Below are 141,189 nucleotides of genomic sequence, written 5' to 3' on the forward strand. Positions count from 1 at the left end.
CGCCCCATTTTTTTCTCTTTCTTTAGCTAACTAACCAACCAACCAATTAACGAACAAGTGCCTCAGCCAGCCCTTGAGGTCTGTGGCAGATGGACTCTAGTTGGCCCTGTTGACCTTCACCTCCTGGTATTTTCGCCAAGAGGATATGGCCAAGACAAGGGTGGGGAGTACCTTGAAATGAATTCCTGCTTGGAAACCCTTTACGAGTTGTCCCTGAGATAACCAAGAGCTGCTGGCAGGTTTTGGCAATGCTGACATCCTCTGTAATTGCTCTCAAGTTGGCTCATGCCTGTGTGTCTTGTTTCCTTGATACAAGCTCCATGGTGCTACCTGTTTACTTTATCCCCTCCTCCTCTGTCACTCCCATTCCACCCCTCCCCACTCCCCCAGGGGTGCCCGGTGCCCATGGTGTGCTCTCCCAGTGAATGCCAGGGAGGGCTGAGTGCAGGGGATGGCTGGGTGGTTTGCTGGCTCAGGAAGGCAGCAGAGCCTTCTGGTCTGTTCCCCTCGCTGTTGCAGGCAGCCTCGCTGCCCCCCATTATTTTAGGTCAGGTTGCCTAGAAGCAGAGCCTGAGGCGGTCAGGTGAAAATGTAAGCAGGGAAGGGAAGAGGCTAGGGAGGATGCTTGGCAAACAGGTGGGCTCGGCAGAGGTCTCACATCAGCTAGTCCCACGAGGAGCTCAGGAGTATGAATGGCACCAGGAGTTTGTCCCTTCCTGAAGCACGGATTCTGGCCTGATGTATTCCGGTATCATCCGATCATTGCTCCTGTCTGGAAACAGTCAGCATTTCCGGCCAGACGGCTCCAGTAGGCTGGGGCAATTCTCAGGAGTCAGTTGAGAGCAGCTCACACTCACAGCAGCTGGGGTTGGGGTGGGGTGGAGGAGGTGGGTGCCAGCCTGGCACAGGGAAGCAACTTGGATATGCAGCTCCTGGCCTGAAGCTGCCCCTCTGCGTCCAGCGACCCCCAGGTTTAAGGCTGCTTGGAGCCTCTGAGGCTGGGGGCCCAAAGCAGACCTTCAGTCTGCCTGTGAAGCTGTTTATGAAGGAAGGCCTGGTAGAGGGTGGGATAACCACCCACTCCCTTCATGTCCACCCGGAACCTGAGAAGGTGACCTTATTTGGACATAGGGGCTTTGCAGATGCATTAAACTATCCTAGATTTGGCTTCCCACGTGGCGCTAGTGGTAAAGAACATGCCTGCTAAGCCTGAGATGTAAGAGACACAGGTTCAGTCCCTGGGTGGGAAGATCCCCTGGAGGAGGGCATGCCAACCCACTCCAGTATTCTTGCCTGGAGAATCCCGTGGACAGAGGAACCTGGTCCGACTCCTTTGCAAAGAGTCAGACAAGACTGAAGTGACTTAGCATGCAGATTTGGGAGGGTGGGGCTAAATCCACCACCTCCTCACGGGGCTTCCCCGGTGGCTCAGAAGGAAAAGAATCCTCCAGCAATGCAGGAGACCTGATCCCTGGGTCGGAAAGATGCTCTGGAGGAGGGCATGGCAACCCACTCCCGTATTCTTGCCCAGAGAATCCCATGGACAGGGGAGCCTGGTGGGCAACAGTCCATGTGGTCGCAGACAGTCGGACATGACTGAGTGACTAAGCACAGCACCCAGTGTCATTCAGAGGAGAGGACGCACAGAGACACGGGGCAGACAGTGTGATGACGGTGGCACAGACGGGAGGGCTGTTTTTTCAAAGGAACACTGGGAGCCTCCGGAGGCTGCAAGAGTCAGGGAAAGATCCTCCCCTGGAGCCTTCAGAGGGGCAGGGCCCTGCGGGCACCTTGATTACAGACTTCCAGCTTCCTGCACCGGGAGAGAAGAAATTTCTGTTGTCCTAGGCCACCCAGTCTGTGGTAATTAGGGTAGCCCTTGGAAACTAATTCAAACCCTAAGGCCTGTTGCCGTGGGAAACAAAGCCCCACCCCCCACTCACCCCATTCCTGCCACTCACTTCAGTTAGTTCCCCTCCCTGAGCCTCAGTTTCCTCCCTTGTGACTAGAGAGGGGTCAACAAGCTGCCGGAGCACCGGGCTCACCGGAGAGTCCCAAGCTGAGTTTATTCAGTTTATTTAGAGACAGGCCAGTTCCCAGGTGTCCTCCCATAAACCCTGCCAGGGCCTGGCCCCAGATCCGGGTCAGGTGAGTCTGACCCAGCAGGTCGGCACCTGCTCCTGAGGCTCCGTACGGGCACGCGTGGCATTATGGGAGAGGGGGACACAGAAGTGCCTGCAGATACTCGCACATCTTTGATGGGAGGGGAGGAGTGGTCGGCTCTGAAGAGAGGGTCCCAAGGCTGGTGGTTGTCTGCTCTCTGAGGTTTCCCATTTTTTAACCTTATGGCTTTAAAAAAAAAAATCAGCATGTTTTAAAACAAAAAGAAAACAGCCCTGGTGCTTGGAAATAAATGTTGAACAAAGAGAAGGGAGTTCCTTTACTCCTCCCTTGCCCCACCCGCTGCCAAGTCTCCTCCAGCAAATCTGGCCGCTGGGTCTACTGGTGTATTTGTGTTTGTCTGTCTGCTGCCGTCTGTGGTGCCCTGTGCCCAGCAAGGGTGGAGGGCCCTAGGAGCATGGATGGTAGGCTTGGTGCCCAGGAGCCTCACAGCTGGGAGTGGAGGAGTCCACACACAGCAGTCAAGTGTCTGCAACAGAGGCTGCAAAGTAGCCTCGAGAGGCAAGATACAAAGGACATGCGTGCTTAATGTGACAGTACAAAGCCTTGAACTCAATTTTTATTATTATATTTTATTAGCTAAATTGTCAAATGAGTGGTGGAGACAGAAATTCCTATGGGTTCCAGGGCAGGAGAGAGGGCTAGGAACTTGATGGCAGGGAGGGCTTGATGGAGGAGGGATGCTTCCAGCTGGACAACTAAGGTGGGAGAGCTGACCTGGAAAGGGGCGTTTGGTGCCTCCTGCGCACAGTCTTTCTAAGCAGCACATTTTAATGTAATTTGTTGATGGGAGGGTTGCTAAGACCAAGATGAAGAGGCATCTGGAGCAGTGCTTCTCCAGCTCTGTAGTCAAGGGCCATTGTTTTCTTTGTCATTTCTAATCAATGACGGGCCCTAGTCAGAATGACCACCATTAAGAAGTCTACAAATAACAAGTGCTCGGAGAGGGTGTGGGAAAAAGAGAACCCTCCTACACCGTTGGTAGGAATGTAACTTGTTGCAGCCGTTATGGAAAATAATATGGAGGTTCCTCAAAACACTAAAAATAGAGTTTTCCTATGATCCAGCAATTCTACTCCTATGCATATACCCAGATAAAATCTATATACGTCCCCCTCTCTTCATAACAGCACTATTCACAGTAGTCAAGACGTGGAAACAACCTAAATGTCTGTTGACAGATGAATGATTAAAAAAGATGTGGTACATATTTACAATGGAATATTACTCAGCTATAAAGAAGAGTGGAATAATGCCATTTATAGCAACATGGATGGACCTAGAGATTATCATACTAAGAGAAGTCAGAAAGAGACAAATATATGCTATCACTTATATGTGGAATCTGAAATATGGGACAAAAACAGACTTACAGACATAGAGAACAGACTTGTGGTTGCCAAAGGGGAGGAGAGATGAGGGAGAGAAGGACTGCGAGTTTGGGGTTAGCAGACTCACTCTGTTATATATCAGATGGATAAAAACAAGGTCCTACTGTATAGCACACAAAGTTTGGCTTGAAGCTCAACATTCAGAAAACAAAGATCATGGCATCTGGTCCCATCACTTCATGGGAAATAGATGGGGAAACAGTGGAAACAGTGTCAGACTTTATTTTTTTGGGCTCCAAAATCACTGCAGATGCTGATTGCAGCCAGGAAATTAAAAGATTATTACTCCTTGGGAGGAAAGTTATGACCAACCTAGATAGCATATTAAAAAGCAGAGACATAACTTTGCCAACCAAGGTCCGTCTAGTCAAGGCTATGGTTTTTCCCGTGGTCATGTATGGATGTGAGAGTTGGACTGTGAAGAAAACTGATCGCCGAAGAATCGATGCTTTTGAACTGTGGTGTTGGAGAAGACTCTTGAGAGTCCCTTGGACTGCAAGGAGATCCAACCAGTCCATTCTAAAGGAGATCAATCCTGGGTGTTCATTGGAAGGACTGATGGTAAAGCTGAAACTGCAATACTTTGGCCACCTCATGCGACGAGCTGACTCACTGGAAAAGAGTCTGATGCTAGGAGGGATTGGGGGTGGGAGGAGATGGGGACAACAGAGAATGAGATGGCTGGATGGCATCACCGACTCGATGGACATGAGTTTGAGTGAACTCCGGGAGTTGGTGATGGACAGGGAGGCCTGGCGTGCTGTGATTCATGGGGTCACGGAGAGTTGGACATGACTGAGCGACTGAACTGAACTGAACTGTATAGCACAGAGAACTGTATTCACTGTTGTTTATTTGCTAAGTCATGTCCAACTCTTTCACAACCCCATGGATGGTAGCCTGCCGGACTCCTCTGTCCATGGAATTTCCAGGCAGGATACTGAAGTGGGTTGCCAGTTCCTTCTCCAGGGGATCTTCCCAACCCAGGGATCGAACCTGCATCTTCTGCATTTCAGGCAAATTCTTTACCGATGAGCCACTGGGATTCTGTGATAAACTATAATAGAATAGACTATGAAAAAGAACATTACATATATGTTATAACTGAGTCACTTTGCTGTACAGCAGAACTTAAACTGTAAATCAACTAGACTTCAATAAAATTTTAAAAAATGGCAGACTTCTTTTGTAAAACATAACACAAAAGAATTACCTGGAAAAAAAAATGAAATGGACAAGAGATATACAAAATACAAGTTAAATTTTATTAGATTCAGCTGTCTTAAATTAACTTTGCTGAATTGATGGGAAAGAATCTAAAGGTTTGCAGACACTTTCTGTGGTTGTCCCACCCTGGACCTGAGCAAGCGGTTTGCAGAAGGACCCATGACAGCACTTTGAATAGCCCCCATTCCAGAGAGTGCCTCAGAAGGCAAGAGGTGGAACCTCAGAGAAGGTGGCCACAGGGGATGCCTCGGAGACATGGCTTCCCAGCCCCACCCTGCCCCTACCACTTCCGGGCTTCTCCCCCAACTTTTTCTCTGACTAGGCTTCTGCTCAGAGCAGCCCCTGGGGAGGCAGGAGGCCCAGGCAGGGATGTGCGGCGTCCTGGTCCGTTAATAATTCAGAATGCCTTCACACTGTGTTATTTATTTGTTTGACATCAGTTTGAAGGCGAGACTGATTGGGGGTGGTGGCGGGGAGGCGGGTCAGGGTAGAAGAACGAGCCTGTTTCTCCTTTACTCTTCCGGGGAATTTGGCCTGACCTGAGCTGCTGACCCCCTCTAACAGCGAACACCCTGCAGGACCAGCCCGTCCTCTTTGGAAGGTGCTTCAGTAAACAGCTCTTGTACTGAGCTTATTCGTTGGTGAAGGTCTCTCTCTCTCTCCAGCCCCTAAAACAGCTTGGCAAAGTGGGTCCTCTTCCTGAGAAGTGCTGGAAAGCACAGCCACCCAGGCCGATCATTGGACCCAGCGTTTGCAACTTCTCCCAGGTTAGTGCCTGCCCAGTAGGCTCTGTTAGGGGGCAGTGTATCAACTCGTTTCCCTGCTATGATGGGCACGATGGTAAATAAAACTGAAATAAAAATTGCTGCCCTCTCTTGACTCTTGGGCTCAGACACTGAACTCAGCACCGGACACTCATCCTCTCACCTCACACTCACATCCTGAGGAAGGAAGTGTGACTACTATTCCCATTTTACAGACAAGCAAGCTGAAGCTGAGAGTTGTCCGTGATCCGATGAAGTCGCACTGGTGGTGGGTGCTAGAGGCAGGCACAGCCTAGTCTATCCGACTGAAAGCTTGTATTCTGGACCGGGGTGGGCAGGCAGGAGTGAGTGCGGAGCAGGAAGAGCCAGAGCAGGCTGAAGCTGAGTTTCTCTGAAAGGAGCTAGACCAGGGACAGTGCAGAAAGCCAGCCTGCAGGGGAGCCCTTTCTGGTCTATGGGGAGAGGCTGGGGGGCGGGGCGAGATCGACCATCATCTCTGTTTCCTTGAAAGAGGAAGGAGGTGGCTCTCAGGCCCTCCTGTCTGCGGCTCTGGGCCCCAGCTCCCAGCAGAGGACACTGTAGGTTATGACCTCAGCAGTGGTTCTCGTGGGAGGACTTTACACTCCTTCCTATCCCTGAAGCAGTGAGACAACAGGCAAGTCCTAGCTGACCACCAAGCCTAGGACCCCCTCAGGCTTGGCACTGCGAGATAATGAATCTGGACGCAGACTTGAAGCTTCTGCATTGCTTAATGGTTACAGATGGGACATAGATCAGGCGAGACTAATTACCACCTTCCTTCCCCATCACCCAGGATAGAGGAGGTCTCAGGTCAGGGAGGAAGGCGGCTGGGCATGGGGTGGGGAACTCAGTGTGCATCTTCTCACCTCCCCCGCGGCTGGGTGAATCCTCGGGGGCCAGACTCTAAAAGCCCTGGTTGTCTTTGAGTAACTAAGAGTAAAGGGACCAGTGGCTGATTTCTGGCTGTAGCTCTGGGAAGACAGTCAGTCCATGGAATAACTGACTGGTTCAAAACTGGGAAAGGAGTACGACAAGGCCGTATATTGTCTCCCTGCTTATTTAACTTCTATGCAGAGTACATCACACAAAATGCCAGGATGAATGAATCACAAGCAGGAACCAAGATGGCTGGGAGGAGAAATACCTGCAAGGAGATCAAACCAGTCCATCCTAAAGGAAATCAACCCTGAATATTCCTTGGAAGGAATGATGCTAAAGCTGAAGCTCCAATAGTTTGGCCACCTGATGCAAAGAGCTGACTTATTGGAAAAGACCCTGATGCTGGGAAAGATTGAAGGCAGGAGGAGGAGGAGGCAGCAGAGGATGAGATCGTTAGCTAGCATCACCGACTCAGTGGACACGAATTTGAGCAAACTCTGGTAGATAGTCAGAGAAGGCAATGGCAAGCCACTCCAGTACTCTTGCCTAGAAAATCCCATGGATGGAGGAGCCTGGTAGGCTGCTGTCCGTGGGGTCACTAAGGGTTGGACACGACTGAACGACTTCAGTTTCACTTTTTACTTTCACACATTGGAGAAGGAAATGGCAACCCACTCCAGTGTTCTTGCCTGGAGAATCGGCGGAGCCTGGTGGGCTTCCGTCTGTGGGGTCACACAGAGTCGGACACACTGAAGTGACTTAGCAGCAGCAGCTGGTAGATAGCGGAGGACAAAGGAGCCAGGGCTGCTGCAGTCCATGGGGTTGCAAAGCGTAGGACAAAATTTAGTGACTGAACAACATGGAGTCCTGGGCAACCCCGCTGGGAGTCCCCAGACCCCTCCCTGGGAGTACAGCCCTAGGTCTTTCTGCAGGGACAAGGATGATGCAGAGGCCGGGCTAGGGGCTGGGGGGACCTGGTGTGGGTGGCAGGCCAAAGGACAGTATATGAACTACACAGGGTAGATCAAGATTGAGCTGCAGACCCCAGGACACCAATCCTGGGAAACTGCCTGGGCCCCCAAAGTTAGAATGAGCCCCAGGGAGGAGGAGGTTAATGAGGGAAATCCTGATTGTGATGGAGTTTAATCATGAAGCAATTCAGAAACCACTGCAGTGACTAAGTTTATCTGGAAGTTATCAAGTTAAATTCTGTGTTCTTTGAGATGATAGAAGGGTGAACGTGGTTTATGACAGAAATCAAGCTTAGTAATGGGAAAAAGAAAATTTACCTGTTTGCATGTCAGAGGGTAAGGAATGTGGGGTAATCATGTTTCTGGGAAATTGAGTCCAGCCTTGCCCAGGAATTTCTGCCCTGGGGATCCCAGGAGGCTCAGCCTTCCAGTCCATCCCAGGGTGATCACCCTGGGATCTCCACAGATCTCCTGGAGCAAAGGGACTGTGTGGGGGTGACAAGCGAAGATTCATCCTCGTGGTGCTTGCCTGCAAAGTGCAGGGGGCTCTTTCTGGGCAAAGGAGAGAGAGAGAAGTCCATGGGGGAATGTATGTCTTCATGGTACCCAGCTCAGGGCAACCGAACACATATTGAACATCTACTGTGTTTCTGAACCTTGTCAGACACGAACACGTCAACTCAATTCTGCATGAAGAACAGATGTCACGTGGACATGAAAGTGGTGGCACGTGATTGACAGCTGACCACACACGAGCCCACCGTGGCTCAGACTACACACAGCACTCACGCTTCACCCCCGCCTGCGCAGCGCGATTGTTCCCGGTTTATAGAGGAAGAAACGAACCCCAGCGAGCTCAAGGTCATGGAGCTGCTGAGTTAAGTGCTCGGGTTGCAGTGTCGGGTCGCAGACTCACCCAGCTCCCAGGTTCTGGCTCTCCTTGAATCACAGAGCCTGGCGAGACCTCAGGACCTCCAAGGCTGAGCCGGTTTCCCTCCCACCCAGCCACTGGGGAGGCCCTGCAGAGTTGGGGAGCAAGGAGCCAGCACCCCGTCCCTCTGTATCTTCCAGCAGCCAAATGTGAATGCTGTAACCTCCGAGGGGATGACAATGTCCATTCTATTGGCTGTTTCCAAGCTTCACACGGAAAGCCAGTGGCACTGTCTGATGTCAGGGAGACTGGGGGTACAGGTGGGAGGGGTCAGAGGTGTAGAGGCCTAAAGGTCATGGCTGAAAGTTGGGGGCCAAGAGTCAGGCCTCAGGCAGGAACAGAGAGGTCAAGGCAGGAGGGGAATACAGTTGAGGGGAAGCTCCGCTCAGGGGTTTCTGGAGAAGCAGGCAGCGGAGGGTGGAGGGGCGTCTGGTTAGGCAGGAGCGTTTGGTGGGGTCCCCTTCCAGGGTCAGCCATGAGGGCCATGCTTGACTTTCAGAACTTAAAGGCCCTGCAGGTGTAGGGGGGGACCCTCTTACTTTCCAAGGAGATGAGGAGTGAAGACGTGTGTTCTGCAGCTTTGTAGACTTGGGAAACCTGGATGTGAGTCAGGGTATTTCTGGATTCTTTCAACGCTGTTATTGTTCAGTTGCTCAAATTGTGTCTGACTCTTTGCGACCCCATGGACTGTGTAGCCCATGCTCCTCTGTCTGTGGGATTCTCCAGGCAAAAAATTTCTGGGTTGCCATTCCCCTCTCCAGAGGATCTTCCCGGTCCAGGGATCGAACCTGGGTCTCCTGCATTGCAGGTAGACACTTTACCATGGGGTCCTTCAGGGAAGGTTCACCTGGCATCTGGGAATTGGTGCTGGCCGTGGTACCAGGGAAGGTGAGGTCCACCACTCTGGCAGCCAAGTGTGCCTGGGGGGGCCTCAGGAGTCCTTTCCCAGGAAGGCTGTGTCCACCTCCGGCTTGCTGACACCCTGAGTCTGAGAGCCAGGCCCAGAAGTGCTTCTGGGCCTTGGGAATGTGGGGGACACAGCTCGGGCCAGGGTTGGGCAGAGTCACTGCCGTGGGAAAGGGCGGTGTCGGCTGTGGGGGCACCCTCTGGGCCAGGCATGGCACCCAGCCCCCAGGATCCCTAGTGACACCCACAGCCCCCGGGAAGGGGCGACCAGTTCCCCCGTTACAGGTGAGGAAGCAGCAGATGAGAGGTCGCCTTCCGCCCAGGCTCCCGTGGCCGGTCAGTGGCAAAGCTGGCTCTTACTTCGGAGCTCTGACCTGATTTGCGCCCTCGGCATCCAGCCCAGGAGGGGCCTTTGTGATGCTGGTGGCCCTCGTAGCAAAACCCGCTCGGGACGTGGTTTTGAAACTGGTGAATTCATTGACCCTTTTGTCCCCTTCCTTAAAGGCTTCCCTCATAGCTCAGCTGGTAAAGAATCTGCCTGCAATGTGGGAGACCTGGGTTTGATCCCTGGGCCAGGAAGATACCTTGGAGGAGGGAATGGCTAGCCACTCCAGTATTCTGGTCTGGAGAACTCCATGGACTGCACAGTCCACGGGGTCACAGAGAGAGTCGGACATGACTGAGTGACTTTCCCTTCACTTCCTCCCCTGCAGAAGCAAGTCTCGCTGCCAGTTTGACCGAATTCCCTCCCTCACCCTTTCCTCTGGGTCTTACTTGAGGTTGGCTGGCCACAGCTTCCCACAGACACGAAGAAGGGAAATGCTGCCAGGAGTTCCGGCCTCTCCCAGCCTCCCTGAGAATTATCTGCATCTTAATGGGGAGGGGGTGAGTGATCCTGGGATCCTGGGCGATGCTGGGGAAGGAGCCTGGGGTGGGGTGGGGTTGCCCAGTTCTCACCCTCTGGGCACAGAAGGTTGGGGTGCTGGGTTAGGGCCCGCCCACGGTTCCTGGCTCCTGCCTGGAGCCCTCTGCCAGGAAGGGCAAGACTGCCGGGTTGGCTTCTAAGAACTGGGCCAGGCTCCAGGCTGAGCCTCGGGCAGATCCACAAGGCTCAGTCTCCCTCTTTCCCCACCCCGCAGACCGGGCTGGGCCTCCTCTCCACCCTCTTTTGTGGAGCTGGGAACCCAGGGCCAGTTCCCCGCCTGCCAGCTGGTTTCCCGGACCCTGGACCAGCTGTGAGCGAGGGGGTGGGAGCAACCCCTGGCCTCTGGAAAGTGGAAACCAGGAATCAGGCGGCCCAGGCAGGCGGGTTTAGGCTGGAGTGGTGAGGCCAGCAGGCCCGGGCAGCATTCTGGAGGAATTTCTGAATTACCTCCTGGCTGGAGACTGGAAGCCAGAGCGGGGGCCCTGGGCTGGTTCTGCTGGCTGCGGCCTTCCCGCCTCCAGCCTGTGTCTCTGCCGCCTGCCTGGGCATCTCAGCATCCTCTGATGGATGGGCGAGAACTCAGCTCAAAGGGGATGGTCAGGGCTCCCCCTCCCCTATTGTGGGGAGCCGGGGCGTGGGGTTCAGGGTGGCTTCACCAGCTGCAGACCCGGCATCCGCCTGGCCAAGATCGGTCGCTTTGTTCTTGGTCTCCCCCGCACAGCGGCTGGCTCAGCCGCCCCCTGGCAGGATGACTGCCCTTGGGGGACGGTGGGACCTGATCCAGGAGTGTACTGACCTGGAAATTGTGCTGGGCTCTGGCAGTGGCGGCTGGCCAAGGTCAGGGAGCAGGCGGGAAGCCGGCCCTCCAGTTGCAGGGAAAGGCCGAGTCCGGAGGGAAGGTGGGCCTGACCGCTGCTCCTCTGCCCTGGCCGCCACAGCCTGGGCGAGCCCCTCCTGCCTGCAGCCGCACCCCCAGGCTCCCACCGGCCTAGGGGTGAGAAAGCCCGCCGCCCTCCGCTTAGGGTGCAACGAGGGCCTGGCCAGGGGCCTGGGTGGTCTGTGTGCGGGGCCCCATCGACTCTCACAAAAGCCGTAGGCGGCAGCTCTCACTGTTACCATCACGGTGAGAGTCAGATTAGCTGGGAAGCTGGTTCTAGGCCGCAGGGCCGCCTCGTCCCCACGCTGCCCTTCCTCCACGGCAGTCATCAGAGTGGCCCTGTGGCATGCCTGTCTGATCAACGTCCGCCTCTCTGGTCGGGCTTAAGCCCGGTGTCCCTGAGTGGAGCTGCCCTTTGAACTCACATCTGGCCCATGGCGACGCTCAAGGCTCTGACCCTGGTGGCACACACAGGGCCTGGCACGTGGTAAGACCCCCCATAAAGAACAAGGGAATGTGGGAGGGGGGTTGCATCAGGAGTGCCACACGGGTTGGTAGGACGTCCAGCCTGCACCCCTACCCCCTGGCCTGCCCCTCACCCGGTTTCCTTGATGTGCTTCTGCTGGACCAGAGTAGGGCCAGGCAGGGCTCTGCATCGGCCAGGGCTGAGAGGGGGGCAGAGCTGAGTGTGGGGTCACCGTCTCCACACCTCCGTCAGGGTCCCCACCACTGAGGCTCCTTCACGGGAGACCCCTCCCCCCGAGCTGGCTGGTTCCTGGCTGATTTATTGCCTCCCCAGCTCTGTGAGGCCGGGGTCGTGACAGTTGGGAGAGTCCGTCCCTGTGAGGTTGGGGGGCCAGGGAGTGTGTCACCAGGGGGGCCTCTTCTGGAAGAAACACCCATGTGGATTCTTCCCTGTGGATCCGCCCTTGGATCTACCAATGAGTGTCCAGTCCTCCGCTTTCCCAGTGCCCTTGGAACGTCTGCTTCCACCGTTTGGCCGGAGCCGCAGCTTGGAGCCAGTCGTCCTGCTGTCGGGAGCCTCTGTGGGCGTTCACCCCAAACGCGTCTGCAGCCGACACTGCCAGGGTTCCGGGGAGCGTGTCTGCGGGAACAGTTCTCAGGAAACCCCACAGCGAGGCCGCTGAGAGCAGGGACGGCTTCGCTCGCTCTCCCATCTATCTCTGCGTTCCCCCCGCTCTGCCCCAGGAATGGTGCTCAGCGTGGGGATCTGTGTGTGGACAGTTCAGCCCAGACTCCAGGGGCTCATGGTCCAGTCTGGGATGAGTGTACTATGCCTGACATTATATTTGCAAATTTGTATTTTTTTTTTTTTTAAAGAGGGCCCCTGGTTTGTAAGCTCAGGCTCCAAGAACCTGCATCAGACTGCGAGGGGGCATACTGAGGGTTCTGACCCAGGCCACTCCTGTGTTGCTGAAGCCAGCTGCATTGCTGCCTTTTTGCAGGCACCCAGTAAGAATTCCCAGGTGGCTCAGTGGTAAAGAATCCACCTGCAGTGCAGGAGACATGGGTTTGATCCCTGGGTCAAAAAGATGCCCCGGAGAAGGAAATGGCAACCCACTCCAGTATTTTTGCCTGCGAAAATCCAAGGACAGGGGAGCCTGGCAGGCTACAGTCGATGGGATTTCAAACGAGCTGGACCCGACTTAGAGACTAAACAACAGTAAGAATTTGATTTTCCTCAGCCAATCTGGAATCCTGTTTTCTTTTTCTGCGTTTTCCCCCAACCCTGCCTTAGAGCTCAGACCGCGGTCCTGAGTCTGAGGACGTGTGGGCTTGGAGCGCCCTCTGCTGGCAAGATCGAGGTACAGCCGGGAGAGTGGCACACCCCCAGGAGCGGCTGCACTGAAACCCTGCTGTTAGGATGCTGGCAGGCGGGTCTGGGGGTTAGTACACAGGCAAGCCTTTCCTGTTGGGCGTGGACACATTCAAGTACACATACCATGTCCTGTAATTCAGATGTGGGCGTGTCTTTGCGTACACATCTTCCATTTCTGCTGTACCTGGGGTGACATCACCTGGGGTCTGCCGCAATGCAGTTAATGGAGTTACTGTCAACTTCACAGGTTAAACACTGGGGCCCCACAGACTACCCCCACTGTGCTTCCAGCCACAAGTGGGGTTCTCCAGGACCAGCACGTCTGACCAGCCAGAAACAAAGTAGTGAGTTCCCATGACCCTTCAGGTTTGGTAATTCACTACCCTAAACCCTCAGAATTCACTGTAAGTGCTATTCTGTTGATGGCAGTTTCGTTTATTTTATAAAGGTTACAACTCAGGAGCAGCCAGATGAAGAGGCCTGCAGGGCAAGACCTGGGGGAGAGGGTGTGGAGTTGGGGCACATCGCCTCCCAGGACGCTCCCCAGAACTCTTGTCCAGCGTTTTCATTGGGGTTTCATTCCTTCTCATGGTGTAGGCAGGCCTGATTGAACACTGCCTACTGAGTGACTCAGGCTTCAGCTTCCTGTCCTGCTATTGGCTGAACAACCGGTCAGCTCACACCTGTGGTCTATGTAGGTGGGGCCCACCCTGAGACCCCTCATTAGCATAACAAAGGCACTCCCCTCACTCAGGAAATTCTAGGGGCTTTTTGAAGCGTGCTAGGAACTGGGGAAAAGACCTGTTCTTTTCACATTATGCCATAGCACATGGGTGCGCGCACCAGGGCTAGTTTCATTTATTCCAGGCACATCCAGCCAGTCAGCTTCAGTTCAGTCGCTCAGTCCTGTCCAACTCTTTGCAACACAATGGACTGCAGCACGCTAGGCCTCCCTGTCCATCACCAACTCCCAGAGTTTACTCAAAATCATGTCCATTGAGTCGGTAATGCCATCCAACCATCTCATCCTCTGTCGTCCCCTTCTCCTCCCGCCTTCAATCTTTCCCAGCATCAGGGTCTTTTCAAATGAGTCAGTTCTTTGCATCAGGTGGCCAGAGTGTTGGAGCTTCAGCTTCAGCATCAGTCCTTCCAATGAATATTCAGGACTGATTTCCTTTAGGACTGACTGGTTTGATCTCCTTGCAGTCCAAGGGACTCTCTAAGACAGACTCCCTGCTGCTATTGCTGCTGCTAAGTCACTTCAGTCGTGTCCGACTCTGTGTGACCCCATAGACGGAAGCCCACCAGGCTCCCCTGTCCCTGGGATTCTCCAGGCAAAAACACTGGAGTAGGTTGCCATTTCCTTCTCCAGTGTGGGAAAGTGAGAAGTCAAAGTGAAGCCACTCAGTTGTGTCCGACCCTTAGCGACCCCACGGACTGCAGCCCACCAGGCTCCTCCATCCATGGGGTTTTCTAGGCAATAGTACTGGAGTGGCTTGCCATTGCCTTCTTCGAGACAGACTCCCTAAGAGGTGGCAAAACAGCAGCGAGGTCTCCCAGGATCACAACACTGTCCCTCCTTAAAAGTCCCCGCTGAGCCCCGGAAACCGTTCCCCCACCCCACCACCCTCAGTTTCTCTTCTTCTCCAGAATGTCTGCTTCCCAAAGGAGCACTGTTCCTTTCCTCTAGTTCAAGGTCACCGTTTCCCTCTAGTTCAAGGTCAGTGTTTAGGACACAGGGTGCCTTGCCAATCATTGTTTTCTTTTGTTTAAAAACTAAACTGAACAAAACCAATCCCAAGCCAGGCCTCCGCTTGGCAGGGCAGCCTGGTCCCCTGAGGACACTGCAGCTTGCCACCTCGGTCACAAAGAGGCTGCAGTGGGCACCGCTGACCCATGGGCGGCACTCAGAATCATCCCCTCCTCCCCACCACAGGTCAGGGGCTCCATCCAACCGCACAGACACAGATGCCAGAGGGAGGTCTCTGTGGCCTTTGCTTCTTCAGCTGCCGGCTCCTGAATTGAGCCGAGTGCGCGTGTCTGGTGTAGGTCCATGTTACAAGTCCCAGCTGCCCCTCCCAGAGCCTGTAAGGTGGGACCCTCCCAGCCCAGGAAGGGGCTTCAGATCTTAGGAACCAAGAAGTCCAGCTCATCCCCTGTGTTGCCCACAGCATGCTCCTGGTCCCTGGCCCTCTCGCCTCCTCCCAGTTCTTAAGATTCTGGACATATTCCTTTGATTTCACTCAAGAGTTAAACCAAGGCCCGAGACTGGAATGCTTCCTGCGGTGTTTCAAAGACCCAGTACTTGGGTGTTTCAAAGATGGCTGCTTGGTTTGGCCCCTAAGGTGCCTGCGGGACCTTCAGCTCCCTGTAGCCCTCCCTTGGAGGAGTGGAACTCCGCTGTGATGAGGGCATGCTTATCTTAAGAACTTCCTGTGCCAGGTCTGGGGTTCAGCGTTTCACACATAACTCTATGGGGGAGTGGGTACCATTATCATCCTATTCACAGATAAGGAGATGGAGACTCAGGGAGGTTGAGTGACCAGCTCAAGGTTACAGAGCTGACCTGGGTCTGAATCTCAGCCTTGCTTCTTACTAGCAGAAGACTTTGGGTGAGATGCTCAACTTCTCCATGCCTATATTCCCTCAGCTATCAAATGGGGGATGATCACAGACCTCACTGCACAGGGTTCCTGAGAGGATGCAAACAATTAGTGCACATATGTCTGTTCAGTTCAGTTCAGTCGCTCAGTCATGTCCAACTCTTTGCGACCCCATGAATCACAGCACGCGAGGCCTCTCTATCCATCACCAACTCCCAGAGTTCACTCAAACCCACCCCCATCGAGTCGGTGATGCCATCCAGCCATCTCATTCTCTGTCATCCCCGTCTCCTCCCGCCCCCAATCCCTCCCAGCATCAGAGTCTTTTCCAGTGAGTCAACTCTTCGCATGAGGTGGCCAAAGTATTGCAGTTTCAGCTTTAGCATCAGTCCCTCCAATGAACACCCAGGATTGATCTCCTTTAGAATGGACTGGTTGGATCTCCTTGCAGTCCAAGGGACTCTCAAGAGTCTTCTCCAGGACCACAGTTCAAAAGCATCAATTCTTTGGCGATAGCTTTCTTCACAGTCCAACTCTCACATCCATACATGACCACGAGAAAAACCATAGCCTTGACTAGGCAGACCTTAGTTGGCAAAGTAATGTCTCTGCTTTTTAATATGCTATCCAGGTTGGCCATAACTTTTCTTCCAAGGAGTAAGCATCTTTTAATTTCCTGGCTGCAATCAGCATCTGCAGTGATTTTGGAGCCCAAAAAAATAAAGTCTGACACTGTTTCCACTGTTTCCCCATCTATTTCCCATGAATTGATGGGACCAGACGCCATGATCTTTGTTTTCTGAATGTTGAGCTTCAAGCCAACCTTTTCACTCTCCTCTTTCACTTTCATCAAGAGGCTTTTGAGTTCCTCTTCACTTTCTGCCATATGTCTGTAGGAAACCATAATTCAAAAGGATGCATGCACCCCAATGTTCATTGCAGGACTATTTACAATGACGAAGACATGGAAGCAACCTAAATGTCCATTGACATAGGAGTGGATGAAGAAGATATGGTGTATAGACACTGAATTATTACTCAGCCACAAAAGTGGACAAAATAATGCTATCTGCAGCAACATGGATGGACCTAGAGATTGTCATACTGAGTGAAGGAAGTCAGACAAGACAAATTTCATATGATATTGCTTCTATGTGGAGTCTTAAAAAAAATGAACAAATGAATTCATTTAAAAAACAGAAATAGAGTCACAGATGTAGAAAACAAACTTATGGTTACCATGGGGGGAAGAAAGGAGGAAGAAAAGTTGGGAGTTTGGGATTGATATACATACAAAACTATATATATATAATAGATAACTAATAAGACCCACAATTCAGCACTCTGTAATGGTCCACACGGGAAAAGAATCTAAACAAGAGTAGATATGTGTATACGTATAACTCATTCACTTTGCTGCACGCTTGAAACTATCTCAGCCGTATAAATCAACTAAACTCCAATACAAATGAAAACAAAACAAAGAGTTAACGCACAAGGCCAAATGAGTTGGAGACACTGGAAAACATAAACTTAATGGAATGGGGGCACTGAATACAAAACAGAACAAGTGAAACAAACTGGATAAAAGATCCTCCATTTCTTTTTTGGTTGTTCTTTCTCAAGCCTTTATTAAGCATGGTAGAAAAGCTTTTGTGTGTATGTATATATATATAGTGTATATAATATAAACATATATTTTAGAAAATATATTAATTTTTGCCTAGCTAAAAATTTTAGGTCATTTTGATTCTACTTGTTTGACTGAGTATGAATAGAATGCTTAATTGCTAATTTATATTCACTCAAAACTTTGATATAGTTTCATGTATTTTGGCATTTAGTATTACTGCTGAAAGTCTGGAAAGCTTATTATCTTAGTGATAAAAAAAAAATTGCATGAGGCTTGAAACTTCTAATCCAGTTCTGAGAATATAAAGAAATACTATGTTGTACAAAAACAAGTCAAAACAAACAAAAAAAACCCAGGACATTAACATGGGATGGACTTCCCTGGTGGCTCAGATGGTAAAGAATCTGTCAGCAATGAGGGAGAGCAGGGTTTAATCCCTGGGTCGGTAAGGTCCCTTGCAGAAGAAAATGGCAGCCCACTCCAGTATTCTTGCCTGGAGAATCCCATGGACAGAGGAGCCTGGTAGGGTACAATCCATGGGGTCACAAAGAGTTGGACACGACTGAGTGACTAACACACAGACACACCCACACCCACACACAGTTATTAACTAAAGCACAAATTTTGTTCAAACGTCATAAAATTTTATGCTGGGGTCCACTATTTGCTTTATGAATCTTATTCAAAATTCCACATTGTATTTAGTTGCATTGAGCAGCTTCAGCTACATGCAATGAATTCTGGTAAATTCTCTTCTCATTTTTACAAATATTTCCTAATTTTCCTTGCTGTGGTTTCTAAGATACACCCATCATTTAAAAGTTGACACGTAATTTTCAAATACATGGTTTTTAAAATAATAATCTTTGATATTAACGTCTCGTTTAGTTGTTTTTCTTCTCTGCAACCACCCTTGGTGCTTTTTTGGTCTTCTGACTTTCTTGAGGCTTTCAATGGCTAAGTCAAAGACTTCTCTTGGTAAATGTCACATCGTTCTTGAAAATATGTGTTATTTTCAACTATCTTTTGATATTGATTTCGAACATAATTTCACAGTGATAACAGGCTGTATGATTGTAATACCTTTAGACCATGAAATTTTTGCAGTTCATGTCATGTCCCTGGATGTGTTCCAGTGTCTCCTAGTTTATAGTCTATGGAAACTTGAATGGAATTTGTATCCTACTGTTGCGTGAAAATTGTATAAATCTTAATTATGTTGAATTGGTTCATGGTGCTTTTCAGGTCTACTATATCCTACTTTTCTATATTTTCATTCTATTAATTTTTGACAGTTTGATATTGAACTTCCAACTAAAAATGTTAATTTATCTACTTAAAAAAATAATTATAATATATAGTGGAACTGTATGTAACTTTGTCCTGTATTTTCCAAGTCTCCAGTAAATGTATTATCATACTTTCATAATTAAAAAAATAGCAAAGCTAAGTTATGCAGAGTACATCATGAGAAACTCTGGGCTGGAGGAAGCACAAGCTGGAATCAAGATTGCCAGGAGAAATATCAATAACCTCAGATATGCTGATGACACCACCCTTATGGCAGAAAGTGAAGAAGAACTAAAGGGCCTCTTGATGAAAGTGAAAGAGGAGAATGAAAAAGTTGGATTAAAGCTCAACATTCAGAAAACTAAAATCATGGCATCCGGTCCCATCCCTTCATGGCAAATAGATGGGGAAACAGTGGAAACAGTGGCTGACTTTATTTTCTTGGGGTCCAAAATCACTGCAGATGGTGATTGCAGCCATGAAATTAAAAGACGCTTATTCCTTAGAAGGAAAGTTATGACCAACCTAGACAGCATATTAAAAAGCAGAGACATTACTTTGCCAACCAAGGTCCGTCTAGTCAAGGCTATGGTTTTTCCCGTGGTCATGTATGAATGTGAGAGTTGGACTATAAAGAAAGCTGAGCGCCGAAGTATTGATGCTTTTGAACTGTGGTGTTGAGAAGACTCTTGAGAGTCCCTTGGACTGCAAGGAGATCCAACCAGTCCATCCTAAAGGAGATCAGTCCTGGGTGTTCATTGGAAGGACTGATGTTGAAGCTGAAACTCCAATACTTTGGCCACCTGATGCGAAGAGCTGACTCATTTGAAAAGACCCTGTTACTGGGAGGGATTGGGGGCAGGAGGAGAAGGGACAACAGAGGATGAGATAGTTGGATGGCATCACCAACTCAATGGACATGGGTTTGGGTGGACTCCGGGAGTTGGTGATGGACAGGGAGGCCTGGCGTGCTGCAGTTCATGGGGTCGCAGAGAGTCAGACATGACTGAGTGACTGAAATGAAGCTGGTCATGGAAGGAGGGCATGCCCTGGGTACCTGCACTTCAGCTAACCCCCTTTGCTGCCTGGCCATCTTTGACCAGCCAGCCTCACTTACTCCTGTCTGGCCCCTCTCCTTCTACCTTGGTCTTCAGCTTCTGCTGGAATCCTCCTGCTGGCAGCCTCCTGACATGGCAAGCTGCTAAAGTGTGAGTCAGTCCCTCGTCAGTGGGTGGGTTCCCTGTGTCGTGCTCCCTAAAGGGAGCAGGCCTCTTCTCAGGTCTTGCCCAGCTCCAAGGTGGGCTGGCTGGGGGTGGGGGCCTGAATGTTTCTGGAGCTTGTGCTGAGTACCTGATTTTCTTCCTCACTACAAGGGTACAAGACTTCCCTGTAGCTCAAATGGTAACGAATCTGCCTGCGATGCAGGAGACCAGGGTTCAATCCTTGGGTTGGGAAGTTCCTCTGGAGAAGGGGATGGCAATCCGCTCCAGTATTCTTGCCTGGAGAATCACATGGACAGAGAAGCCTGGCAGGCTATAGTCCGTGGGGTTGCAAAGAGTCAGACATGACTGAGCGACTCACACACACACACAAGGGTGCATGGTTGATGTGAGTGACTTTGATTCATAATGAGGACAGGTCTGTCCAAGCATCAGGCTGCCGGACGCTTTGGGGCTCTGACATCATGCCAGGCTCCTGGGGGCAGAAGTTTGGGAAGTCAGAGAAAGGGCACAGCAAGGACCACAGAGCAAGCTGATTGAACAGTTCTCAGGTGGACTTTTGAAGCTGACCTGACACCTAGTGGCCATAAGTAGGAACTATGCCACACCTGGGCAGGTTCCAGAGTTGCTGCAGGCAGGGTTTCAGCTGGGCCTCTGTGATCGGGGTGTGTGTCAAGGGGTGGGCTGGAGGGTCCCAGATGGTGGCTTCTCCATATGTCCATCATTCCTCCAAAGTGACACATGCAGAAAAAACTTTGATAAGAAAATGTGCTGCCTTTTCTCTTCTAGGCAAAAGGTGAATAAAAACATTTTGAGAAAACTTGGCTGTTTTTATTGATTCCTTGAGAGTCCCTGAGACAGCAAGGAGATCCAAGCAGTCCATCCTAAAGGAAATCAAGCCTGAATATTCATTGGAAGGACTGATGCTGAAGCTGAAGGTCCAGTACTCTGGCCACCTGATGCGAAGAACCGACTCATTGGAAAAGACCCAGATGCTGGAAAAGATTGAAGGTGGGAAGAGAAGGGGACGACAACAGAGGATGAGATGGCTGGATGGCATCACCGACTCAGTGGTCGTGAGTCTGAGCAAACTCCGGCAGATAGTGAAGGACGGGGAGGCCTGGCGTGCCGCAGTCCATGGGGTTGCAAACAGTCGGACATAACTGAGCAACAGCGATCTATGAATGAACAACCATCTACAGTCCGTGACAAACGTCCGTGTAGTAGCCCCATGATCCTCAGGGCTCCACCCAGACACCAGTAATTATTGGATGCTCAGTTACGAGCGTGGACTTGATGGAGAATTTCAAGGGTTATAACAGTCTTAAAAGGCAAGCTCCCTGACTTCAAGGGGATCCGATTTATTTGGGGAGTCAAATATATCTACGTACCCTGATGGACGGGGTAGATGTGAGTTTCAGCTCACAAACTCCTTGTAATTGCTTTCTTTTCTTTTCATCATCCTAATTTTAACTCTGAGCCCTTACAACAGTCTAATTAATGGAAATTCAACTTTAGGCCAAGACTCTGAATGGGGGAAGGGAGGGGAAAATAAGCTGCGGGGAGGGGGACAGAGATTTTTTCAGATCATGATTCTCCCACATGTGCAGAAAGGGCTTAACATCACCTCCACCCTTGATGAAGAAGTAAAGTGAACCCAGAGAGCTGGTGCCTTGATTCCCAGGTGCCATTCCAGCACTTCCCTGGTGCTCCAAAGTGTGGGTCCCTGGGCACCCCCAAATTCTCCCAGCTTTCCCTCACTTGCCCAAAACAATTGCCAAGAGTTTTTTCATCTCAGACTTTTATTTTTATTGCGCACCCACTGTAAGCAGGCACTGTACAGGTACACAGGAGGTGCACGGGACAGTTCCTGCCCTTGTTTATCCCAAAGGTGGCTGGCGGGGTTAATCAACACCCCTGAAGGCACCTGTCCGCCCCACCGGCTCAACTTATGCTGTTGTTGGCTACACTTCCTCTTCTTTTGCTAAGCTCCCCACGCCTCCCCAGTTTCCCAAGGAATTTTACAAAGAAATGCAGGATGGCAGATCCCTAGAACCGACGGGGGATCTTTGGTTTCAGCTGTCCCACTTTTCAGGTGGAACCACGAGGCTCCAAGGTCAGGTGGCCAGGCTGTGCCAGGCTACCCTGGATGCCAGCTCGCTCCATCTCCCGCCTGGACTCTTTCCATGTGACACCACGGCCTGTGCGTCCAGAGGCCGCGTCCTCAATTCCTGAGCACCTGCTCCCTCTGCTGCTGCCTCCCGAGTCTCAGCCACCCCCCTAGACGCTCGGTGGCAACTACTTGCGTGAGCTGACCTTTCCCCCACTGCTCTATCCCGTCGCCCAGCAACCCCACGCACTCCCAATCTGTCTCATGGCTCTTGATGAGGCCACCAAGGACGGACCCCCTAAAACTGGAGCGTGCTCCCAGGGGAAGGGCAGGCCACCAGCATCCCGGAGACCCAAGCCAGACTTTATTGGCTGGCTCACAGCCCTGGCCTTGGGATCTGTCCATCGAGGTTTCAGCCAGCTCTCCGCCTCCTTCCCTGCCACCAGCTGACGTGCCAGGAGTTCTCTGTTGCCGAGACGTCTTTCCAGACCGGACGTGTTGCTATGACCCTGTCAGTTTCAAGAAACTGGATTGAAAGGTAAGGGGATAACGCTGAGTACTGGTGCAGCCTCATGGCTGATTGCCGAGTGTTCAGACAGGCTCGAACCCCAGTGAGACCATGCGTAAACCCATCTCTTGTCTTGGCAAAGCAATGCCCGAGGTGACGTTCAGCGTCCGGACGGGGATGAGGGTGGGTTTATGTTGTCGGCTTTGGCAGCAGATTTAATTTTAGAATGTGGACGTGCTTATCCCGGGTCCAATCCACCCAACCCACGTTAGACAAACGCGTGTGCAGACGCGATGTACGAAAGAAAGCTGGTGACTGTTACTCGTGGCAGCAAAACATTGGGAATAACCTAACAGTTGGTCAGAGAGTCTCTCTATGCACTATGATTTACCATGCGGTGGTTGAAAAGGCTGCGATAGATCTGAACATACTCACGTGGACAGTTCGCCAAACCATACTGTAAGGCAAAGCAAGGTTGGAGGACTGTGACAGTACGGTTCTGTGCATGTGTGTTGGTCGCTCAGTCGTGCCTGACTCTGTGACCCCGTGGACTGTAGCCCACCAGGCTCCCCTGCCCATGGGATTCTCCTGGGAAGAATACTGGAGTGGGTTGCCATTTCCTTCTCCAGGAGATCTTCCCGACCCAGGGATCAAACCCAGGTGCATTGCAGGTGGATTCTTTACCATCTGAGCCATCAGGGAAGCGCTGGTATGCTTCTATTTATGATAAATAAGAAACTCTGTGTGTGTGTGTATGAGGGTCAAATAATGTATAGTAAAATACTGTGAGTCTACCACACGCCAGGGAGTGTTCTGTGTGCTTCAGAGGCTTTAACTCACTTAACCCTTGAAAGCTGCCAGCCCTCTATACAGATGGGGAGACTGAGACACCGGGAGGTTCGGTAAACTGCCCAGTTCCTTAGGAGTGGAGCTGGGGTTGGAACTAAGGTGGCCCGGTCCCAGAATCCGTGTTTTTAACACTTGGAGAACATGCGTGCACACACACACACACACACACACACACACACACACTTGATTGCACGTATGTGGGAAAAGTTCCAGAAGCGCGCACCTGGGATTGTTCACAAGCACACTCTGGGAGGCAGCGGGGGCTGTGGGGCAGGGGAAAGAGCACCTTCATTTTCTCCCCAGGCACTTCTGTGGACTTAGACCTTTTACAAATAGATATGATTTGTAACAAAAAATGATAATTTCAAGCAACAATAAAAAAGAAAGATGACTCTGCTCTTCAATCAGAACTAACTGAGCTGCAGTGTGTGTGACCGCAGGGGAATTCGAGGTGCCCGCTAGAGCTCCCCACTTGGGTCCCGAGGCCCCAGTTCCGCCTCTCGATGGCCACATGGCCTCAGCTGAAAACTGGAGGGTTGCTGGACCCCGACCTGATCTCCAGCCTTCTGCCTTGGGCTCCTCCCACCAGTCCCAAGGAACAGGAGGTGGCGCTTTAGAGAGGGCAGGTTGGGGTTGGGGGGACCCTCGAGGTGGGGTGCGTGCCTGAACCACTCTGCTGGGGGCGAGGCTTGCTGGATGATAGTGTCGCTCCTGACTAAGAGCATCACGTGCCAGCCCCTCATGTGCATTGCCTCCACTCGATTGTCACGAAACTCTCTCGGGTGCTGTGGTTATCACCCCATTCTAAAGACTTGGAGACTGACAGCCCTGCACACAGCCTCACCCTTACTATTAGAGCCGAATTACAGCGGTGGCAGTGGCTCCTCCACGCATGAGGGACACTGACGGAGGCAGGGACAGAGGTCCTCGGGGAGGACCGTGGGGCAGGATCAGACGGGGGCCTCCTCCGGCAGTCTCCTTAGGGCTTCCTCTGGACATGCAGCTGCAGGGCCATGTGCAGACCAACCTGCAGACCAGCGGGTCCTGCAGCCTCAGCCCGGAGGTCTGGCACAGGGAAGCAGGTGCCCGGACCACGCAGGCCTGGGTCCTAAGGCTGCAGCTGCCCCTTTCTGGCCGCAAGCACTTGGCTCCATGACTGCCTTCGCTGAAGCTCCGTTTTATCCCTCACAGTAGCGGGGGCACCCTAGTGCCCGTTGGGTGCTGTGAGAATCCAGGTGCCTGTCTGCTGACTGGTGGAGTACTTGGCACATGGTAAGGGCTCATGGATATTGCTCACTGTTATAACCATTGTCAAGGTCCTTGTCGATCTCTTCAAGGAGTTCTTCACCTGCCTGGCTGCCTGTGCTCCAGCAGAGTCGAATGACCCGCGGTTCCCCAGGGCACCTCTGTCCTCTGTCTGACACCCCGTCCCCACCCCAGGGCCTAGCCCTCAGCTGTGCGTGTCTCCAGCGCTCCAGCATGGCCCTTGGAGCCAGGGTGACTTAGACAGAACTGGGGGCCTTCTGGGGGGCAGAGGGGCAGCCCAAGGAGCTCTGGGCAGCGGGGCTGGGCTGACCTGAAGTCCACCATGCCTGTCTTCTCGCTCAGCTTCTTTATCAGCTCCCTGACTTGGTACCGGTTTATGGGGACCTTGTTCTGCTGAGGAGGTGGACAGAACATGCCAAGTCAGTGGAGCTCTCTGCTCCCCGGCCCCGACCTCCCCACCCCCCACGCCTCAATGCTTCACTCATTCCCCTTGGGCCCACAGCTGGCAACTGAGAGATCTGAGGGAGCTGAACCCACACACCCTGCAGGGCAGGAAGAAGCGCCCCCCGACACCTGGGGGCCACTGCCCAGACCCCTGAGCCTCTCCTTTCAATATGGGGGGCCCTTGGGGGGCAGGAGGTGAGGGCGCAGATAAAGCGGGCAGTGGCAACTCTGCAGCACGGGAAATTCATCCTTACCTCCCTGGGACTGAGTCTAGTCAGCCCTCTTCACCACAGGCCCAGCTCCGAGGGTCCTATCCCCCCCCACCTGGACCCCCACCGAGTCCTATTCTTGCAGGGCCCATCCTTCCTAGGGGTGCTCTGGGGACAAATCTATTCACGCTTGCATTTCAGGGCTTCCTCAGCACCTCCATCGTATCCCGCACGTGAAGGTGTGGGATTTCGGGCAAGATGATACAGCCAAAGGTAAAATACTAGGGCACTGGGATGTGGTCTCTTATCCTGCTGCTGCTGCTAAATCACTTCAGTCGTGTCCGACTCTGTGCGACCCCATAGACGGCAGCCCACCAGGCTCCCGTCCCTGGGATTCTCCAGGCAAGAGTACTGGAGTGGGGTGCCATTGCCTTCTCTGTCTCTTATCCTACTCCCTTGTAAAATCTGCCCAGTAGCCAAATGCAATGGGGAGAAAGACCTTGAAGATGAAGAACGTGTGTCTTCAGGCAGCATCCTGGGTCACCAGTGGCACCCAGCCATGCAGTACGAGAAAGACATCAGGGGGTGATGGAGGGAGGCTTAGCTGTCCCTCTGGGTCTCGGTAAAGGAGGTGGATCGGCGGGCTTCTCAAAGCCAATGGGGAAGCTCTGTGAAATGCTCGTGCCGTGTCTGTCACACACACGTGAACACACGCACACCCAGTGCTTGCGGCCACGAGGCATCCACCTACCTGTATCATGGCTTTCCGGAACTCGCCCACAGGCATCATCATCTCTCCACTAGGGTTCAGGCTTCTGAAGAAGTCCAGGACGGAGACTTTGTTTTGGTCTGCGTAGCTCTGGGAGAAGCAGGAGACACCAGGAGCCTTGTAACATCCGTACGAGCTACCCCTCCCTCCCGTCCCACCTCCGATCCCCACCTGGCCAGACCGAGGTCCGGCAGAACCGCATGTGATGCTTCCTGTATGTCTGTCCCACCCGCACTGAGCAGGCTGTCCTGCCGATCCACATCCCAAGGGCGGACGCCAAGGCTGCTAAGCTCCCACAGCGTGGAGGGAATAGGACAGTGATCCTATGTGCATGCACTATTTAGTTTTGAAGTTGCCCCTGCTAAGACTAGCGGAGACGGTGCTCTGTGGTTGTGAGGGCTGTTGTCAGCTCAGAGACCCAAAGACCAAACCAGAATCAAGTAGTGGGATGGGCAGAACAGGCTCCTGGAATTCATAGGATTCTCATCATTTTATCCAAATATCCTCATATGGAGATGTACTGTGTTAGAGCATTTTAAAAATAATATGTCATTGTTTTCCATTCAAAGATAGTAGCTACTCACATTTTAAGGTAATTCTAGATTAATAAAGAGTAGAAAATGAAAAATCACCCATAGTCCAATCCCACCGCCCAGAGATAACATCTTGATGTACATTGTTTTCATCTGCCTGCCTATCTATCTAACATCTTTCTACCATACATAAATAAAATGCATTGTGTTAATATGTTGTGAACTCACCTATCATCTAACAACTTTCTCCTACATATACTGTTTAATAAAATGCACTGTATTAATATATTGTGAGCTCCTTCACAGTATCATTAAAGTGTTCTTTTGGTTCCTTTTTGGTATCTTCTGGTTTCTCTTTCCCTCTGACTCTCAAAAGCCCAAAGGCAAGGCCCAGCTGTGCCAACAGGTATTTCTGCAGACACCCTTGCTCACGGAGGAATTCCTCGGGGATCACTCCCTGGTCCCTGCTCTCCTCTCCCTGCACCTCCCTCTCTGCTGTACTCCGCTGACCCCACCCCACCCTGGGGTGAATCCTGGACCCCCATCTCCAATTCCACATCCCCAACAGCTGCTTGCCAGTCCATGCCGAACCCCACTGACACCTCAATCCAACACGTCTGAAGCGAGCCTGAGTCAGCTGGATTCTGTGACCCCTGTTACTGAGGGCTGCAGTACCTATACCCACTCCAGTTCCTTCTTACCCACCTCTATAATGTGCTATAGAGGCTGGAAAACCAAAGACTGGCCTTCCCCAAGCCCCCTTGAGGCTACGGGTCAGAACGAGATGGTTTCACCAAGCCCTTTGGTGAGATGCATGTGTGACCCGAGTGCTTTGGCAGCTGGGGGAGTGGCTTCCTGATTCCGTAGGTGACTCCTGCCTAAGGCAGAAGGGACAGCCCTCCTGGTAACCCGGTTGGGGCGTCTGGCAACCTTTTCTGGAATCTAAACGTAGAGGCTTTTCTTCAGCCCTCTCATGTCTCTGGGGTCTCTTTCTGTTAATCGATTCCTCTTTGCTTAACCTAGTGGAGTGGATTCTGTGGTCCGCAGCTAAGAGCCTTGACTGGCAGATGGGCCTGTCACTTTGGGAGGGGCTTTTGGCAAGACCCAACACAGCTCCTGCCTTGGAGGAGTTCAGTCTTGTGGTGAAAGGGTGGAGCAGAGGGCTGTGGCAGTGTGTGTCAAGGGCAGTGACTCTTGGCCAGGGAACCGGAGAAGGGTCGCCCGCGGAAGGGACACTCAGGGGGAGACCTAGGGGGTGCGGAGGAGACACAGAGGGCAGGAGGAGCGGTGTTCCAGGCAGAGGGGCCCAGAGCTGACTTTAAGGGAAGTGAAGTGAAGTCGCTCAGTTGTGTCCGACTCTTTGCGACCCCATGGACTGTAGCCTACCAAGCTCCTCTGTCCGTGGGATTCTCCAGGCAAGAATACTTGAGTGGGTTGCCGTTTCCTTCTCCAAAGACTTTAAGGGAAGCAAAGAGCAAAGGGGAGAAATCCAGTGGGGCTGAAACGGTGGGGGAGATGGGGGGATGAACTCAGACTGGGAGGAGCGGGCAGGGGGCAGCTTCTTTTCCCCACTGGACTTCCCTATTGCTGGCAGCATTACCATCATTCTTTTAGTCCACTGGGCTTGAAATTTGGAGTTATCTTCACCTCTCTCTTCCCACAGGTCTCTCTGCTCCCAACACACACACTCACACACACACACACTCACACACACACACACTCACAGACTCACGCAGACACACCACTCACCAAGTCCTGGAGATGCTCTGTGAAGATATCTCCTACATGGTCCCTCCACTCCCATTGTCATTTTCAGCTAAGTTACCGTTCTGTATCTAGAATACTACAAGCGTGTCCTCATTGGTTTTCCCATTCTCATGTTTACCTTCTTCAGTTCTTTTCTCTCCCTGTTGCCAAAAATACTCTCCCTCAGTCCTGCTGGATTCTTATCACACCCTCTGCTCAACAACTCTCCCTGGCTCCCTGCTCTCTGACTTCAAACCCAACTCTGAGCCTACAATCTGAGGACTGCCGCGGTTCAGCCCCAGCCTCCCTTTGCAGCCTTGATTCGCAGGCTTCCCTGTGAGACCAGAGCCAAGTGGTTCTGTTCCCACCCCTCCAGACACACTGCAAGTGACTCCCTCTCTGCTCCTTTGCTGGTGGGAATCCTCCTCCCTCCGTCCCTCCCTCTGGGGCTCACCTGCATCCTTTCTGCTTGTTAGGGCCCTTGCCCTAACCCACCTCTGCCAGGAAGCATCCTTTTCTGTTTGCCCAGACCTGCAGTGACCTCTAGTTTGGATTGTACTGATACTTGCTACCTTGGTCACTTGTTTATTATTTATCATCTGACATTTTCAGTTGGAAATGACTGGGTCTATCATCTTCCCAGACAGATTGTTGGGCCCCTGAGGGGAAGGCCTACGGCTTACATTGTATGTGTGGTTGGGTCTCTCCTCGGGGATTCCTTTTCTATACTGTTTTAAAACAAGGAGCAAGGGCACTTTGCACTAGATAACTCCATTCCCACTCTTCTTGCAAAACAAATTTCTCCTCTGTTCACCTGACATCGATTCACTCATAAAGATATAAAGATACTTGATACTGCTTTGCTTTCTAGAACTTTTCCTACAATGAGAATTTTCAGGCAAGAGCTCTCCTGTTTGGCTCTAAGGCACAGAGCTCCAGTGGCACATGTCATGCGGAACTGCCTTTGCAGGGCACCCTCCCAGCTCCTGCTGCCCCAGGTGGTAACAATCCTGCTCCCAGCAGCACGCCCCTCACCTGCACATCCAGGGCAGAGCCAGCAGTGAAAACCCAAGGCCTGGGCAGTCACTGCTCTGTGAGGTCAATGGACCAGCAGAGCTATGACATCCCTTCCAGCTCTAACACTCTCTGAGTTTTATTTCCACTGTTAACGTCTTTTCCCTCCAACTGCCAGACACAATTTAATACTGGAGCCAGGAGCAGGTGACCTCTAGATATAAAAGACTTACGGATTTCTCATTAGTTGAAGCCACCAAATACCCATGCTGATGTCTTTGCATCCTTACCAGCTATTAGAAAGAGCCTCTGTGAATTGTGTGCTGATCACATGCTAGGCATTGTTCTAAGTCTGTCATGTGGAGTATAGAGTTTAACCTTCATAGCAGCCCTGCTGGGGTGGGTACTATTATTATGCCCATTTTACAGGTGAAGAGACTGAGGCACAGAGCACTTCAGTGACTTGTCTCTGGTTGCAGTGGAGGAGCCTAGTTGGTAGAAACCATCCTGTTCCACGCCCCTCCCGCTTTAGCCAGTTCCAAGCACTTCCTTTCCTCTGGGAGTCAAGAAGCATTGCTGATGGATGTGAGAGTCAGAGGGGATATCCTGTAGCTGAGAAGTCGCTTGTCAGAGAGAACCGCGAAGACACTCTGGGGGAGGAGAAATTCTGGGAGCTGAGCCAAAGGTTAGCTCTCTCCAGGGGCCCCTGGGGGCTCTTAGAGGGAAACAGAGATCACCTGGATGAGTTTCAAGGAGTTCGTCCACGTGAAGAGGGTTTTCTTGGCCGAGAGGGCTTGCACTGACTTGTATATCACGTCCAGCTGGGGGTGGATGGCGCACACCCCATCCAGTATTTTCACGAACTGCTCGGACACCAGCACATTCTGCAGCAGGGAGAGAGGGGACCCGTCGGGTGGGGGCGGGGGTGCGCTGCCCCATCACGCCATCTCCCAGACCGGCGGGCTCCCCCCAAGCAAAGCCGCATGTTGTCTTTTCTAGTTCGTCCTGCAGTGCTGCTCCTAGACTGGGACGGCTCTCCTTGGCTAGAACTGGTGGTTTGGCTTGTGAGTTTCTGTGATTTGGATCAGGTGTCCTGGCCGGGTGCTGCTGGCCTGTCACCTACTGTCACCTCATCCTGCTCTCAGAAGGTGAGCCTAGTGTCTGCGTGTCAGACGGGCACGGCTGTGGGGTCACACGACTGGTCCCCAAAGGCCCTGGAAAGCCCTTTTGACCCCAGTGTTGGTCTTCAGAGCTGAAGCCCTCGCAGAGAGCCCCGCATTCCAGCCATCCTGTCGCTGGGACCTCCGCCTTGTGGAAGGGCCTCCGAGCCCAGTTAGAGGCTGCAGGAGAGCGCGTGTTCTGCGTGACGGTGTTTGATCAAACCTCCGAGAGTGTGATCCACCTGTGTCATTCCTCAGCTGTGGCTCTCAGTATCTTTTGCCTTTTCAAAGAACTAAATTCATGCTAAGGGCTGAAGACTTACTCCCTCTCCTTTCTAGGGAAAGTTCTAGAAGCATCTACAATGAAGGGATTCCAACGTCACTTAGAGTTATGATGGCATCATGTGGAGTGGCAAGAGAGACCCCAGCTCAGGGGTTTATATGCCACTTTAGGGTCTAAACAGCACCACTTCTGACATTCCCTCAGACACCCCAAGGCAGTGCTGGGGTTCACACCTTCCAACCTGCGCTGCAGGGGGGTGGGAGGAGCCAAACTCTAACAACTCTGCACCTGGGGGCTGAGGTCAGAGGCAGCAGCACAGGGTGCAGGTCAGAGCTATGGGACGAGTGGGGAGCAGGCCTCAGAGGAGGCAAATCAGGAGCACAAGGAGCCGCCAGGGTGGGGAGGAGGAGACGAGGGACAAAGTGAAAAGGACAGCAGGTATGTTTCTGTGACACTTAATAGTCTGTGGCAAATATAAACCCAGTTTTTACTCATTATTCAGTTCTAAGCAGCTTGGGTTTCAAATGCAAAACATCATCCCTGATAGACTTGCGAGGTTTTGTTAAAGTCTTAACAAAACCCCATATTAGTGTGGCATTAAGCAAATGTGAAGGGGCTTTTCACACTGTGCCTTCACAGAACTCTAGAGAGGGAGGCAGAAGCCCTGGGTTACTCCTTGCTGCATTTCACAGCTGCTGTGTGGTCCTGGGAAGGTGACCTAACCTCTCTGTTTCGGGTTCTTTGCATGTAAAATGGGAAAACGAGGATAAGGACTTGTTACGGGTTGAATCGTATCCCCCCACAGACAGAGATGTTGAAATTCTAACCCCCAGTACCTGTGAATATGACCTTACTGAGAAATAAGATCTTTGCAGATGATCAAGTTAAAATGAGGTCGTTAGGGTGGGCCCTAACCCGACATGACTGGTGTCCCTGTAACAAAGGAACACTGGGATACAGAGACAGATGCACGCACAAGGAGAGTGACATCTGAGGCTGAAGGCAGAGGCCCAGGGTGAGGTTTCTACAAGCCAAGGAACAGCAAAGATTGCCTGAAAACTACCAGAAGCTGGAAGAGAGCAGGGAGCAGCTTCTTCCTCACAGTCCTCTGGAGGAACCGACCTTACCAACACCTTGACCTTGAACTTCTAGCCTCCAGGACTGTGAGACAATACATTTCTATCACTTGAGTCACTCGCTTTGTGTACTGTGCCTTGGCAGCCCTAGGTCATGAAAACTTTCTATCACCTCCCAGAGTAGAACTAAACGAGTTGGCGCCTATAAAATGGCTTTGGGGCTAAAAAAAGCCAAAGAGTATATACTGGTAGACAAGTATAGGATATTGTTGGCAACAGCTCCCACCTCTAGGATGATTCAGGCCAGAGTACCCGCAGAGTGGAGTCACCTCCTCAAGCTTCCTGCCTCCATCAAGGTTTTTTTTACACGTAAATACTACTCTGATTAGAGTAGGCTGAGTCATGAAATGAAAACACAGATGTGGATGTGTTTTCATATCGGATTCTAAAAACCCTGTGATTGTGGAAGCATTCTAAGGCCCAGAGCCATCCATCGACAAAGCTGACTGCAGACAGCTCTGTTCTGGGGTCCCCGCCTTCGATTTTGGTCTTCCTCCTCTCTGCCCTCAGGCCCTCTCTTGGGGGTTCCCAGGATCTGGCAAATAATTTTATACCATGATGTTACTGACCGACTGGCTACTCCAATGGAAAGGACCCTTGGAGGAGGGCAGAGTTGTACCCAAAAAGGAGTTTTTTTTTTTTTTTTGTCCTGGAGCACTTAGGGCCTGAGGGCCAGAGCTGTTGGCACCTGGCACGGTGGCCACGGTAACTGGCATGCTCCCTTAGTGTGAGCGAACCATTAGATCACTTACAGAAATGTCAATATCCTCCATCCTGGATTTGGGGTTCCTCTTGATGGACAGGATAAGTAACACAGCCCCATCCATACTTATAGGGTTCAGGAAAAGCTGTGGGAGGAAGGGCAAGGCAGAAGGAGGCAGAGATGGGGGCAGAAAGGTCTGGTTCAGAGCACGGTTTCCATATCTTCCCATCAAAACACAGTCTATGATTTCCTTCCAGACTTCTCTGTAAGCACCCTCTCCCTGTCTGTCTGTCTGTCTTCCATCCACTTGTCCGTCTCACTGCTCATCCATCCGTCCGTCCAACAAACAAAGACTGGGGCCCTGCAACATGGCAGTCACCGGTTAAGCACAGGCAAGCATGACAAGATCCAAAATGAAAATATCTGGTCAGTGTAGAAAAAATTTAGAAGCGGTAGAAAAAAATGTTATATTTCACTAACCAGAAAAAATCTTCATGGCCATTTTGCTGAAGCAGCTTTTAGATCAGATCTTTTAGATCAGATTCTCTGAACTTTCCTTGGCTTCATTGGCCCCTAAGGCTGAGTCCTTGGCAGGCTGAGTCCTTCCTTCCTGTCTGGATCACACTCGGTGCCCACCCAGGCAGGCCAGCCTCTCAGCTTCCCCAGTCACTAGGCAGCCACCTGGAGTGGTCTGCCATCACCAAGCTACTTCCACTGGTCAGAACTGGACTCCCTCTTGTCACCTCAACAGCTCTAGGGTGACTGCCCTCTCGGATGGCAGCTTGTTTTCACTGATTCCTAACTCCTGTTCTTCTTCCACCAGCACTCCTGTGTCTGTGGTCCCCCCGAGTCACCCACATATCATATCTTGCGGGAGTTGGAACTGCAGTAGAAAGCCAGGTAGAGCTGACTTCCCTCTTGCTAGCTGACAAGTCACATAGCCTCAGTCTTCTCATCTGATAAGTGGGGCTACTGGAGCCCACTTGGTGGGGCTGGGCCAGGAATAAGGAGACAAATCACTTGATACAGAACCTGGCTCAAGGTAGGAGCCCCAGAAAGGGGACCTGTTAATACAAGGCCTCATTTTTCATCAGTTGCCAACTTCCCAAGAGCTTCTCTGTTATAAATTAGCATCTATAAGCAAATTAATTTAAAATGAAATACATATTCATTCATTTACTTAATAAATATTCATTGGGCATCCCATGGACAGAGGAGCCTGGTGGACTACAGTCCATGGGATCACAGTAGTTGGACACGATTCAGTGAGTAAACCACCCAGGACTCTGCTAGGTACAGGGGCTATAATAATGGGCAAACCCGAATATGTCTTTGTCCTTAGGAAGCTCTAATGCTAGTGGGTGACAGACAAGTCACTCAGAACGAGAATATAAAGAGGAACTCTGGTGAGTTCTGGGAGAAGGGGTAAACAGGATCTGATGGTTCCCTGGGGGTCCCTAGGGAACTGGGGCTCCCACTGTGTTCCGAAGCAGACCAGCAGCTGAGGCTGGTTGGCGGGGCACTGCGGGCTGCGGAAGTGGCGTGGGCAAGGTCCTGCAGGGAGGGAGATAAAGAAAGCCCCTGCGGTCTCCCACGGTGGTCCAGTGGCTAAGAAGTGAAAGTGAAAGTCGCTCAGGACTCTTAGCAACCCCGTGGCCCATACAGTCCATGGGATTCTCCAGGACACACTACTGGAGTGGGGAGCCTTTCCCTTCTCCAGGGGATCTTCCTGACCCAGGGATCAAACACAGGTCTCCTGCACTGCAGGCGGTTTCTTTACCAGCTGGGCCACCAGGGAAGCCCAAGAATACTGGCCTGGGTAGTCTATCCCTTCTCCAGGGGATCTTCCCAACCCAGGGATCGAACCTGGGTCTCCTGCATTGTGGGTGGATTCTTTACCAGCTGAGCTACCAGGGAAGCCCATGGTTAAGAAGCTGCCTGCCAAGGTAGGGGGTGCGGGTTTGATCCCTGGTCAGGGATGATCCCACATGTCATGGAGCTCCTAGACCCTTGCACCACAGCTGCTGAAGCCTATGTGCCTAGAGCCTTGCTCTGCACCAAGAGAAGCCACTACAATGAGAAGCCTGTGCACTATAATGAAGACCCATGGCAGCCAAAAAATTAGAAAAAAAAAAAAAAGACCCTGAGGCATTGGCTGGAGCAGAGGAGTTGGGGGGAGGGTAAACTTGAAGCACACTAGGGGAGAGAACTGTGTTTGAGCGACGGAGGCCCTGGGGATGGGGGCCTTAAACTGGAGCAGAGTAGGTAGGGGTGGGGTTAGAAGCCAGATTTACGCTCAAAACGCACACTCTGGCTGCAGTGCAGTGAAAAACTGGAGGAGCAAATTCCCTGGCAGTCTAGCGGTTAGGACTTGGTGCTTTCACCTCCCGGGCCCAGGTTCAATTCCTGGTTGGGGAACGGAGATCCCGAAAGCCACTTGGTGAAGAAAAAAAACCTGGAGGAGACCCAGATGGGAGAAAGGAAAACCAGTTAAGAGACAAACTGCTACCCTGTGCCAGGTGAGAGCAGAGGGTGTGACACTGAGTTTACAGAATAAAGCCAGCCAAGAATGTAGATTTTTCTCTCCAGCAACATCCCAACCCACTTCCGCTCCACCCCCCTGCTCCAACACACACAGATACACACACACGTGCACACGCAGGGACGCAGGGACACACACACAGATGCACACCCACTGACGCACACATGTGTGGGTGCAGACACACAGATACGCACAGTTACATACACATGGAGGGAGGCACACACACACGCACGTACACACAAGCTGTTCTGCCCCCAGCCCGGGTGAAGACTACCTTCAGAACTCTGAGGCTCTCATTCAACTCCAGGGCTCTGCTGATTTTGGAGAGCCCGTCGTTGGTGATGTTGTTGCTGCTGAGGTCTAGGTAGGTCAGGTAGCTGTTGAGTCTGAGGACCTCCCCTAGGGCCGCAGCCCCCTCGTTCCCAAAGCTGTTCATGGAGAGATCGAGTTTCTTCAGCGACACGTTAGACTGCAGGGAGAAGGGAAAACAGCGCCAGCATCAAGGCTGCAGGCAACTCACCCAACCAACGGGCCCCCATTTTTGACCCCGGCCGGCTTCCAGACAGAGTGCTCAGTGGTCCCCAGGAGAGAGACGGCCAGATCTTTCCAGATCCCTCCCAGCTGGGCTCAGAGTCCCAGAGCTCATTTTCTTTGGGTGAAGGTCATTCCCTTTGCCCTGAGTTAAACTGCCCCTTTGAAGTTACCCCCAGAGGTGTGTACGGGGCCCCAGGAGGGCGAGTTTACCTGGGAGGGATTTGCACTAAAGAAGGACACGCATTCAGGAGTTGTGGGAGGCGGACTGACTGTGACGAGCACCCGAGGAGGCCTCAGTGTACCGTCCTCAACGGTGACCATGGAGAAGGGGTTCAAGATGGTGGACGGGGGGCCTGGTCATCCTCACCTGGGCTCAACCCTGGCTCCGCTCCCGCAGGCTTACCCGGAGACCATTGCACAAGGCCACCACTCCCCGGATGTAGAGGTGGTTCCAGCTCAGATCCAGCGACTGGAGCCCTACATTGATGGCTGAGGGAGGGGAGGGCGTCATCTCAGCGTCCCCCACCTCTCAGAGAACCCAGGCTCCGGGTTGGCCTGAGATCCATGAAATTGGGGGTAAGAATGGCTCAGTCCTCATGCAAAGCAGAACACTGAGGCAGCAACTTGTCAGTTATCCATTTAAACACAACATTACAAGGTGATTCCCAACGCCACAGCAGCATAGTGAGATACTCATACATTGCAGGTGGCAAGCACAGGATACACTCTGAACTGTCTGGTCACAGACATTTTCCTCCTAAAATCTGTTTGCTCCATCTCACGGCAATATCACCCCTGAGACTCTTCCTAAGGAGACAGTCTAGTGTGTAAGAAGAGTGACACACTTGCAGGTGTTTACCACGACGTCACTTACAAAAGTGAGGTTTGTGACTCACAGGGGAGGGGTAAAGCATAACACAAATATCCACCTGCTGGAAACTACACAGTCCTTAACACAGATGGAGACAGCCTGGGAAACAGGGGTTGTTTACATAGGGAGACTGTGGGGGGCATGGCGAGTTCTATCGTGGGCTATTTTCATGGAGACCTATGGGAGCAGTGGGGGCCCCAGAATGTCCATCCAGGGGAACTTTAGGGATACAGCCAGTGGAAGAGGGCCGACATCAGGCTTGTCTAGAAGTTGGGTGTGCACCGAAATTGGTTTTTAGACTTAAAGGTGCTTTTGATCACAGGCTGCACAGGGCTGGGAAAGCACTCTATTTAAACACGTCGCCACTGTCATTTTTATCTGGGGAGGGCGGATGTGCTGAGGACACTACTGGGAAGAGACGAAAGTGCTCTTGAAGGACACTGAGTGGGAGGAGCCGCCTTCAGGCCCAGGAGAATGTGTTTTTCTGTTTTGTTTCTTTATGGACAGAGCGTTCTGCACTGATCACGTCTTTCCCTTGTATCAGCCGCCAGGACAGACTCTCCCACACCACCGTCTGTCGTATTGAGGACAAACTTCTCTCCTGCTTTCATTCTCCCCCTGCCTGTCTCCCTCAATCTCTTCCTACCCGTCTTTCCTCTTTTGTGCCATGCCCCCCACTTAAGTTACACCTCGCACTCCTCCTCTTAAAAGACCACAAAATTAAAAGTTTAATTCTGTTCTCACCGCTTCCTAGCTATGTGACCTTAGACAGAAGGCAGAGATTCGTTCAGTCGTGTCTGACTCTTTGCGACCCCACAGACTGTAGCCTCCCAAGCTCCTCTGTCCATGGGATTCTCCAGGCAAGAATACTGGAGTGGGTTGCATGCCCTCCTCCAGGGGATCTTCCCAACCTAGGGCTCAAACCTGGTTCTTCCACATTGATGCAGATTCTTTGGCTTACTTATCCTTCCCTTACTTCTGTTTTCTTATCTATAACATGGGAATGTTAACCTTTACAAAGGCATTTTTTTTTTGGTAAAGATTGATGTAAAGAGCCTAGCGTGATGCCTGTCACATAGTAATCATCTTATATTTGGTAGCTTTAATACACAAAATTTTTTAAAAGCTGCATATGTAGTACGGTGACAACCATATTAAAACAGAAGTTAGTCTGTCTCATTTTAAATTTATGTTTTAAAATTTAATTTTAAAATGTTTGACAATTAGTTTTCAAAGGGAGACTCAAAATACCCAACAGTTCGTTTACACGCAGCTCTTCCGCTCCTTCCGCTCTAGCTGAAGATCTTGCCTCATTGTTTTGCTGAGGAGACGGCTCCAATGCGGGGAGAGAGCTTCGCCCCCCAAAATGCCGTCTCCGGCCCCACTGCCCCCACACCCGCTCTGGGGCTCCCCCTCGTTTCAGTGAATGAGGGTCCCCACTGCTCTCAGGCCACCCCTCCGTCTTCGTTACGGATACCTTCGCCTCCTGTCTTTTCCAGGACTTCGCTCCTATAATTATCTCCTTCTCCTTCCCCATCATCATTTTCTGTTTCGCTTCTTCCTATCAGCATTTCCCATCCTTGCAAACCTTCCTGGACTCTACGCCACCTGTCTTTCTGTTCCAGCCACGTCTCAGGGGAGCACCTGGAGTTGCTTGCATGGCCATTTCCACTTCTTTGCATCTCATTTTCAACTCAACCCACTCCAGCTGGGTTTGCATACTCCCTCACTAGTTATTTCCATGCTGGCAAGTCCTGTGGTCACTTTTCTGTCTTCTTATTTGACCTCTAAACAGTACTTCACCCAGCTGACCACCTCTCCCTTCTTGAAAATACTTCCCCCCATGTGGTTCCTTGGTAACTCACTTTCCCTGCTATTTGACTCATCACTCCCTCTCCAGCTCCTCTTCCTCCTCTGCTGCTGCTGCTAAATCGCTTCAGTCGTGTCCGACTCTGTGAGACCCCACAGACAGCGGCCTACCAGGCTCCTCCATCCCTGGGATTCTCCAGGCAAGAACACTGGAGTGGGTTGCCATTTCCTTCTCCAATGCATGAAAGTGAAAAGTGAAAGTGAAGTCGTTCAGTCTTGTCCGACTCTTTGCGACCCCATGGACTGCAGCCTACCAGGCTCCTCCGTCCATGGGATTTTCCAGGCAAGAGTACTGGAGTGGGGTGCCATTGCCTCCTCCTCTGTGACCCCTTAAAATGTTGGAGTGACCCCGGGGGCTGCAGGATGGCCCCCTACTCAACTCTGTCTGTACTTTTCGCCTGGACGACCTCATCTGGACACGTGACTTTAAATACATCACAAATATGTTTCCAATCCTGACCTATTCTCCATGCTTTAAACTGACCCAGCAAACCACCTTCCTGACATCTCCGTGTTGGCGTCAAATGGACATCGAAAGCCCTTCCTGGCCAAAAGCAGACACCTTGACTCCTAACTCCTGCCCCTTCGTACTGTGACTCCCTGAGTTTCCCCCACTGAGTAACCACCACCTCCGTCTCACCAGGAACTGAAACAAAAGAATCAGGAATCTATCTTTTCTCTCTCCCTTTTCCTCCCTCTTCACATCAGCAAGTCCTTTTGGCTTTACTTCCAGAGCATATTCTGAATCCATCCCCTCCGCGAGCCTCCTGGCTGAGCTCACGCTGTGGTTCTGTCCGGGTCTGGAACACCATGCCTCCCTCCTCCCCTCCTGTCCTCCTCGGATGCAGGAGTCACGGAGCGGGTCTGAGCCTCCCAGCTGTCCCTCATCATTCCCACGCGCACATCCTTCGTGACACGCCGTGCGTTGAACGAAACCCAGGTTCTGTGGGTGTCGTGGCTCCAACAACCCGACATGAGGGGCTGCCCGCCACCTCAAAGACCTCTCCCCCTTCCATTCTCCTCCCCCGTCCCCTGCGCTTCAGCCACACTGTCTGCCCAAGTTCCTCCAACAGGCTTTCTTCCTGGAAAGCTATATAGCACGGCTGTTTCTTCTTTTATATACAGGTTTCAGAAAAGAGCCACCTTCCCTGGGTGGTTTCCTCTCCCCTCCCCGTCTAGATTAGCACTCTGTCCCCACGGCTAGGAGTCCTCTCTGGTTCTACTCATTTCCCCAGGAGTGAACGTTTAGTTTTGTTTTTTTTAACCCCCCTTTTATAACACTTTTGTTATAATGAACCTCCTCGGACAGCTCTCTCTGTATGCATGAGACCTTCTCTGAGACACCGATAGAGGTGAACTGCGTCATAGAATATATTCATTTCCAATATATCACTAAATGTAGTCAAATTGTTCTCCAGAGTGCCTTTATCTAGCAGACTTGTGAGTGTCCCTATTTTTGGTTTGTTTTCACTTCCATTGATATTCTCTGATGGGAAATTGTTACAGCTCTGCTAGATGACAAAGGCGATCTGTTTGTGGTTTTCTTTTGCATGTTTTTAATTACTGAAGAGTGCAGACACTTGGTTTTCTTTGGTCACCGTCCATGTGCTTTGGCCAGTTTTTTTTTTTTTTTTTTTACTGGGCGTATTTATCACTGCCTAATTGAGCTAGAGGACCTTCCATCAGTATTCTGAACAGTGATCTTTTATATTTTACAAATGTCCTACATTTCTACTCCCTAACTAGTGCTTGTCTTCTATTATTGCCCCACAATTTCTTTTATCATCTGAAAGTTTTCAACTTTACTGTTGTCAAATGAATGAATCATTTTTCTTGCACTTTCTGCCCACTGTTTTGTTACAGTGTGCGCCCATTTCTGTTTAATAATCTTTAGCCTCCCTGAAGTCATCTCTCTGTATTACTTCTCATAGAAACAAGTTACTTCTATGTTATTCTAATCTAATCATTTTAAAGTGTTTTTACTTCCCACATTCAGATGTTTACTCCATTCAAAATGAATTTGGCGTATCGTTTACATTACTTTTTATAATCAGAACTTTCAATAACAATAAAAAAAAGGAGATGAGCTCTGACAAGCCATCCTACCCGACATCCCTCCCTTTTCCGGGCCCCTCCCTTCGCAGCAGGACTCACCTAGCATCTGCCCCAGGTACTCGCCTGCCTTATCACAGAAATGGTTGTGACTGAGATCCAGTGATTTAATTCTGTAATTGTTCTAGAAAAAGAAACAGTGCAGAGAGAGGTGATTTTTGTCTTCTCTGCCTTCTCTGCAAATGCCTCACTTGGAACATATGATGGGGGCCCGCGTATGCTGAAAATTAAGTAGGCTAGTGTTCTTAGACGGAGGACAGTTCATTTCCTGTAAAACAGTTGATGACTGCTGGGAGAATTTAGCACCGTCCAAACAGTCCTACCACTTGCTGAGGCTTTCGATAGGACTGGAGTCTGAACACTCAGCAGCTCCCTACACCAGGCAAGTGGCCTCACTCCTTCCTGATGCTCAGAGCCACCCATGTCCCAGCAGCATCGCTCATGGGGCTGGCTGCACCCGCACCCCTGGCTTCTTACCGACAAGGCTTGACAGAACAGTTCTGCAGATTCTTCCTTGAAGTTATTTCCTGCAGTGAAGGGAGGGGGCATTAGCAGTGTTCTTCAGACTAAGGCTCCCTAACCCTCCATATCCTAGTCCTGCCAGTTTCTTGCCTTTGGAATAGTCGGACATAGAGATGGTGGCAAGTCCAGCAAGGACGCACTGTGTAGCACGTGGAACTCGGCTCAGTGTTGCAGCCTGGATGGGCGGGGGGTTTGGGCAAATGCTTGAAGCAGTGTTTGGGCATAGAGGCACACACAGGAAGAAAGGCAGCTCATTACCATCTCTTTAATGCTCCTTCCCTTCTCTCTCTGCCATGACTCTGCAGGGAGTTTCAAGAGTTGGTACACCATGCCCTGTACATCCACTGATAGCATCAACCCCTGGCCTTGTGCCTAAACTCTGTGATGTTCTAAAAATGCTAATTCAAGTCTAAGCAGCAGAGCTGGGACTGGAGAGATGAATGAAGCACTTACCGTGCGTGCAAAATCGAACAGGTGCCAAAAATCTCGGTAATCGCAATGAATAACATCTTAATAGTTTAAAATCCAAATCAGTGCAAAAACATCTATGATGAACCAAAGTTTAAATAAAAGCAGGATCTGACCCTATACTTTACTCCAATCTGTCCCTGTGGGATTCTATGCTTTATTTAAAGTGTTGTTATTTTCCTTCACCCATGGATTTATCTTTGTATTAATTCTGGCTTTTAAAAATGTTGCTTTAAGATGTTATTTACTTGGTTACTGAGTTTTTTGTTGCCCCTTAAGTTCTGTGGCTGAAGCAAGTGCCTTTCTTGTCTTATCCTAGCCCTGGCCCTGCTAAGGAATCCATTGATAAAACATTGGTGATTTGGGGGGAATAGGTGACACAAATTCCTATCCCCAAATTTCTCCTTTGAAAGCTTAATAAACCGCATGTTTCTAGCACTCAAAAGGTGCTTGGCACCTAGCAGGTGCTCAGTTAATCCTGAAGGAATGAATGAATCACTGAGGCACAAATACTTTCTTGGTTGTTGCTGGCACCGGTGGAGTGAAATGAGATGACGATCGAGTCAATGTATAAACTCGTGCAATCTGTTTCTCAAATTGCTGTAGTCATACAATTTGTTACCTGTCCTGCGTCGGCTGTAAGAAATTATTTGGAAGAGAGATGAAAAATACAGACTCTTAGGCTTTCCCCCTAAAGATTCTGACTTAGCAGCCTGGGATAGGGCTGGGAAGTTTGTATTTTTGCAAAGAACTTTCTGGATTAATGTTATATTAGAGGTCTTAGCCAATACAACCAAAAAAACTCTCCAGGAGCCATAAATATTGGAAAGAAGAGACAAAAACGTCCATTGTTTGCAGACATTATCATCTACACAAATAATTCAAGAATATTAACAAAATGTCAGAACTAGTAAGATAATTCAATAAAATGATTTGACAATAGGCTCAACATACAAAAATTAATAGCGCTCATACATACCAGCAATATGTAATTAGAAAAAGTGGTAGAAAAAACATTCTGTTCTCATAAGAATGCAATGATAAAGGCCTAGACATAAAGCTAATCTGAAATATGCATGACTAATAATGAAATAAAACTATAACAATTTATTGAAGAACATAAAAAAACCTGATGAAACCAAGTTCTTAAATGAAGTTGTTCAATATTTTGAATATGTCAGTTCTTTCCTGAATTAATCTAGAATATTAACTATGCTGCTGCTGCTGCTGCTAAGTCACTTCAGTCATGTCCGACTCTGTGTGACCCCATAGACGGAAGCCCACCAGGCTCCCCCATCCCTGGGATTCTCCAGGCAAGAACACTGGAGTGGGTTGCCATTTCCTTCTCCAATGTGTGAAAGTGAAAAGTGAAAGTGAAGTCGCTCAGTCGTGTTCGACCCTTAGCGACCACACGGAATGCAGCCTACCAGGCTCCTCCATCCATGGGATTTTCCAGGCAAGAGTACTGGAGTGGCTTGCCATTGCTTTCTCCGAGAACATTAACTATAACTCCACCCAAAATCCCAATAAGTTTTTTTTTAATAGAACTTGACAAAATGATTTTAAAATTCACCTGGAGGAGAAACTGTCCAGGAATAGCCAAGGTTACTTTGAAAAAGGTCAAACTTTGTCCACTCAAATAATCAAACATTATTGTTGTTTAGTCGCTAAGTCACGTATGACTCTTTTGCAGTCCCATGGACTGCAGCCTGCCAGGTTCTGTCAATGGGATTTCCCAGGTCGGAATACTGGAGTGGGTTGCCGTTTTCTTCTCCAGGGTATTTTCTCAACCCAGGGATCAGAACCTGTGTCTCCTGCATTGTAGGAGGATTCTTGCACTGCAGAGCCACTGGGGAAGCTCAAAACATATTAAAATATCTAATATAAGCATATAACATAAGTATAAAACTAATATATTGAATATTACATACTTGATGTATTTTATAAATTTTAACTAATTATAACATATTATAATTTTAATATTTTAAACAAATACGAAAACGGTACAATGTTGACATAGAAATAAATGAATGAAATGTGATAGAGACTCTAGAAAGGAATCTATATTTATATGGCAATTTAATATATGATGGACTTCTCTGGTGGCTCAGATGGTAAAGAATCCGCCCGTAACGCATGAGACCTAGGATCGATCCCTGGGTCGGGAAGCTCCCCTGGAGAAGGGAATGGCTGCCCACTCCAGTATTCTTGCCTGGAGAACTCCATGGTCACAGGAGCCTGGTGGGTCCATGGGGTTGCAAAGAGTCGGACATGACTGACTAACACACACTTTAATAATATATGTTAAAATGGCATTCAAGTTAGTCAGCAAAGGATAAGATATTCAATTAATGAAGCTGGGCACCTGGCTATGAATTTTAGCCAGGTGAAAATAACATGTATGATTTCTACCTAATGCCATGAACAAAAATAAATTCCAGATATATTGAAGATCTATGTGGGAAAAAAAATTACAAAAATATTTGAAGAAAATAAAATACATTAAAATCTGAAGTAGGAAACAGTTTTTAAGCAAGACTACAAAAATCAAAACCGTAAAAGAAAAGACTGATGAACCTGATAACAGTAAATATACAAACTTTCACATAAGAAAGCGCCAGGCCCGAGTGCTAAGTTGCTTCAGTGGTGTCTGACTCTCTGCTACCCCAGGGACTGTAGCCCACCAGGCTCCTCTGTCCACGAAATTCTCCAGGCAAGAATATGGAGGGGGTTGCCATTTCCTTCTCCAGGGGATCTTCTCCACTCTGGGACTGAACCTGTGTCTCTTACGTCTCCTGTATTGGCAGGCAGATTCTTAACCACTAGTACCACCTGGGAAGCCCTGCATAGGCTCACCTGAAAGCTGAAGACTGAAAAGCGAGGAGGTGTTATTCTGGAGGAACTCGGAGAGGATTCTGGCCCCCTCCAAGCCGAGACCATTGTCGGAAACATTCTAAAAGGCAAGAGAACACTTCTGTATGTAAAAGAAGTTAACCAATGATGGGGGCTGGGGGCTTACTTGAGGCCTGTCCTAAGGGAAGGTTGGGGTAGAGAGAGCAGGTGTTAGGTCAAAGGACTGGAAGGGTTAGGGAGGTTAAAAGGAGGAGGAGGAGGAGGAGGAGAAAGAGGTGAGGAGGAGGAAAGGATCCCTGGTTTTCTGATGTTTCATGGCGAGGCCCTAGGCTGGTCTCAGTTCTCTGAAGCTGACCTCAAAGACTTCCCCCACCTCCCCAGTTTCGCCCTGGTATTTTACATAAGCACATTGCACTTTTTTTTTTTTTTTTTTTAAAACCTAAGACAACTATTTGGAGGGTTTAGTATGAAACAACTGAAAAACAAGTTAAGAGTAAGCAATTATTGTAATTCCCTTCATTGGTTCCTGAAGCATGAATTACTGTCCTTGGAAGTTGGGGTATAAATGCACACAGTCCATTCAGGCTGGTGGGAGGGACGTTATATAACTTCATCTTTATAATCTTGGTCTTTTTTTTCTCCTTATTTTTTCAAGTTTTAACACTGTAGTAAAATAGACATAACACAATGTTTGCCATCCTAACCATTTTGAAGGGGACAGCTCAGTGGGCTGAAGTACTTTCACGCTGGTGTCCAACCATCACCATCATCTATCTCTGGACACATTGTATTTTATGAAATTATCTCGTGACTTTAGTTTCTTTAAGAAAGTTCACGGGAAGGCAACTCTGAAGAAGTTTGTCCATTTAGGGACTTGTGAGGTCAGATGGAAATAGGTTCTCAGGGTTTCCTATGCCCACGGGGAACGCAGAGTCCCTGGTCAGCCTCTTAGTGTGGAACCTCCTCTGAGAAGTCACTTCTAGTGGGGAGGAGCCCGCGGATTGACAGCAGAAAGCCTGGAGGTTGGGCTTGGGTGGGGACCCCTGGCCTGTCTCGGGTGAACTCTGAGACCCTGAGTGTGGAGGTGGGATCAGGCAGAACGGGGCACAGCACCAGCTCCTGCAGGTAGTAGTTTTCCTGCAGCATCTCCACCAGGCTCAAGATGCCCTCCTGCATGATGCAGTTGTCCGCCAGCTCCAGCGTGAGGACAGTTGTGTTGGACTTCAGCCACCACAAGGGGAGGCGGGGAGAGAGAAAGATGGATGGTGATAGAGTCAGTTCCCTGCCTTTGCCCAGAACCCATCACCCCTCCTGGCTATGTCAGAGGGTATGGAGGTGCAGGCTAGCAGTTCTGGAGGAGCGGCTAGCAACAGGAGAATAAGGCAGGGGAACTGCCACCCTCCATGAGTTTTGTTTTGGGGTTGTTGCTTCGTCACTAAGTCCTGTCCGACTCTTTGAGACCCCCGGTGGACCGCAGCCCGCCAGGCTCCTCTGTCCATGGGATTTCCCAGGCAAGAGTACTGGAGGGGGTTGCCATTTCCCTAGTCCAGGGGATCTTCTTGACCCAGGGATCGAACCCGTGTCTTCTGCTTTGGCAGGTGGGTTTTTCACCACTGACCCACCAGGGAAGTTTTGCTAGGACATGCTTCTTCTGGGCACCTCCCTCCCCAGAAAGGGATTCCCAGGGGGGATTTAGAAGAGGGACATGACAACAGAGTCCTGCACAGGGGAAGGCACAAGGGTGAGGGGAACAGAGGCCTGTGACCTACTCCAGGATTAAGGAGAACGTGATACATTTCAGTTCAGTTCAGTCGCTCAGTCATGTCCAACTCTTTGTGACCCCATGGACTATAGCACGCCAGGCCTCCCTGATACATTTAAGAAGGGTATTTAAGCCTAACACTCTCCTGGGCCATCTTGCTCAGAGGCCTCTCTTCTAGTTTAGGCTTAAGGTTTATCTGGACTCTCTGACAGTCAGGATGTTGCCTCAAGGCTGTTTGGAGGGAACTGGAGCTTAAATCCTTTCCTAATTAATTTTTATTGGCGTATAATTGCTTTACAATGTTGTGTTAGCCTGTGCTGTACAGCAGAGTGTATCAGCTCTACCCCTCTTTTTTGGAGTTCCTTCCCACGTAGGTCACTAGAGAGCATTCAGTGGAGCTCCCTGTGCAACACAGTACGGTATCGTTAGTTATCTATTTTATACACGGTTTCAATAGTGTATATATGGCAATGCCAATCTCCCAATTCTTCCCCACGCCCTTCTCCTTTGGTACTGATACGTATTAGAACCTAAATCTTAAATAAATATCTACATCCAAGCTAGTCTGCATTCCCACAGGGAACAAGGCAAGTGGAAATGACTAGCATTGCAGCAAGAGGGACTGGGGTTAGCTCTAACCAGAACTTCCATCCTTCCCTTCCCCGCCTCGTTCCCTGTGCAGAAAGGCAGAGAGAACAGATTCATCTTTGGATTTGAGCACTTTCGAAGTGCCCAAGCCGTGAGAGAAGTAGAATGTGCTAAGAGCTCTCCTCCCAAGCAAGGGGAGAGTGCCACAAAGTGAACTACAGCCACGCAGGAAGGTCCCCCGGGGCCCTCAGGGAGCGTCTTCTGGCCTCAGCTCTCTGTGGGGAGGGGGTGGTGGTAGCAAAGTTCAGCTGGGCTCAAAGGCAAGTGAGATGGCTCAGGGGGCCTCCAAGTCTAGGTGTCGTTCAGCAGAAACTGGGACTGAAGGACCACTTTCAGAGTCGTCCTGGGCGCCAGCACTGTGCGTGGTGCAGCAGGTGGGCCCCATCGCCAAGTCCATCCACATTCATTTCACAGGGGCGAGTATGTATTTGTCACCCTCTGTGCCAGCTGCCGAGGAAACAGGGATAAACAGAAACCAGCCCTCCTCTGCAGGGTTCCACAGCCCACTAAGTCCAGGGGCATGGAGATTGGTGGAGGAGGGATAGATCCCAAGAAGTATGAAAATGACCCCTCCTATCGGGGCGCTCTTCATCTAAGCCAGGGGAGAGCACGATGTGTGAGAAGTTCAACTGTACCGGAGATATCAGTAATAATTAAAAGTTCAGTTCATGGGAATGTCACAGTGATTAATTGTCAAATGGGTGATACAGAGAATCAGGGAAGAAAAACTCCCCCTAAACAGAAACTGCTGTTCCTGAGAGCCAAGTGGCCCAAGTCCTGAGTGGATTTCATTATATTCCATTTTTTTTTCCCATGAAGCTCATGAGGTAATGGTGCATTCCTAACACTTCATTAATCAGTCTTTCAACGCTCCATAAATTTCAAGATGGCTTTGTTCTTTCTCTGCTCTTCCCTCCCTTCCCTTCTCCTCCCCAGGGTCACGTTCAGTGACTTCTTAATGAGCATGCACTAAGTGCAAATGCTGTTATAGATCCAAAAATGAGTGCTTTTTTTAAAAAAAATCAAACTTTTTCTTTACTGTCCTAACTGAACAAACAGCGTTATGCTGACATACACCTGTTACATTGTTTTCCTGAGATGGAGTCAGTGTTGCATACCATCAATTATAAATACTAACTCTATATAGTAAGTTCAAGGTCAAGTCCTTGTTCACTCATGCCAAACTGAGCAAGAACATTATTCCTGTGAGAAAACAGGATTCACTCTGCAGTGTGATCTTGAAGAATTACACCTAATATTGCAAAAGGCAGACGTGGCATGGAATGGCTCAGTAATGAACTCATTTAGCGCAAAGGTGAGCTTCGGAATGGAGACCCAGCTGATATTTTGTCTTGTGTTTTTGCACTAGCATTTGGGCCCTAGCCCAGATCAGTTGCTTTCCCAGTGTCCACAGCCTTGTGCCTTTGTTTCCTGGATATGAAAGAGCACAGACTTTCAAGGTCCGGGTCTCTAGTAACCTCCTTCCTAGGAGGTAATGGGCATCTACGCCTATTGGAGAAATAGCTGATAGTCATGAAGAGTCTGGGATTCCAGGTGGCTCAGTGGTAAACAGGAGAAGGCAATGGCAGCCCACTCCAGTACTCTTGCCTGGAAAATCCCATGGATGGAGGAGCCTGGTAGGCTGCAGTCCATGGGGTCGTGAAGTGTTGGACACGACTGAGCGACTTCCCTTTCACTTTTCATTTTCATGCATTGGAGAAGGAAATGGCAACCCACTCCAGTGTTCTTGCCTGGAGAATCCCAGGGACGGAGGAGCCTGGCAGGCTGCAGTCCATGGGATCACAAATGAGTTGGACATGACTAAGCAACTAAACAATAACATGCAGAACCTAGGGCAAGGTGGGCAAAGAGGTTGCAACTCAGGTCCCACAGTAGGGTTCTCTGACTGTTGGGCCCACCACCCTGTCAAGCCCCCACCTCTGCTGGGCTTCACGTGCCCCCACTGGCATGCTCACCACCAGGGCTATAGCAATAGCCTTGGTTCCGCTGGGGCCCAGCCCATGGTGGTTGAGGTTTATGTAGGACTCCTCCATGTTCCGGATGAAGTAGGAGACGGGCACCACGCCCACCAGTTTGCAGGCCTCCAGGTACAGCTCCTTTTGTCCAGTGGTGAAAAATTTCTCGGTATCTGCAGAAAAAAAGATGCAAGAGGAAGAAGCAGAGTTTCTCTTCTTCCTTTGCCTTATCTTCCTGCTAACCCAGACCACGTTTGATTCTGACTGGTGTGCTCTCTGCCTAAGGGTCTGATCCTGTGTGTGTATGTTCCAGTTCCAATTGGAAGGTCAGCCTGTGGTGGGAGACTCTGACTCCAGAAAACCCCAGGGGGACGTCTCCCTTTGGGTAAGAGAGAAGCTCTCTGGTTTTAGACTCCAAACTACCTGGAAGAAACGATGTGCTTCACTCCCACCTTCCCAGGTTGACTGAGCAAGGGTGCGGAAGGATGGCCTTAAGGACGTGTGAGCCCGTCTGTGCCCACCTGGGGGCGCCTTTGAAAGGCCAGCCAGACACAAAGCTGGCGGTTTGCTGACAGCTGAGGGAGTTTCCACTGCAGTTTTAGTTTCACTGTGCTCAGTTGTGTCTGACTCTTCTGTGATCCTATGGACTGCAGCCCACCAAGGTCCTCTGTCCATGGCATTTTCCAGGCAAGAACACTGGAGTGGGTTGCCATTTCTTCCTCCAGGGGATCGTCCCGACCCAGGGGTCGAACCTGCATCTCTGTGTCTCCTGCATCGGCAGGTGGATTCTTTACCACTAGTGCCACCTGGGAAGCCTTTAGTTTCATTACCACTGTTAAAAGGTGAGCCTCAAAGTTTTATGAAAGATTTAGAGAACTCCCAACTAGAAAAAGCCCAAGTAGGACGCAGTGGGCTTCTGCACATGCAAGAATAGAGAGATCACCAAATCCCTTGGAAACAAATAAGCTTGGGGGCTGGGGGCTGAGTTCCTTGGACTGTAGACCATCCTGGCTAGTGGGCAGCTGGCAGTGGGCCTCCCTGGATTCTGGATGCCCCATGACCCTGTCCTCATTAAATAAGCTCCACTGATGCAGGGCTTCCCAGGGCCAGCTGGGGTCTAAGCCAGCATCTGTTTTCCCTTCACATCCCTGGGCGGGGTTGGCCAACTCACCCTAAACATTTCTAAGATGGACAACGAAAGCCTTGTTGGTGGAAGGACAACGTCTTTGCAAGCAAGTTGATTTTATAGGCACAGCTACAAATTGGCCTTCTTTTCCCGGTGATTGTAGACCAGGGGGTTTTCTGAGCTTCAGCACTATGGACATTTTGAATTGGATAATTCTCTTCTTTGAGGGACTGTTACATGCAGTGTAAAATATTTAGCAGGATGCTTTTCTTCATACTTTTTTTTTGGCTATGCCATGTAACGTGTAGGATCTTTCCCAACCAGGGATTGAACCCTGGTGCTCCCTGCAATGGGAGCATGGAGTCAACCACTGGACCACCAGGGAAGTCCCTGAGCAAGATTCTTGGTCTCTACCCATGAGATTCAAGTAGCATCTCCCCGGTCACAGTTTGCCAAGTGGCTCTTGGGGTGCAAAATAGACTGCAAAATAGAGTAACATCCCTCTTCTCTCTCTTCTGTAGCCTCTCCACCAGCTTGCTATTCCTGCCCGGGCTCCTGTCTCGGGCCGTCGCGGGAGAGACTTCCTGCCCTCGCGGGAGAGACTTCCTGCCCCATCCTCAGCATCTCAGTGTCAGCTGTAGGGGGTGCTAGAAACTGGAGGAGCTGAGCCCTGAGTTTCCGTCCAACACAGAACTATGGGGCCCACATTCAGTCCTTAGAGGTTCCTGTTTGCCCAAGCAGGATAGGTAACCCCCAGATTTGTCCTTGGAACTCACTCTCCTCTGTTGCAGTCCGCTGACCACTTCTAGCTGTATGCACTACAGTTATATTTTAGAGGCTGTTTGCAACAGTGTTATCACTTGCTGGCCATGGGTGTGGGGAGGGGGAAAGAGATAGGAGCCAGAAACTGGGAAGCAACGTCCATCGTTTCTGACACCCCTCTGACCTTGTAAAATTGGGTGTTGCAATCGGCGTCAGCAGCAACCTTGAAGTGGGAAAGAAGTTAGAAAAGGAACAACAGGATTCCCCGGGGGGTGGCAGGAGGAGGTCTGTGTTGAGGGTGAGGTTGTAGGTTGACTCTGGCGGGGAGGTGACCGTGTAGGGGAGCCACACAGCTGAATTCGGCAGAACAGCCTCGCCTGCATGTCTCCAGCCACTGATCACAGTGCACCCCCCAGCTCCGGAACACAGGAGAGGACGGGGTTCAGTTTGGGAAGTCTGAGGCCAGCCCATCAGGCGGGGCCAGCATTGTTCTGGCTCTGCTTTCTGTGTCCTTCTTCCGCACCCCCTTCCTTGGGGGAACCGGGAGGGAGGAGAGGGTGGAGATGATGTTTGCAATAACCCTCAGCCAGAGCCCCCTCCCCATACCCAGACATGCTTGGATTTGTTGAAGGGAAATGTGGGGCCCTCGACTGGGGGTAACAAGAACTCTGTGAGAAGAGCAAAGTCGCCAGCCTGCCAGACGGGCCCCAGATCCTCCAGGGGCCCCAGGGATATGGCACACGGAGGGCGGATGGACCAGTGAGGTGAGCATGGGGTCAGCAGATGCTGGCAGGTTTCTTGGCCACTCGCGCAGTCTTTCTAAACCTCAGTTTTCTCCCCTGTAAAAGGCAGGTAATAACGCCCACCTCCTGAAACTGGTGCAAAGGTGACATACAGGCCACTTGTGGACACATGCAGAGAACCGGAAGCCCCTGCCCTTTTATTGGTCCAGCTTTCAACAAGCTGATGCCATGGGCATGGGGTAGCGGCGACCGCCACCGCCGGCCAGTCTCGAGGAGGATGAGGCCTAAGGCTGAGCACAGCCACATTCCCCACAGCACGTCCCTCAGGGCAGGGGCCGATCTCTGCAGCTTCTGAGCAGGCAGGCGAGCCACCCCACACCCCTCAAAGGCCTACACTCACCTTCAATTTCAAGATCTGTCTCTGAGCTCTCCCGGGCTGATTTCTCTTTTTCAGCAGCCACGGGGGCTTCAGCCTCACAGTAGAGTGTTTCGTCACTGCTCTGCGGTGCAGACACGCTGTCCCTCTCATCTGGAAGAAAAACTCAGCTCCTTGATTCTGGAAACGAAAGCCATCAATCGGCCTTTCCCGTGGAGGCCAGCACTGGCCTTCCTGCCCCTCTGTTTCACTTGATAACCCGACCTGGGTCTTGGCTGCAGCCACAGACCCCAGCCTTATACGGCTCAAGAGTGCCCTCAGCCCTGTTGGGGGGCCCTCACCCTACGAGCCCTCCCTGTGCTGACACCAAGCAGCCTCCTGTGCTAACTGCCCTTCATGTTTTCAGGAGGCTTGCCCCGTCTCAGCCCCTGGGTTGGGCCAGCCTTGGACACTGACTACTTGCTCCCTCTTTTCCTTCTTCGTGGCTTGGGTGGGGTTCAGGGTCTGCTTTACTCTTTCAGAGAAAGGACATGTACGGATGCGGAGGCTTCTTCATTGGCAGGCACAGAGGGCAAGGGACAGGGCAGGTGACTTGGGTCAAATGTAAAATAAAACGGAACAGAAGCAGTCTCAGGGAACCAGAGGGCTAACTTGATTCCTAAGGATTTGACCTAGCTTCTCTTCCTTCCAATCCAAATTTATGACCACGCGGAAGGAAGAGATTACAAATCTCCCTGGGGTTGAGGGGTTGAGATGAATTGCTGTGATTAAATACATGAGTCCTGGGATTTCCTCACACCAGTCCCCTGCACTTGCTAGATGGGACTTTTCTGTCCCTGGGCCTCTGATCAGGAACCAGTCCTGGGCTCCTTCCTACAAGCCACACACAAAGGTAGGGCTAGTCATGCCATGTCAGCAGGATGCAAAGGTCTGGGGAAGCCAGGTTGCACCACCAGGTGGCCTGTCAAAACTCAACCAATCTACTCTTTTAGGTGGGCTGAGCATTCATGGCAGGGGTCGCAAGTTTTGACCACCCAGGTTCTAAGAGAGTGGGGTTCCACACGAGCTCACGGAGATCTGTGTCTCTCAGCCCTTGTCCACAGACCCATGCTCCAACATTTACTTCCCAGCCTGTAAGTCAAGGTCTGTGTGACAAGGAGTGGAAATATTAGTAGCAGTGGTCTGACACTTAAAAGACATACAGCAGCTTAGCCATCAAAGATAGCTATCAAAAAGTGATGGTGTCTTAATTTCTTCACTACACAATGTTGGAATTCCATCCAACCAGTGGAATGTTGCTAACTGTTGAACTGGCTCTCCAGAAAAAAAAATCCTGATTCGTTAGCCAACGTAATGATGTAAATATTCCCAACATGGCGGATTCCCAACTACCAACATGATATTAACCAGCTCACAGAATGAAAATTAAAGTCAGCTAGAGCTGGTATGAGCCAGTTCTAGCCCAGCATTGCATGCAACTCTCTCGCTCCCTGTTTGGCCAGCCCTGCAGTCATCACACATTATCCCAAATCTATAGGGTCCCACGAGAAGAGGGAAGAGGGCTTCTGGGTCTGCACAGTCATTAGGCATTACACTTGAGGCAGCCAGAAGGGCCTGAGTGGTGAGACATGGGACGCATTTTCACCTTTTGTCTCAAGCTCAAGAGGTTCATCATTGTCCATGGTGCCAGGGCCCTCTCGGGGGCCGCTGCCAGCTTCTTGCCACCCTTCTTCTGCTTCCCTAAGAAGCTACCGGTCCATTCACCTCTGTCTCAAAGTTTATGTACCCTGCCCTCAGCCAGACAGATCTTAGGCAGGGAGCCTGTAGTTATCTTTCCATGCCAGCAAGCCCTGGGGAGAGTGGGGTTTGGTGGGACGTGCCTGGATTTGACCCCAACTCTGTCTGGGAGAGGGAGCTACTTCCTAGGATCATCAGGGAGAGAGGTATAGCTCTATTCCTGGGAGCCCTGTTGAAAGGATGCCCACCCACCTGCAACTTTATGACTTAGGACCCACTTTCATTTCGTCTTCAGCATTCCATGACCTCACGCCGTCATTGTGATCCACAAGGGTAGACGTGGCAACAGCGAGCCTCCCGCCCTCTTGGTGACCCTGGCAGTCATCTTTTCTCTTATGTCCACTGGGGCCAAGCCCAGGCTTGGTGGTGAGTGTGCAGGCGTTGTGGGGAGGTGCCTCTCGGTGGAGTTCTATTTCCCTCTGAGTCAGGACCAAACCCAAGCCCCTTAAAAAGGTGACCGTGAAGAGCCACTGCCATGTTCTTCTCTCAAGGTGGTTGTGCTTCGGGTACGAAATATTTCAGTGATGGGTGAGATCAGTTTTCTTCTTGCTTTTTTCTTTCCCCCTTGGGAGAGTATCCTCAACCTTGGAGCAGAAGATCAAAAGCAAAATCACGACAAACATATGTTCTATCACTACAATTGGTTGCAGCCAAAGCACTGTTCAAACTACTGGGCTGCCTAACTTGAAGCCATTCAACCATCATTCCCACTCTTGGCTGTTTTCACATGCCTTGGAGTTGAAGCTCACTTGCATTTTCCTGTCAAGAGAATCTGGAGGCGTGTTTGTTCCTTCTTGATAAACTATCAGCACATCAACGGGCAGGTCAGTGACTGGAGGGCTTGGGGACATGAGAATCCCTCTTTGCCACTCAGAAGAATGATGAAGATCTGGGGATGCATGTAGGGAAAACATAGTTAGAACCTTGAATCAAAAGAAATATGTGAATCTGAGACATGACTCATTCCTCCAGGCATTCATTCTGAAAATTTATGGAGCATCTGTTACATACAAGGCACTAAGATAAGCACCACAGTGGGGAGGGGAATGCAGACATGATTGAGACTCGGATCTTCCAGTGCATGTATAATATAAGATAGAAATTGACAGGGCCACTCCTAGGTTATGAAGGTCCTGGGCAAATACTTTTGGCAGAGCTTCTGTTCAAATAAACAATTTGAGTAATCTTAAATCAGCATGACAATATTTCTAGTGGTCCAATCTCCTGTGGTTCTGTGAAAGAAACACTGAACAGGCCAAAGGAAATGATCACCTCCTAGGATAACTTGGTAGGCATGAGTCCTGAAGACCCCAGGGATATCTGATCAACCTCCATACTGGTGCAGAGGATAAGAAAGTGAGGTATTTCTCTCTTAAAAGAGAAAAATGGTGACCAGAAAGTATTTAGATCCTGGTCTAAGTTCTGGGTGCTCTGCCTGAACGGTATCATGTGGTCTAAGGTACCACAGGTGAATTAGAAAATTTGGAGGAAGGCATCTCAAATAGCCACTGAACAGAGACACCACTTACCTGCTTCTAAAGGTAGTACTGACAATTGTTAAAGGTTGTGCTGGGGGGCATCATGGCCTCACAAAGAGTGATGCTGGAATGGAGTCAGAGGTTTACAAGTGGATTCCGGGGTTTTGCCTAATATATGTACACGGATATATGGGTGTAAATATAGACGTGTTATGCAGAGATTATTATACATACATATATTTTCTATCTTTACCCACTGAAAGGGACCAGAAGCAGAGACAGCTTAGTGGTGATGAGCACGCCAGTGCCCCGATCTAGGTTTCTATTTTCCTTGGGAAGGTGGTTAATTTCTGTGGTGCCAGCAAAGAAGGAAGGGATCAAAAACAAAAATAAAAAAGAGGGGCATGTAGAAAGTGCACAGAAGCCAACCTGAATGAGCTCCCATAGCCAGAATTGGAATTTGAAGAGCAAAATAAATGATAGTATTGTGCTGTAACCCAAAGAATAAAATAAACATCTAAAGCCCATATTATTCACGGGCTCTGGGCAAATAGAGGGTGGAGAAAGGCACTGGGTGAATCGAGTTGTCACTCAAAGCAGCTGTATCATTTTGAATTCCCACAAGGAATATATGAGCATCAGTTGCTTCAAAGTCTCACCAATACTTGATATGCCAGTTTTGCTTTTGAGCGTCATTCCAATAAGTGTGTAGTGGTATTTCATGGTGGCTTTAATTTGCATTTCCTTAATGACTAATGATGTTGAGCACCCTTTCATATGTTTATTGGCCGTTCCTACATCTTCCTGCTATTTGTTCAGCTCTTTCGCCCATTTTAGATTGGACTGTTTATTTTCTCATTGAGTCTCGATGTGTTCTAGATATAAGTGCTGTGTCAGAAATGTGATTTCCAAATATTTTTTCTCTCAGTCTGTGGTTTAGTTTCTTACTCTTAACAGTGTCTTTCACAGAGTACAAATTTTAATTTTGATGAAGTCAAATTGTATCAAAATTATCAATTTTTTTCTTTTATGGATCATGCTTTCAGTGTCATATCTAAACTCTCTACCTAGCTCAAGGTCAGGTAGATTTTTTCCTGTTTCATGTTAGAAGTTTTATGGTTTTAGCTTTTGCATTTAGGCCTATGATTCATTAATTTTTTATCATGATAAATATACTAACATAAAGTTTGCCATTTTAACCCTTTTAAGTGTATAATCCAGCGACATTAGTTTTATTTACAATGTTTCATAACCATCACCACTATCCATTTCCAGAACTTTTTCTATAATCCATTTTGAATTAATCTTTAGATAAGGTGTGAAGTATACAATATACATATAAATGCATATGGCTGTTACAGGTTCCAGCACTACTTGTTGAAAAGACTATCCTTTCTCCATTTATTGGAGAATTCTTTTTAACCAAAAAACCTTTTTTATTTTCTATTGGAGTATAGCCAATTAATAACGTTGTGATTGTTTCAGATGGACAGCAAAGGGACTCAGTCATGCATATACGCGTATCCATTCTCCCCCAAGCTCCCTCCCATCTATCCACATAACACTGAGCAGAGTTCCACGCGCTGTACAGTAGGTCCTTGTTGGTTACCCATTTTAAGCATAGCCATGTGTACATGTCCACCCCAAACTCTCTAACTATTCCTCCCCTCCATCCTTCCCCACGCCGGCAAGGATTTATTGTCTTTTCACCACTGTCAAAGATCAATTGACAAACCAAAACCACATAATCAGCATCTAACCAAAATGTACTTTGAGCTACTAGTTTGTGAGATAAGCGGCTATGGTGCTGGGAGGTGGGCCTATGGCACTTAGTGGGAAGGCAGTAAACTGGCTCTACAGTCAATCCGCAGAGTGGGGCAAGAGAGGCAGTCTCTGGGGGGAGGGAGCTGTGATTTTGATTGACAATGAGTCAACGAGAAAGCCACCCAGAGCAAGGTATGCACAAATACTAAGAGAATGACTGTTTTCCTCTTTATTGCCAACATTCATGTTACAATCTATTCGTTAGCCGGGGTCATGGCAGAGGGACCCTTTACTATCCTATAACCATTTATACCGCCCTTATAAATGCTGGTATTGTTCTATGGTCCTTACATGTATTTCAATTTTTCACTCAGTCGTGCCCGACTCTTTGCGACCCCATGCTCTATACAGTCCATGGAATTCTCCAGGCCAGGATACTGGAGTGGGTACCCTTTCCCTTCTCCAGGGGATCTTCCCAACCCAGGGATTGAACCCAGGTCTCCCGCATTGCAGGCGGATTCTTTACCAGCTGAGCTATGAGGGAAGCCCCCTTACGTGTATAAACACATTCAAACTGTCTAACAGCTATTATGAGATGTTACTTTTAGTACCATTTTATAGATGAGGAAACAGCACAGAGAGGTTAAGTTATTGGCTCAAGGTCACACAGCTAGAGCTGGGATATCAGTGAGTTCTGGCTGCTGCCTCTCTACACTGACCCTCTTGCCATTCCTTGAACAAGACAAGGTTGTCCCCCACTCAAGGCAGCTGCTGGTCATGGTTCAGAGGAGGGTCTGTGCTCGGGTTACATATTTCAGGAGTTGGCAAGTTAAAGTCTGAGGACCCAGTCTGGTCCATTGCTTCTTTTTGTAATAAAGTTCTGTTGAAGCACAGTTGTGACCACTTGTTTAGGTATTTCTGTGCCTGTTTTCACGCTACAATCGTGAAGTCAAGCAGCTGCTACAGAGATCCGCGGCCGGCAATACCAAAAACATTTTCTATCTGGTCCTTTAGGAAAAAGTGAGCTGTTGTGTTTGATGACTGTTTGCATGGGATAACTACTGAAGGTCCTAATATCCCGTGGGAAGGAATGGAGAGCCAAGGGTCAAGGATAGGAGGCAGAAATCATGTGGGGAGGCGGGAGGAGCAAGCAGAAGCACAGAAAGAAACAGAGCCTTCATTATTAAGTGTAAGAATATCCAGTTTTATGTAAGGGCTGGTTTTCTTTAAATGGCAACTGTAAATCAAATTGGATTTCAAGTATGTGGGAGACTCTGAAGGAAAGGCACTTTCAGAATTATTTTGGAAAGCAAATAAGCCTTTGCAAAATACATAGAAGTTCCCCATTATGTGTCTACTTCTGCAAGTTTGGGTTTTATTATGATTGGTTTCCTTAGGAACTGGAGCTCTTCAGAAAGAATGATTTCTCATTAACTAATTATTAATGAATGAATGTGTTGAATATCCTGGCACTGAATATCTGTTTAGGAGAAATGTCTGTTTAGGTCTTTTTCCCATTTTTTGATTGGGTTGTCTGTTTTTCTGGTATTGAGTTGTGTAAGCTGCTCGTATATTTTGGAAATTAATCCTTTGTCAGCTGTTTCACTTGCTATTATTTTCTCCCATGCTGAGGGTTGTCTTTTTACCCCGTTTATGGTTTCCTTTACTGTGCAGTCTTTTTGTTTGTTTTTACCATGTTATACTTTTTAAAAAATTATTTATTTTTAATTGACGGATAATCACTGGGCGATGGGGATAGAGTGGGGAACCTCGTGACGTATCCAGTACACTGAGAGCTACTGATGAGTAAGCAGACAGCGACAGTATTGAACCCAGAGGAAGCGAGGATGTTCCAGAAACAAATAAGGAGGGCTGTGGTCCAGATGTGGGCAGTCCTGTGTCTGTAGGCGGGTGGGTGTTAGAGACCCGGAAATGCTTTCTTGAGGAAGAAAGGTCTAGGCTGAAACTTGAAGGTCTGTTAGGCAGTAATTAGGTGAAGGCAGAGGGAAGGGTAGGCCCGGTAGGGAAGGAGAGGTATATGTGGCTGAGAAAAAAGCATGTAAAAGTCTCAACAGCAAGTTACAGTCTCCAGCAAGACTGGAGTGTGATTCTCCCTGCAGATGAATTGTGGTGGGAATGAAGAGCTGAGAGATGAGATGGCAGGTGAGTGGAGGGAGGTAATGAAGGGTCTTTAGTGCTATGCTATGGAGTTTGACTGTATTTTGAGGACAGTGAGGGTTTGCAAACAATTTCTGTTTTTGCCCGTGCTGGGTGGCATGTGCCATCTTAGCTCCCCCTGCACTGGAAGCACAGAGTCTTAACCACTGGACCACCAGAGAGATCCTTCAAAGAGGGTTTTTTTTTTAAAATTATTTATTTGGCTGTGCCGGGTCTTAGTTGCAGCCGTGGGATGTTTGTTGCAGCACTCGGGATCTTTCCCTGCAGCGCACAGACTCCCCAGTTGTGGCCTGAGCGCTCCAGAGGGCACAGGTTCAGTAGTTGCAGCACGTGGACTTAGTAGCTCCAAGGCAGGTGGGATCCTAGCTCCCCAACCAGGGATCGAACCCAAGTCCCCGGCACTGGAATCACGGAGTCTTCTTGTTCGTTTGTTTGTTTTACCATGTTAGACTTAAAAAACCTTATTTATTTTTTAATTGAAGGATCACTGCTTTACAGAATTTTGTTGTTTTCTGTCCAACATCAGGATGAATCAGCCATAGGTATACATATGTCCCCTCCCTCTTGAATCTCCGTCCTATGTCCCTCCCCATCCCACTCTCTAGGTTGAGGCAGAGACCCTGTTTAAGTTCCCTGAGACATACAGTAAATTCCCATTGGCTATCTATTTTACACATGGTAATGTAAGTTTCCATGTGACTCTTTCCATACATCTCACCCTCTCCTCTCCTCTCCCTGTGTCCATAAGTTTGTTCTCTCTGTCTGTTTCTCCATTCAATTCAGTCACTCAGTCGTGTCCAACTCTTTGCGATCCCATGGACTGCAGCATGCCAGGCTTCCCTGTCCATCACCAACTTCCAGAGCCTGCTCAAACTCAAGTCCATCGAGTCAGTGATGCCATCCCACCATCTCATCCTCTGTCATCCCCTTTTCCTCCCACCTTCAATCTTTCCCAGCATCAGGGTCTTTTCCAGTGAGTCAATTCTTCACATCAGGTGGCCAACGTATTGGAGCTTCAGCTTCAGCATCAATCCTTCCAATGAATATTCAGGACTGATTTTCTTTAAGATGGACTGATTGGATCTCCTTGCAGTCCAAGGAACTCTCAAGAGTTTTCTCCAACACCACAGTTCATCTGTCGATGGACATTAATCTGTCAGTGGACATTAGGTTGCTTCCATGTTCTAGCTATTTTAAATAGTGCTGCAATGAACATTGGGGTACATGTGTATTTTTCAATTTTGGTTTCCTCAGGGTATATGCCTAGGAATGGGATTGCTGGGTCATACGGTGGTTTTACTCCTAGTTTTTAAAGGAAATCTCTATGTCACCTTCCACAGTGGCTATATCAACTTACATTGCCACCACCAACAGGGCAAGAGAGTTCCCTTTTCTCCACACCCTCTCCAGCATTTATTATTTGTAGACTTTTTGATGATGGCCACTGTGACTGGTGTGAGGAGATATCTCATTGTAGTTTTGATTTGCATTTCTCTAATAATGAGTGATGCTGAGCATCTTTTCATGTGTTTGTTACCCATCTGTACGTCTTCTTTGGAGAAATGTCTGTTTAGGTCTTTTCGCCACTTTTTGATTGCGTTGTTTGTTTGTCTGGTATTGCGTTGTATGAGCTGCTTGTATATTTTGGAAATTAATCCTTTGTCAGCTGTTGCATTTGCTATTATTTTCTTCCATTCTGAGGGTTGTCTTTCCACTTTATTTATAGTTTCCTTTGCTGTGTAGAAACTTTTAAGTTTAATCAGGTCCTACTTGTTTACTTTTGTTTTTATTTCCATTATTTTAGGAGGTGGGTCATAGAGGATCTTTGCTTTGTGTCATCACGTGTTCTATGTTTTCCTCTAAGAGTTTTAAAATTTGTCTTACATTTAGATCTTTAATCCATTTTGAGTTTCTCTTTGTGCATGGTGTTAGGAAGTGTTCTAATTTCATTCTTTTACACGCAGTTGTCCAGTTTTCTCAGCACCACTTATTGAAGAGGCTGTCTTTGCCTCCCTGTATATTCTTGCCTCCTTTGTCAAAAATAAAGTACCCATAGGTGTGTGGGCTTATTTCTGTTCCATTGGTCTATATTTCTGTTTTTGTGCCAGTACCATACTGTCTTGATGACTGTAGCTTTGTAGCATAATTTGAAGTCAGGAAGGTTGATTCTTTCAGCTCCATTCTTCTTTTTCAAGACTCCTTTGGGGAAGCTTGGAGTCTTACCAGACTGCTAGGGAAGTCCTGCAAAGAGGTGTTTTTTTTTTTTTTAATCAATTTATTTTTAAATTGAAGGATAACTGCTTTACAGAATTTTGCTGTTTCCTGTCAAACCTAGTAGGGTGACCTGACAAGATTTGCAAGGGGAGAAAGACTGCTCCAGTCACAGTGTGGATAGTGGATGGAGGGCAGGAGAAGCGCCCACAGCAGTCAGAAGCAACCGCAGGGGCAGAGAAGACCGACTAAATGAATATAAAGAAGGCCAAACCACCAGGGCTTGGGGACGGAACAGATACGAGAGCAAAAGAGGGGAAGAAAAAGCAGGAGGCCAGGATAACTTGATAAATGACTGTGCAGAGGACGGAACGGCTAGGAGCTGGAGGATGGTGGGGAAGGCAATGAGTGCAACTTGGTGTGCGGTGGGTCTTTGAGGTGCATCTGGGACTTCCATTGGAGAGGTCTGCAGGAGAAGGATTTAGGAGTCTATGGCCCAAGAAAAGGGTTAAAATGTAGATGTGTGGGTTACCTGATGCTATCTGAAGCCACTGGAGTGATGAAAATTTCACAGAGGCATTTTGAAGAAGAGAGAGGCCAAGGATAAAATCCTAGAAACACCATCATTGAAAGGTGGGTGTTCAGAGGAACAGAAAGCAGAGGTGCTGGGACAAAATGCCCACAGAGTTGGAAGGAAAATAAGAATGTCACAGAAACCCGAGGGAAGAGGCTCTTGTAAGTAGGGGGAGTTATGCAAATTTATAGAGTTTTCAAGAAATAACAACACATGAAGAGTGTCTTTTGAATTTATCCATGAGGAACGTATTGGGGACTTTGGTGGGGAGTCAGCGGAGTGCTAAGGGTGGAAGCTACAGCTCAGTGAAATGAAGATGAATGAGGGGTGAGGAAGGAGACGGGAACAGGCAAGTTCTTTCAAGAAGCTTGGCTGTGAAGGAGATGTGGGGAGATGGGGGAATGGCTGGAGGGGGACATGGGCTGAGGGAATGTCTCACAATACAGGAGTTATCTGAGCATGATTGTATGTTGATAGGGTTTCCCTGGTGGCTCAGATGGTAACGAATCTGCCTGCAGTGCGGGAGACCCAGGTTTAATCCCTGGGTCAGGAAGATCCTCTGTAGAAGGAAATGGCAACCCACTCCAGTATTCTTGCCTGGAAAATCCCATGGATGGAGGAGCCTGGAAGGCTAGAGTCCATGGGGTCGCAAAGAATCAGACATGACTGAGCGACTTGACTTGACTTCACGTGTTGATGGGCAAGAGTTGGGGAAGGAAAGGAGAGGGATGAGCAGAAGAAGCACAGTCTCTGAGGAAGCAAGAGTTGGGGGGTGGGTGGGAGCCCAAGACGGTAGAGTGGTCAGCACTGTGCTAGGAGGGAAAGAGGAAAAGGTGGTGATCGATGCTGGCCGGCGGGTTGGTGTGGCAACAGGGAACAGAGTGTGTTCACTGAGTGGTTCTGTTTTTTTTGTCTCAAGTTGGTAGGGAGATGATCTTCAAAGCAGGAAGGGAAACAACAGAACAGCAAGTCTGAAAAGAATGGCCATTGTGGAAACAGGAGGGAGAGTGCTAAGGAAGAACACAGGATGGCTGGGGGAAAGTTAAGGGCTAAAGTGAGGCTGCGGACCAGCCAACAGCTCTTCTCTGTGCGGTTGGTAATTTTATTCACTGGCACTCAGCAGCCCAGGTGTAAGAGCCAAGAACGAGAATATGGTTTAACTGACCTAGGCAGGTGTCGTCAAAGAACAGAGGGTAAGACAGTGGATAGCAGGAAGAGAGTGACTTTTAAAGTGGCTCACGGGTTCGATGGAGTTAAAGAACAGATGATGCAGGGGTGAAAGTGGGAGAGGCAGAAAGCCGTGAGGTGATCCACCAGAGTGGGAGGTGTGACTTCAGAGGTGGAGTAGTATCCAACGATGGTACATCAAGGGTGTTTGGAGTATGGTGGGAATGAGGTCACCAGGAGGCGGTGACAGTGAGCTTTTCGGATTTGGTGTGGCTTATCCACATTGATGACAGGAGGACTTTGAGGTAGGGCAGAGTGTGAGTCCAGGGCTAGAGTTTTCGGTGAAAGAGGAGAAGTAGGCCTGAGGTCAAGAAAAGATCGGGGTGAAGCTGAAAACGTTGATGAGTGCCTGGTCCATCACTGATGAATATATCGAGTGCACGAATCAGGGAAAGCGTGAGTGAATGAATGCATCGACTCAGACCGATCTGGCACTTTCTTTCCAGAAGAACGTGACTAGGAGTATACGGTTCCTAGGGGCTTCTGCATCCTTGAACCAGTCAATGGGTGAGATAGACATCTATCACTGCCCGCACTGTAATCACAGTTGGGAAGGAATTGTGGTCCCTTGTTCAGAATATTTCTGACATGACGAGGCTGCAAATGGTATAGATGATACCTGTAATTTCCCTTTGACTGGGGAGGCCTGAGGCTGCACTTTTCCCAATCACGTCTCCTTGGATCTGCTGTTATGGCTTGCTTAGCCATAACTAATAGTTATAGTTTGGAAGACCCTCATTTCTGCCTAGAATTGTGGAGGATGACACTAATGTTAGCAGTAGCCATAGCTGTTTTTGGCCTAAGTTCAAAAAAATATGTATAATAATAAACACTGAGAACTTACCCTCTGTTGGACAATGTGAGGAAACTGAGGCTCCAAGAAGTTAGGTAATTCCTCAAGCAGAGAGATTCAGAGTCACAGTCTGAATCAAAGTGGTCGCACTCCAAAGCTTGTGATACTTTCCAACACAGCAGACTATGGATCAGGAAACAAAAGAAGCCAGCCTCACTTAATTGGCCTCAGGAAAAGTCTCTGAAAGAACATGGCATCAGTTGGCCTGATGCATTTTGCACACATGTACATTGAATAGTCCAGCTGAGGGTAGGTCCTTTAGTAGAGAACGTGTGTTAGGATAACTTGGTGAGTGTTTCAGGGCCCCATATCTGACCTGTTAAATCAGAGCTCTGGGATAAGGGCTTTAGGAAGTTGTATTTTAAAAATATTTGCAAGGACTAAGGGAACCATAACTTTATAAAACTTAGTCTCCAGATATGACTTCCCAGGTGGCTCAGGGGTAAAGAAACTGCCTGCAATGCAGGAGACCCAGGTTCCATCTGTGGGTCCGGAAGATCCCCTGGAGAAGGGAATGGCAACCCACTTCAGTATTCTTGCCTGGAGAATTCCATGGAGAGAGGAGCCTGGTGGGCTCTAGCCCGTGGGGTTGTAAAAAGTCAGACACAACTGAGCCACTAAATACATGCACACACACACAGAGTCTCCAGATAAGTGCCTTGATTTAGGATCTGATTTGGAACTTCAACTTTAGGTAATTATTGGGACAAAATGGAAGGACATGCAAGGAAGGTTTATTTAAGCACATATTAAGGAAGTCAATCTGATCTGGGGGGCTCCTTAGGTAGTTACGTGCTAGTTCCTAAGAAGCTTCCCAATCTTCAGATTACCCCAGTGGCCTCTGCTTCATCTCTGGGAAAGGTAAGAATAGGATTGCATGAAGGCACATACCACTCTAGAGCTAAGGGGCCAGGGTGGGAAGGCCACTGTACTGACTCCTCCTTCCTCCTTCCAGCCTTGCAGTGTTATGATGTACCCAGCTGGTCCTGGATCTGGTGACTCTCCAGAGGGCTTCCCGGAACAACCAAGACGCCAGTCCCAAATCGGAAATCGCACGGCTCAGACACTGGGTACTGATACTGGGGGAACTGAGCCGTCGCTCCTTCTTTACAGTGTGGTCGGGCAGGAAATGGAGAGTGGGAAAGGGGAAGACAGGAGTAAAGAGGTCTGGGTAGCACAGAACTGGTGGAAGAACTGGCCTTCTTTTAGTGACATATATTTTGTTCTGTCAACAAGGTTTATCTAGCCCCTACTATGTGCCTGGCACTGTCACAGACACCTGGAAGAAAATGAACCAACCAACCAGACTTGGTCTGGTTGCCTTTGTGGAGGGTTCACCGCCTTCCTTTTTGGTTCCCTTACCAGTGGGACACCCCCTTTCTTCCAAATTACGGGGGAAAGGGCCCCCTTGGAACAGGATGAGGCAGGAGGCAAAATCGTATGTGCTGAAGCAAGGAATGGACTCGATGTGTGACCTAAATCTGAGCTGGGGAAGAGAGTTAAGAAGAGGAGAAAAAAGAGGAAGAGTTTGCTGTCTCCAATGTAAGCTGAGAAGGGCAAGTCACAGAAGTCATGCTGGGTGAGCCCTTAAAGAGACAAAGTCTAGCCCCTCATTTTACAGACTGAACTGAACCCAAGGTGGACACCCAGTCAGGCGGCAGAAGTGGGAATAAAACCGTGGACTAGTAATAACACTACGGGGCCTGCAAGGAGGGGTTTAATGTCAAATGCCGCAGCACCTATTGGAGAAGGAAATGGCAACCCACTCCAGTGTTCTTGCCTGGAGGATCGCAGGGACGGCGGAGCCTGGTGGGCTGCCGTCTATGGGGTCGCACAGAGTCGGACACGACTGAAGCGACTTGGCAGCAGCAGCCGCAGCACCTGCTGCAGCCGCCGCCGCCGCACGAAGCCCGTCCCTGCCAGTTCCTCTCTGTTGCCTTGGGAACTGACTCCCAATCTTGGCCCTGCGCGCCCAATAAAGTTGTTGTTGAAGCTCAGCGGGGTCACGTGAGCAAGGCCGGGGAGGCGGGCGGAGCCGGGGAGGCGGGGCGGGGCGGGGCGGGCCTGGGGCGGGGCCTGGGCCTGGGCGGAGCCGGGGTGGCGGGGCGGGGGCGGGGGCTGGGCGGGGGCAGGGCCTGGGCGGAGTCGGGGAGGTGGGGCGGGGGCGGGGCGGGGGCAGGGCTTGGGCGGAGGCGGGGCTGGGGCGGGGCCGGGGAGGCGGGGCCGAGGCCGGGGCGGGGGCGGGGCCGGGGAGCGGCGGGGCCGGGGCGGGGCCGGGGAGGCGGGGCCGAGGCCGGGGCGGGGGCGGGGCCGGGGGAGCGGCGGGGCCGGGGGCGGGGCCTGGGAGGCGGGGCCGAGGCCGGGGCGGGGGCGGGGCCGGGGGAGCGGCGGGGCCGGGGGCGGGGCCGGGGCGGGGCTAGCGGAGGGAGACCAGCTCGCCGCGGCGGAGAGAAGGGGCGCGCGGGCGGCCGGCCATGATCGCGTCGTGTCTGTGTTACCTGCTGCTGCCGGCCGCGCGCCTTTTCCGCGCCCTCTCAGGTACCGGCCCCGCGTCCTGAAGGGCGGGTGCCAAGCCTCCGGGCCTGCCTTGGCTGGGCCCCCGCGGGGTCTTGGGCGGCGTGCGTTGCGCGGCCGGCCTCACGATCGGTTTATGCTGGACTCCGTGAGGCCCAGGCCCGGCCGGCGACCCTCGGGGGCGGCACCCCCCGCCCACCTTCCCACCCGGTGGCCTGGAGGCCTCGGGCCACAGTTACAACGTGGAGAGGCTGGGGGAGGGCGGGAGCGCCCCTCTCCCCCACTTTGGCCCCGCGGGCGCGGGGAGGCTCCGGGGCCCGCTGAGTCACTTCTCGGGGGCTCAGGGAGGGTTGGCCTCCTTGGGGGCCGAGGCGAGTGCCCGAATTCTCCGTGGACAGGGGTCCTTCGGCCCTTTAAGTGTCTGTGGACTGAAGACCTGGGCTTGCCTTGTCTTCCCCTGGGTCGACTCCACAGTCGCCTTTCCCAGCCGCCTCTATGCGGAATCTTTGGTTGAAAAAACAACAGAATCCAGAGACACGTTGAAACCTCATCTTTGAAGCAGTTGTCCGTGCGCGTAGACATGTCGTGGGTGGAGGCAGTGCTCAGCGGCAGCCTGGAGAAGAGTTATTGTTTAACTTTTCCAGGGTTTGCCCGCGCACCCCATTCCTGGCCTTTGACTCTTCCGAGGTTCTTAGAGACCATCCGTTCCTCTCGGAGATGCACAGAACTCCTGGACTTCTCTCTGGCATTTTAGGGGACAGGACAGACTAAGAAGGAGTTTTAGAATAGAATAGAATAATTTCTATTTCTTAGAAATAGGTCCAGCTGTGTGGATTCTGTGCTTTTCCTTTTTGGAATTTTACATCGTGTGTGTGTGTAATTTTTGTTACTTTATATTTCATATAAAACACTTCAAGTGTGTACATGTATGTTTGTATCTGCCCACTAGAATGCAAGCTCCAGGAAGGCAGGGCTGTCTGTTCTGCTCACTGTATCTGCTGCTGACATACTACCCAGAATATAGTAGGCACTCAATTCAGGATTCCGAGCATGTCTTGTGTATACATACTCCGTAGAAATGAGGAACTCCACAGAAGCCATTGCTTTCAGAGGACCATGGCATATTCCTCTAACCACGTTGCTGCCATTTCTTGAGCTTTGCCAGCGTTCATAATGGCAGCCTTAGTGACCTATACTTAGTGACCTCTAGTCCAGAGGTTTCTTGACCAGTAGCCAGAGTTCTGGCTGCCCTCCCACCCATGGGTGTGGGACTCCCCGCCCATAGGTACACGCCTATTAAAGTAGTCCCATTTGTATTTGTGCATTTGGTTTCTACAGAGTTTCTATTTTTAATGAAAGAATTCTTCTGCTGAAAAACACAAACCACCACCAATCAAAACCCTAAATTTGAAAACTAGTAACCTCACACATATAAACCAAAGAACTTCTGCCATTTGGTATAAATAGAGGATGTTTCAAAGGGCAGTGAATTAGTGAGTCCCTGAGACTAAAACCAGCAACCCAGCACACGGGTTTAAAGCAGGGTTTCTCACTCAGTACTGTTGACATTCGGGGCTGACCGTTCCTTGCGGATCTGTCTCTCTCACTGTAGGATGCTCGCAATCTCTTTATCCTAGATGCCAGTAGTGGCCCCACAGTTGGCAGGACCACTGTTTCTCCAGACAATGTGGAGATGTTCTTTGAGGGCAGAATCACCCCTGGTTGAAAACCGCTTTGAGGTTTGAGGGACCTAAATCCACACAGGCCATAAATAAGAGTGTCTTTCAACATTTGAACCATTTTGAAGTTTATCTTGCCTTAAAAAAAAGGAACTGACAAAATGCGTCTCCAGTGATGGAGGGACATCATCCATGTCACTTGGATGATACAAATGAGTGACTTTGTGTGTGTTGGTTGGGGGACATTTTGTTTGCACCACAATACTGTGCTTGGATTTTTGGAGCCTCTAATTTTAGAGTTTTTCCCACCTACTTTCTTTTGCCTGTTGGCTGTCATTGTGGCTGCTATAGCAGAGAGATGGCAGCTGTCTCTTGCTGTGAATTGTTGGCACCTTCTGATTTGCAGCCTCTAGAGCACTATGGAATGGGAAAGCTGACAATGATATTTGTGAATATTTATGAGTAGAATCGGAGAAGGCAATGGCACCCCACTCCAGTACTCTTGCCTGGGAAATCCCATGGACGGAGGAGCCTGGTAGGCTACAGTCCATGGGCTCGCTAAGAGTCGGACACGACTGAGCGACTTCCCTTTCACTTTTCACTTTCATGCATTGGAGAAGGAAATGGCAACCCACTCCAGTGTTCTTGCCTCGAGAATCCCAGGGACGGGGGAGCCTGGTGGGCTGCTGTCTATGGGGTCGCACAGAGTTGGACACGACTGATGCGACTTAGCAGCAGCAGCAGCAGCATGAGTAGAATGAATAGCTTTGAGAAGAGGACCCCAGGCATTTGCTAAAAGGTAGATGGTCCAGACTTTGAGACACCCTTTTTGTCTACTTTCTGTTGGAATGCATTCATAGCCTGGGAAATTTATAGAACTAGAAAAGCTGTTGGGGATTATCCAATTCACAGTTCCCTTGTCCTCATTTTACAGTTAAGAGTAAGTCCATCTCACTAGGGGCATTGTCTAAGGTCACATAGTTTTGTTCATTTCGGTGCTGGGCCATAACCTACAGTTATGATTATGGTCAAGTGCTGGTTCCAGTGTCATGTGGCTCTTAGAACCAGAGAGTTGAAGTTAATAAGATTCTTAACCTCCAGACAAAAGGAGTGTGGTTATATGTGATCATCTCTGTTCTCGATTATATGGGGTAGCCATTCTTTCATCCACGCACAGAGTATTTATCAGATCCCTACCATGTAAATTCTTTGGCATTGCCTTTCTTTGGGATTTATTTTTTTGGGCTCCAAAATCACTGCAGATGCTGATTGCAGCCATGAAATTAAAAGACGCTTGCTCCTTGGAAGGAAAGTTATGACCAACCTTGATAGTATATTAAAAAGCAGAGACATTACTTTGCCAACCAAGGTCCGTCTAGTCAAGGCAATGGTTTTTCCCGTGGTCATGTATGGATGTGAGAGTTGGACTGTGAAGAAAGCTGATCGCCGAAGAATCGATGCTTTTGAACTGTGGTGCTGGAGAAGACTCTTGAGAGTCCCTTATACTGCAAGGAGATCCAACCAGTCCGTTCTAAAGGAGATCAATCCTGGGTGTTCATTGGAGGGACTGATGCTAAAGCTGAAACTGCAATACTTTGGCCACCTCATGCGATGAGTTGACTCACTGGAAAAGACTGATGCTGGGAAAGGTTGGGGGCGGGAGGAGAGGGGGACGACCGAGAATGAGATGGCTGGATGGCATCACCGACTCTGTGGACATGAGTTTGAGTGAACTCCGGGAGTTGGTGATGGACAGGGAGGCCTGGCGTGCTGTAATTCATGGGGTCGCGGAGAGTCGGACACGACTGAGCGACTGAACTGAACTGAACCATGTAAATTAGTTAATACTTGTACTTAGAACAGTGCCTGACACATAGTAAGCCCTTGGCTCTGGTGATGATTATGTTCCAGACCCTAAAACGGGCAGGTTCGGTGATGATACAACGATGAGCACGGTGGATGTGATTCTTGCTTGTATGGGACTTACTGGCTTTCCTGTGGCTCAGTGGTAGAGAATCTGCCTGCAGTGCAGGAGACCCAGGTTCGATCCCTGGGTCAGGAAGATCCCCTGGAGGAGGGCTTGGCAACCCACTCCAGTATTCTTGCCTGAAGAATCCCATGGACAGAGGAGCCTGGCAGGCTACAGTCCATAGGGTCTCAAAGAGTCGGACACGACTGAAGCGACTGAGCACGCATGCACACGGGACTTATATCAGAAGTTGAGAGAGGAGTGTGAGTTGAATGATGCCATCATCTTAAAACACGGTATTTTGGCTTTCTTTTTAGATGCTTTCTTCACATGTCGAAAAAATGCCTTCCTGGCGAAGAGCTCGTCCTCCCAGGTAGAAGGCAACTTTGCCATGGCCCCTCGGGACCACGACCAGGAAGAGTGTGAGGGCCTGTTACAGCAGTGGCGGGAAGAAGGGGCGAGCCAGGTGCTGTCAACTGTGAGCGATGGTCCCCTTGTAGATAAGGGACTGGCCGAGAGCAGCCTGGCCCTCCTGATGGATAATCCCGGAGAAGAGGATGCTGCTCCAGAGGACAAGTGGTCCAGCAGGCAGCTGAGTGACCTGCGGGCAGCAGAGAACCTGGAGGAGCCTTTCCCTGAGGTGCTAGGAGAGGAGGAGCCACTGTCGGAGGTCGGGGGCCCAATGTGGGCAGCAGTGCCCGTGCAGACCGGCCCCCAGTACACAGACTGTGCCGTCCTCCCCATGGGTGTGCTGGCCACAGAGCAGTGGGACGAGGACCCCGCGGTGGTGGCCTGGAGCATCGCACCGGAGCCTGTGTCCCAGGAAGAGGCTCCCGTCTGGCCCTTTGAGGGTCTTGGGCAGCTGCAGCCTCCACCAGTGGAAATCCCATATCATGGTGAGTCTTGACAGCTGGTTGAGCGAACTGGGGCAGTGGTCGTCTTGGAGGTGGGCAAAGCCATTGCTAAAGAGAAGGCCCTTTTGTGTGGAGCTCTGCCGCTGCATTCTGGTTTTCTGAGACTTGCAGCGGCAAATCCAGAGGGACCTTAGAGGTCATTTCATCCAGCCCTGTGGCCTTTTGAGATGAAGTCATCAAGGCTTGGAGAGGTGGCAGGACATGCCGAAAGTCACATAGCTAAGTAGTGGTAGAAATGAAAGCAGACCCTAGTTCTCATTCTCTGTGTTATTGATTCTCTGGAGGTGACCTGGGGTAAGGGTGGAGAGCTCTCAGGGCCTCTGCTCTCTCTGCCCCAAACAGGATAACTCCATTTTTATCTCTGTTATGTATTGGGCTTCCATTAAAATTTGGAGAATGAGGGCTGTGCCTCACATAGGTTTGCAGTCCACTCTACAGCTAGCTTCCTGCTCCAGGGGATACAGGGGACACATTCCAGTTTCTGGTTCTGTAGGCCCTTCTAGGTGTAGAGGTCAGAAAACAGCCAAGGCTGAGATTACTCTAGAAATGTGTTTAATCTCAGATGACTGTTAAGCGCATTCATCTGAGTGATTCCCCGGAGACCCATGCCTTTATCAAAAGTGAGGAATTGCTGGCCATGTTTAGTGAACTTTCGTGTACTAAGTACCAGGTACTGTGCCAGGTACTAGGGATACAGTGGTGAACAGGCCAAGGTTGTCTCTGGCTTTGTGGAGCTTACTCTCTGGTCTGAGGCTGTCCTTAGAGTGTTGTTCAGATCACCACAGAAAGGGATGGGTGACAGGGAAAATGAGAAAGGGAACTTTGTCACAGTATCACTGGGCCAGGAGTAGAGATGGTGGGCCCTGTGGATAGCATGGACTCAACCACGGACCTCTTCTTCCCAACCCCTTTGCAGAAATCCTGTGGCGAGAATGGGAGGATTTCTCCACTCAGCCAGAGGTTCAGGGCCTGGAGGCAGGGGATGGCCCTCAGTTCCAGTTCACTCTGATGTCCTATAATATCCTGGCCCAGGACCTGATGCAGCAGAGCTCCGAGCTCTATCTGCATTGCCACCCAGACATCCTCAACTGGAGCTATCGCTTTGCGAATCTCATGCAGGAATTCCAGCACTGGGACCCAGACGTAAGCAAAGGCGGGTGGGGAGGGTGGGATGGATGGGGGTGTGCCATGTTGCATTTGCTCTGGACCCTGGCTGTTTCCTTGTACCCTTAGAAAAATGAGTTCACCCACAGTTGTTCATGTGATTGGAGCCTGGCTTAGGATGGGAGCTTGCTGCCCGGTGTAAATGAGTTTTGGGCAGATACTAAGATGCCTCTCCATAGGTACACCCTCGCTAGCACCTTTGTGCAGGGAGGAAGACTTGAGGGATTCAAGGAGCAGGAAAATCCAGCTTCATTCAGGGCCTGTTCTTTGCTGGAGTGGCAGTCGGGGATGAGTCAGCCCCCAGAGAAATTGTCAGTGTGGCCCAGCCTGAGACCCACAGCAGCTTCCCACTTGGCTTCAGCGTCCGCTCCTGGGGTGGGAGTCCCACCGCGGTGCCCTCTGTTACCCTGGAGTGACTGGTCTCTGTTGTTTCCCCAGATCTTGTGTCTCCAGGAAGTCCAGGAAGATCATTACTGGGAGCAGCTGGAGCCCTCTCTGAGAATGATGGGTAATGCCGCTCCCTGGCGCGTGTGCCAATCTTTTTTCCTCCCAGCCTGTCTGCCCTCTCTTGAATGTACCATCTCTTCTTCATCTCCGTAAACCCTGTCTCACCTGTGAGCTAGCTCCCTCGTGTGGAGTAAGAAGAAAACCAAGAGTCCTGAAGTTTTAAAGTTGTTCTGACATACATTGCCATTTATTTACATCTATTTACCAACTCTCTGAGGCTGAAATTATTATACCCATTTTATAGGGAGGAGACTGAGGTTCAGAAAATTTGAGTGACTAGCTCAAAGGTCACAAAACTATAAATAAAGCTCATAGCTTGTGGAGCCTGGACTCCAACTTGTCTCACCCTGGAGTCCATGCTTTTCCTATCACACCCTTCTGTCCCTCCTTCCCTTTCTAGCTCTGCAGCCGTCTGGTTACCACTGTAAGGGAACCTCTGCAGAACCCAGGGATGTGTCAGGGCAAGGACTCCCCCGTATTGAGCAGTAGGAGCGGTGCACTGGGCACACACACCTGGGCTACTGTCGTCGGTTGGAGAGATGCAGGGTTGAAGGACTCTGACCCATCTCCTTGGCGGGGTGTTGCTTGCAGGCTTTACCTGTTTCTACAAGAGGAGGACCGGGTGTAAGACAGATGGCTGTGCTGTCTGCTACAAGCCCACGAGATTCCGTCTGCTCTGTGCCAGCCCCGTGGAGTACTTCCGGCCCGGCTTGGAGCTCCTCAATCGGGACAACGTGGGCTTAGTGTTGCTGCTGCAGCCACTGGTCCCAGAAGCCCTGGGGCAAGTCTCGGTGGCCCCCTTATGTGTGGCAAATACCCATGTCCTGTATAACCCACGGCGGGGCGACGTCAAGCTGGCCCAGATGGCCATTCTCCTGGCCGAAGTGGACAAAGTGGCCAGGCTGTCAGACGGCAGCCACTGCCCCATCGTCCTGTGTGGGGACCTGAACTCCGTCCCTGACTCGCCTCTGTACAACTTCATCAGGGACGGAGAGCTGCAGTACCACGGGATGCCAGCCTGGAAGGTGAGATGGGAGCGGCCACTGCGGAGTTGGCTTAGAGGGGGATTGGGGTGTCGGCATGCAGGGCTGCTTCTGCGGCAGGGACCCATGGGACACCTGTGCTGCCTCCCTCCTGCTTTCTCTTTTGTTCTTTTGATAGCTCTGGTACCCACGCCTGGAAGTTAGAAGCTCGTGAGTGCCTTTGGTATACTGGAATCCTTTCAGTTTTTATCATTAATTTATGTTTGGTTTACAAGTACATAAGTAAATGCATAGATGTACACAAGTACATTTCTATAAGGATTCAGGCATTATTACGTGACTCTAAGGGGAGACGTGGGAAATGCAGGTTATAAAACAGGCTTAAGACCAAAGCCCGCTTTATTACCTGCATTTCCCATGTCTCTCCTTAGAGTCACGTAATAATTGTTCAGAGTGTGGTGGTGTTCTTCCAGGTCATTTTCTGTGCATTTGCAGTGCAACCTAAACTGCTGTGGTGATGTAACTGTCACAGATAGTCTCTATTTATTAATCACTTACTCTGCCAGATGCTATCTTAAGCACTTTACCTACGTTAACTCATTAGTTTCCACAAGTTCTATCATTGCTTCTATTTTATAAGTGAGAAACCTAAGGCATAGAGAAAGTTAGGTCATTTACTCTCTCGAGTTTGTGCAGGTCGTTAGTGGTGGAGCCAGGATTTGTGATCAGGTGGTCTGCCCCAGGGCTCTTGCCCTCCGATACTATGCTGAGACTGCTTCTAATGGCTGATACCTAATCTACTGTATGTGTTTATAAACATGACATATTACTGTATATTTCATTTTCTGGCTTTTTTTTTTTTTACTCAACAATGTGCATAGGTGTCTATCTCATTCCTGTTGACTGCTGAGTCTTTGTTACATAGCTGTATTACAGTTTTATTGTGGTTCATTTAGCCCTGCTGAGGAGCATTCAGCTCGTGCTGATTCCTTTATGTGTCACTTAATCTCCTTGTTTCTCTCTTTTGCCCCTGCTGATCCAGTGTGTTCCTTAACTTTTGGCAAGGCGCAGTGGAGAAAAGACGTGAGATGACTGAATTATTGTCGAGCCCTTTGGACTTTTATTTTAATGAGGTTACTCAAATGCCAGCGATGTCCTGGTTGCCACATGCGCAGAGGAAGGCATTATCCTGCCAGGAGGCTGCTGCTGTTACCAAGGGGCTCAGGGAATGAGAAGTAGACTTGAGAAGGGCCTCCCACGTGACAGCTGCCATTAAGCAGAGTGATTCAGAACACTCATTTGGAAGCCAGACAGTCCTGCATTCAGATCCCTGCTCTGCCACCTTGGGCAAGTTACTTCCCTTCCATGAGCCCCATTGGCCTCATCATACCCTGGGGAATATGATGAGACCTACTTCTGAGGGTCTTCTTTGGTGGATTCATTAAAATAATGCACACAAAGTGTTTTCCAGTTCCTGCTTCAAAGGGAGCAGTCCATAATTGGTAGTGGTTATTGTTGTCAAGATTCTTAGTTGTCTGTGGTATTATTATCACATTCAGTAGAAGAGGATATTGAACCCAAGAGATGTTAACTGACTTGCCCAAAGTGACACAGCTAGTAAATGGCCATTCAGTTGAAGGTGTGTTTTCCTTCTGATGGCATATTGAAAATGTTTGTCATTTGTGGGCAGAGAGATTATCTTCCTAGCACACAGCTAGTGTCTTGCACAGAGTTGGCATTCAAATGTTTGTTGTTTGTAAATGAAATAAAGGGGATTTTGCTACATGCGTTGGAGATGTGCAGGTGACTGATGCTGCCAAATGTTTCACCTACTACGTTCTGTCCACTCCCAGGCTGTTCATGGGCTTTGACCGAGGATGGTGACGTAGATACGGTAAAGTGCTTTGGTGCATTTCCCATTTGGTTTGACCCTGTGATTTTCCAGTAATGGGTTTCAGATGCTAGACTTCAATCCAGAAGATCCAAAGATCCAAATAAACCTTTTCCCATGGCAAATTAAAGCCCTTGAAAGCGGATACTCCCTGGCAGAGTAGTGTAGATTTTTCCAAAGTGAAATTTAGGGGACCCTGTGATAGCATATTAAAAAGCAGAGACATTACTTTGCCAACCAAGGTCCGTCTAGTCAAGGCTATGGTTTTTCCCGTGGTCACGTATGGATGTGAGAGTTGGACTGTGAAGAAAGCTGATCGCCGAAGAATTGATGCTTTTGAACTGTGGTGTTGGAGAAGACTCTTGAGAGTTCCTTGGGCTGCAAGGAGATCCAACCAGTCCATTCTAGAGGAGATCAATCCTGGGTGTTCATTGGAAGGACTGATGCTGAAACTGAAACTCCAATACTTTGGCCACCTCATGTGACGAGTTAACTCACTGGAAAAGACTCTGATGCTGGGAGGGATTGGGGGTGGGAGGAGACGGGGACGACAGAGAATGAGATGGATGGATGGCATCACCAACTCGATGGACATGAGTTTGAGTGAACTCTGGGAGTTGGTGATGGACAGGGAGGCCTGGCGTGCTTGGACAGGGAGGCCTGGCGTGCTGTGATTCATGGGGTCGCCAAGAGTCAGACACGACTGAGCAACTGAACTGAACTGAACTGAACTGATGTTCACATGGTTCTATTCTCTTTGTTTCACATACCGTATTCTCTTTCCCCTTATCCCTGTCTCATGGACATTTCAGTGTTTCTAATTATCAAAAAATAGTTCTAATTAGTTCTTTAACTTTCCCCTGAGACTGACGTGTTTTGTACGTAGTGTGTGACTGTGTGTGTGTATGTTTGTCCGCATGTCCCCAAACATGGGCTTTTCTCTTTCTCCGTCTCGGATTCCTCATTACCATCTGCTCTTTGCTCGTAGGTATCTGGACAGGAAGACTTCTCCCATCAGCTTTATCAGCGGAAACTGCAGGCCCCACTGTGGCCCAGCTCCCTGGGTATCACTGACTGCTGTCAGTACGTCACCTCCTGTCTTCCCACGAGCTCAGGTGAGCACCTGCCATGGTCTCGGTTGGTTGTCCCTCCCTGCCCACCTTGGGAGAAAGCTGGCACCTCATTGACAAGAGGACGCGTAATTCCCTCAGTTCTCTGAGTACATTCCTTTATATTTTTCATCCTCCTGTCGTGGTCCCCCAGTGAAATGGACAACTTTCCATCACAGCCTTTGGAAAATCTCCTCGTCTTCAGGGCCAGACTCCCTCTGTGTCCCTGCACTGGAAGCTTCTTGGGATTAAGGAAGTCTCAGCACGTGGCTCCTCTTCCTTTCTTTCACTGTATGGCTTTTCCTGGTTTACAGAGAGACGTAAGTACAGCCGGGACTTCCTGCTGCGTTTCCGCTTCTGCAGCATCGCCTGCCAGCGACCTGTAGGGCTGGTTCTTACAGAAGGAGTGACCGATGCTAAGCCAGGTAATGGGGGCTCCGCTTGTTCCCTAACTTGTCCAGCTAAGCTTGATCCTCTTTCCTCTTCACTTCTGATGTTTGTCAGTTTTGTGGTTTTTTAGTGTTTTATAGGTGTATCTCAGATATCAGCTCCTGGTAAAAAATGCACTTAAGGGGAAGGTCAGTGAGGTTCACTGGCCTTGTGCAGTGTCTTCAGAACATGGACTGGGAATCAAGAGACCTGGGTTCTAACTAGCTTTGAGACCTTGAGTAAGCCAGAAGCTTTTTAAGCTAAAGTTGCTAATACATACCTAGCATGTGTACGGCATATGTAAGAGAGAAGACACGTGAAAATTGTAAGGTGTCAGTACTCCTGGTTGTAATAAAAAGTTACTCCTACTGAGAACTTTCAGACTGGACATAGCAGAGTATATACTTGACATTCTCCACTTCTTGTCTTTGAAACTACTACTCCAAAGCAACGAGGAGAATGAAAAAAAAAAAATCAAACTCCATCTTTGAGAACGCTAGGAGACCTGAAGATATCTGAAATCGAGAAGCACAGCACAGGTGGAATGGCTGCAAGAAGCACTGGCGATCCAGCAGGGGTGCTGGAGGAGGTATGGAGAGACTTGTCTGTGGGGCCGTGTATGAATCTCAAAAAGAACAGGCAGGGTGCATTTCTTCATGGTGAGGCGCGAACCTTGAGGCACAAAATCAGAATCCCTTGTTTCATCGACAGGAATAGGATGGCACAGGTTGTGAAATGAAATTGCCTGAACCCTTTTGGTCCAGAGAGGCACTGGAGGAAAGACTGATCAAGGAATCAAGCCATCTTTGCATGAAGCAGTCTGTTTAAGTGGCAGGGGGGTGATGAAATGCTTACGGAGCTGCACATTTCTTTTGGCTGGCAGACGTAAAGGTTAAAAGGACTCATACACAACCCTGTGTCGTCAGGAAAATGCCCATTGCTTGGAATGCAGATCCAGAGGAAGAAATGTAAGCTGCCGAGCTCAGGAAAGAAGTAGAATAAAAAGTGAAAAAAAAACACTTAATATGAAGCCAAAATCAGACGCAGCACAAGACAGAAGAGGCATTGCTGAAAACAAGAGGCAGAGGCCAGGAAAAATAGAAAGTGCCAGAGAGAATATGACAGGAGTGGAAGTTAAGGAGCTCGAACATATACATAATTGGCATTTACAAAGAAGAAAGCCAATATCATGGCACAAAAGGAGTATTTAAAGGTAGGATATAAGGAAGATTTTCCCAAGGTGAAGAGATCTGAATCTTTGAATTGAGAAGGATATACCACGTCTCAGGGAAAACTGACATAGGAGAATCAACAGTAAGACCTCCTAGTGAAGATAACAGAAATCAAAAATGAAAGAATCTTTTGGACAATTGAACCAAAAAAAGTGGGATACCTTTTTTTTTTTTTTTTAAATCGGGCTACCTTTAAAGGTAAAAATAACTAGGTAGGCTTCAGATTTCTTAAAATTAACATTCAACTCTAGAACACTGGAGAGCAAAGTTTCCAGGAAAGAAGGTATGTCTCAAGAATTTTATACTCAACCTAAACTCTTTCTTGAAGAAAATGCTAGAAGAATAACTCAAGACGACCAAGCAATGATTGAAAAAACTGTAGTATTAATAAAAGGACTGGTGGTGCAATAAATTCATTGTTTTCTTGAAGGAATTTAACTTGCATTGGCATTTTACACAAAGAAGTGAGCATTTCAATGGCTTGGGTTTTTTTTTTTTTTAATTGCAAAGCTAATGTTTTATTACAACTGTGGTGATAGCAATAATAATTGTGCACAAAGCGACTGGCATGTGCCAGGAATTGGGGTAAGTGCTTGTGTCAGTGGGACTCAGTCAGGGAAGCTGTGGATGAGTGTTTTAAGAATTCAGAATCCTCAAGTTAAACAGTAGTAGGATCCCACATAGGTAATTCCATTTTAAGAATAGATTGTTTTTAAAAAATCAGTACTGTACTTGAAACATAAAATAATAATTGTGACTTAATAACAGGATAAGTTTAAATACCTACTGACAATCACTTTGTAAGTAGAATCATTATGTAGGGGGAAATATCCAGTTCACTAACAGTGCTCAATAATAGCAATATTTTCAAAATTGAGATTAAATTTGAGTAAACACATCCATCCTCCACAAACCGTGAATGTGCCTTTCTGTTTGTTCAGTACCCCCATCCAGGGCTGAACAGGTTTCTGATGAATCTTTTTTAAAGACTCCAAGTCTAAAAAGCTACCATCACTTTTAGATCATGAGTAGAAAGACGAGTTCAGTACGAGGAGATTATAGTGTGTCATCTTTTTTTCTGGAGAATTTGTTTAGATGTGCTATCAAATAATATTTCCAATCTGGTACCAGAGTCATCCAGCCCAACTGTGCCCAGTAAAACTTGCCAACTTGACTGTGATACTGACTTTAATGAAAAGCATCTGAGTTGCAAGAGGAGCTCAGTGGTAGACAGTGATGGCCTGACTTTCCCACAAGTTGACATTGCATTGTGCTAGTGTGTTCTACATCACATGTATGAAAAAAAAGAAAAATTGTGATTCTCACACTCCCTCATTCTCTTTTTGAGGGATACTTCATAAGATGGGAATCTAAATTTTAAGTCCCCCTCTTATAAATATTTTTAATTAGTGGTATCTTCTTTGCAGTATGGTTCTTAAAGACACAGAAAGGGGTTACTATGTTTTCTTTTTCATGAGCACTTGCATAGTTCCATTTATTTCCAGAGCTTTGGGTCTTTTAACATGCAAGAATAAACCATGAGCCTAGTTAAGTGCATTCTAGGGAAAAAAAATTTGCTAATAGATGACTTTTGTAAGACAGTGGACTAACTCCTTTTTACTGGAGAAGGCAATGGCAACCCACTCCAGTACTCTTGTCTGGAAAATCCCATGAACAAAGGAGCCTGGGAGGCTGTAGTCCATGGGGACGCGAAGAGTCGGACACAACTGAGTGACTTCACTTTCACTTTTATGCATTGGAGAAGGAAATGGCAACCCACTCAGTGTTCTTGCCTGGAGAATCCCAGGGACGGGGGAGCCTGGTGGACTGCCGTCTATGGGGTCTCACAGTCGGACATGACTGAAGTGAGTTAGCAGCAGCAACTACTATTTACAGACTGGCCAGATGGCCACAGAGCAAAGGCTATCTGATCAGGTTTTGAACCAGGAAAATTCAGAATCCAGCTTTCGCACTGGCCTATTTCCGCACAATTTACTATCCTTTTCCTAGCAATTTGCAGACCTTACTTTCTCTGCTGCTGCTGCTAAGTCACTTCAGTCGTGTCCGACTCTGTGCGACCCCATAGACGGAAGCCCACCAAGCTCCCCCGTCCCTGGGATTCTCCAGGCAAGAACACTGGAGTGGGTTGCCATTTCTTTCTCCAATGCATGAAAGTGAAAATTGAAAGTAAGGTCTCTCAGTCGTGTCTGACTGAGTGACCCCATGGACTCAGCCTGCCAGGCTCCTCCATCCATGGAATTTTTTAGGCAAGAGTACTGGAGTGGTCTCTGCTGCTACCAGTGCTGAATGGCCCAGGAAGCTGTCTTAGCTCAGATGAGGGCAGTTGGGGCCGGTATGCTCATGTGCCCTTGTGGGGCAGGCAGAGGCGTGGGTCCCGTGTAACTGCCAGAGTGGTGCTGTTAGTACACAGAGCTGCAGGGGGAGAACTTGGTGCTGAGGGAGCCAGTTTTCCTTTCTCTTTGTTTTTTCTTTTCATGTGCTAACAAAAACAAAAACACTTGATTTTTTTTTTCTTTTTTTTTTGTTCTCACACTTGTATGAGGTTTTGGTAAGGGTAAAGGTCTAGTTTGGAAATTAGTCCATTGTCTTGCAGGCTCCAGTATTGCTAATGAGAAGTCTGCTTCTATTTTGATTCTTGATCCTTTCTTTGTATGTCACGTATTTTGCCTCCCTGAGACTCTGGTCATTCTCTCTAATCCCTTGACTTCTGAAATTTCATGATGGTTTGCTGGTAATATTTCTTCAATAATTTTCTACTTTCTGCTTCCTCTTTTTGGAATTCCCTTTAATTGGATATGGGCTTCCCTTGTGGCTCAGCTGGTAAAGAATCTGCCTGCAATGTGGGAGACCTGAATTCTATCCCTGGGTTGAGGCCATCCGCTGGAGAAGGGAAAGGCTACCCACTCCAGTATTCTGGCCTGGAGAATTCCATGGACTGCATAGTCCATGGGGTTGCAAAGAGCTGGACACAACTGAGCAACTTTCACTTAATTGGATATGGTTGTTGTTTAGTCGCTAAGTTGTATCCAACTCTTTGCAACCCCATGGACTGCAGGACATCAGGCTTTCCTGTCCCTTGTTATCTCCCAGAGTTTGCTCAAACTCATGTCCATTGAGTGAGTGATGTTATCTAACCATCTCATCCTCTGTTGGCCTCTTCTCCTGCCCTCAGTGTTTTCCAGCATTAGGCTCTTTTCCAGTGAGTCTACTCTGCATCAGGTGGCCAAAGTGTTGAAGCTTCAGCATCAGTCCTTCCAATGAATATTCAGGGTTGATTTCCTTTAGGATTGACTGGTTTGATCTCCTTGCAGTCCACAGGACTCTCAAGAGTCTTTTCCAGCACCACAATTCAAAAGCATCAATTCTTCAGTGCTCAGCCTTCTTTATGGTCCAACTTCACATCCATTCATGACTACTAGAAAAACCATAGCCTTGACTATAGGGACCTTTGTCGTTAAAGTTATGTCTCTGCTTTTTAATACAGTGTCTAGGAGAAGGCAATGGCAAGCCACTCCAGTACTCTTGCCTAGAAAATCCCATGGATGGAGGAGCCTGGTAGGCTGCAGTCCGTGGGGTCGCTAAGGGTCGGACACGACTGAGCGACTTCACTTTCACACATTGGAGAAGGAAATGGCAACCCACTCCAGTGTTCTTGCCTGGAGAATCCCAGGGACGGGGGAGCCTGGTGGGCTTCCGTCTATGGGGTCACACAGAGTCGAACATGACTGAAGTGACTTAGCAGCAGCAGCAGCAGCAGGTTTGTCATAGCTTTCCTTCCAAAGAACAAGTGTCTTTTAAATCTCATGACTGCATTTAATGTTCACAGTGATTTTGGAGCCTAAGAAAATAAAATCTGTCACTGCTTCCATTTTTCCCTCTTCTATTTGTCATGAACAAATAGATGCCATGAGTTTAGTGTTTTGAATGTTGGGTTTTAAATCAGTTTTTTCACTCTCCTCCTTTACCGTCATCAGGAGGCTCTTTAGTTCCTCTTTACTTTCTGCCATTAGAGTGGTATCATCTGCATATCTGAGGCTGTTGATATTTCTCCTGGCAGTCTTGATTCTAGCTTGTGATTTATCCAGCCTGGCATTTCACATGATGTACTCTGCATAGAAGTTAAATAAGCTGGGTGACAGTATACAGCCTTGTTGTACTCCTTTCCCAATTTTGAACCAGTCCATTGTTCCATGTCTGGTTCAAACTGTTGCTTTTTGACCCACATACAGGTTTCTCAGGAGACAAGTAAGGTGGTCTGGCTTTCCCATCTCTTTAAGAATTTTCCACAGTTTGTTGTGATCCACACTGTCAAAGGTTTTCTTGTAGTCAATGAAACAGAAGGAGATGTTTTTCTGGAATTCTCTAGCTTTTTGTATGATCCAACGAATGTTGGCAATTTGATCTCTGGTTCCTCTGCCTTTTCTAAATCAAACTTGTGCATCTGGAAGTTCTCGGTTCACATACTATTGAACCCTAACTTGAAGGATTTTGAGCATTACTTTGCTAGCATGTGAAATGAGTGCAGAAGCAGAAGATATTAAGAACAGGTGGCAAGAATACACAGAAGAGCTATACGAAAAAGATCTTCATGACCCAGGTAACCACGATGGTGTGATCCCTCACCTAGAACCAAACATTCTGGAATGTGAAGTCAAGTGGGCCTTAAGAAGCATCACTGTGAACAGAGCTAGTGGAGATGATGGAATTCCAGTTGAGCTACTTCAAGTCCTGAAAGATGATGCTGTGAAAGTGCTGCACTCAATATGCCAGCAAATTTGGAAAACTCAGCAGTGGCCACAGGACTGGAAAAGGTCAGTTTTTATTCCAGTCTCAAAGAAAGGCAATGCCAAAGAATGTTCAAACTACTGCACAGTTGCACTTATTTCACTCGCTAGCAAAGTAATGCTCAAAATTCTCCAAGCCACACTTCAACAGTACGTGAACTGTGAACTTCCAGATGTTTAAGCTGGATTTAGAAAAGGCAGAGGAACCAGAGATCAAATTGACAACATCAGTTGGATAATCGAAAAAGCAAGAGTTCCCGAAAAAAACATCTGCTTTATAGACTATGCCAAAGCCTTTGACTGTGTGGATCACAGCAAACTGTGGAAAATTCTTCAAGAGATAGGACTACCAGACCACCTGACCTGCCTCCTGAGAAATCTGTATGCAGATCAAGAAGCAACAGTTAGAACTGGACATGGAACAACAGACTGGTTCTAAATCCGGAAAGGAGTATGTCAAGGCTGTATATGTCACCTTGCTTATTTAACTTCTATGGAGAGAGTACATCATGAGAAACGCTGGGCTGGATGAAGCACAAGCTGGAATCAAGAATGCTGGGAGAAATATCAATAACCTCAGATATGCAGATGACACCACCCTTATGGCAGAAAGTGAAGAACTAAAGAGCCTCTTGATGAAAGTGAAAGAGGAGAGTGAAAACATTGGCTTAAAACTCAACATTCAGAAAACTAAGATCATGGCATCTGGTTCCATCATTCGTGGAAAATAGATGGGGAAACAATGGAAACAGTGAGAGACTTTATTTTCTTGGGCTCCGAAGTCACTGCGGATGGTGACTGCAGCCATGGAATTAGAAGACGCTTGCTCCTTGGAAGAAAAGCTATGACCAACCTAGACAGCATATTAAAAAGCAGAGACATTACTTTGCCGACAAAGGTCCATCTAGTCAAAGCTATGGTTTTTCCACTGGTCATGTATAGATGTGAAAGTTGGACTATCAAGAAAGCTGAGCACTGAAGAATTGATGCTTTTGAACTGTGGTGTTGGAGAAGACTCTTGAGAGTCCCATGGACAGCAAGGAGATCCAACCAATCCATCCTAAAGAAAATCAGTCCCGAGTGTTCATTGGAAGGACTAATGCTGAAGCTGAAGCTCCAATACTTTGTCCACCTGATGAGAAGAACTGAGTCATTGGAAAAGACCCTGATGCTGGGAAAGATTGAAGGTTGGAGGAGAAGGGGACACAGATGATGAGATGGTTGGATGGCATCACCTACTCGATGGACATGAGTCTGAGTGAACTCTGGGAGTCAGTGATAGACAGGGAAGGCTGGCGTGCTGCAGTCCATGGCGTTGCAAAGTGAGACATGACTGAGCAACTGAACTGAACCGAAGTAGCACGTTGTATGGTAAAGCTCGTTGATACATATTAAACTCAACTTTAAAGGCAGAGCAAAGAGAATTTTTTAAATATCCACAGGAAATTCCTGAGACTTGGCCATATATCAGACTGCCAATAGTTGTGACACGTGGGCTTAGTTGCTCCGAGGCACGTGGGACCCTCCCGGACCAGGGATTGAACCCATGTCTCCTGCATTGGCAGGAGGACTCTTTACTACTGAGCCACCAGGAAAGCCCTGTTCCTAGTTTTTTTAGAGTTGTGAGTTTTGTTTTGCTTTTAGTTTGGGTTTTTTTAATTTCTTTTTTGGTCATAAAGGAGTGTTGAATTTTGTTGAAGGTTTTTTCTGTCTACTCAGATGATCATTGTTTTTGTTCTGCAGTGTTCTGTTAATTGATTTTCAGATATTAAACCGTTACATTTCTAGGATAAAAATACTTGGTCGTAGTATGTCACAATTGCTAATTCAGATTTTCTTCTTTTTCTTGAATGAGTTTATGTAGTTTCTGTCTTTTTAGGAATTTCTCGTTTTACCTAAGCCATCTAGATTGTTGGTATACAGTTTTTAACTGTATCCTTATAATTTTTAAATTTCTGTAAGGTTGGTAGTGATGGTCCTCTCTTTTAATCCTAGTTTTAGTAATTTGAGTCTTCTCTTTTTTTCTTGGTCAGTCTGTCTGAAGTGTTTGTCAATTTCGTTGATCCTTGTTATTCTATTTTCTTAGTTTGGGTTGTTATAACAAAATACCATAGATGAGTGGGTTATGAACAACAGAACTTTATTTTTCCCTGTTCAGGAGGCTGGAAGTTCAGGGCCAGGTGCCAGCATGGTCTGGTTCTGGTGAGGACTCTCCTCTGCTCGCTAACTGCCAACTTGTTGGATCTACACACAGCAGAAAGAGGATGAGACAGCTCTCTGGGATCCCTTTTAAAGGGGCATCAATCCTATTCAAGAAGGCTTCACCGTCAATGCCAGATTAGCTCCTGAAGGCCCCACTTCCTAAATACTACCCCATTGAGGGTTAGGATTTCAACATATTTTGAAGAGACACAAATATTCAGTCCATAACACTTATTAATGCCAGTTGTTGTTTAGTTGCTAAGTCATGTCTGATTCTTTATGACCCCAGGAACTGTAGCACGCCCAGCAGGACCTGTGATAATATTCCCTTTTTCTCCTGATGATGGTGATGTGTGTCTTTTTTTCTTTGAGTATGTGTCTGTGTGTATATAGGTATGTGGACATATGGATGCATGTATGTGTGTAAGGGTGTGCATTCATATGTAGATATGTGTAAATACACAGTGGATTGTGTGGGATAAAAGATTCTAGAGGAATACACCAGGATATGGTAATGCTGGTTGCCCCTGGGGAGAGGAATGAGTGGCCAGGGCCCCAGAGGAGGAAGGAGAGTGTTCACTGAGGTTTTCCTCTACATTTTGGTTTTTGTAACCATGTGACTGTTATTACCTATTCTAAAACTTAAAGTGTAAGTTTTTAAAAAGTTCCTGAACCAGGGAAGAGATATCTGTGTTAGAGGCCCCTGTCTGTCTGCTCCCTGAGGTTCCTGACTCTGGTCCATTGTTTTCTTCCTCCCTTCACGTTTTCTCTTTCCCTTTTCCCTTCTGGAACGATCCAGTCAAGGATCTGACTGCCATTTCAGGGTGCAAGGTTCTGGCCCTCCTTCCCTGTCTTTGAGTGATAAAACTCCTCTGTCCGGTCTTCTACAGAGCGACCTGCTGGCTGGGCTGAGTCTGTCATTGAGGAGGACACATCTGAGTCTGAGCCAGACGTCCCCAGGTAATTTTCTTCCAGTTCCCTCTGCTTGCATCCCAGCTCCATTGAGGTGTATTAGAGAGGCTTCTTTTGGCTTTCCTGGGCCTGATTTGGGGGAACACTTTGCTGAGCTTTCTCTTCCCCCTAATACATGATAAGGTTATGGAGGAACATACAGGTGTGCGGAGGCCAGAGGCGACCCACCCAGGTTCTTAAAGATGAAAACCCCGTGCACATTTTCTTAGGGAGTAAGGCCTCACAGAAGAGCCTAGCCTGCTGACCCACAGACAAGGGTACATGAGGTATATACTTCACCAGGTAGCACGAGGAGGGTGGGGGATAAGGAACATGAACAGGGCTGAATATAAATGTGTCTGTTTCTAGGCTGATTTTAGCTAAGACTCTCTGTCTCTGGTTAGCATGGGAAGGAACTTGCTGAGGTTGAGTTATTTGGGCTCATCCATTAAAAAGCTTTATAAAATCCACAGAGAAGTGACCTTGGGAGAAGTTCAGTAGTGTTTGTTGACTGGTTGTCTCACCCCTCCACCCCTATAGGACTGTGGGCACCATCCAGCACTGCCTACACCTGACCTCGGTGTATACTCATTTCCTGCCCCAGCATGGCCGCCCAGAGGTCACCACGATGCCCCTGGGTCTGGGAACGACAGTGGATTACATCTTCTTCTCAGCCGAGTCCTGCGAGGATGGGAACAGACCTGGTAAGCCTGGTGGGTCCTGGATTCCCAGATGCCACCCCCAAGAGTCTCTGGGAGCTGATGGCAGGTCAGGCATCTGATCGCATGACTTGGGCTGCTGGGACCTGCCTGGCAAAGGAGCAGATCTCATACCTGCCTGACGCTGGTCATCCTCATCGTACTTCCTTAGGCTCTTTGCCCAGCTTCTCTTTTTATCTTTGTAGCAGAACAAGCCATCCCTCCTTTCTCACGATGAAAATAGACCACCCGGAGGTGCCTGGATTTGTTCAGTGGCAGCTGGCTAGTGAGGGTCCTGGTGAGGCTAGAAACCCAGCTTCTCGTCTTCTCGCCCTCACTGTAGTTGCAGTGTGGCAGTCTGTCAGCCCCACGCCTATTTTCCTTAAAGCGTGTCTTTTGCAGTGTTTGGATTTGATGTTTAAAAGTCAGATTTTACATAGAAACTCTGGGTTTCCAACTTCTCTCAGAAAATCGGAAGATCTTGTAATGCTGAGCTTGGAAGTGCATGCTCTAGTTTGCCACAGCCCCCAAACCCACTCACTCCATTCATTGACATATCATGGAGCGTCCAAGAGGCCGCAGGAGGTGAGAGGGAGGGTGGGCGGCCGAGAAGATGCAGCGTCTTGAAGGCGAAGCTCCCGCAGGCCCCCTCCCACCCCGGGATGCGTGGCGGTGGCCGCGTTGCCCACCGGCCCCCGCTCTGTGCTCCAGATCGCAGGCTGTATCAGGACGGAACCCTCAAGCTCCTGGGCCGGCTCTCGCTCCTCTCTGAAGAGATCCTCTGGGCTGCCAACGGCTTACCCAACCCCTTCTGCTCTTCAGACCACCTCTGCCTACTGGCCAGCTTCGGGATGGAAGTTGCCGCCCCATGATGGGCTCCCAGGGGAAGAGCGCTTCTCTTCCAGAAGAGCTCACTGGATCAGAGACTGTGGAAATATCCCACGCTTCTGGAAACTTAGATCCAAGAAACTTAACGTCCCCTCCCCGCCCCCTTCTTCCCCACGGTTAGATTTTCTCCAGGCCTGTCCACATTCTCTGCCTGTGGTCCCTGCCCCGCCCCAGCCTCTTCCTAACCCTGTGCCACATGAGGGGGATGGTCCCGGGAGAGGCACAAGCAGGGGGTCCCCCCTTCCTTCCATGTATCCAGCACTCCCCACTGATTTTTAATTACCAGGGTTGCGGGAGCTACTGATCTCCTTGGTTATTTGTTTTCAGGCCATTTCTTGGTGGTGCCTTCTGACCCGACCTTCTCCCTGCCTGAGACCAGTGGGCCCAACCCTCCTGCAGACACACACATGTTGAGATGCGCTGTTGTGCGCGGTCACGCCTGTCTCTGACCAGCCCGCTTGCCACGCTGGGGCCGTGGGTCATGGGCCCTGCTCTCCCTTTATCTTCTGTTTCATTAGGCATTCATCCGGCCAACCAGGGGGTCCTCTCCATCGGGGCTCTGGAACAAGTGGGCCCCGCAGACTTGGATGCACTTCCGGTCTTTGCAGCCTCTGAGCCTCCTGCCCAGAGTGTCCCACCAGCCTGCGTGCTTCCCCCAGGGCTCGTCCCTTTCCCCAGGCTGGCTGTGGCGGGTGGAGGGTCAGTTGGCAGAGAGAGTGGTTCGAGGTTCGAGTTCTTCAAGGCTGAGGACCGGGGTAGGGGTGGGCGGCCCAGGGCAGGAGAGCAGGCAGCGGACTCGCGGCCGTGGGGACTTGCCCCCTTTCCTCACACACCTCAGCTGCAGCTCTCTGCTCCTCTCCTCCCACTGTGTTTTACTGTTTGCTGCCTACCACATCCCTTTCCTTTTTTTGCTCCTAGGAAAGCCCGAGACTGAGCCCAAACCTTCTCAGTAGAAAGGCGGCCTTGGGCACAAGTGGCCCGAGACCTGGACATGGCGGTGCTTGAGGGCTTGCTCCAGCCGGCCCGGCCTCCACTGCTCATTGTCTCTGCTCTCCCTCTCCTGGTGCAGCGGGTACTCTGGCCTGTTCAGGGGGTCCCTCGCCCATGTGTGTCACCTGCAGGCCTTAACCTTTCATTGCTGGGCATGGTGTGGGGTGTTCGTGGCTGGCTCCTCCTCACACCTCCTGTCACTCAGAGTAGCTGCTGCTGGCCCTGCAGATGTGGCCCCCAGAGCAGGACTGGAGGATATAGCTGAGAGAGGCTAAAGTTAGGGACAGTTAGCTGAGGTTCACGTTTTCTCCTCTTTTGTTTTGAGAGCCAAAGACCCAGCTTGGATTCTGCTGCTGCATTCATGGTTATAAGCTTTCCATGCCTCGGTTCTGGGGGGTTTATCTCTGTGTGTATATTTTGAAACCCTGTTCCCTGGGTACTGGGCATGTGCCTGTCTGAGCCCCAGGCCCGTCTGTCCACAGCCCACCGTCCATCCTGTTTGTCTCTTCCCGACATTTCCTAAGGCGGTCTTGGTTCCTAGAACTAGGGCCCATTAGCTCTGCTCTTCTGCCAGGCAATGTATTTTAAAAATGGCTAAAGATGGCAGAGGGCAGGAGCTTGATAATCTTTTCCTTGTTTTCTTGTTTCTGTTTTGGAATGAAAGGGGGGTTTAAATGGTCATTTGAATTCTTTTCCAAATAAAGGTTTACCTTTTCCCCCCCAACTGTTGGTTATTTTATTAGGATCCTGAAGGGCATGGGGGAAGGGAAGGCCTGGAGAATGAGGTGGGCAGAGAGCAAGAGACTGACCTGGGGTGGGGCCTTGAACCCTGCATCTAGACCAGAGAAAAGGGCTGTCATCTCGCTTAGGTAACTGAGTGGATGCCCACTGTTCTGAGGCCCGTGGGAGGAGCAGGGCCTGCGCGCAGCCTCTGCCCCGACCTTCAAAGGGTGCAGCTCTCCACCCTCGTGCAGCTCGAGGACAGGCTTCCATTCAGCTGCTTTCATTCTTACTGCATCTGCCGCCCCGTCCCTCCCCACCGTCCGAGCAGAGGAGGGTCTGTGGCAAAAAGCAGGGCGAGAGAAGCGCTTTCCCTGGTCAAAGCTGTGGCAGCTGCATGAGGCGTGATGTGCATGGCCGGTGCCTCTCGCGGCGTTTCTGTTACTGATCATCATCTCGTCCCTATTCTGGAGCCAGGCCTGAGCTGCGGACCATCTGTTGCCGGAAAGCTGCCCCTCCTTTACCGGGCCTCACTCCGCTGGGACTTCTGTCTTACCCCGGCCTCCTTACGCAGCCCTTGTGCCTGTGGGGAGAAGCCCTGAGGCCAGGTGGGGTTGTAACACCTCACCTGAACTGAAGCCCAGGCTCCACACCTTTGAATCAGTACCTGAGAATCCGTGTTACTCAAAGCTCCCCGGGCACCAGTGGAACCACCTGGGTTACGATTCAGCAGAGAGAGAACTTAGCCAGGGATTAGGAGCACCGCCTGTCGTCTTGGCCTGGTTGCTCAGTGGTTGTGGGTAAGTTAACCCCTCCCTGTGTTTCAGATACCTTGGTGAAACGGAAATTAAAGTAGTAGTGTTTTCCACTCGTCAGGAACTTTCAGATCTGAAGTTACATTGTTTGAAAGGATGCTAGGAATCCCAGAGTAGAGTATTATTGGTAATTACAGTAATTGGTAATTATCGGTAATGGGGGTTAAGGATGGCCAGTTTCCCCTAGGCAGTCTGGACAGTTCATGGGCTGAGAATTATTTTATAGCTCCTAAACTCTGAGGTGCGTCCCCAGAGACTCCTTTCCCTGCCTGAAGGGCTTCCCCGCGGTGACCTGAATTTCTGCAGCACCTGCACGGCGCGTTGATTCACGGCTTTCAGGGCGCTTCCCTTTCCACGATCAGTAGACCGCAGTACAAGGGGGCAGTTCAGCTGTGCGTGCCTCACCGTTACCGCTGGGAAGCAGAGATTGCAGAGAGGGAAACTGACTCTCCTTGGCTGGGTTTCTTGCCACCCAGCTCCTCAGAACACAGCCTCTTCTGGGAGCAGGAGAGCCAGCTGGTCTCATAAGGCAGACATGGGGCTGGGTCTCGGAGAAGGGAAGCGGCCAACCAGCCCACTGCTGGCCTGTCTTAAACCCTGTTTTTTCTCTCTCGTTCTTCCCCAGGTGTAGCTCCTCACCAGAGGATTGTTTCTTGATTGGTTACTTAGGCAGAGCTGGATTCCCTTCTCCTAGGGGGAGCAGGTGGGGACCTACCTCCTCTGGTGCCCCCCACCCCTCCCTGTGTGTAGGGAGAGAGCTGGGCCGAGGCCCTACACTTCCACACTCTTCCCCCTGCACCGCTCCCATTATTTCCCTCCCCAACAAACGGGCCTGGTAGGGTGATCTCTCCCGGGTTAGGAGGCTATGACCTTAAGGTACGTCAAAGGGAATGCTGCCTCTGCCCCACCCGTCAGTTACCGTGCCCTTAAGGCCGGAGTCCTCACACAGCTAGCCTGGAGGCTCCACACTTAACATTCTTCCAGGTCGTCTTTCCCACAACCAAGTCCTTTCTGGCTGGGGAATGGAAGGACGGCACATCCCCACGTGGGCTGCTCAGGGTGCAGTCCCCTCAGGCCAGCTGAGGTGGCCCGTCTCCACCACCTGCCAGGCCTCAGCGGGCCCCTCACCCCTTGGCAAACACTGTAAGGGTTACCAGGCAGCCCGCATGTGGGCCGGTTGACTTGGTCTCTGGTGTGGCCAGCACCCTGTCGCCACTGCCCTCTGCAGTCGTGGTCAGGCTCCGTGTCAGATCTTGGCAGATGGGGGTGCAGAGCTTCAACCTCTTCACGTCCAGGGCTCTGAGAAGTGCCACCTGCTTTCAGAGGTCCAACCCACGATAGTCACGTGCCTAAATTAGGCAGGCATGTGCTGCGAGCTTGAAGCAAAGGGAGCAGCAGGAAATGTGGTCATCCTCCCAGTAGGCTGGCTCCTGGTCCTCTCGGGAGTCCTCAATGGCACTCAGCTCTGCGTCAGTTCTAAGAAAGTAGCCGTGTGGTATCCATGGTGAGCCTGGCTGACTCACGACCGACTCAGCCCAGCACTTAACCCAGCCCCTGCACGTATGAGAGCAGTCCAGGGGCCCATGGTGTATGAGCCCATGTCACTGAAACCCACCCACAAGGCCCTTTACCAGCTGGACTCGAATATGTACATTTCACGCACTGCCTTTTGTGTGAAGGGGTATAAGCCAAGTTAGTTACAAACTCTGGCTACCTTTATTGAAAGGCTCTTTTTTTGGTATCGTTTAAGCTGGATTTAAATGATCCTGTAAATTGCTTAACTGCCTCTTTTTAATGGTGTACAGTCCAAGCCCTTCATGGATTCCATCAGACCACCTCTCCTCTTCCCAGTGGCCACGCCTCGCCACAACGCTCCTCAAAGTGAGGGACTCTTGCCGTGCTGGACCACACAGCTCATTAGGGCTTTTTGGGGATTGGCTAGGATAAGAAGTAGGAAATACGCTCCCTCCTCCTAAGCCTAGGGTTTCCTCTCAAGCTGAAGGAAAGGAGAGCAGAGAAGCAGGGAGCAAGGGTTACAGGTGAACAGATGCCTCTGTGCAGGTCAGGTTGCAATTGTTTGGACTTGCCTTAAAGCCTGGGAAGAGGCCCAGGGCTGGATGGACAACGCAGAGGAAGAAGGTGTAACAGGTAGAAGAACCAGGGGTGTTTTCCAAAGCTGTGTCTTTAACCACCATAGGTTCTGCACTGGCAACCGTGATGAGAAGGCACTTAAGATCCCCGTTGCTATGGTTTTCTGAAATAGCCTCCACTCCCAGGAGAACACCCAGCCTTCCTCCTCTTTCCTTTCCGGTGGTCGGCTGGGGACTAGGAGAGGAAGAGCCGGGCTCTGGAATGCACCTGGGGCCTGGAGAGGGGGCTGAAGCGACTGTGTGAAGGGGAAAGGGCTTCTTTAACAGCCAGCAGCAAAGATCTCCCAGATGAGGAGTAAAAAGGGCCGAGTGGCTTCAGCAGGCCGAGGGGTGTGGCAGTCTGGGACCCCAGACGTTCCATCATGACTGCGGGGCTGTGAGGCGTCCTGGTGACTGGCTTGGGGCTCCCCCACCCTCCGGTCAGGTTCTCCCCCCACCGCCCCGGCCCCCTGGAGCTGCCGCTGCAGCCCCAGCTCCCGGAGGGAAGAAGACAAAGCTTACAGGCTGTGGTCTCTGCCCAGCCCACACAGCCGAGCTGGGGGAGACTTTATTCTTTTCAAGGAAGAAGTGAGAACAGGAATGAGACAAAGTGTAAAAGGGAAAGGGGCGGGGGCAATACTGATCGGAGAAGAACACAGTCCAGTACAAGGGCAGCCGGCACCATCGCCAAGCCCCGGCCAAGCACGCCGACCTCTCCCCTCATCAGACTCAGAAGAGAAAGGGAAGCTTGGGACTCGGGAGCACCAAGACGGGGCGGAGGTGGGGGGTCAATCCCGACAGACCTGCGGCTAGCACCTCGCCAGCCCTGCCAGGTCAGGGTCAGACCTCCCCTCCTGCCCCACGTACCCTCTTTCAGGGCCCCTCCCTGGCTTCTCAGTGGGATGAGGGAGGTGGGGAGTTTAACACAGCGGGGCTCTGGCACTCAGAACACAGTCCATAGGCTAGGCCCCCAGTTCACACTTCCCTTGTACTTCGAGGCCAGAGGGTGGGCCTGGGGGAAGCCAACAAAGCCAAGCTGAAAACCACCCAGGCAGTGACGCAGGCCTCTGGGCACGCTCCTGGTCAGAAGGAGACCTGGCCCCTGGGCCAGGAAGTCAAGTCCAAGTTGGAAGCGGCTGGGGGGATGGTGTGAGATGACCCAGGGCCAGAAACCAGATGTGGCCAAACTCTGGCTTTCCCTGCAGCTCAGAACCCTGGCCCTAGGCTTCGTCATGGCACCTAGGGGTGGGAGGTGCAGCTCTCCGTACCTGGCCCCGCTCAGGAAGGATGGGGTGGCTGCTGAGGGGCCAGGGGAGGGAGAGGACTGGCAGGTGTGAATGGGTGGGACATGGCTGGAAACCCAGGTTCCCAGTGTTCTGACCCAGCAGCCCGCACAGAGTACAGGCAGCCTGACTTTGGGGAGCAGTCACTATCCCACGTGCCAGCCCACCTTCGTCAGACAGCTTTCTCTGACCTCCCCGACCCCTCCCCAGCCAGGAGCCCCGACCGCCAGGGCAGAGGAGCCCACGCTGAGTGTTGGGAGGCAGCCCTGAGTCTGGAGGAGCAGGGCCTGGCCCGGCCCCTCAGGGAAGTGAGGTGAGGTGACGCTGACGAGGTGACTAAGGCCCCAAGTCCCTGCCCCCTGCGTCCCCAGAAACGCTGCAGCCAGGCCGGCCCTGCGCGGAGCAGAGCCTGCATAAACACGCCCAGGAGGGGAGGAGGGCTTGCTACACATATGTGCAATGTGTTAGAAAATAAATTAAAAAAGCACCGCTGTATCCCGTGGGTGTCCACAGGCCCGAGGTCTCAGCGAGGGAAGGGGGAGGGAGTGCGAGGGGCTTCTCGGTGGGGGCGTCGGCTCCCTCCCCCAGCAGACAGCAGCTAGGGCTGGGGCTGGATTCTGCTTCCTTCTCCCCAAGGGGTTTGGGAGGGAGCCTGGGGACCAGAGCACCCTGCTGGGTTCCTGTGCCAGGAGCAGCTCTCCCCCAAGTCTCCCTGACCCCAGCGCCCTCCTGACGTCTCACCCTCAAGCCCTGTGGTTCACCTGCCGGGTGGACATCACAAGGCACCTGCCTCCATACCCACAAAAGGCCCCGTTTTTAGCCTCATGCCTCCCGAGTGGATCCATCTCTGCCCCAGGTGAAGGTCTGAATGTGGGAGCCTACCACCCCGCCTCCTGAAAACTAGGATGGGATGCAAGGCTGAGTTGGGGCTCACAGTGGCCCCCAGACTGCTCTGTCCATGATGTAGCCCAGCAGGCAGCTTAGGCACCTCGCCAAGGGCCCACTGAGCCAGGAGGAGCCCAAGGGAGTGAGCAGCCAGCTTCTCCGCCTGGCCTGACTCTGGGCCAAGAGCTGCTGGTCTGAAGGGCTGCCAGCCCGGTGCCTTTCCTGGGGGGCACCCGCGTCAGCAGACGCATTTTGTCTCCATCTCTCCCTTTCTTGGCTCCTCAGGCCTCATCCATCTCCCCAGCAGACAGACGGCACTGTTTCTATTCCACTCCACCCCCTCCTCCCTGGTGGCTCAGATGGTAAAGCGTCTTCCTACAGTGCGGGAGATCTGGGTTCGATCCCTGGGTTGGGAAGATCTCCAGGAGAAGGATAATGGCCTCACACTCCAGTATTCTTGCCTGGAAAATCCCACGCGTGGAGGAGCCTGGCGGGTTACAGTCCATGGGGTCGCAGAGTCGGACACGACCGAGTGTCTCTGGTCTGCGGGGAGAGTCGAGTGGGAAGGAGGCAGCTGCCCATATGGGAGCAGCCGCTGCAGCAAGGATGCTGCCCTGGTCCAGCCTGCTCTGGGATGCCTAGAACTTCCATCCCTTCCATCTCCACGCCATCTCAGTGCATCCATCTCCCTAGCCCAAGCTCGTGCTACTCTCTTTAAGATTTACAGACCTTCATTCTTTTTCGGGTTGGACTTTTAAATTTTCTGATTGCCACCATTTAAAACTGCATATTTCACATAAAAATTCAGAGTTCTGCAAAGAAAAATCATCTGGCCATCTGGTATGCAGGGCCTGCCTTTAGACCCGCTGAGCAGCAGCGGCCGAGGCTGCGCCTTCTTTAGTTGGCTGCAGTCCCCATCCAGCCCTGCAGCCCTCCTTTCAATCAGCTGCTCGGCCCTGGGGGAATCTGAGTTCACAGCTCTGGGCTCTGCAGTCTCTCCTCTTTCATAGCTCAGTCAGGCCCTCAGTCCCTAGGCAACCTTACCGACAGCTGCCTCTCAGTGTTAGGAAACCTTAATGGTCATCTCCTCCAGTTATCCATCCATAACCTAAATCCAGTCTATAGCTTTCTAGATGACAAGCAACCATCTAATCTTTGCTTGAATACTTCCAGCAACGGGGAACTCACTACTCCCCAAGGCCGCCTGGTTCAACTCTCCCTCACCTTCTTTTCTCACTTACACTCCCCAGTTCCTGGGCTCTGCCTCTCCCCAGCGGCCACGCTGCACCCTTTGCCTTCCACCTCTGCTGTCGCTTGAGCCTCCAGAACCTTCCTCCAGTTCCGCCAACTTCTCCAGCTTCTCTCCATAACCTCTCCCTTGCCCGCCAGGCAGATGGTGCAGACTCCAGCAGCTCAGGCCCTTCCCTAACGAGCTGCCTCATGCCCCAGGCCCGATCATCGCTGGGCCCTCCACACCTAACCCAGGCTGCTGAACAGGGGAGCGGGGGCTGGGATACAGGTCTCCGTGGCCTGGTCTTCATTTCCCCAGCAGGGGCTAAGATAATAGGAAGGGGGAGCAGTCCCGGGGGCCTCCCGACCCAGGCCTAGGTGTCCCACCCTGTCCTCAGCCATGGTTCCTGGACCCACCAGGCCTGTTCAGTTCCCCACAGTCACACCGAGCCCAGTGCCTCTCTGGGCCCCTGGCCAAGCCCGGCCCCTTGCAGGGAGGCCCCAGCTGCAGCAACAAGCAGAGCTGGGCTGAGCAAGGGGGCCAGGGAGGGGTCTGGGAACTCTTTTCCCCAGTGGCTCTCTCCCGGGCTCTCGTCCAGCGCATCGCAGCACTGGACACTGCCCCTGGACAGTGTCCACCCACACAGCATTGTCCATGGGACTCCAAGGGCCCTCCTGGGCCACACACTCTGGCTCTTGGGGCACACGGGGCCTGTGCTAAGCTCCTGATATGGGCCACGCAGACCTTTCTCGGGGTGCTTCCTACCCTGCTTTCCTTTCCCTGGGTCATGACGCTGCCAGGGCAGACAGGACTGGAGAAACATTGCTCCCCTGTCCCGCCATGGCCCAAGCGGAGCTGGGAGGTTTCCCATGGGGAGGATGGACCCAAATCCCAGACACACGGGCAAGGGTACCAGCCAGAGCCGGCAACCCTCCTCACCCGGCCCCGCAACACTTAGAATCTTCTAAGCACTGGCCTTCTGGCCACTGGCCAGATCCACTAGTTTTTAAGTTTTTTTTTTTTCCCCAATACTTTAAATTTCAGGTTATCAAGTTAAAACCTCAGAATTCAACTCTTCACTGCCTCTTGTTCCACAGGTAGAGGGCCTGGCCCAGCTGAGGGACAGCAGCTTGGGAGGCTGAGCTTGGACACGCTTGCCCTGTCATCAGCCCCACATTCCCCAGGAGCGAGGCTGGTCTGGCTGGAGGATGCTGGTCCCCCGGGAAGTGGGTGAGGCAGGGGTTGCTGCCTCCTGCGTCATACCCGGATCTGGTACCCATTGAGGTCTGGCATGGCTTTGGGCTCTGAAGGCTTCTTCTCACCGGAAGGCCTGCAGGGAGGAGAGAACAGAGGAGGGGGAAAGGGTGAGCTGCCCCTCCGGGAGGTGGGAGAGCGGGCAGCCAAGGGTGGCTGCCCCCCACTCCCACCTCCCCATTCTCCAAGGTGTCCCAAATGCAGCAGGAAGGGTCCCCATGGAAGTGCGTTTCTGGAAACCCCCAAGCCCCCCTGCGGGCCTGAGTGTGGGCCCCACACTCTCTCAGGGGCTGCTGCTCTTCAATGAGGTCAGCGACTCTGGCTGCAGGTTAAGTGATGGAGTAACAGTGAATCCCTGTTTGGGACCCTGTTTTCTCTCTGAGAGCCTCCCAGGTGTGAAAGAGGCTGGCTATGGGAGCCAGCGAGGTCCCCTGACACCAGAGAGGGGTCTCCAGAAAAGTGAAAAAGTAAAGTCGCTCAGTTATGTCCGACTCTTTGTGACCGCATGGACTGTAGCCCGCCAGGCTCCTCCATGCATGGGATTTTCCAGGCAAGATTACTAGAGTGGGTTGCCATCTCCTTCTCCAGGGGATCTTTCAGGTCTTCTGCATTGCAGGCAGACACTTTACCATCTGAGCCACCAGGAAACCCCATATAACCTGGAGGCGTCTCCAGAATGATCTTTAAAGCAAGAGCCACACTGACACAGAGGAGACAAATCTGATGAGGCCGCCAGGTGCTTTATCAGAATGCTTCTGCCGTCTGGTTACAGGCAAAACCCAGACTCTCACGGGGGCAAAGGTTACGCTCAAAGCCATCCACTGGCTGCCATCTGAGGTTAAAACCTTTTTAAGAGATATTCCTGGAAGAGCTCACTGTTGGCTGGGCCCCACCCTTCTACCATCCCTCCCCCAGAGCCCATTCTGCAGCTCTGCAGTTGTGGCCTCGAACCTTCCCCCATGGGCCTCCTGCTGGGCACCAGGGTGCACATACAGGGTAATCAGTGGGCCAGGGATGTCCTTCTCCCTGGAGAAACGGGACTTCATCACAGCTGTTTCAACATACAAACAAACCCACCCTCCCAGGTTCCCTCCAGTGGGGGCAACAAAGAGAAGGGTGGGAATGCGAAGAGCTTGGGGGGAGATCAGAGGGAGGGGCGGAAAGGATGAAGCCTTTTTCTGCACCTCCCCCCACCAACTCCTCCAGGAAAGGGGAAACCCAGGGCTTACCGCCTTTCGCTGCGGCTGTTCCTGCGGTGGGGGCTGGACTGGCCCCGCTGTGGGGAGGACACATCCTTCTTCCGGTCCTTGGTGGGAGACGGAGGGCCGGTCCCTTTGCCGATCTGGGTGGGGAGGAAGACACACAGACTTGCTCCAGGACTGCCTCAGAGTCCGTCCTGTCCTGATGGAGCCACAAGCCCCAAAGCTGCTCTGGGCAGAGCCCAGGAAGCCTCAAGCCCTGCTCGGCCCTGTCTCGGGGTCTTCCTGAACCTGTTTCCCAGGCGCTAAAGCGGCCAGGACCTCGGGGGTTCCACAGCAGGGAGGCCCAAACCCCATGAGCCCCTGAAACAGCATGGATGTGGGTTGCAGTGATTGGGGAGGGTTCATGGTGGCCCCCGAAAAAAGGGGCGTTTACTCAGGCCGGGCAGAGGGGCCAGCCGGAGAAGCAGCCCATGTCTGAGCTTGGGGCTGGGAGCCTACGAGACCCACAGGTGACACTGGTTATCTCCAGTTAATCAGAAACTCAGACTAGTGGCTACATTTCTGATGAAGGGGTTTAGATAAAGGAGGTCGCGGGAAAAGGTGAACTTAGGCGACACAGTCCCTTTGAGCTGAATTTTCAAAATGTGCGGCATACAGGACGGGTGCTGGAGGGGGTGCAAATAACATGGGAAGTCTGAAGCACCCAACAGATTGGGAAACACAGCACTCGAAGTTAGGTAATACAGGCTCCAGCTCTAGATCCAACCTGCTCCCCTGAAGGTGCGGTGACACTTGGGCAGCTGAGCACCCACACTTAGGGGAGGGACGGGGGAGGACTAGCTAAGGAGGGGAGGAGGGCAGCCCCCGAAAGTGGCGGGGTCACCTGCAGCTGCCTTGGGGAAGGAAGGCACCATTGCTGTCACCCCAAGGTCTTAGTCTGGGGACTGGCGGGGCAGGGCGACTGGGACTCCTGAAAGCACCTGTGATGTGCCGGGGTCCCCATCCGGAGACTGAGTCCCAGGCCCATCTGCCGCCCACAGGCTGCAAGCAAGTCTCTGGCCTCCCTGCCTGCTGCGGCCCTCTTGGGGTCCTGGGGAGCAGCAATGGACATGAAACTGCCACATTCACGGTTGTGGCCCGACGCTGCCAGGAGAGGCAGACGGCAGAGCTGCAGAGACGGCAATGAGAAGGGGACAGCAGGCCCCATGCAAGGCACCCACCCCCACCAAGTCCAGGGGGACCCAGGGAGAAGCCAAGCTTTTGCTCACTTTGAAAGGCTCTGGGGGCAAACATAGCAGCTCAGCCCACTACTCTGGGTCCAGCAGCGCCCCCCACATGACCCCTGCTCCCTGCGGCAAGGCAAGAGGGAGAAGGAGCCATCCCTCCTTGTCTCCCCACAGTCTGACCCGTTTCCCTTTTCTGACGTCCCCCCCCCTGGGGGTCAAGAGTCGGGATGACAGGGGTGATGGAAGCTGCTGCCCGGCCCACAGGATACCACTCCCTCCAGACAGGCCATGACTCCCCACCAGCCTTGACTCGCAGCCCCTCCACCCAGATGGCAGCATCCCTGCTCACGGCCCAAACCCAGCTCCCCTGCAGCCTGACGAGAGCCTCCTGGGGGCAGCCCACCTGAGGCGGCTGTCTCATCAGCAATGACCTTTGAGCGAAGCCCAGAAACTTCCTACCCTCACCTCCCCGACTCGAGCTCCACCTCCTCCTGAGAAGGTGGGGTGGGGAAGAAGTGGGGGAAAGGGGGACTTCCCTGGAACAGCGAGCCTCTAGGAAGCAGCATCTCCACCCCTGCCCTTACACCCTCAGCCCTCCATTCCCATTGCCCCCCCACCCTTCCGCCCTCACCCCTGCCCTTCCACCTCCACCCCTGCCCAAGCCCCGGGTGCCCCGGGCAGGGCGGCGCGCAAGCACCTTGAGCCGCATGTCGCGGGCGTGCCGCTCCAGCTCCTTGCGGAAGTCCTCGCGGCCCAGCCTCTCCACGTCCAGGACCGAGTGCTTCCACTCGATCTGCTCCACGCTGTGCGGGTCGTGGGACACGCACTGGCCCAGCTTCACCTTCTTGAGCACGTGCCAGCAGCGGCTGTAGGCGGCCTCGTAGTCCAGCACGAGCTCGCTGAGCGTGCGGAAGGCCGGCGGCTTGTACATCAGGTCCTCGCGCCGGCTCATGCCCAGCGCCCCGTAGCGACCCCCGAAGTTCACCCCCAGCACGATGTGGCGGAAGTAGTTCCCTGAGAAGTAGGTCTTGAAGCTGATGGGGAAGCGTTCCAGGGTGGGCATGCTGTTGGTGAGGTAACTGGCCGCGCCGCCGCAGCTAAGGAAACGGCTAGAAGCAGCGGCGGGGCGACCCCATCCCACCCACCCGACCCGGGAGAGGCTGAGTGGGCCGCCCGGGACCCCCACTCCCCAGCGCGGACCTCCGCGCCCCGGGGCGGACGGCGGGTGTTGCTCACCCACACCCTGTCGTCAGGCTTGGGTCCGGCATACAGTAGGCGCTCAGTGAACTCAATCTCTATGGGTCAGGGTGCCCAGTGATTACTGGCTGCTGCCATGACGCCAAGCAGCGCTCACCAAGTAACAGTGAGCAGGGCACCTGGGACTGGCGGGCCTTGCAGAGTGGCGGGGTGAAGAGAGGGTGAGAGAGGCCCTGCGTCCACCAGCCTGTCTGTCTGTCTCCCCCTCACCTCCCGCCTTCCCTGTGCCGCACACACAGCCCTCCTCACCCCTGCCCTCCCTCTCACACGTGCTGATACACACGCGTACATCACAGATGCGCAGACAACCCTGCTCCTTTCCTCTCACCGCCCCTGCCCCTCCACGCAGAGATATCGTGCCTGCGCTCTTCCGATGAAACCAAGGTGCTGGTGGCCTGGGAGGCCGTGAGCTGTCCACTCCAACCTCCACGGAGGGCCGTCTACACCAGCTCTTCTCTCTGGCTGCTCCTCGGCCCTACTGGCTCCTTCTCAGGCCTCAGGCTTGGCTGGGACCCCTGACCTCCCTTCCTAAAGCAAGTCTGCTCTACTTATGTTCCCCATGGCACATCACCACAATCTGTGATTATTTTTCTTATTTCTTGTTTACTTGCTTACTTTTTGTCTCCCTGGCTAGAATATAAACTTTTAAGAATGGGGACCACCTTGCCTGTCATTTTGTTTGTTTTGCTGTGTCTCTGGGGCCCAGCACAGACATGGCACATGACAGGCACTCAAAACTCTTTTGAACAAATGGGTAGAATGAGGTGAACAGGATAAAAGCCTGGCGTACAGAGCAGGCAGACACTGCGCCTAGGGTCCAACGTGCACCTGGCCGTTTAACTGTACTAACAAACTTGTGGGATGGCACTGCCACTGTTCCCTTCTGCAGAAGAGGACTCCGAAGCTCAGAGATGCTAAGGAGCTCGCTTGAGGCCACAGTGAGGATGCAGCAGAGCTAGGATTCAGGTCCAGGCTGGCCTGACCCCGTAGTCCGCACGCAGTCACTGCGATGCTTACCAGGCCTGACTCCTTGCAAACACATGACTGGGGGCACCGATGAGCAAGGTGCAGGCTCTGCGTGCAGTGAGGATGAGCCCAGAGGCAGACGGAGTACAGCGCACACCACGTGTTCAGGAGGGAGCTGTGGCAGTTCTATGGGGACAGCAGGGCGGTATCCCGTCCAGACGGGGGCTACTCCTGTTTTCCTCCTGCCCACAAGCCAGCAGGTAACCCCTAGAAGGCCTCTGGGACCATGTGATCCTGTCTGGACCAGCTTCTCTGTGTGCTCAGGGGAGGGGAGCAGGTCCCCCTCCTACAAGGGGGTGGGAGCTTCCATTTTGGAGCGTGGTTCTGAAGGAGAAGCAAACGTGGGGTGGTGAAGGAGGTGCTGGCAGTGGCCTGGAGTCCCTGGGCTGGCCTCACGCTCATCCCAGCAGAGAACCCCTTGGATAGGGCAATGCTGGTGGGTCTCTCTGGGCAGCAAAGGACTGCCACGGAGGGATTAGCCCTCAGGGAGGAGGACTGGGGCCACCCCTGCAGTCTCTTTGTACAGTTTAAGGCAGGTATGTCTATGGGGGTGGGGAGTACCCCCACTGATCCCCCTCAGAGAAGCTGTGCTCTTGGCCTGTGAGTGCTGTCATCTTCTCCCTGACCTGTCTGAGCAAGCGATTCCTCCCTTTTCCATTAGGCACCTGCCCCCTCACCCTGCTGGGCACAGAGCCCAGTGCCTACTCCAGGAGTGGTAGATGGAATATTTACAAGCCTTGGTAGGTACAGGGAAGAGTGCGGGGTGGGAAGAGATGAGTCAAGACTGGCCTTGAATTAGTAAAAGTGAGTGATGGGCACATGGGCTACAGAACCAAGGTCCGTCTAGTCAAGGCTGTGGTTTTTCCCGTGGTCATGTATGGATGTGAGAGTTGGACTGTGAAGAAAGCTGATCGCCGAAGAATTGATGCTTTTGAACTGTGGTGCTGGAGAAGACTCTTGAGAGCCCCTTGGACTGCAAGGAGATCCAACCAGTCCATTCTAAAGGAGATCAATCCTGGGCGTTCATTGGAAGGACTGATGTTGAAGCTGAAACTCCAATACTTTGGCCACCTCATGCGATGAGTTGACTCACTGGAAAAGAGTCTGATGCTAGGAGGGATTGGGGGTAGGAGGAGACGGGGACGACAGAGAATGAGATGGCTGGATGGCATCACCGACTCGATAGACATGAGTTTGAGTGAACTCCAGGAGTTGGTGATGGACAGGGAGGCCTAGCGTGCTGTGGTTCATGGGGTCGCAAAGAGTCGGACACGACTAAGCGACTGAACTGAACTGAACTGAACTTTGCTTTAACTAGGGATATTGGGTCCCCCTCGAGGGGCCTTGTCTGTCCTACCTAGCTGCTCTGGTGATCCAGCTATAGGTCCAGTTCTACCCTTTGGGTGGGGGAGAGACTGAGAAACCTTTTTTTTTTAATATTCAGTTTTACATTTAAAGATCAGGGGATTCCATCATCTCCACAGATCCACATGTCCTGGAAATGCCAACCGTTGGGCATCTAACCTGCTTCTCCCAGACTCTGGTTCTTGGAAATAGCACCTCAGCCTTATGAGACCATGAGCCCCGATTTGTGGTTTGGAGAACAGGGTCAGTGTGTCCACTGCTCAAAAAAAAAGCTGCCCAGTAAGCCTTGGAAGTTAGCAACTGAGGTGCAAGAGACTGCGCCCCCGCCTCAGACTCCACTTTGGGGCCAAGTTCGTGACTTCTGGGAAAGGGAGCTGGGAGGGCCCTTCCAGAGGAGGAAGATGGCCCTGGAGGTGTGAGTAGCTGGCTGCCCCCTCCCAGGCCTCTCAGAGGAAGGATACATTCCCAGGATCACCGCTTCCAGGCATTTGATTGGCAGAGCCTCTTTGGTCATTTCCTTGGCCAGGTCCATCAGCCTGGGGGGAGGAAGGCAGAGTCATTAGGACAGAGGCTCCAGTCCCTTCTAGTGAAGGAGCATCGGGAGGTAAACTAGATGGACAAAGGCTCCCCTGCCCTCCAAGCTGCCTCAGCTTAGGCCCAGCACCTCCCGCTCACATCCTTCCTGAGCCTAAGGGGTGGGAGAAGAGACAACCACGGGAGATAAGGAAAGATGCCCCGGCCCCTTCCCTCTGTCCTTCCATTTCCTTCTTCCCTGAGTCCTGCTGCAGTCCTCTGGAGGGGAGGGTGGCTGGGGGTGGTGTGCAGTGGTAGGCAGTTTTTTGAAAGCCACTGGGCTGGGGGCCTTCCGTAAAGATAGTGTTTGGGGAGTGCATGGGATAGCATGCCAGAGGCCAGAGAACTTGGCACTGATCTTGTTTCTTCTGGAACACAGTGGACACCCCTGACCCAACTGTGACTCCTCTGAAGAGCCTTTACTTGTTGTAACTGCTTCCCCATGGCTGGCCAGCTCCCTGGAGCCTGGACATGGGGTCTCAGGCAGTTAGCTGCCCAGTGACTCCCCCACCTGCTCTTGAACTTGGAATTCCGGCCACTTTCAAACAGACTATCTCTGAAGCCTGGTTCCTCCCTCCTCAACAAATGCTTCCCCCTGGCCCAGGGAATGCAGCCTGGCCACTGGGTTTGCAGGGCAGGGTGTCAGACTCCTCCATCCCATGAGGCTGGAGCTGGGCCCACACACACAGCAGGCACAGGCTAACAAGAGCAAAGCTTTGGGGTGAGGAAAGCTGCACTCCCCCCGAGGGCTTAGAGAAGGGGTGATTAAGTAATTTAGCTAATAAACTAGCTAAAGCATTTTTCATAAGGAAGTGACCATGGATTGATTATATGTGGGGCAAAATGTAAAATTCACATTGATCATAAAAGCCCAGGGTTTTAAACCTGTAGACAGCTTTGGGCTGAGCCGCCAGGCCCACCTGTGGTATTCACTCTCCACCCTACTCTGCCCTAAGGGTTCCCATGGGGTGAATCCAGCCAGGCATCTACACTTGGGGGTCAGAATGGGAATTGAGACATGCAGTGCTCTCCCCAGTAGGGTCCCTGCAGCTCAAACACTGGGCCTGGTACCAAATGGGGTGATGCCAGGGAACAGAGAGAAGGGGGAGGACCCTCTCCTAAAAGGAAGATAAGGCTTACACACAGACACCCACCTGGGACCACCCTGTCATCACCAAGGCAAGTGGGTGGGCTGCCATCACCCTCTTGGCTCAGCATGGATACTGGGGTTCCCCCTCTTGGCTCAGCAGGGATATTGGGGTTCCTTTTCCTCAAGGAGCCCTGGCTGCCCATCTTGGCCAGAGTCCTCTCTTTAGGATGTCCTAAGGAGGGTCCCACGGTGGTACCTGCTTTGCTGGCGGGCTCCCCTGGGAAGAGGCCCTGCCTGCCTGATAAGTTTCCACCCACAGGTGACCGAGGGGCTCCAACCAGACCAGGCCCTGTGACCTGGCACAGAGGGACCCGCGCTCCCCACACTTACCCTGTCAGAGGTCTGCTCTTCTTAATTTCAAAGAACTGTGTCCCTGTGTGATTGTACCTGCAGGTGCTGGTTAAGGGCTCTCTGGCTTGATCTGGAGGAGGCGTGTCCCTGTGCCCCCATCTGGACCCCGGGGGTGCAGGCCGGGTAAAGACCCCACAGAGTGCTTCTGGAGGGTGCCCAGGAGGATGCTCAGGGTGTGAGTGTCTGAAGAGAGGAGGGCACTGCACACCACTGGCTCCTTCCCCCATAGGGCCCCTCTCTGTCCTCACTCATCCTCTGTTCCCAGTTTTCCTCTCCCAGGAAGGGGGCCGGGCAGAAGGCAGCCAGGTTGGCCAGGGCCGGGAGAGACGCCTGAGCCCTCGATGGCTCTCAGCAGCACTTCATGTTCCAGTTGGTGAGAAACGGCACAGACGGGCAGGAGAAGGCTGGGGCGGGATTCCTGCACGGCTCTGTTGCTGGGTGCTCCCAAGCCAACCGGTCCCTCTCCAGGCCACCAGTCCCCATCCCTGCCCCCTGCCCTCTCCCCCACAAAGTGGGCTGGACCCAGTTTTCAGTAACCAGCCTGACTTTTCTTCTGCTCAGGACCCATGCCTCGCCCTTAGGGGTCCTGCCATCTCGGACCGAATCAGCAGCTAGGAGGGTCAGAGGGAGCCAGGTGGAAGAGCTCCAGGCAGGGCCCAGGGCTGGAGAGGCCCAGCTCAGAGACACCGGGAATCCCGGGCTTGGGGGCGTCCCAAGGCTCTTCCCCTGCTGGGCAGCTGGCTTCCTGCCAGGGAGGAAAAAGGCGAAGAACTAGGGGATATGTCCAAGATGTGGAAGCTGTCTCCTGGAGCATAAAAATCCTTTTTCTCCTCCATCTACCAGCTTCCTCCCCCAACACACACCCTTTGCCCCAACACACACCTCTTTTAGACCAGTTTTTAAACAGCCCCAAGGGAGCTTCCCTCCCACCCCCCGGCCCTGCTGGCGCCAGAGGGTCAGCAGAGGAGGTCTGGGCCAGTGGACCTGGACTAGGCTTCCACCAGCGGGTCACTCAGGACACACTGACCCCATCACACGTAGGAGGAAGCAGGGAGACCAGAGCAGGTGTGGCATTCATCAGACAAACCCGCTCCGATACCTGGGAGGGCACGCGCTATGCGCACATGACTCCGGGGGTTCAGAGAGGCCATGTGAGTGGCACCCCCTGTAGTCATGGGGTGCAGCTGCTCGGTCCAGTGCCCTCCGGCCCTGTCTGGAAACAAGCCCCAGCTGGCTCCGGACCAGCCGGACGGCGGCCGTGACTCTGACCATGGAGGATACTGCAGCTCCCTGATGTAGCGCTGCACCGCTTCCAGGCGCTCAGGGACGGGCGTGGAGGGCTGGAACGTAGGCACACTCGGTATGGGGATCTGGGCACAGAGAGAGAAAGCTCTGGTCACGGAGGGAGGCTCACCCTGAAGCTTCCCGCCCGCTGGACACCCAGATTAGCCCCCAGAGAAGCCACATCCCGTGGAGGGGCTCCCTGCTCCCTCCTTTGCTGAGCTTCTCTCCCTCCGGACCCCCACCCTCCCACTGGCCACTCCTTACCCTCCTGGCCCTTGATGGCATTTTTGATCTGGAGTTTAGTTGGATATTCCAATTTTATGCTTCTCTCATAATTTTAGAAAAAAAACACAGGCTGACTGTTTGGAATTTTACATTTCATGAACTTCAAGGCATCCCCAGGAATGTTGAAGTTAAGTTCATTTGGGTTTGGGGTTCAACTCTGGTTCAAAATCAAGTTGACCAGGTGTCCCTGTCCCCGGTGAACACACCCTTAGCAGGGGGTGTCACCCCACTGCACCCTCATATCACAGCACAGTGACCAGGCCTTCCTGCTCCCCCAGGAGGAAGGAGGAAGTGCAGGGGGGAAATGTGGTTTGGGACAGGGCTTGCCATGGACTAGCCTCTTTGGAAGGGTTCCGTGAAGGTAGCAGGAACCCCGGTTCTCCTTTAACACCCGCCTGTCTTGCCAGTGCCACACTTATAACAGCACGGCTAACCGAGCATCTGGATAGCCCTCCTCACCGGAATAGATTCTCCAGAGTTCAGCCAGACATGGGGAGAAGGGGCTGTCGTGGGGAGAGTGGGGGTGTGGTGGGGAGGGGTGGGTGAGGACTGGGAACCCCCAGCCTGGGCTGCCCAGGTGCTGGCAGTCAGGCTAGGCTCCGTGGCCCTCTGGAGTTGTCCCTCGGCAACCCTGCACTTGTCAGAAAAGCAGCCACATCTGGGTGTGTGCCCTCAGCCCACCCGCTCTGGCCTGGAGAGCCTGAACGCTGGCAGTTTGGCCGTAACAGGTCAAGTGAGGCTCAGAAGCCAAGGGAAGCACCCACCAGGTCCTTGGGGTTACAGGTAGGGCTTTCCTGGGTAGAGAGGAACCAGCTTTCTAGGTCCAAGGCCCAGCCCTCTGGGGTCCCCCTTGGCTCCCAGTGCTAGCAGCTCTGAGGTGGCCTCAGGACTCCTCGCACGGCGCAGCGAGGCCCCACCCTGCGCACGGCGCAGCGAGGCCCCACTCTGCTGCCCCTAGGCCTTGGCCTACCCCCCAGCAGGTGGGGGCTGCTGAGCACGTCCATCTGTACAGGGAGGGAAGGGCTGGGTACAGCGGGAGCCCATGGTGGGGCTGGGCTGAGGGACGCGCTCCCTGTGGGGTGGTGTGGGCACAGCCTCTCAAGTAAGGTGGCCGGGGCTCTGACACAAAGGAAGTGAAACACCAGAGATTCCTGACGCCACCACAGCCTCTGACAGGCAGCTACTTGCCCCAAAAGGCCAAGGCGCAAGGGAGAAAGCCCTGCCCAGGAGACGACTCTGCGTGAACTTCCTCCCTGGCCCTGCTGGCCCCCTCCTTCCGGTCTGGGCATCCCCAGCCGCTGACACCTCAGTCTGGAGGCAGCTACTTCCCCTTTCACACCCTCCCAGTTCAGTTCAGTTCAGTCGCTCAGTCATGTCCAGCTCTTTCCGACCCCATGGACTGCACAATGCCAGGCCTCTTTGCCTATCACCAACTCCCGGAGTTTACTCAAACTCTGTCATCCGCTTCTCTTCCTGCCTTCAATCTTTCCCAGCATCAGGGTCTTTTCAAATGAGTCAGTTCTTTGCATCAGGAGGCCAAAGTATTAGAGTTTCAGCTTCAGCATCAGTCCTTCCAATGAATATTCAGGACTGATTTCCTTTAGGATGGACTGGTTGGGTCTCCTTGCAGTCCAAGGGACTCTGAAGAGTTCTCCCCAACCCCATAGTTCAAAAGCATCAATTCTTCAGCGCCCAGCTTTCTTTATAGCCCAACTCTCACATCCATACATGACCACTGGAAAAACCACAGCCTTGCCTAGATGGACCTTTGTTGACAAACTAATGCTACTGTTGCCCAAACAGTGGCCACTGCTGAAAATCAGCAGGGGGATAACTGCCCCAGATGGGGAGTGCTCTGTCTTCTTGCCCGGCCACCCTGTACAAGATGGGGTCCAGAACTCTCTGAGGGCCTGGCTGGCCTCCCTGGGTCAAGGATGTGGGGTGGGAGAGGAATCAGAGGAATGTCGGCACCATTTACTATAAACAGCACGGCACCTGGCTTTTTCAGGTGGAAGGTCCCAGGGAAGTCATCTCCACTTCCCGTGAGGGCATCTAGTGACTTCTAGGAGCTCAGGGTAGAGACTGTAAGTACACCCTCCCCTGAGACATTTCAAACAAGGAGGGCTCTGTAGTCCAAGAATCCTCTGAGCAAGCTTGCACAAGCCAGCCCTGGGCCAGGGCCGGGTGGTACCATGAGGGCATCACCTGCCTTCGAGACACAGGACCCAGGAACTGGAGGCTCTGTAAGAACTAAAGGGCTCCAGAAAAAGTGTAAAAAGACTCTGGATTCATGAGTAGGGCCTTAAAGGACACCACCACTGAAGCATAGCTGGAGGGAGCTGACGGCTGTGACATGTTAACTCATATCAACCAACAGGCCAGCATCTTTCTTCTGAATGTTCACACAAACAAAACAAACAGGCAAGAGTCTGTATATCCAAATAACCAGACCTACTGGAGGGCTGGGAACCCCTCAACCCCCACCCCAAACCAGGAGCCCAGAAATGCTCCTTTGCTGCAGAGCAGTGGGGTTAAGTGGGGTACAGTGGAGGAAAGTGATATTGGCTCAGATCCATCCAGGAATGACTCCTCCTCTGCTACCAAAGCCAAGGGTTACCTTTGCTCCAGAAACCCCCTGAAATCCTGATTTCTATTAAGGCGCTCTCCCTGGTGGAGTCCATCTCAGTCTAGAACAGAAAGGAGGCTTGAAGGGAGGTCAGGCAGCCTGCAGCTGAGTGTGTGGACAAGAAGCAAGAAACCCTAGAGGCTGACAGACCTGGACCTAGAACCAGCCCATCGCTGTCTAAATCCCAGCCCCGCCGTTTACTGTCTGGCAGCAAGATCCTGACTGTCTCTATGCCTCGGACACCACACCTGTAAAGTGGGTGCCAGAACAGAACCAACTCAGAGCCTAGCTGAGACACTGCATGGCCAGGTCTTAGGACGGGGACTGGCGCACAGCAGGGACTTGGTTCCTGCCCACTGCCGCTGTTACTCCTGGGCGTGTCAAAGACACTGTCAGCCCGTGAGGACGCCGGCAATGCTGCCTTTTTGAGGGGAGATGTCCAAATTCACCTTCTGCAGGAGCTCAGTGTCTAGAGCCGCCGTCAGAAGACTTGGGCAGCTGGGTCTGGATGCCTGGCCACTGAGCTTTCAAAAAGGTGGTGGCAGGGGACTTGCCTGGTGGTCCAGTGGTTAAGAATCCACCTGCCGATGCAGGGGATGTGGGTTTGATCCCTGCTCCGGGAACTAAGATCCCACGTGCCGTGGGGCAACTAAGCCCATGCGCTGCAACTACTGAAGCCCCTGAGCGCTTTAGAGCCCATGTTCTGAAACAAGAGCAGCCACAGCAACGAGAGCAGCCCCCACAGGCCACAGCTAGGGAAGAGCCATGTGCCTCAACAAAGACCCGGCACAGCCAAAAATAAAGAAAGAAATGAAAATTCAAAACAAAACAAAACTAGAGGAGACAGCCTTACAAAGGAAACAAATGGCTCCTGGGTCTGTGATCCTTTTAGGAACTGTCTCCCGTTAACATACTGGTGTCACCCTTTTAGAGGACATCTCCCCAAGTGCCCGTGGGGTGGTCTCCTGGACCCTCATCTCCAGGCTCTATTTGCCGAGTCATATTACAGCTCACCCACTTCACAGGCTTTACTTCATCAGTTCCTCCCAGTGACCCCTCGGAGGTGGGTATTGCACTTATGCCCATTTTATAGCTGAGGAAACTGAGGCACAAGATGGTTGCGTCCCTTCCCGGAGACCCAGGATATGAACATGGTGGATCTGATGTTTTATCACACTACACCGCAGGGACCCCAGACTCAACCACCTGTAGGGGCCACACAGGTGACATAAACAGGGAAGGCAGGCTGAGAGAGCAGGTGGGGGTCTGTGGCCATCTGGGGGAGGGGAACCAGCCCTCAGCCCCGGCTGCCTGCTGCCATGTGGGGTCACAGATTCTCTGCTCTCAGATCTTCTCATTTCCTAAAAAGATGCCCAAAATCTGGATTCTGATGTGAAATCTCCCCATTTTGAATTTTGGCTCGCCTGGTCTTTTTAAAACATTATGCTGTCCCCCAAACTCTTGGCAGACTTCCCAGGTGGCACTAGTGGTAAAGAACCTGCCTACCAATGCAGGAGACAGAAGAGATGCAGCTTCAATCCCTGGATTGGGAAGATCCCCTGGACGAGGACATGGCAACCTACTCCAGTATTCTTGCCTGGAGAATGCCATGGACACAGGAGCCTGGAGGACTACAGTCCAGAGGGTCACAAGGAGTTGGATACGACTGAAGTGGCTTAGCACAAACTCCTGGTCCCACTACGGTGTAACCTTTGCTGCCTCTGTCTTAGCTCCAGGGGCAGGGCCACTCGGGGTGGCGGGTGGGGCAGCCCAGTGCTGGGTCCATGCTGCTGGCACTCTGGGATTGGACCCTGATGCCTCCTGGATGTTTCAACTCTGTCCAGACTCTGAGGCCAAGACTCCTGCTCTGGGTCAAGGTGGAGGAAAACCACCCCCACAGTTTTCCTGTGGTTTGAGGAGGGGGATTTGATTTAGTGATCTAGTGGTTTCCCCTACTTTCTTCAGTTTAAGCCTGAATTTGGCAATAAGGGGTTCATGATCTGAGCCACAGTGAGCTCCCGGTCTTGTTTTTGCTGACTGCATAGAGCTTCTCCTGATGACACCACCCTTCTAGCAGAAAAGCAAAGAAGAACTAAAGAGCCTCTTGATGAAAGTGAAAGAAGAGAGTGAAAAAGTTGCCTTAAAGCTCAACATTCAGAAAACTAAGATCATGGCATCTGGTCCCATCACTTCATGGCAAATAGATGGGGAAACAGTGGAATCAGTGGTTGACTTTATTTTCCTGGGCTCCAAAGTCACTGCAGATGGTGACTGCAGCCATGAAATTAAAAGACGCTTGCTCCTTGGAAAAAAGCTATGACCAACCTAGACAGCATATTAAAAAGCAGAGACATTACTTTGCTGACAAAGGTCCATCTAGTCAAAGCCATGTTTTTCCAGTAGTCATGTATGGATGTGAGAGTTGGACTATAAAGAAAGCTGAGCGCCAAAGAATTGATGCTTTTGAACTGTGGTGTTGGAGAAGACTCTTGAGAGTCCCTTGAACTGCAAGGCGATCCAACCTGTTCATCCTAAAGGAAATCAGTCCTGAATATTCATTGGAAGGACTGATGTGAAGCTGAAACTCCAATACTTTGGCCACCTGATTTGAAGAACGGACTCATTGGAAAAGACTCTGATGCCGGGAAAGACTGAAGGCTGGAGGAGAAGGAGACGACAGAGGATGAGATGGTTGGATGGCATCACTGACACGCGATGGACATGAGTCTGAGAAGACTCCGGGAGTTGGTGATGGACAGGGAAGCCTGGTGTGTTGCAGTCTGTGGGGTCGCAAAGAGTTGGACACAACTGAGTGACTGAACTGAACTGACTGAGGAGGGAAAGTTTCAATTCTTTCAATCTTCTCACAAAATTCCTTCAGGACTACCACACTCCTGCCATTAATGACACCCCCCACAGACAATAGCGTTATTCCCTCATCAGTTTTTTTCCATGTGTGAAGGTTGAAGATGACATTACAAGACCAGTGGCTAATAAGCTTGTCAATTTTGTTTTCAGTCCCTTGAAGTGGTGACAGTTCTACAGAGGACCATTCACACTCTCCCAGAGCCTGATTTAGACATCAGCAGGATGGCTAGAAAGCCATCTGCTAATCCCCGACTTGCTCATGTGGGAGAAGCGTGTGGCTCTGGCTTCACTGGGACAAATGCTGAGTGAGACCTAGCTGCCCCTCCTGATGAAGGGCATGGACAGAGGGAATGGACACCCAGTAATCAGTACCAGTCTGAGGCATTACAGTTTCTTAAATGTTTTAACACAGGGATTCCCTGGTGGTTCAGTGGTTAAGACTCTCCACTCAAAGTGCAAGGGGCCTGGGTTTGATGCCCGGTCAGGGAACTAGATCCCACATGCAGCAATTCAGAGTTTGCATGCCACACTAAAAAGATCCTGCATGTGCAACTGAGACCCGGAACAAATTAAAAAATATAACATATAAATTAAAAAAATGCTTTAACACATTTTGTCTCATTTAACTTCACTACAATCAATGCCACTCTCAACTTCAGACGAGAAAACTGTGGCTCAAACAGGGGTCTGCTTGAGTTTATAACTAGGTGGGTGATTGGAACAGATGTCCGTATCCTCTGATGCCATACTTCCTTTTCCAGGAATTTATCTCAAGGAAATAATCAGAGCTGCTGCTGCTGCTAAGTCGCTTTAGTCGTGTCCAACTCTATGTGACCCCATGGCCAGGAGCCCTCTGTCCATGGGATTCTCTAGGCAAGAATACTGGGGTGGGTTGCCATTTCCTTCTCCAATAATCAAAGGTGGGTCCCCAAATTTATGTTGTAGAATGGGTACCACAGTGTTCACTTTAAGAAAAAATTATTGGAAACAATGGCCAACCACAGGGAATTAGTTAATTCTGAATTAGCTCAGAAGGTGATTATGTAGCCATTCAAAATCAAATCACATTCAATTTCCCTTGAAAATATAAGGCAGTAGCTCAACTCTCAACCTGGGGATTATATGAATTCAGCTTGTCCCAGAAGATAGTCTCTGCTGGTTCTACCAATAACTTAGTAAAAAGAGAATAAAACAGGCCACCTGTTTCCATGTCTAATCCACCTTAACTGCCACTCTCTCTGGTCCCTTCCTTCTCACCTGGGTGAGTTCGCTTAAGCATGGGGCTCCAACCTCTGTCCAACTGACTTTTCTTAGGGAATTTCAGGTCTCTGCATTTGAGAGAGTATTTCCTTAGCCTTGAACCGTAACTTTGGGGGGAAAAATCAGGCGTGTTTTTCCACCAAGTACTAGAGGGCACAGAATGTTTCAAACACTCTTTCATTCAGCAAATGCTTACAAGTGCCAGTTCTGTGCCAGGCACACAGGAGGCCTTGGGAAGACAAAGATGAATGAGACAGCCTCGGCCCTCATGGTGACACAACTGAAGGCCAGCCGTCGTGAAAAATGACTGCACTTTGTTTTTGCCGTGCACAGAAAAATGCCTGAACTTTGTGCCTCTCCATGGCCCTCTTCTAACTGCCCTGGAACCTCATGTCCTACGGAGCAGAGGCCCCGGAACTGGAAGACCTGTTGGGGGAGAGCCCCAGCCCTGTCACTTACTGGCTATGGAGCCCTGAGTTCCTACTTGAGTTTTCAGCTTCGTTGTCTGTAAAAATGGGTCCTCAAGCTGCACTTCATGCTCAAGGCTCTTGGAGAATTCAGCGAAACACATGAAAATATTTACTCACCATCTGAAATCCTGGACCCTCCTCAGTCATTCATTGTCTCTCTGCCCACTGCTCTCTGGCTTAGCGAATAAGATGTCAAGCCACCTGTTAGTGTTATTAAGTTATCTGCTGCTCTGCCCACAACACATGGGCATTTTAAGAGATGGAGGAGGGCACTCCTAGAAACAGGGCATGTGGACCTCACAAAAAAGCCTCAATGGCAATCAAGTTCTTCTGGACAGGTTCAACCTATCTGTATTTTTAACACTTTACCATGCCAGTAACTCCCTACCCCAACAGGAAAAGTGGCACTTTGCTTTGGAAGTCCCCAAGTCACTAAAACTTTAGCTCTCCTTCTGCCCCCCTCCCCCGCAAACCCCCCACAAACCCCTCACCTTGGGCAGGTCCGTGGCCCCACGGATCCGCTGAGCCACCTTCTCTCCATCAGGGTGGATCTTGGCCACGTGTTTCCACATCCTTTCCCAGGTGGGCTCGTCCACAGGCAGCCCACCCCGGTTAACAAAGAAGGGGATGCCTCCATCTCGTAGGTCCTCTTCCCCTTCTTCTTCTGGCTCATCATCTCTCTGGGCCGAGGCTCCTTCGCTGGTCTCCAAACGCCTGACCCCAGAGGGGACAGCCGCGGCGGTGGGGGCAGCGCCTGTACTGCTGCCCCCGACAACCTTCTTCCCCCCTGGCATCCCCAAATCCTTGACGGGTGGCTGGGAGAACGCAGCAGCAGGCAGGGGTAAAGAAAAAAAAAGGTGGCTCACAGGAGGCCTCCCACACACCAGCTGCAGACATAACACATGGCCAAACAGAGCGCAGGGCACCTTTAAGAAACCAGGGCGTGGCTCCGTACAATAAAACACTACTTGATGCGGGAGGCGCGGGGTGGTGGGGAGAGAATCAGTGCCTCAAAGTGAAGTGCTGGGTAGAGGGGCTTGGTTGTCCCAGGTGAACCTTAGAAGCCTGGTTCTTTTTGAAAAACTGGATGTAGGGAATACATCTCAACTTGGCAGCTTTCACCAAAGCACCCCTCCTTTGAGAGCGAGAACAATACCGGACAGCAGTCTGGGCTGCCCGAGGAGAAAAGCCGGAGGGAACCTGAGGCCAGGCAGCTCAGATCTGCGGCCACGAAAGGATCGAGGCACAAGTGCCCACGCCGACCGGGCGCCCCAGGTCCCAGTTTTTTGAAGAGCAACAAATTCCTCTACAAAATACCGCACGCTCACACCTGTGCGCGCTCCGAGGTGGGGGGCCGGGGCGACTCCAGGCCGGGAGTCGGCTCCGAGGTCGCGACCCCCCGGGTCGGAGGGCGGCGATGGGGCGCGATTTCTCGGACGCGACGAGTCTGGGAGCCGAGACTCGCAGCTGGCAGGGGCGCGGGGAGGGGGCGCGCGCCGACGCGCACATTCCACGCCCGCCGCCAACTCCCCGCACAAAGTGGGCTTTGTCTCGGTCTCCTGTACCCTCGCACCCCCGCCCCGGGCAGGAGCAGTGGAGCCCCCCGGGAAGGGCGCGGCGGGGAGGCGAAGCTGGGAGCGCCCAGGCCCCGCCGGTCCCCAGCCCGGCGCGTCTCAGCGGGCGGATGCCGGGCGCCCGGCGCCGCGCTGCGCCAGCCGAGCCATCGCTGGGCGCGGGTCCCGCTCCCGGGCCCGGGGCTCAGCTGGGAACACTCGGGCGGTGCGTAGGGTCACCAAGCGGCGGGCTGCGGCCACAGGGTCGCCGCCCTGGACCGGCTGCAGCATGGGCGGTGGCGCGGCCGCGACGGGCAAAAGATGCTCCGCGGCTGTTCGCTCGGCCTCCCGCGGCACCCCGCCTTCCCCGGCTAAGGGCTGGAGGCAGGACCGCGGGGCGGGGAGAGCGAGCCTGCAGGCTCGCGCAGCCACGGCCGCGGAGTAAAGAGCGCGGACTGAGTTAGTCCCCCGAGAGCAGCCCGCTGCGCGCACGCGTGGCTCCCCGGGCAGGTCTCGGCTCCGGCGAAGCGTAGGCCAACCGAGCGGCCGGCGGCGTGGTCCCCGGCCGGCCTGCCGCCCACCCGGCTCGACTCCGGCCCGCGCCGCGCATGCGCTCCGTCCCCCCCTTAAAGGGCCAGCGCGTCCCCGCCGGGGCCTCCGCCTCCCGCAGCCATTCTTCACCCCCAAGTCATCACCCGGACGCCGGTGGGCGTGCGCTCCCTTCTCATCCCCTCTCTGGGAGCCGCGAAGCCGGAGCAGAGCTCCTGGAGGGTGGGGGCGTGGGAAGTGTTCGCAGCGTGCCAAAGCGAGCGCAAACTCCACGGAGATTCCGGGCTTGGAAAGCTAGCTGTTGGGTACTTCCTAGGGAGACTGCCTGGCTGGGGCTCTCACGGTCTAGAAACTAGACTATGGCCTGGAAGTCCAGGGTTCTAGGCCGGATTCAGTGGTCTGATTTCCTGTGGGGACGTCCAACAGATCACTGCCCTCTGTGGACCTCGGTTTCCCCCATCTGCCAGCCGAGGTCTTCCCACTGGGTGAGCAGAGACCACCCAGCGCGCGTGTTCCTTAGAGGAGGCTATCCAAAGGTCAGGATCACGACCTCTGCAAGTGAAGGCTTAAAAACCTATCCGCTTCCATGCGCCGGCTTTGCCCCTTGTGGGCCTCCCTGGACTCGGCCCTGGGAACCCTGGCGCACATGATGGGGGCGGGGAAGTGGTGGTGGTGGTGAGGGTGCTGCGCCCGGGTCTTAGGACAGTGACCCATGGGAGGCGATGGCTAGGGAGGGTCAGCCGGCCCAGAAAAATGGCGGAAGTACTCTTGTGTGCAGGTCGTGGAGCGGGGGCAGGACTTCCGAGACCCAAGACACCCTCCCTCCTCATTCCACAAAGTGGTGGCACGAACCAGGAGCAAAATCAGGGAACTTGACTAAAATACTAAAATGAGGCAGCTGGGGTGAGGGTACATGTTTTGAGACCCCTCCCCTTGCCCCTCCACCAGCAGTTAGTGTGAAAAAGTAAATGCAGGTTCCTGGGCCCCACTCCCCGGCAGGCAGATTCAGCTTCCTTAGGCTGTAATTGCTGCTCGTTGTTTCTGAATGTCACCAGGGCTGGGACTGAAAAGGCCTTGGAGAATCCCGAGGTACTCAGTGGTTTAACATCTGCTCCTTAGAGTTGCCCCTGGTGTCTGAATTCTGGGGCCCCTAGATCCAGGAGCAACCTCTTGCTGCCTCCAGTGTCAGAAACCGGGGGTGATCAGAAATGGGAAGGGTCAGTGGACTTCAAGAAAGCTAGTTAAAGGACCTGTCTGGTGGTCCAGTGGATAAGACCCTTCCCTTCCGATACAGGGGAAACGGTTCAATCCCTGGTCAGGAAATTAAGATCCCACATACCATGTGATGCTACCAAAAATAAATAAATAAAGGCTAGTTAAGAGGGGATGCTTTTAAGATCTTGAGGCAAGAAATATTGAAGGTGGGAGGAGAAGGGGACGACAGAGGATAAGATGGTTGGATGGCATCACTGACTCAATGGACATGAGTTTGAGTAAACTCCCGGAGTTGGTGATGAACAGGAAGGCCTGTTGTGCTGCAGTCCGTGGGGTCGCAAAGAGTGGGACACGACTGAGCAACTGAAACGAGGCAAGAAAACTCCAAGCTGGTGGATACCACCAGGGACCAATAATTGCAATCTATTCGTTGTTTTGGCGGGGAAACCCAGCCTCAGAGAATCATTTCCTCAGGTTCACACAGCTAATAATTTGAACTGAATGCTTGCTTCTCCAGACACTTAGCTTTCTTCAGGCATCTTGCCTCTTGTGCTGACTAAGTGCGTTGTGTTTGTTTTAAAGTAGATGTGCAAGTTATTTACCACGTCTCTCAGAAGATGGAGTCTAAGTCCCTTCTCATTAATGTGGGCTGGACGTAGTGACAGGCTTTTCATTGATAGAAGGTGGTGGAAGTGATGGGATGACCCCTGAAGCCTAGATCATTAAAATGAGACATCTCCTCTGTCTCTTTCCTTAAAGGAGGCTGTCTCCTACTCTCTGAGGACTCCCACCCTGGGAACCGAGCCATCATGTAAGGAAGCGCAAGCCGCACAGCGGAGGTGACGTGAGGTGACCTGGCCAATATCTTCAGCTCAGCTCAGCTTGGCTCTTGGGCAACAGCTGGCCTCAACCACCAGACAGGTGGTGAACTGAGCTGATTCTGGCCCCAGCCTTTGAGTCTTCCAACCAAGGTCCCAGATGTGGAGCAGAGACAAGCCAACCTCACTGTGCCCCATCTGAATTTCTCTCCCACAAAAACTGGGAGATAAGAAGTGATCATTGGTGTTTTAAGCCAATAAGTTTTGAGATACTTTATTATATTGAGATTTTATTATTTATTACATAGATATTTATTAGAGATACTTTATTATTATACAGCATTAAGTAACGAATACTGTGGGTTTCCTGAAGTGGTAAATAGTAAAATAGATTGATTATTCAAACAGTAATACCTATTGAGCACCTTCTATGTGCCTGACTCTGTACTAGGGACTGGGGATACAGTGGTGAGTAAGTGGGACATGGTCTTTGTCCTGGGAGGCCTGTGGTCTACCAGTGGAGGAGATGTTTAAGCACAATTCCAGTAGAGTGCTTTGCTAGATACTTTAATACACAGTACAGGAGTGCTTACCCCAGACAACTCTCTGGTCAGGTGGGTTGTTGGGGAAAGAAGAAATGAGTTGGTCACAAGGCCAGCATAGTCTTGGCCAGAGACTTTTCTCTAGTGTAGTCTTAGAAGTTGTGAGGGATGGGTGCCAAGCAAGGAGGGTAGGGCATGCAAATCAGTTAGAAAATGGCCAAACTGGAAAAGGCTGTGTCTAACGCTCTCTCATTTTAGCTGAAAGCCCAGAAAGGACTAGAGTCTTGCCTGGTGTCACACAGCTTGTGAGCTGGGCCTAGGTAATGTGTCTTGCCCCAAATCCTCTCATGATTCCCCTATACCAGTACCCAGAGAGCAATACTACTAACCAACGGTTGAGTAACTCATTATTTGGCTCAAAGCTCTATGAGCGTTGTCTGTCTTCACAAAAATTCTGGAAGAGGTTAGGACAACTTAATTCCCATTTTACAGATGAAGACAGGATGCGTGGCGAAGCTAGGCAACCTAAGTACTTAGTTCAGGAGCTGGCACATCAGTGACTTTGATGGTGGCGAGGATGATGGTGATAATGATGCCTAGCTCACATCATGTATCACTGTTGTAATCATCACATCCAGACTAATGTTCTGGAAACGAATACACAGATGCCTAGCTCACCTCATATATCACTGTGGTGAAACTCTGGGCTAATGTCTTGGAAACCGATATACAGTGTCTTTATACCAACACCAAAACTGATATTAATCTACTCCAACTCATTTTCTTTTCTTGTGACACTGAAGTTAGAGTAAAATTCCTGGAGAGGAGAATCTGGTTGACGTAGCTTGTGTCTTGGGCTCACCCCTTGGCAGGAGGAGGCCAGGGCAACGTCATTAGCTGTCCCCAAAAGACTGCAGGTGGTGGTGGAAGAGGGGCTGCCTTAAATGAAAATGGGATCCTGTCAGTAAAAGAAAGACATGGAAGTACATGGTTATAGATGTGTTTATTAAGGGTAGATACTCTACGTTTGCACTATCCAATATGGTAGCCAGAGCCATGTGACTATTTGAATTTAATTGACATTAGATAAAATTTAAAACTCAATTCCTCAGTTACACTGACCACATTTCAAGGACTCAGTAGCCACATCCCATTTACGGTTACTGTTCTGAGCAGCACAGATTATAGAACATCTCCACCATTGCTGAAATTTCTATTAAGACAGTACTGCTTTGGGATTTGGAGAAGGAAATGGCAACCCACTCCAGTGTTCTTGCCTGGAGAATCCCAGGGACGGGGGAGCGTGGTGGGCTTCCATCTATGGGGTCACACAGAGTCGGACACAACTGAAGTGACTTAGCAGCAGCTTTGGGATTATTACTTGGAATCCAGCTCTTTCTGCTCTTCTTTTATTCCATACATTGTGAATATGGAAAGAGCCAAAACGGCGAGTCAGACTCTTCATTCATTTATTCAGCAAAGGCATACTAAGTGTCTACTCTGAATCATACGTTATTTTAGGCTCCAGGATGCCTGGAAAGGATCATGGAGATATTTGGTCTGGTGGATCTCACATGAGAATCATCTGGGGAGTTCTTTAGAGTACTGATACCCTGCCCTTCCCTGGTGGCTCAGATGGTAAATAATCTGCATGCAATTCAGGAGAACCGGGTTTGACTCCTGGGTCACGAAGATCCCCTGGAGAAGGGAATGGCAACCCACTCCAGTATTCTTGCCTGGAGAATTTCAGGGACAGTGGAACCTGGTGGGCTATGGCCCATGGGGTCACAAAGACACGACTGAGAGACACACACACACACACACACCACACCCTACCCAGCAGAGATTCTGGTGAAATTGGGATGGGGCATCACACCCATAGGTTGGAACAGCTCCCTGACTGATGCTAATGTGTATCTGGGCTTGAGAACCACTGCAATCTGGTCTGACCAGTGACGTGAACTGCTTTAGATAATCTGAAAACCTGAGTCAGCGTGGGTCTGACCTCCATCCTGGGCTTCTTACAATAGAATCAGAGTTCTCTCTGCATTTGGCATCTGTCTGAATCAAATGCACAGTTCTCAGAGAAGAATGAGTCTGCTCTTCTGTAGTCCAAAAGGAATCCAGTTCACTTCCGATAGAGTGCCAATAGAACTCTGGTTTTAAAATGCTTCTGTTTCAAGTTGTTTGAGTGTTTTTTGCCTGGAGCTGTGTTGCTCAGCCAAGTTGGTGAGAAACCTATATAAAGATAGCACCCTTTCCTGAGCCTCTAGTATAGGTCTGTTCATTAATCCCTGGGACGTTTGGAAGGTAGGTTTTGCTAATATCAGTTTATAGATGAGCAAACAAAGATGCAAAAAGATTGAGGATTATAACTCGTCTGACTTGATACAGCTGGGATTCCAATCCCGGAGTTGGTACTCTTTCTTTTTCGCCACCCTGAGACTACCCCATAGTTGAGAGTGCAGGGTGACTGGCAGACAGTGGTGCACTGCTGTGGATCTGTGTGGAATAGAAAACTTTGTGCAGATGAGATGCAGTCCTTTGTGTGTCAGGGGGAGCGCCAAAGCTGATGCGACCCAGACAGTGAGCTCAGAGAGGGTCCTGGGAGCCTGGAGGGAAGAAGATTCAGAGCTAAGACAGGGGAGGGGATTTGGAACGGAGTTCTCCTTTTCACTGATGGTTGTGCCTGGATTCATTTTATTAAGGGAATTAAAGGGATTTGGAGAAAGCAACGCTGTACCTGGAGCGGTTAGCGCTTAGACACCTAGAAATTACGGTGTATGTTTGGTGTGGTGGTGGGTTTAGTCACTAAGTCATGTCCTACGCTTGCGACCCCATGGACTGTTGCCTGCCAGCCTCCTCTGTCCATGGAATTCTGCAGGCAAGAATACTGGAGTGGGTTACCATTTCCTTCTCCAGGAGATCTTCGTGATCCAAGAATCGAACCCAGGTCTCCTGCATTGCAGGCAGATTTTTTTCCCGATGGAGCTAAGAGAGAAGCCCCATGTTTGGTGCAAGCATTAGCTGTTCTTGGCCTGGATTCCTGGGGGCTGGCAGAGTGTCTGTGTCACCATATATCTTTGCAATCTGAGACCCTGCCTGATACTTCCTGGACAGCCTGGCCTGGCCTCAGGGGGCTGTGAAGGGGCAGGACTATTGTGCTTATTCCAAAGAACTTTAACAGTGAGGGAGGGAGACCGTGCGCCCCTGCCGTTCTCTGGGGCCACCTAGTAAAGTAATAGAAGATCCGGACCGTGGAGAGCAGCAAGGGCTGGACTGGGAATGGATCGAGGTTTGTGTGCATGGCATTCAGCAGGTCTATGTGGAAGTGAAGCCACGACTGGCCATAGAAAGAGCAAAGGATATCACAGCCAGAAGGACCCTGCTCGTCCAGGTTTCATCTCAGAGTTGGGAAACTGAGGCTCAGAGAGGTGACGAGACTGGCTGAAAACTGCACAGCCTGTCATGGGCAGGGATCACACTTGCGTTCTGTCTCCCTCCTCATCCAATATGCCTTCCCTGATGTCTTTTTTTTTTAATTATTCATTTTTGGCTGTGCTGGGTCTTTGTTGCTGTGCGGGCTTTTCTCTGTCTGTGGTGAGGGAGAGATACTCTCTGGTTGCAGTACTCGGGCTTCTCATTGCAGTGGCTTCTCCTGATGTTGAGCACAGGTTCTAGGGTGCATGGGCTCAGTAGCTGTGGCATGTGGGCTCAGAAGCTGAGGCTCCCGGGCTCTTGAGCACAGGCTCAGTAGCTGTGGCGCGTGGACTTAGTTGCTCTAGGCATATGGGATCTTCCCGGACCAGGAATTGAACCTGTGTCTCCTGCATTGGCAGGTGGATTCTGTACTGCTGAGCCACCAGGGAAGCCCCCCTTGATGTCTTTGGTATCAGGGAAGAAGCTGTCAGTAGATGAGCCCTTGCGAGCTTTACAGTGCAAAGGGATAGAGTTGGGCTTCTCACATTTGCTCCACGATGTAGCCGAGCTGGGTGTATCTGCAGGTGTGTGTTTAGGAAGGCTCTGTTCAATCTGGAGGACGGGGTGATGGCCCCTCCCACTTTCCAAGCGAATCCTACTTATCCAGACTTGCATACCTCCTTTGTTAGGAAATTGGCATTTCCTTTGACTTTGTTTTCCATGTCCTGCAGCATGGAGGTGTTTGGCTACTGGCAGGTTATCGAGTTGGTCAGCTGGGTGGGAATGGCTGGATGGTGGTAGCTGCTCCCAAGCACTAGCCAAGGCTCTGGCTGTAACAGAAAGAATCAAAGGTCAAGTTCAACCTCCCTGCTCACTGGAAGGACCCAAGACTTGGTGACAACAAGAAGCAGATCCTATTCTGAAATAGTGGTGCATCCTAAGGACTAAAGAAAAACCATTTATAGGTTGTCGGACTATAGGTCCATGAGGTGGGTTAGGCTTATTTCTTGAGCCTTGGCTTCCAGGCAAGATTTTGCTTTAGTCCAACCATTTCTGAGCACCTGCTTTGTGCATGGCATAGCCTAAGATTCAGTAGGTGATGTCAAGATATGTAAGACATTACTGTGGCCCTCTGGGTTCTGTCTAGGAAGACAAGAGCCTATAACTTGCTGAGCACTTACCATGTGCCAGGTGCTCTCTACAGAGTTTTTTATGCCATCTTTACCATGACCTTGCAAATTAGGAGTCCAAGTTCCATTGTCAGATGAGGAGATGGCCTCAGAGAAGCTAAAGGGCTATTTCTGGGGCCTTGCCAGTGGGTGACTGAGAGCCAGATTTCAGAGGCAGAAAGGGCAGATAGCCCTTTCTGTTATCCCAGGAGGCCACCAGTTAACCACAACACCTGGCAGAGTCAGGCCAGTGCCCTGACATAGGCTCAAACGAGGTGTTTAAAGAGCATTGAGGAGAGAGAGATTCGCTCTAATCCAGGCAGCGGTGCTTGGTTTTAGGCACTGCTGGTGGTCAGGGCTGCACAATTCTTAACTGTGATGAGCTGTCCTGTGCATTGTGGGATGTTTACAACATCCAAGGCCTCTACCCACTAGAAGTCAGAAGCAAGTCCCCACTTGTGACAGTCACTCCCATTGGCAACCACTGGTTTTAGTTAAGCAGAGCCCTTCTAGCTGGGCCTAGGAGGATCTTGTTGATAAGACAAGGATTTTGGCGATAAATAAAGGAGGGAAAAAAAAATCATTTGATTAGTGTGTTCCTGCTTGACAAAGAGCATCCACTAACATTTTCCAGTTTGGCCTTTCCACTGGCCCTCTGACTCTCTCTTGTCATGTACAAAGCAAAGGACGGTCACATGAGTTGCCCCAGGACCTCAGTGCCAGCTGGGGGCTTCTCCTGGATGGAGCAGGTCCTCTATAGCCAGCTCCTTCCTGGCCTCAGTTAGTTCAGCCTGCACTTAATGCCCATTTTTTAACCTATGGCCCCTATTTTCCTTCCAGGGAACTTTTAGGAAATTTATTTCATCATCAACCCCCCACCCCATACCCAACCAACGCCACCACCAAGTACCAACACCTGCACTTATTCGGGGAGTGGCTCTATGTTAAGGGCTTTATAGCCATCACTAGCACCCCTTGAGGAAAGCGTTCTTATCATCGGCATTCTGCGGGTAGAAGTGGGGAAGCAGCATGTCCAAGTTCACGCCTCTGCTAAGTGGCAGGACTTGGGCCATGGTCGTGAGGAGTGGCCGGAATGCCCTTCCCACCCCATCCATTGTGCAGAGGAAGAGGAGGCTGTGTTTCTGGTGGATCCCCCCCTCTGCCCCGTGAAAGGCAGTTATCAGGCTTGTGTGGCATTTGGCTGTCAGGGAGGGCTTCCTGCGAACAGGGCAGAGCGCCCAGTCAGGCTGCAAGACAAATGGGTGGCATATGTGCCCCAGATCAGCAGCACACAATGGGCTTGTTATCTCACATCTGCCAGCAATGAAATAACAGTCTATTATTATTGCAGGAGGCAGAGAGTAAATAAACACATTTGGGGCCGGGTTCTGAGATCACTTTTCCCTTCATGCTGATCTCTTCTCTTTGAGATCATGGCCCCTTTGGGACCATTAGATCCAAAACTTGAGGGTTTTAGTCCCAGAGAGTCAGACCAGCAGGTGCCAGTAGGTCCAAAATTATTCCTTGCAAGGAATCTTGGTGCTGCAGGGAGGCAGAAAGTGAGTGATGGGACAGTTGAGGCATCCCTGGAGATGTGAGAAGAGTACCCTGGCCTGTTCTCACAGGCAGAGCTGTGTTTGAGACCATGTAGACTGTCAAGTTCCAAGTACCTCTTGCCTCTTTCTGCCTGAGATACCAGGGAGTGAAGATCCTAGGAGTGGGCCTTTCCTGGTGGTCCAAAAGTTAAAACTGTGCTGCTAATGCAAGGGTTCGATCCCTGGAGAGGGAACCAAGATCTCATAGGCTGCTCGTCCAAAAGGTTAAAAGAGTGACCCGTGACTAATCAAGGGTGAGAGTTGGTTAATAAGCCCCTGAGCCTCCTTTCTCCACAGTGGGGTAATTTTAGGCACATTTCATATAATCTCTGTGAGGGGCCCCCAGGACTGAGGCTCAGCTGCTCACAGTTTTACCCTTCTCATTAACAAACCACGACTTTTCTCCTTTCCTGTCACCTCCCCATTTTCTCACCAATGCCTCAAGGGATCACTTCCTCAATAAGCAACCTGATTGGACTAAAGGAACATCTTGGTAGCATTTGGTAGAAGTGCAAAAGCAGTGTTAGAGTGTACATCAGAACCTGGGGACTCCTAATGGAATGAATGGCTGGGCCCCACCCGCAGAATTTCTGCTTTAGCAGGTCTGGTTGAGATCTGAGGAGCTGCGTTGTTAACAAGTTCCCAGGTGATGCTGTGGCTGGTCCAGAGCTTCACTTTGAGAATCATGTGCTACAGCATACTTTTCAAAAAGATAAAAACAGCTGTCATACATGTATAAAATGAATATGTGTTAAAGATTTATTTGTTATATAACGAGAGAACTAGGAAGTTGTTAAAACCAGTTAGAGGGAAAATTTGAACAGACTTATATAATCAGTAATATTGAAATGAATTTGCCAATGGATGTAAAACTATTTAATACAGAGCAGCGAACTGGAATGGGGTTAGTTTTTCTAAAAATTAGCGTATCTATATAGGAGAAATGAGTTTTCACTTTCATGGCTAAGAAACATCTGCATTACTCTCAGTTTTTCTACAGCTAAACTTCTATCCTTCAGTCAGTCAGTCAGTTCAGTCGCTCAGTTGTGTCCGACTCTTTGCGACCCCATGAACCGCAGCACGCCAGGCCTCCCTGTCCATCACCAACTCCCGGAGTTCTCTCAAACTCATGTCCATGGAGTCGGTGATGCCATCCAGCCATCTCATTCTCTGTCGTCCCCTTCTCCTCCCACCCCCAATCCCTCCCAGCATCAGAGGGTTGTAAACTAGCTAAGACCATAAAAGGACAACCATAAGCCTGCACCTTTGTGGAATCAGACAGTCTCCAGAGAGCCCCTGGATCATTTGGAGGGCTTGTGGAAACACAGCTTGCTGGGGCCACCGCCAGAGTTTCTGCCAGGGTTGAGGAGATTTGGGGCTCTGACTTCTTGAAAAGACTTCCAGCCAGTCTTCCCGTTCTTTGCCCCACCTTCCCCCTCACTTCCAGAGATTTCTGGCGCCCGATGCTTGGGGCAAGCTCTGTTCCTTCTTTCCCTAGCACTACTGAAGCATTTCGCTTTCTCTGCCAGCTAAGCTCTTAGCCACTTGGCCATTTACTTTCCGGTGTCCAGCGTTCTGTTGCTGTCGTTTCCTCTCCTGTTGCTCTGTCATCGTGAGTTTATGATCCCCTCCTTTGAAAATGCACATCCCTTTGTTGCCATTTTTGTAGAGTTTCAGAAGGAAGCAGCACCCACTGAATCCATCGTCTTGCCTCATGCCCCGTCACAGCGCTCTGAAACGTGCTGTGGCCTGATTATCACTGTGCCTGCTTTAAAAGTGAGGAAACAGACACAGAATTTACTTGACCATGAATCGACTTTTTCAGATCCCATTCCATTCCAGGCTTTTTCCACAAGAAAGATAGTTCTAGCATGTTCTGGTGTTCCAAGGCCGTTTCACAGCCTGTCTCTCATTGGCTCCTTGTTACAGTCCAGTGAGGCAAGCAAGGCAGATGTGAGAGTCTCCTTTTTATGACTGTGAAGACTGAGATCTGAAAGCGGAAGGGACTTGCCCAAGATCATACAGCTTAATGTGCTTTAAGCCTACTGTTTCCAAGTTCAAGTTCAAATTCAAGGTCAGGGCCCTTTCTCCTGATGACTCTCAGTTCAGTTCAGTTGCTCAGTCGTGTCTGACTCTTTGCAACCCCATGGACTACAGCACGCCAGGCTTCTCTGTCCATCACCAACTCCCGGAGCTTACTCAAACTCATGTCCATTGAGTCGGTAACGCCATACAGCCATCTCATCCTCTGTTGTCCCCTTCTCCTCCTTCCTTCAATCTTTTCCAGCATCAGGGTCTTTTCAAATGAGTCAGTTCTTTGCATCAGGTGACCAAAGTATTGGAGTTTCAGCTTCAACATCAGTGCTTCCAATGAATATTCAGGACTGATCTCCTTTAGGATGGACTGGTTGGATCTCCTTGCTGTCCATGGGACTCTCAAGAGTCTTCTCCAACACCACAGTTCAAAAGCATCTGTTCTTCGGCACTCAGCCTGATGACTCTAGGGCAGCATTAAAGACATCTTTAGATAATAAAACATCTGTGCGTGTGTGTGTGTGTGTGTCTGTGTTAGTCACTCAGTCATGTTAGACTCTTTGCAACCGCATGGACTATGACCCACCAGGCTCCTCTATCCATGGGATTCTCCAGGCAAGAATACTGGAGCGGGTAGCCATTGCCTTCTCCAGGAGATCTTCCAGGAATTGAACCTGACACTCTGCACTGCAGGCAAACACTTTACCATCTGAGCCACCCGAGAAGCCCTAAAACATCCAGTTACTCTGTATATATTTACCGAATGCCTGCTGTGCTCCTGAAGCCACACTGGGTGCTGGGCTTCGAAGGAAACGAGATGACCAGGAGTAGCAGATGCTACTGGTGCTACCCACACCCATGTCTCCCATCCCAGAGGTCACCTGCAGACAGCTCCTGCGTGTGCCCTTGGCCTCCTGCCTCTCTGCCTGAGATATCAGGGAGTGAGGATCTTAGGAGTGACCCTCGACTGATCAGGGCTGGGAGTTGGTGGATAAGCCTCTGAGCTTCCTTGCTCCATGTGGGATACTTTTAGGCACATTTTATACAGTCTCTACGAGGGACCTCCAGGACTGAGCCTCAGTTGCCCACAGTCTTATTACACCCCCCACCCCATTATCACACGATGGCTTCCTCTTTTCCTATCACTTCCCCATTTGCTCATGTATGCCTTCTGGGATCACTTCCTCAATAAGCGACCTGCTCTCAAATCCTTATCTTAGGGTCTGCTTTTGGGCAGGGGGACCCACACTAAGACTCTGGGCTTCTAAAATCCAATTCCCTGCCCTTTTCCTCACACCCTGAGGACACAGTCACCTCTCCCCTCAATGGTATAAGCTGCCGGAAGGAAGGGACAGTGTTGTTCATGCTGTATCTTGGGTGCTTAAAATACTGCTTGGTACATGTCGCATGCTCAAAAAAAAATTTGTTGATTCCATGAATAATGAGTGTTGTTAGAGTTGGTGATGGACAGGGAGGCCTGGCGTGCTGTGATTCATGGGGTCGCAAAGAGTCAGACACGACTGAGCGACTGAACTGAACTGAACTGTACACTGATCATAAGAGAGAGGAGTCCAGGAGACTGCCATGGAGTGATGTGGAGGTAAAAAAGCAACAACGTCTGCCTCCTTTTTGTGTTTTAGAAGTACTGTTAATATCCTGAAGATTTCATTCTTGGCCGTTGTCTCCCCCAGACCAGCGGAAAGAGGAAGGAGGTGGGAACCTGGGCTGTGGTCTGTGGCAGGCAGCGCTTGCCAGGAGGAGGGTGCCTGTGAGGCTGGCCTCAGAGAAGCGGCTGTGAGTCACTAGCTCAGAGTCAGAGGCAGCTGAAAGTGAGACCATTAGCACTGCCAGGGACTGTTCCCAGGAAGAAGCCCGCTCTGACCTTAGTGTGTTCTGTGCAGGGGAATTCCTGTGATGGTAGGAGGAGGGCAGAGAAGCTGAAGCAGAGCCTCAGCTCGCACTGAGGGCTGGTCTACACTAATTTTCAGCAGTAGTTTCAGGGGCTCGTAGATTGGATGGCATCTTGTGTTGAGTGTCTCAAGTCCCTGAGTTTTGATCCAAGGATGTGCTTTTTGAGTTCTTTTTCCTTCTGAGGCCATCTGGTGGCTGTTGGGGAAAACTCAGTCTCAGACTGAGAAGCCATTTTTTTCTAAGAGTTTATTCCAGGCCAGTGATTCCCTTCTTGGCCTCTGAGGTCCCTTTTTTTTTGGCTCTTCTTGGTTCTATAGTCTCAGCATCTGGGTTAATCAATAGCTACTGGGAAAGATGCCTTACGGGTGTGTAGGAGCCTGGCTTTCCAAAATGATGTGTTCTATAGTGTTGGTGAGAAAGAATATCTTGGATTCGCATTAAGTTTTGTATTTTGCAAACTTTCCCCAGACAGTATTTCCTTTAATTAGTATCTCTAATATTTGCCTACTACAATTGCCTAAAACATCACCTTTTGCCTCTGTCACTTGACAAAACACATGTAAGACCTGTTCACTAGAAGCAGCATATCATTGAAAGAAATTCAAGGAAACCTAAATAAATCGAGAACTAGATCATTTTCATAGATTGGAAGACATAATACCATGAAGATGTCAGTTCTATCCAAATTCATCTTTATATTCAGTGCAATCCCAATCAAAATACTGGCAAGTTTTATTTTGTGGAAATGGACAGGCTGATTCTAAAAGTCATATGGAAATTCCAACAGCCAAGAAGAGTCAAGATAATTTTGAAGAAGGAAAAGAAAGCTGGAAGATGTATGCCAGCAAGATCAAGACGTATTAATGTTATAAATCTGGAGTACTCAGGACAGTGTGGTATTTCCACTTCTGCTCCATTTTAAGGTTTCTTTGTTTGTATGATTCTGAAGCCTAGGATGGAGAGTGTGGGAGGAATAGAGGTCCCAGTGTATATCTCTGCTTTCTTTCAGTTGTCTAAACCAGGCTTGAGTAAGCCTTACTATAGGGTTTATGCAAGAACCATTACTGGTGACTCAGGGCTGCTACTGGAGATTCAGGCAATCCATTCTTCCCCCTGGAGTAAAGCACCCCTTTGTTTAAAACTCCATGATGATTTCCCATTGGAATAAGGACAGTCTCAGCTCCTTAATTGGACATAAATAATCCTTCTGGAGAAGGCTCTTGAGAGTCCCTCGGACTGCAAGGATATCCAACCAATCTGTCCTAAAGGAGATCAGTCCCGGGTGTTCATTGGAAGGACTGATGCTGAAGCTGAAACTCCAATACTTCGGCCACCTCATGTGAAGAGTTGACTCATTGGAAAAGACCCTGATGCTTGGAGGGATTGGGGGTGGAGGAGAAGGGGACAACAGAGAATGAGATGGTTGGATGGCATCACCGACTCGATGGACATGAGTTTGGGTAAACTCCGGGAGTTGGTGATGGTCAGGGAGGCTTGGCATGCTGCGATTCATGGGGTCGCAAATAGTCAGACTCGACTGAGCAACTGAACTGACTGACTGAATCCTTGTGGCCCCTGCCTGCCTTTCCAGCCTGACTTTCTTCTACACTCACCAACCCTTTTGGATGCCCTCAGTTCCTTAGCTACTCACAGACTCCAGTCCTGGGTTCTGCATTAGTAAGTACATCTTTTGCCTGTGCATTCTTCTTTCTCCTGATGCTCTGCCTGCCCTGTTTGGTCCACCCTTACTGGCCTCCCATGCTTAGGTTTCCACTTTCGTTCCTTGGGGAGGGTGGATCCTTGCCCCCTTAGACTGGCACAGTCCCCTTGTCACACGCGCAGTGCACCCGTTGCTTCTTCCTCTTTAAAGCACTCTGCACCCTTGTTCAGTGTCTCTCCTGCCAGCAGTGTGAGGACAGGAACGTATCAGTCTTGTTCACCACCTGTTCACATGTCTCCTGTTCCTAGAACAGAGCCTGGCACAGAGGAGATGCTTAATCAATATTTGTCAAACACAGGAATGAATACATGGTTGCATAAACTAAAAAAAAAAAAAAAGTGAAACTGCCTGCAATGCGGGAGATGTGGGTTTGATCCCTGTGTTGAAAAGATCCCCTGGAGAAGGGAATGGCTGCCCACTCCGGTATTCTTGCCTGGAGAATTCCATGGACGGAGGAGGCTTGCCGGCTACAGTCCATGGGGTAACAAAGAGTCGGACATTGACTGAGTGACTTAACACTTTCACTTCTTTCATAAATTAAAAACTCATACTTGAAAGGCTGACTGTACAATCAAACCTATTAAGTCTCAACAAACTTCACAGTTGGGCAAAGATCACCAGCTGATGACACACTGGTGCCGTGAGTGAAACTCTAGAAGCGCTGCTTAGTGCCTTTCCCCAGTTACCAAAGTCTGCCCTCTTTGTCTAAATGCTTGTCAGACCGGGTCAGAGAGTGGCTGGAACATAACTAACCATCTCCGCCCCTGGAGCAGTACAGCCAAAGTGGACTCGCTGTGTCATCTTTGTGTGTGGAGTACAGAGTGTGGACCCATTCACTTTGGTAAGCAGGAGAGAGACTTTGTTCTGAGAATCAGAGGTTTTGTCTCATGGTGAGTTATAGCAGGAAGCCATGTGATGGGGTAGAACAGGCCATGTCCATCACTTAATGTCCCTGGAAGGCATTGCCTCTCAAGGCTGCTGTTTCGTTTGTTGGCATTGCATAAAATAAGCCATGTGTTTATGCTTACCAATTTCTTTGTTCACATAGTTTTTCATTATGATGAAAGAATAAGTCTTCAGTATGAAAAATTTAGAAAATGCAGTCAGACAAAAGGAAGGAAATAAAAATCAAGGAATTCCGTATCGAATAGCTCTGTGAAACATAAAGCCTAGGGCCTGCAAATGTTTTAATTTCAATTTCTCTTAAAATAAGAAAAAAATGAACATATAACAATGAATCTAGTGTGGATTCTGTTCATCTTTATACCAGGGCCATCAAAAATATAATTTTCAGGGCTTCCCTGGTAGTCCAGTGGTTAAGAATCTGCCTGGCGATACAAGGAACACAGGTTCCATCTCTGGTCTGGGGGGATCCCACCTGCTGAGTCTGAGACATCAAAGCTTCAAGTCTGCTCAAGAGTCCTTTGCCCCACATGTGGCATAGACACGGTGGGGATCTAAAGGAACATGCAGTAGAGACACTGGGGCAACCAAGTGTCAGAGGGGCAACCAAGCCGGAGCCCACAACTCCTGAAGCTCACACTCCAGAACCCGTGAATTGCAACTACTGAAACTCTCGCTCCCGAGACCTTGTGCTCCACAACAAGAGAGGCCGCCTCAATGAGAAGCCCGTGCACTGCAACTGGAGAGTAGCCCTCGCTCGCTGCAACTAGATAAAGCCCATGTGTAGCAAAAAAGACCCAGCACAGCCAAAAACAAATAAATAGCTAAATAAAGTAACATTATCATTAACATACATATAATTTTCAACATTTTTTTTTGATGAAGGAAAACATCCATGAAAGTAAGATTTCCTAAGGCCCACAGATGTCATGATGTGATGCTGGTGGAAATAATCACTTTTAATGTTTTGTTGTTACCTCCCAGTGCACCTGTATCCTATTCATGCAACACATGTTTACACAGATGTATATTTATATTGATTTTACAAAAATTTTTAAAAGTACATTTACTCAGATTTATATATATATATTTAACAACAATGTATTGTCGTTTAACATGCCTTTCCATATTATCAAATGGTCTTTTAAATTGTTTTTCTTAAATTCAAATAAATTTTTAATTATAGAAATAACACTTTCAGCCCCCTTCTTCATGCCTGCCTAGTATTCCAATGTGTTGAACCTATTTTTGTTGTTTCCAGGCTTTTGCTATCATAAATGACAGTAAGATAATCATTCTTAGAGCAAAATCATTGAATTTATCCATGATTATTTCCTTGGAGTAAATTCCTACATATATCATTTTGAAACTTCATACACTATATATATATATTAACAATGGATAAATCTGAGTGCAACTTGGATCTTTTATGACAACTGCTGTGAGACACCCCAGGGCTTTGTCTTCCCTGTGGAGATGCTGCAGCAGCCTCTCCTTGCTTTAGGATGGACATTGTGAGTGTGTGATCACGGGAGCCTGGGGAACCACTGTGTCCTGAGGTCCCATCTCAGTGTGTGATGGTAACTCAGCAACTGTTAGTCAAATGAACCAGTGGATGAATGTGTAGTTGCTGTGAATGTCAGTTCACAAAGTCAGATATTCAAGAACATTAAATTCTTTGTGTTAAGTCAACTTGGGTTTATCCTACGTGTTGAACTGGTGAGAAGTTAAATTTCAGTGATTATTGAATCTCCCCCACAGCATCCGTCTTTTCCAGGTTTTACGAAGGTCTTGAAACCTTAAGCTCTAAAACCTCATCTGAAATACTCTGCTTGTCCTGAGTCCCACTGGCTACTCTGAGACCCTGGTGTCTATCTTGCATGTTCCTTTAGACCCTTGCTGTGTCTATGCCACATTTGGGGCAAAGGACTCTTGAGGAGACTTGACGCTTTGGTGTCTGGGGTGCGGGACCCCTAGGTATACCAGTTAGCTGTCCATCCCTTCAGGTCTTGCTGGAAAGAGATGCAAGGCTCTACACTGCAGACTGGAAGATTCTCTTGCTCCTCTTCCTATGAGGACATACCTACCTCTTCACCACATTTTCTCAGTTCTTCTCTCTCTCTTCTTCAACCTTTCCACAGCCCAAAAAGCACAGGAGGCACTGATTTGCAGCTCTCTTGCTTTCTGCGCAGCAAAATCCAGAAGGTAAGCAATTTCAAAGGGCCTGACTTCTGGCTTGAAATCAGAGGAAAGACGAATACAGTGGAGAGCAAACCCAAGCTAGAATCTGCTGTAGATGGAATCATGAAATGTTAATGTTAACAGCGATACCTTAAAAAAAGAGACTCCTTGTTATAGTCATGGAATTGCCTTTGGGACAGGCTCAGTAGTGCTCATCTCAGCACTGGAGAAGTGGGAACTCTGATGTCATTTAAGTAACTTCTGTGTTTTGATAGTAAGTACAAATCCCACAGATGCGTACTTGAGCAAAAAGAGGCGTTTTTTCCTGTTCACATTTTTTGATTCCCCCTCACCCCCATTTTGGGATTGATATTCTCCTATGCAAAGCAAATCAATGACCTGTATTCTTACAGAATTCCCTTGGCATTGAGCTATGTGGGAGTGAGACAGTGGGAAACTGTATGATTTTGAGAGGAAGTTGGCTTTTTTTGAAGGCTTTGTTTGGAGTGTGCCATAACTGCACCTGCATTTCTTGCATTTTCTTACAAAGAAACTTCCTTTTGAGAGTCAAAATGTTTCAACTGAAGTTGTTTTCAACCAGAGGGAAATGTTTGAGAGCTTAGCCTTTGTTAGCTCAAGAGCATTGTTTCATCCATGGTGACTGAAACAGTAATTTCCTTTGGGAAGCTTTTGCCATTGAAACAAACTTTGATTTTAGAAGCAAATGTTTTGACTTTAAAGATGGCATCCAAGAGTTACAGCTTCTTCTAATAGCTCCCCAGCCATTTATTGTGGTGCTGTTGTAGTAAGATTCTTGGGCTTGAACAAGGAAACCTGCTTGGCTAATGTTGAGAGGCGGTATAGTTCAGCAGTGGGGAGCAGACCCCTCACAGCCTGGCTGCCCGGGTTTGCTGTCCTCACTGTGACGCGTCCAAGCTGGAATCTTGGGCAAGTTATGTGATTGTTCTGGATCTCAGTTTTTGCATCTATAAAAGGGGGGTGATGATAGTATGCACTTCCCAAGATCGGTGTAATTACTAAAGAATTAATGTCATAAAAAGCCCTTAGAGAAATCTAATAAGGGCCATAGCTTAGTATTGTATCCATATTAATTTCCCGGTTTTGATTGTACTGTGACTACATAGGGTACTATTATTGAAACAAGCTGAGCAGAGGGTACACAGGAACTCTTTAGTATTTCTTTGTGAATCTAAATCTGTTTCAGAGTAAGAAGAAAGATCCCCTAGAGGGGGCCTTCCCAGGTGATCCAGGAGTTGAGACTTCGCCTTCCAATGCAGGAGGTGTGGGTTCAATCCCTGGTTGGGGAACTAAGATCCCACTTGCCTGGAGGCCAAAAAAGCAAAATATAAAACAGAAGCAATATTGTAACAAATTCAATAATGACTTTAAAAAATGGTCCACAGGAAAATATCTTTTCAAAAAAAGCACTTAGAGGCACTATATTTGATTGTGTGATTCTTTGAATAAGGTTTGCCTTTGACATGAGGCTGTAAGTTCTCTGAAATTAGGGCCCATGACTGCCCACCCCCCAGCACCTAGCCCAGTGCCTGGCCCATCAAAGGCCTTCAGTAAACATTTGAATGAATACAGAAGTTGAGATGCTGAAGGGGCTGGCCAGTAAGTGCCTAAACAACCAAAGAGAGACTAACCACTTCCTGTATCTGGGGACTGGGAGGAAAGAGGCAAGAGGGCCACGCACTGATTTTTAGCGGAGCCTTCAACACACACTCATGCACACACACATACACACTGCAAATTGGAAAAGTAGTTTGAACCCATGGGGAAGAGGATATTTTCCCCCTACCCTTCTTGAGTTCTTTGGACTGGTCAAATAATTAAATTGACACAAAGCAGATGAGCAGGAGAAAGAAAAAAAAAAAGCAATTTAATTTGTATGCGTGGAGGTTTCATAGAAATAGGGCCCCTGGAATGACCAAAGCAGTCTGTATTTATATTATTTTTCGATAAGGAAATAATTTTTTTGTGAAGATTAAACAAGGGGCCTTGTGCTTGGGATAGCAGACCAATGAAGAAGTGACAAAATTTGTTTATACTGTTTTCTTAGCCTTGAATTCCCTAACTCTGGTGATAAGGAAACTTTCTATGCTCCTGGCATAGGGAGGATACTGCCCCATGGGAGATGTATTTCCTACTTTCAGGGGGAAAGAGAGGGTGTTGTAGTGTTTCTTTTTATATTATTTCCCACCCCCCCACTGGCTGTTTCCTAGGTAACTTTAATCTAAAATAATCACTGTGTCATAGCTTGAGGCAGCCTGCTCTGAGTCCCAGCAAGTCCAATGCCAGAACTGATGGTACGCAGGGCAGTGGCATACCATCAGGACCGCCCTGTCATTCCTACAGTCAAGTAATGCAGCGGAAGTTCCTCAGAGCTGCTGGTGACCACAGGAACGTGGGATGGACCAATATTACCCAAATCCTGGGTGGCTTGGTTTGGCAAATAAGTGTAGATTATTGTAGGGGAGGCATAACTTTATCTCTACTCTTTTAGGATCTCTGCTAGCCCTGAGAATTAAACTGACATAAGGCAGAAGCACAAGCTGGAATCAAGATTGCAGGGAGAATTATCAATAACCTCAGATATGCAAGTGACACCATCCTTATGGCAGAAAGCGAAGAAGCCTCTTGATGAAAGTGAAAGAGGAGAGTGAAAAAGTTGGCTTAAAACTCAACATTCAGAAAACTAAGATCATGGCATCCAGTCCTATCACTTCATGGTAAATAGATGGGGAAACAATGGAAACAGTGAGAGACTTTATTTTTTGGGCTCCAAAATCACTGCAGATGGTGACTGCAGCCATGAAATTAAAAGATGTTTGCTCCTTGAAAGAAAAGCTATGACCAACATGGACAGCATGTTAAAAAGCAGAGACATTACTTTGCCAACAAAGGTCCATCTAGTCAAAGCCATGGTTTTCTCAATAGTCATGTATGGATGTGAGAGTTGGACTATCGAGAAAGCTGAGTGCGGAAGAATTGATGCTTTTGAGCTGTGGTGTTGGAGAAGACTCGTGAGAGTACCTTGGACTGTAAGGAGATCCAGCCAATCCATCCTAAATGAAATCAGTCCTGAATATTCATTGGAAGGACTGATGTTGAAGCTGAAACGCCAATACTTTGGCCACCTGACTCGAAGAACTGACTCATTTGAAAAGATCCTGATGCTGGGAAAGATTGAAGGTGGAAGGAGAAGGGGATGACAGAGGATGAGATGGTTGGATGGCATCACTGACTCGATGGACATGAGTTTGAATAAGCTCCGGGAGTTGGTGATGGAAAGGGAACCCTGGCGTGCGGCAGTCCATGGGATCGCAAAGAGTCGGACACGACTGAGCGACTGAACTGAACTGACTGAAGACAGATTGATAGGAGAAAAGCATACAGATTTTGCAGAGGAGAAAGAAGACCCCCAAGAAACCAATGAGCCGATGTGCTCATATACTAGGTTGAACAAAGAGTAGCAACTGCGGAAAAATTGCTAAAGTATATAGTGAGACTAAAGGGAGATGAGAGTGGTCTCAACAAGGTCTGTTTGCACAGATTTCTCTCTGCCTTGACTCCCCATCACTGGTGGTTCTTTCCTCCTGTTATCAGGAGCGTTACTGAGTCAAGTCACATGGCTTGCAGCACAACAGGCCAATAAATCAAGAGATGAGCTGTTGGGGCAAGGAGTAGTGACTTTATTTGGAAAGCCAGCGAGACTGAGAAGATGGAGGACTAGTGTCCCAAAGAACCTGTCTTACCTGAGTTAGAATTCAGGCTTCTTTTATAAGAAGAAAAGTGGAGGGGAGGGGGTGGTGGCTGATTGTTGCAAACTTTTGGTGCTGGAATCCTTTGTTCTTGCAATGTCCATGTAGGTCTGGTCACAAAGTTCCTATAAACCTCCAATGAGACAAATGTTATTCTCTGTTCTGCAACAATTTTTTTTAAAAATCTCTATGTGAATGGAAAAGTGTTATACCTTTAAAGGTCAGAGCCTTGAGAATGGGCCATCCTGTGTATTTCAGGCTACAGACAACATTCTTTTACAAAAGGTATAGAGCCAGCATGACTCAGCATAGAAAACAGAGCACACAGGTGAGAGCTAAAGGAATAGATCTAGTGTGGAGGCAAGTTCACTCTTCTCTTACAGGAAGGGTCTTTCACATGGGAGTATTAATTCCTGCCTTCCGGGGGGAAAGGAAAGGTCAGAATGATATTCTTGCATCTGCTATTCTTTAGCTAAAAATAGCCCTTATGCAAACGTGTCATTTAAAAAAAATTTTTTTTTTGGGCCATGCCACTTGGTCCATGGGATCTTAGTTCCCTTACCAGGGATCAAATCCATGCCCCCCTGCAGTGGAAGTGCAGAGCCTGAACCACTTGACGGCCAAGGAAGTCCCCAGGGTGGCATGTTTTGAGATGACACATTCTGCCACCTTTCATCATCTTTTTCTGTATACAAATGCTAAATGCAATCACAGTTATTTTAATGCTGTTCTATTCTAAGGAGTGATAGAATGCTATTTTGCTAGAATATCCTGGGAAACAGGGAAAGATGGCCAAGCTCAAGAATTACGCTCTGCCACTGTCAGCATCAAAGAGTCACACCAAATGAGCGATAAACCTACCAGGATATCACGGAGTTCAAACTGATAGCACTATTTATGATTTGAAAGTATGTTAGAAATTGAAAGCTCCTTTGATGTATTTGTGCCTCTAAGAAATACAAAGGGTTTTGGTGAGAATTAGGTTTCTATATTACAGAGTGTTAAATCAGACTTTTCAAACAATTCCTAGGCAAAACTTAAAGAATCCAAAAGCGTTTCCTAGATGTTATCCACAATGCCTGAATTACATACTCTGTCTATACAACGCGTTTTATTTTGGGTTATTTTCCATAATTCCAAATACTTACAGTCTAGTGTTTTCCTTGATATACATCTTCCCACTGGGGAGGGTGAGATGTAACGAATACTCTCTAGTTCATAGAACTGGACAGAACCACTTCAGAACCTATCTGTGAAACCAAATACAATCCCTTGTCTCTGTTTTGCAAAGTAAAAGGCTTCAGTCTCCCAGGCCTCCTGTGAGTCTCAAAAGGTTGGTTCAAGAGTTAGTGACTTGGAAATGTGCAGATGTAGAAACAAAGACTAACTCTTGGGCTGGGAAACTGGTGACACTCTAGACTATAAATCTGTCACACAGCAGAATCACCGAATTTCCAGTTCCCTGGAAGGTAAAGGCTTGACATACGTTCCTAAGTTGTTTTTACAGTAAGCAGATTCCCTGCCACGTGAAAACTGGTGACCACAAGCACATAGACTCTAGGCCAGTTGAAACCAAAAGGGTGATGATACTTGAAACCACTTCCGTGCCAACCAAGCTGAGAACTGTTCCTGAGCTGACTGCGAGCCTGCAACCCCTCCCTCACACTGCCTTTAAAATACCTCCCCTGAAAGTCACTGGGAAGTTAAGGTCCTTTGAGCATGACCTGCCCCTTCTTATTTGGAGCCCTGCAATAAATTCTCTTGAACACTAGTTTACTTAGGGCTTCCCTGGTGGCTCAGACGGTAAAGAATCTGCCTGCAATGAGAGAGACCTGGGTTCGATCCCTGGGTGGGAAGATCCCCTGGAGGAGGGCATGGCAACCCACTCCAGTATTCTTACCTGGAAAATCCCGTGGATAGAGGAGCCTGGCGGGTTATAGTCCATGGGGCCGAAAGGAGTCGGACACAACTGAATGACTAAACATAACAAGCATAATAAATGCTCTGGACTTTCCAGGTGGCTCAGTGATGAAGAGCCAAATGGGAAACACAGGTTCAGTCCCTGGGTGGAGAAGATTCCTTGAAGAAGCGAATGGCAACCCACTCCAGTATTCTTGCCTGGGAAATCCCATGGACAGAGAAGCCTGGTGAACTATAATCCATGGGGTTGCAAAAAAGGTGGACCTGACTTAGCGACTGAACAACAGCAAGTACAGTAACCACTCCACTTTTCTTTACCACTACCTGGTGCGGGGCTTCCCTTGTAGCTCAGTGGGTAAAGAATCTGCCGGCAGTGCAGGAGACCCAGGTTTGATTCCTGGGTTGGGAGTATCCCCCGGAGGAGGAAATGGCAACCCACTCCAATATCCTTGCCTGGAAAATCTCATGGACAGAGGAGCCTGGTGGGCTGCAGTCCATGGGGTCGCAAAGAGTCGGGCACGACTGAGCAACTAACACTTACTTCCTTACACTTAGCCGGTGTCAGCAGATTGGCTTCACTGCATGTGAGTGAGAGGACCCAAGGTTGGCTCCTTAGTGCCCCCAAGTAGGTACGTGGTTCTTAAAGCCATGAACTGTGTCTGTGACTGTGGATCATCTTTAGTGTTCTCCACCACCCTCCTCATATACCGTGTTGTTCTGCAAATTGTTGGTAGTTTATTTTTGACCATACCGCACAGCATGTGGCATCTTAGTTCTCTGATTAAGGGTTGAACCTGTGCCCCCTGCATTGGAAGCATGGCATCTTAACCACTGGACCACCAGGGAAGTCTCATTGACAGACTTTGTAAAGCTCTCCACTGTGTTCTATTAGCATATATAGACTTACTATATATATTTATTATTTTACTATTAATATTACTATTACTAGGAGTAATATTACTATTACTAATAGACTTACTGGAGAAGGGAAAGGCTACCCACTCCAGTATTCTGGCCTAGAGAATTCCATGGACTGTGTAGTCCATGGGGTCACAAAGAGTTGAACACTACTGAGAAACTTTGACTTCCCTTCACTTCCACTTCCTTCACAATAGTCTTACGATTATATATATATATATATATATATATGATCAGTTGCATTTCTAAAAATTCTTAGTGGCATTATTATAAAATAATTATGTGTTTCTTGAAACAAATGCAAAAGGTACAGAAAGGTGTAAAGAAAATAAAATAAATCATAATTGCACCATATAACAACAAGCATGGTTCACAGCTTCACATTTAACCTAGACTCAGAGATATTTTTTCTGCACAAGAGTGGATTTACTAGTGCACAGTTAATAACTTGTTTTTTTTTCACCCAATTATTATCTAGAGAATTCCTGTCATTAAATATAGATCAACATCATCATCTTTAATGATATTATGTATGGGCTGTAAATTCAGCCCCTATTGTTGAACATTTAGGGTATGGCCACATTTTATTATATGTTAAAGTTTAGTGGATATCTTTGCATATACTTTTAGGGGAAAGATTGCTGGGAGTGGAATTATTGTGACTACAGTTTAAAACCTGATTATATCCTAAATTGTTAAAGGATGTTGAACACATGGACACATGTCTAGTTTCCCCACCTTGACCATAACTTCTAGAATAGAAGGCTTGTATGCCTAGGTGTCCTTTACAAATCCTAGCACAGCCCTGGGGACTGGCGATGCTTTTGGCTGCAAGTTATGGAAACTAGCATAAGAATAGTTTAAATCAAAAAAGCTGCTTAGTTATCTCACATAATTAAGAAGTCTGGGTGTAGACAGCTACGGGTTCCTGTAGCAACTTGGTAGTGTCAACAGGGACCCAGGCTTATTTCCCCCTCCATTTCAGCGCATTCCAAGGACGCTGTGTCCTTGGGCTTGCATCTGACCATGGAGGATGCCTGCCTCATCACCAGGCATGGTATCTTCCCACACTCATCCAGAGAGGAAAATATTTCCCAAAAGCTACTCAAGGAGAATTTCCCTTCTCCCTTTTG

At 50.1% G+C, this 141,189-nt stretch overlaps 3 protein-coding genes across 6 annotated transcripts; 1 reads left to right on the forward strand and 2 right to left on the reverse strand.

Annotated features, from left to right (window-relative positions):
- Nucleotides 1–22,181: 22,181 nt before the first annotated feature.
- On the reverse strand, nucleotides 22,182–53,235 carry LRRC74A (leucine rich repeat containing 74A). Its single transcript, XM_088840276.1, has 13 exons — nucleotides 53,199–53,235; nucleotides 51,578–51,706; nucleotides 48,547–48,719; nucleotides 45,274–45,381; nucleotides 44,164–44,260; nucleotides 40,795–40,844; nucleotides 40,360–40,441; nucleotides 35,869–35,954; nucleotides 35,206–35,400; nucleotides 32,439–32,534; nucleotides 29,845–29,991; nucleotides 25,797–25,904; nucleotides 22,182–22,295 (listed from the first exon to the last, which is right to left on the reverse strand). Exons 1-13 carry the CDS (start codon nucleotides 53,233–53,235, stop codon nucleotides 22,182–22,184), a joined length of 1,422 nt encoding a protein of 473 aa, XP_088696402.1.
- Nucleotides 53,236–64,602: 11,367 nt separating this feature from the next.
- On the forward strand, nucleotides 64,603–89,295 carry ANGEL1 (angel homolog 1). Of its 3 annotated transcripts, none has more exons than XM_088839418.1 (10): nucleotides 64,603–64,718; nucleotides 70,113–70,693; nucleotides 71,628–71,854; nucleotides 72,314–72,383; nucleotides 72,974–73,407; nucleotides 76,245–76,371; nucleotides 76,680–76,790; nucleotides 85,924–85,993; nucleotides 86,525–86,688; nucleotides 87,394–89,295. In XM_088839418.1, the coding sequence occupies exons 1-10, from the start codon at nucleotides 64,603–64,605 to the stop codon at nucleotides 87,552–87,554; spliced, it is 2,061 nt and encodes a 686-aa protein (XP_088695544.1). In that variant the 3' UTR covers nucleotides 87,555–89,295. The 3 variants fall into 3 exon arrangements, with proteins under 3 accessions (XP_088695544.1, XP_055292603.1, XP_055292604.1); XM_055436628.2 differs by lacking the exon at nucleotides 64,603–64,718 and adding an exon at nucleotides 66,040–66,173 and having other exon boundaries at nucleotides 70,115–70,693; XM_055436629.2 differs by lacking the exon at nucleotides 64,603–64,718 and adding an exon at nucleotides 66,040–66,173 and having other exon boundaries at nucleotides 70,115–70,693; nucleotides 87,898–89,295.
- A 3,455-nt stretch (nucleotides 89,296–92,750) lies between these two features.
- VASH1 (vasohibin 1) lies at nucleotides 92,751–115,839 on the reverse strand. Of its 2 annotated transcripts, none has more exons than XM_088839419.1 (7): nucleotides 114,312–115,839; nucleotides 106,309–106,397; nucleotides 105,007–105,066; nucleotides 103,415–103,489; nucleotides 100,003–100,384; nucleotides 98,107–98,219; nucleotides 92,751–96,953 (listed from the first exon to the last, which is right to left on the reverse strand). In XM_088839419.1, exons 1-7 carry the CDS (start codon nucleotides 114,612–114,614, stop codon nucleotides 96,881–96,883), a joined length of 1,095 nt encoding a protein of 364 aa, XP_088695545.1. In that variant the 5' UTR covers nucleotides 114,615–115,839; the 3' UTR covers nucleotides 92,751–96,880. The 2 variants fall into 2 exon arrangements, with proteins under 2 accessions (XP_088695545.1, XP_055292546.2); XM_055436571.2 differs by having other exon boundaries at nucleotides 105,007–105,063; nucleotides 114,312–115,835.
- Nucleotides 115,840–141,189: the final 25,350 nt, after the last annotated feature.

This window comes from Moschus berezovskii, chromosome 9, assembly GCF_049115385.1.
Source record: "Moschus berezovskii isolate FMDL1 chromosome 9, NW_MosBer_1.0, whole genome shotgun sequence".
Lineage (NCBI taxonomy): Eukaryota > Metazoa > Chordata > Mammalia > Artiodactyla > Moschidae > Moschus > Moschus berezovskii.

Bases quoted from the DNA above. Each gene is read 5' to 3' on its own strand.
- LRRC74A (XM_088840276.1), bottom strand. From the start codon at position 53,235: ATGGACAATGATGAACCTCTTGAGCTTGAGACAAAAG. The intron at 45,382-48,546 runs GTGAGCATGCCA...TGGTGGCTGAAG, and splicing joins CTATTGCTATAGCCCTGGTG to TCCAACACAACTGTCCTCAC. The intron at 29,992-32,438 runs GTAAGTGATCTA...TCCCTGCTGCAG, and splicing joins TGGAGGATATTGACATTTCT to AATGTGCTGGTGTCCGAGCA.
- ANGEL1 (XM_088839418.1), top strand. From the start codon at position 64,603: ATGATGTACCCAGCTGGTCCTGGATCTGGTGACTCTCCAGAGGGCTTC. The intron at 76,372-76,679 runs GTGAGCACCTGC...CCTGGTTTACAG, and splicing joins CTGTCTTCCCACGAGCTCAG to AGAGACGTAAGTACAGCCGG. The intron at 76,791-85,923 runs GTAATGGGGGCT...GGTCTTCTACAG, and splicing joins AGTGACCGATGCTAAGCCAG to AGCGACCTGCTGGCTGGGCT.
- VASH1 (XM_088839419.1), bottom strand. From the start codon at position 114,614: ATGCCAGGGGGGAAGAAGGTTGTCGGGGGCAGCAGTACAGGCGCTGCC. The intron at 106,398-114,311 runs GTGAGGGGTTTG...CTCTGTGCCCAG, and splicing joins GGGCCACGGACCTGCCCAAG to ATCCCCATACCGAGTGTGCC. The intron at 98,220-100,002 runs GTGCTTGCGCGC...CTCCCCACCCAG, and splicing joins CCCGCGACATGCGGCTCAAG to ATCGGCAAAGGGACCGGCCC.